At 45.1% G+C, this 132346-nt stretch overlaps 4 protein-coding genes and 2 pseudogenes across 13 annotated transcripts in view; 4 read left to right on the plus strand and 2 right to left on the minus strand.

Moving 5' to 3' along the window:
- LOC124032047 overlaps positions 1 to 4007 on the minus strand; it is a 20288-nt pseudogene extending 16281 nt beyond the window's left edge. The window contains exons 1-3 of the transcript XR_006838199.1: positions 3896 to 4007; positions 1437 to 1611; positions 711 to 802 (exon numbers count right to left, since the gene is read on the minus strand). The product of XR_006838199.1 is annotated as a pyruvate kinase PKM-like (transcript). The remainder of the gene's footprint in view (positions 1 to 710; positions 803 to 1436; positions 1612 to 3895) is intronic.
- A 9173-nt stretch (positions 4008 to 13180) lies between these two features.
- LOC123995146 (adhesive plaque matrix protein-like) lies at positions 13181 to 15011 on the plus strand. The gene has a single exon (XM_046298576.1). The coding sequence runs from the start codon at positions 13737 to 13739 to the stop codon at positions 14901 to 14903; it is 1167 nt and encodes a 388-aa protein (XP_046154532.1). The 5' UTR covers positions 13181 to 13736; the 3' UTR covers positions 14904 to 15011.
- A 309-nt stretch (positions 15012 to 15320) lies between these two features.
- On the plus strand, positions 15321 to 29377 carry LOC124032053 (annotated as a pseudogene).
- A 2531-nt stretch (positions 29378 to 31908) lies between these two features.
- LOC123995221 lies at positions 31909 to 50738 on the plus strand. 2 transcript variants are annotated; one of them, XM_046298698.1, is made up of 2 exons: positions 31909 to 32737; positions 50071 to 50738. In XM_046298698.1, the coding sequence occupies exons 1-2, from the start codon at positions 31949 to 31951 to the stop codon at positions 50194 to 50196; spliced, it is 915 nt and encodes a 304-aa protein (XP_046154654.1). In that variant the 5' UTR covers positions 31909 to 31948; the 3' UTR covers positions 50197 to 50738. The 2 variants fall into 2 exon arrangements, with proteins under 2 accessions (XP_046154654.1, XP_046154743.1); XM_046298787.1 differs by having other exon boundaries at positions 50238 to 50738.
- A 19881-nt stretch (positions 50739 to 70619) lies between these two features.
- LOC124032058 (golgin subfamily A member 6-like protein 22) lies at positions 70620 to 95503 on the minus strand. Of its 8 annotated transcripts, none has more exons than XM_046344099.1 (26): positions 95404 to 95503; positions 94691 to 94911; positions 94527 to 94585; positions 94167 to 94337; positions 93547 to 93679; positions 92665 to 92759; positions 92248 to 92380; positions 91497 to 91616; positions 90541 to 90666; positions 90215 to 90319; positions 89793 to 89981; positions 89235 to 89470; positions 86850 to 87114; positions 86568 to 86638; positions 86274 to 86461; positions 85916 to 85958; positions 85450 to 85552; positions 84582 to 84655; positions 84369 to 84453; positions 84121 to 84217; positions 83946 to 84028; positions 82673 to 82774; positions 79626 to 79733; positions 75649 to 75822; positions 72889 to 72949; positions 70620 to 71386 (listed from the first exon to the last, which is right to left on the minus strand). In XM_046344099.1, exons 2-26 carry the CDS (start codon positions 94883 to 94885, stop codon positions 71145 to 71147), a joined length of 3258 nt encoding a protein of 1085 aa, XP_046200055.1. In that variant the 5' UTR covers positions 94886 to 94911; positions 95404 to 95503; the 3' UTR covers positions 70620 to 71144. The 8 variants fall into 8 exon arrangements, with proteins under 8 accessions (XP_046200055.1, XP_046200102.1, XP_046200092.1 ...); XM_046344146.1 differs by having other exon boundaries at positions 89895 to 89981; positions 92665 to 92762; XM_046344136.1 differs by having other exon boundaries at positions 84582 to 84646; positions 85501 to 85552; positions 92665 to 92762.
- A 4265-nt stretch (positions 95504 to 99768) lies between these two features.
- Positions 99769 to 112448, plus strand: edc3 (enhancer of mRNA decapping 3 homolog (S. cerevisiae)). Its single transcript, XM_046298903.1, has 7 exons — positions 99769 to 99918; positions 100112 to 100280; positions 102030 to 102247; positions 106909 to 107259; positions 108913 to 109066; positions 109543 to 109760; positions 111374 to 112448. Exons 2-7 carry the CDS (start codon positions 100117 to 100119, stop codon positions 111706 to 111708), a joined length of 1440 nt encoding a protein of 479 aa, XP_046154859.1. The 5' UTR covers positions 99769 to 99918; positions 100112 to 100116; the 3' UTR covers positions 111709 to 112448.
- The last annotated feature ends 19898 nt before the right edge of the window (positions 112449 to 132346 follow it).

Here is a 132346-nt window from a genome sequence, read left to right on the forward strand (position 1 = left end):
GGTCAGTAGTGTGAACCCCAGAACCCTGACTGTCATCTGGTGGCACTAGAAGACAGACTGGAGGAGGAGGAGGAGGTTGGGGGAAGAGGTTGGGGGAAGAGGTTGGGGGAAGAGGAGGAGGAGGTTGGAGGAGGAGGAGCCACTAAAGTGCACGTAAGAGCGTTCAGATCAGCTTACAGACTGACATTTAAATGGTACAGTGATAATGTCACAATGAGGATGGCTGGTACTGCAGACTCACTAAAGGTTATAGGATGAGGGTGGCTGGTACTGCAGACTCACTAAAGGTTATAGGGTGAGGATGGCTGGTACTGCAGACTCACTAAAGGTTATAGGATGAGGGTGGCTGGTACTGCAGACTCACTAAAGGTTATAGTAAGCCAACATCCAAACTGGTCTTTACATTTATATGTCACCATATTGCTTTCACCTATCCTTTCAGACTAACATGAGTTGCCAGGGAGTAAGGGCTATGGGGTCCGTTTGGAACTCAGCACTAGTCTAAATCCTAGAACAGCTGTGGTGGCGTCAGCACTAGTGTCCTGTCTCTTCAGCACTAGTGTCCTGTCTCTTCAGTACTAGTGTCCTGTCTCTTCAGTACTAGTGTCCTGTCTCTTCAGTACTAGTGTCCTGTCTCTTCAGTACTAGTGTCCTGTCTCTTCAGTACTAGTGTCCTGTCTCTTCAGTACTAGTGTAGTCCTACTACTGACCTCATGAGTTCCGTGAGAGAAGTTCATTCTTGCAATGTTCATCCCAGATTTGATCATCTCCTTGGCCATGGGCACTGATCGGGAGGCGGGTCCTGCATGTGGACAAGACAAGCAAAGCTTATAGAAGAATACTGTGAAGGTTTTGGAGGGATATACCCCTACTGTGAAGGTTTTGGAGGGATATACCCCTACTGTGAAGGTTTTGGAGGGATATACCCCTACTGTGAAGTATTTGGAGGGATATACCCCTACTGTGAAGTATTTGGAGGGATATACCCCTACTGTGAAGTATTTGAGGGATATACCCCTACTGTGAAGTATTTGAGGGATATACCCCTACTGTGAAGTATTTGAGGGATATACCCCTACTGTGAAGTATTTGAGGGATATACCCCTACTGTGAAGTATTTGAGGGATATACCCCTACTGTGAAGTATTTTGGAGGGATATACCCCTAATGTGAAGTATTTTGGAGGGATATACCGACTGTGAAAGTTCTGTGGCCTTCTGTAGGCACACCTCACACAAAATACATGTGTATATAGGATGTTTGAGTAGAGTATTGTCGTGAGGGTGTTCAGTGGTGAGGGAGTGAGAAGCCATGAGGGGTGAGGTAGGGTTGGGCAGTGAGGTGAGGAAGTAGTGAATAGTGAAGCGAGTGAGGGCGGTGTGAGTAATGAGGAAGGGTGTTGTTGACTAATGAGGAGGGGTGTTGCTGAGCTGTACCGATGGTGCAGATGATTCCGGTGTTGCGAGCCACGGCTGGCTCGGAGTCGATGTCCAGAAGACACATGTGCTCCAGGAAAGTGTCGGCCATGGCAGCGTGGAGCTGCTGCGTCTGGATGAAGGCAGAGCCCATATCCTTTCCTTTAGACATGACTGGATCGGTATCTGAGAAATCCTAGAGAGAGAGCGAGAATAGAGGTGTTGAGGAGATCTTTTGACACTGGGTTAATGTTCTACAACCACCTCTGACATATTGAACCAAGCCTCTCTAGATACTCCTGAAAGTCAGAGGTTGGAGAGGTCTTGATATCATTTTTCATGCCAAGTCTATTTATAGTGTGTGTGTGTGTGTGTGTCACTTGGCTTACACAGCTGCTCTGAGTCTATCCCACTGAATCAGGCTTTGACACTAGATAATAATAATAATATATGCCATTTAGCAGACGCTTTTATCCAAAGCGACTTACAGTCATGTGTGCATACATTCTACGTATGGGTGGTCCCGGGAATCGAACCCACTACCCTGGCGTTACAAGCGCCATGCTCTACCAACTGAGCTACAGAAGATCTTTGCACTGCCATGCTACCTACCAACAGACATAGCATATTAATGCTAGAGACATACTGTAGCAATGGAAAACGGACTAGCTGAAGTTTTCGGATTCACTTTATACTGTGAAAGAGAATGAAAACCTGGAACATTTCAGAGAGAGGGGTGGGGGGTTGGGGGGGGCTGAGATTATTCATAATAAATTATCATAAATTTACCTCAACTCCGCTTGAGTTACTGATTCATTGATTGTGAATATTGTAATAAGAGGTTTTATTACAACGTTAGAGGTGCACCAACTCAACTGACAGTGGCTCTGGAAGTTCAGCCTGAACGGGATAGGGACTCAGTTGGCCAGCTGGCCACACACACTGTAGCAGCACCACCAAACTAGGACCGCAACAATGAGAGCATGTGTGACTGCGTGACTGCACACACACACACACATGCGGACAGGCACACCCAGATAACGCCCCCACATTCCAGTCACCCATAATGACCAGGGGCATAGGCTCTTGAAGAGGAACTGGCCAGTGGCCACTTTTTGTAGGAGGTGGTTCTCACAGTTGGTGGGAAACTTGAGTTGTCAAAAAAGGATTTTGAAAATATCACATATTAATTCAACGTTGGGGGATATTATTTTCAACCTCAAAATGATGAATTAACTAGTCAGAGCAACATTATACTCATAGGTTGGCATAAATATCTTAGAGAACCTGACATGTACCGTGACACAATCCCATCTATCATAGAGAACCTGACATGTACCGTGACACAATCCCATCTATCATAGAGAACCTGACATGTACCGTGACACAATCCCATCTATCATAGAGAACCTGACATGTACCGTGACACAATCCCATCTATCATAGAGAACCTGACATGTACCGTGACACAATCCCATCTATCATAGAGAACCTGACATGTATCGTGACACCAGTCCAGCTATCAAGTGCAAAAGTGCTACTCCTTTTTCCTGGTAGATAAAAACCTTATAGCAGACTGTTGCCTATAAGAAGAGCTACATTATCTGGGTGACACAGTCACTGTCGTGAGCAGACTTTCAGTGAGACATCGATTCAGTCACAAGTTTGGAGAGAAAAAACCCACAACATCCAAGTGGGTTCCCTTCTATAGTATTTTATTTTTTACTCTACGAGGATATTGAATTATAGAGCTATGATTTCAGGAGCTCAATAGTGGTTTAGTAATGCACACCGAGTGGTCGGGCTATGCCAGCTACAGCTCTAGTGAAACTGAACAGTGGTTTATTAGCACACCGTATCAAAAGATGAGCGTCTGAATAGAATGTCATTAAAATAGTAAAATGGTTCCTGGCTCTTTGATTTACAGGAAGTATAGATTAATTCATGTATTTGTTGTTGCTATAGTAGCGGAGGAACATTGAGGATGACAGGATGGTGTCAGTGCATGTCAAATATAAATGTATTATTTAATTTGAGTCATTTAGCAGACACTCTTATCCAGAGCGACTTACAATTAAGTCAATTAATTATGTCAAAAACCAAATTGTTTTGCTTAATGTAGCTCAGTTTCAGTCATGTATGTATCCCAATGCATGAAACAAACCCTATTATTTCACTGTAAAAATTTGGATCACAGGTATAAGTAGTTGTCATTACTTTTAATTGTGCACAAATAGGCTATTCAGACTGCAATATACAACTAAATACCCCCATATCACACCATAACAATTTGATTCAAAACGTTATGGAAGTAAAGTAACAATCAATAGTTATAAGTCTATTACAACTTCTCTATAACCAAAACTGATAGAACAATGTAATTAACTCAAGACAGCTATGTCAATATTATTTAGCAATAATTGTCCATCTTATGATAAATGTAAAGTTGACAATTTCCAGATGAGGACGCAGTGACTCACCTACCGGGTGAACGTTGCAGGGACCAATGCGCCCACCAGCCGAGCTCTGGCGAAAGATAACCCCCCCAACTGACCGGGACTACTTCCTCAGCCGAACATAGGGTATCCCTCCGATGTCACGTGGGGTGACTATAGGGCGAAACGGTAATGACGATATTCCAGTTATAATCCGTTAATTGTACACCAAATGTTTAAGTATTGATAAAAATATGTATTTAGTATGATATATATTGAAGTCTACGAGTATTCCGGGAGATTATATACATAATTTTCACCAGCAGAGAGGAACGTTACATAAAAAATAAATACAAGCGTTCTAGGGCCTTCTCGTTGACAAATCAGAAAGCTTCCCTGTGCTACTTAAAATATGAACTGGAGGTATGTTTGCAAACGACACCATGGATAGTGAGTTCAACTTGAAGGTAGTAGTTCGTGGTAGTTCGTGTTGTCGAACTAGAGCAGAGCAGGGGGTGCGTTTTCCTGGTCTGTTTTATGGATTTTGTAGTATAGAAAGTATTGTCTGGACAGCCTAAAAATCCCCAAATTAGTCTAAGTCAAAACACTATTATTGTGAAAATAAACTTGTGTAATCAAAAAGTAGTTCGAATGTGTTTTGACATTGGTCGCTTGCTTTACTTTGACATTTTTATCACAATAAATAATAAATATATAAAAATAAAAACCAAAAGTGAAAAGTACAGGTGCCCAGTCGATGAATTGCACTCATACCGAACATATAAATAAGCATGGGCTATTCTACTGTATACTGCAGTGGTTCCCAACCAGTGCGCTGTGCCACATTTGTGTGCCTTGAGGAAACGTGACCTGTAGAATGCACATGTCATTTTGAATTGCAAGCACCAGTGCTGGTCAGATTAAAACATTAAATAGCACGCGGTTACATCTGTATCGTTGATTCAAGTCTGGCGCGCTCACGCTGTGGTTACATCTGTATCGTTGATTCAAGTCTGGCGCGCTCACGCTGTGGTTACATCTGTATCGTTGATTCAAGTCTGGCGCGCTCATCTGTATCGTTGATTCAAGTCTGGCGCGCTCACGCTGTGGTTACATCTGTATCGTTGATTCAAGTCTGGCGCGCTCACGCTGTGGTTACATTTGTATGTAGAGAATATGTTCCCTAATGATTGGATGGTAATTGGGTCACCCCATAGAGAATAATAGAGGCCTCTAGCGGCCAAAGGGACATTTTAGTATGGGCAGTGCCATTTTAAAGTAGTTATTAACGTCGTCATCTGGGTGGGGATTCCTATGGGTTGTAGCCTCAATAGCGCTGCCAATGCTGTCACATACGCTATAATGGCACAGGTATAAAGATGAGTCCTCTCTCTATCTCTATGCATTTGTCTCATTTGCGGGCACAGATATGAAGATGAGTCCTCTTATCTATCTCTATGCATTTGTCTCATTTGAGGGCACAGGTAGATGAGCTTTACTAGTGGAGATAGAGTGTGGCTCCTATCAACGTAATTGTGTGCATCATTTTCAATCCCCCATATTCTCCGATCCCCCTAGCCCTATCATCGCTCCCCTAATTGGAGCAATGGAACCGGAATACTTTTTTATTCATCACAATTTTCTTTAACCAATTTTGGTCTTTAATGCAGGGCGGACAGACAAGTTCCTCACTTCTTCACCTTTTGCGGTAATGCTGCAAATTAGTTGCGGTAATGCTGCAAGTCTGATTAGGCTTAGCCAGAAGTCAGTTACAGTATTTCTGTATTTATGGCTCTGAACTTAGCTATACCACAGCCCTCTGCCATAGAAACAAACGGAGCATGGCGTTGTATCCGTGGTTACACCTTTACAATGCAGAAACCCCACTTGTCTGTAGCCCAAGCGGTTCGAAATTAAATACCTATTATACCAGAGCTACAATTGAGGTTTTTTTTTTTCTGGGCAGACTTGCGAGACGACGCTTTTAAATAGGTACACACAAATTAACCATCATGAGTAAGGAACTATTAAAACTATAAATAATATTTAAAATAAACCCCTATTTAATAACACCGTTTGTCACCAGAACCTAGATGGTTTGCAGTGTGGATCAGATGGCTTGTAGGTCATTACCACTATATAAATAGTAATAATAAACTATATAAATAGTAATAATAAACTATATAAATCAATAGGGACATGTTTTATCCCATCGCGGTGTGCCACAGTTCAAAAACAGGTTGGGAACCACTGCATCATTACCATACAGGACTATACAGTGAAGGATGCTAATACTGTGTGGGAAAGTGGGCATAACTATCAATCTTTCAAATAAATTGAGCTATTACATAAACCTGCCTGGAGTGTCAGGTGGGACGTGGTTTGCACTTCTGGGACTCTTCTATTGGTTCCATTGCGCCAGACAAGCTCAGTCAAGAACAGCTAAAGTGTTTAAAATGATTCCAAATAGCATTTGAACCCAGGTCTGGCCAATGGCTTACTATAAATCTGTGTAGTTATGTAATATCTAAATACCCCTATGGGCCAACGTCAGTAAAACTGCTGCTGAATGGACATGACAATGACATTGTACATTTGATAAGACGGTACTGTAAAGGAATAGCAACGCGCTGTATGTCTGCGTGTCTTTTCAATACAGAGGCCCTGGTCAATAGTAAAAATTATACTGTCTGTGTGTCCCCACTTGAAATATACACCCCAGGTCATTAACAAAATGACCTACTTATTTTTCTTTTGGGGGGGGTCAGTTACCACAGATGGACCACAGCTTGCTGGAGGAGGGTTCTATGTGGCATGTGGTGTGGCATGTGGTGTGGCATGTTGTGTGGCATGTCGTGTGGCATGTTGTGTGGCATGTTGTGTGGCTCGACGTGTGGCATGTTGTGTGGCATGTTGTGTGGCTCGACGTGTGGCATGACGTGTGGCTCGACGTGTGGCATGTGGTGTGGCATGTGGTGTGGCATGTGGTGTGGCATGTGGTGTGGCATGATGTGTGGCTCGACGTGTGGCATGTGGTGTGGCATGTTGTGTGGCATGTCGTGTGGCATGTTGTGTGGCATGTTGTGTGGCTCGACGTGTGGCATGACGTGTGGCTCGACGTGTGGCATGTGGTGTGGCATGTGGTGTGGCATGTGGTGTGGCATGTGGTGTGGCATGATGTGTGGCGACGTGTGGCATGTGGTGTGGCATGTGGTGTGGCATGTGGTGTGGCATGTGGTGTGGCATGATGTGTGGCATGTGGTGTGGCATGTGGTATGGCATGTGGTGTGGCATGTGGTATGGCATGATGTGTGGAATGACGTATGGCATGACGTGTGGCATGATAGGAACATAGTGTGCCACTCAAAGCATAGTCTTACATGTTCCTCCCATTCCTGTCATTTCCCCAAAGGTCATATTCAGGCTGACTGCTCACTGGGTGCAATTCTATAAATAATAATAATAATAATATATGCCATTTAGCAGACGCTTTTATCCAAAGCGACTTACAGTCATGTGTGCATACATTCTACGTATGGGTGGTCCCGGGAATCGAACCCACTACCCTGGCGTTACAAGCACCATGCTCTACCAACTGAGCTACAGAAGGACCACAATACTCTGTACGGTATAGTGTATCTGCCTAGGAATCTGGATTCAAGTTTTATTGTCATGTGCACAAGTACAGAGAAATACCTTTCTGGCCAGCTCTTTCCCAACAATGCAGTAATCAATATCAGTAGTAGTCAATATCAGTAGTAATCAATATAAGTAGTAATCAATATCAGTAGTAGTCAATATCAGTAGTAATCAATATCAGTAGTAGTCAATATCAGTAGTAATCAATATCAGTAGTAGTCAATATCAGTAGTAATCAATATCAGTAGTAATCAATATCAGTAGTAGTCAATATCAGTAGTAATCAATATCAGTAGTAGTCAATATCAGTAGTAATCAATATCAGTAGTAATCAATGTCAGTAGTAATCAATATCAGTAGTAGTCAATATCAGTAGTAATCAATATCAGTAGTAATCAATATCAGTAGTAGTCAATATCAGTAGTAGTCAATATCAGTAGTAGTCAATATCAGTAGTAGTCAATATCAGTAGTAATCAATATCAGTAGTAGTCAATATCAGTAGTAGTCAATGTCAGTAGTAATCAATATCAGTAGTAGTCAATATCAGTAGTAATCAATATCAGTAGTAGTCAATATCAGTAGTAGTCAATATCAGTAGTAATATAAAGTAAAGTAAAGCAGAACAAAAACACACAAGAAATGGAAATAATATATAATAAGAATACACAGGCTCAGTTCCAGGGTCAGTAGCTATACACAGGCTCAGTTCCAGGGTCAGTAGCTATATAAAGTCATTTCCTCACCATCTTAAATAAGCATGCCCCATTCAAAAAATGTAGAACTAAGAACAGATATAGCCATTGGTTCACCCCAGACTTGACTGCCCTTGACCAGCACAAAAACATCCTGTGGCATTCTGCATTAGCATCGAATAGTCCCCGCGATATGCAACTTTTCAGGGAAGTTAGGAACCAGTATACACAGTCAGTTAGGATAGCAAAAGCTAGCTTTTTCAAACAGAAATTTGCATCCTGTAGCACTAATTCCAAAAAGTGGACAATCTGGACCCTCTCTTTCTAAAATTATCTGCCAAAATTGTTGCAACATCTATTACTAGCCTGTTCAACCTCTCTTTCGTATCGTCTGAGATCCCCAAAGATTGGAAAGCTGCCGCGGTCATCCCCCTCTTCAAAGGGGAGACACTCTAGACCCAAACTGTTATAGACAAACTGTTATAGACATATATCCATTCTGCCCTGCCTTTCTAAAATCTTCAAAAGTTAACAAACAGATCACCGACCACGCTCAAGGTCCTAAACAATTTCATAACCGCCATCGATAAAAGACAGTACTGTGCAGCCGTCTTCATCAACCTGGCTAAGGCTTTTGACTCTGTCAATCACCACATTCTTATCGACAGACTCAATAGCCTTGGTTTCTCAAATGACTGCCTCGCCTGGTTCACCAACTACTTCTCAGATTGAGTTCAGTGTGTCAAATCAGAGGGCCTGTTGTCTGGACCTCTGGTAGTCTCTATGGGGGTGCCACAGGGTTCAATCCTCAGGCCGACTCTTTTCTCTGTATATATCAATGATGTCGCTCTTGCTGCTGGTGATTCTCTGATCCACCTCTACACAGACGACACCATTCTGTATACTTCTGGCCCTTCTTTGGACACTGTGTTAACTAACCTCCAAACGAGCTTCAATGCCATACAACACTCCTTCCGTGGCCTCCAACTGCTTTTAAATGCTAGTAAAACTAAATGCATGTTCTTCAACCGATTGCTGCCCCCCCCCCCCCCCCCCACTAGCATCACTACTCTGGACGGTTCTGACTCAGACTATGTGGACAACTACAAATATCTACATTTGAAGTCGGAAGTTTACGTACACCTTAGCCAAATACATTTAATAATTCATAATTCCTGACATTTAATCCTAGTAACTTTATTTTAAGAATGTGAAATGTCAGAATAATAGTAAAAAGAATGATTTATTTCAGCTTTGATTTCTTTCATCACATTCCAGGGTCAGTAGCTGGTTTCCTGAGGTAAATATATTGTGTGTGGTTGTGTGACAGTGTTTAACTGGTTTCCTGAGGTAAATATACTGTGTGTGGTTGTGTGACAGTGTTTAACTGGTTTCCTGAGGTAAATATATTGTGTGTGGTTGTGTGACAGTGTTTAACTGGTTTCCTGAGGTAAATATATTGTGTGTGGTTGTGTGACAGTGCTGCAGTGGTTAACTGGTTGCGTTATCTCTCTCTCTCTCTCTCTCTCTCTCTCTCTCTCTCTCGGTTATTAGTTGAAGGTGTTGTGTCTAGTACTGTTTAATCCTGGGTTTAAGGTAGTTCACTAACTGGGTTCGTCTCTGTAGGAGGGCTGTGCTTCTGACCTCTAAAGACGTCCTCAGCTGGACACCGATATAGATTCAGTAAAGGCCATCTACGCTGACACAGCTGTCTCTGTCAGCTACAACCGGTAACATAGAAGACTAGCCTTGCTGAACTTACTGACATAGACAGCAGAATTTGGTTTTAGTTAACAGGGTACAATGGGAAGGCATCTCAATTAAATGCTTGTTATCAATAAATGACTTGTGACTTTCTTTCTTTATTTCTGTCTTCTTCTTCCTCCTCACCAGAGAGTATGGGTCCATTGATGACGTGGACGTTGAAATGCAAATCAATGTCATCTTCTTAGATGTAAATATAGTCCCAGTCGGTTTGAAATAGAATTTTGCAGCCCGGCCGCTTTGGGTGAAAACAACCCATGGTCAATAAGGGATATAGACGACCTGCCGCACATGAAATAAGTTATGACACTTTTAAAAAGACAATATGGACAGATATACATTCTATGGATATATCACAAATGACACCCTATTTAAAATACATTCTAGAACCCACTTTTAACATATCACAAATGACACCCTATTTAAAATACATTCTAGAACCCACTTTTAACATTTCACAAATGACACCCTATTTAAAATACATTCTAGAACCCACTTTTAACATTTCACAAATGACACCCTATTTAAAATACATTCTAGAACCCACTTTTAACATATCACAAATGACACCCTATTTAAAATACATTCTAGAACCCACTTTTAACATATCACAAATGACACCCTATTTAAAATACATTCTAGAACCCACTTTTAACATATCACAAATGACACCCTATTTAAAATACATTCTAGAACCCACTTTTAACATATCACAAATGACACCCTATTTAAAATACATTCTAGAACCCACTTTTAACATATCACAAATGACACCCTATTTAAAATACATTCTAGAACCCACTTTTAACATATCACAAATGACACCCTATTTAAAATACATTCTAGAACCCACTTTAAAAAAAAAAAAAAAAAAACAACATTCCACATTCTGAGGAGAGGAGTCGCTTTGAAGTGTTATGTTTTATTTTATTTTATTTTATTGATTGTGCATTTTTATAAATCCCATGTTTGAGAAACATACCACATTGCTCTGCATTTTTTTTGTTGCCCTGCACCTATCCTCAACTACCTACCTACCTTCTATGGCCAGGACCTATCAACTATCCTCAACTACCTACCTACCTTTTATGGCCAGGACCTATCAACTATCCTCAACTACCTACCTACCTTTTATGGCCAGGACCTATCCTGACCTGTCCTCAACTTCCTACCTACCTTTTATGGCCAGGACCTATCCTCACCTGTCCTCAACTACCTACCTACCTTTTATGGCCAGGACCTATCAACTATCCTCAACTACCTGCCTACCTTTTATGGCCAGGACCTATCAACTATCCTCAACTACCTACCTACCTTTTATGGCCAGGACCTATCAACTATCCTCAACTACCTACCTAGTATGGCCAGGACCTATCCTCACCTACCTACCTAGTATGGCCAGAACCTATCCTCACCTACCTACCTAGTATGGCCAGGACCTATCATCAGCTATCCTCACCTACCTACCTAGTATGGCCAGAACCTATCCTCACCTATCCTCAACTACCTACCTAGTATGGCCAGGACATATCATCAGCTATCCTCAACTACCTACCTAGTATGGCAACTACCTACAGTATCTACTGGAAGCCCAACACAGGTCTAATCAATGTCATATTAGCCTGGTTTCTATGCTGTCTTGTCAACTCCTATGGTCGTTGTCAAAACATGTTGGCAACAAAAAATATTGAACCATTTCAGTATTTTGCCACAAGGTGGGGATGCTCAGCACTGCAGGCTGTTATGCAGTGTATGGCAGGTGACATCACCCGAGTGCTTGAATTTCACAGCACAGCGGAGTGCCATCAATGTCCACAAGAGGCAGATACAGACATGTCAGCAGCTGTGCTGTGTGATTCTGCTTTTGCCTGTTCTCTCCAGGGGACTGAATGTTTGTGCTCAGCGTGAGAGACAGTGATTGGCTGTCTGGGGAGATGGGTCCGTGCATTCTGTGAGGCAGAAATTCAGCATTATAACGCTGCAATGGTTCCATATGAGCTCTTCAGCAGCTGCCTCATGTCAAATCACTCTACTACTCTGGGATGAGGGAGCAGGAGGATCAGGGTGGCTATTGTGTAGATAAACACAAGGTGAGGTGAGGTGATAGGCAGGTTCCCCGCCACAACAGAGAAATATGAAAGGGTTGTATGTTCTGACAAAGATCTATCTTACCTTTGTCTGGACTCTTACTACTAACCATATTAAAACAATGAACTTGAGTGCAATCATCTTAATAATTGATAAGAAAACTTCCCCGTTTTAATGTGCCAAACTACTTTCCTTTTCTGGGTCATTCAGCAGTGAGGGCTATGAGGTGTGATGAGGATGGGGACTGCTGAGTTGTTCACCACACTCCCCCTGTGTTCCCCTCCCCTCACAAAGAGATCCTTCAGGCAGTCATTTCCCCAACACCAGATGGCCCTCTCTCTCTCTCTCTCTCTCTCTCTCTGTGTGTCTGTGTGTCTGTGTGTGTGTCTGTGTGTGTGTGTGTGTGTGTGTGTGTGTGTGTGTGTGTGTGTGTGTGTGTGTGTGTGTGTGTGTGTGTGTGTGTGTGTGTGTGTGTGTGTGTGTGTGTGTGTGTGTGTGTGTGTGTGTGTGTGTGTGTGTGTGTGTGTGCGTGCGTGCGTGCGTGTGTGTAGGAGACCTACTAACCATAGGCTATGTCAGCTGTTCATATTTTAATGGCTTCCAAATGATCTTATGTCTCTCATGTTATCATGCTGCCAAAGCGGTAGAAGAGAAATACACAATGCCTCTCTGAACTGTCTTTTACTCATTAACTGCAGGTTCTTCCAGCCCGGTGTCTGCCTTGTTTTTGACAACCCAGTTGAGAGACAGTGCAATACATGACTAGGTACTATCTCTCATGTCATGTTTCCACAGCTTAGTCTTGTTTTAATGCCTCATTGAATCATGTTAAAAACGATGTTTAATCAGGCATGTTCAAACACACACACACACACACACACACACACACACACACACACACACACACACACACACACACACACACACACACACACACACACACACACACACACACACACACACACACACACACACACACACACACACACACACACGATAGGACAGCCAATGGAATGTCTCTCTCTCTCTCTCTCTCTCTCTCTCTCTCTCTCTCTCTCTCTCTCTCTCTCTCTCTCTCTCTCTCTCCTCTCTCTCTCTCTCCTCCTCCTCTCGTTCTCTCTCTGTGCTACAACTTACCCCAGCATCAGTCGAAGTCGGAGGTGAACTTATTTCCGTCTCGTCCATTGGTTTGGAGAAGGAGGAAGATTATCATCGTCGTCATAGCTTCCTGAAACCCCCCCAAAAAATGGATTTAATAGAATTCAGCTTTTAAAAACTGACATTTTTCAAAGGATTAGAAAAGGACTGGAATCACAGCAAATGGAAGTTGAGGGACCCTCTAACACAGGGGTAGGCAACTAGATTCAGTTGGGGGACGATTTTTGTTGGAGCGGATGGTTGGGGGGTCGGAACATAATTATAATAATTTGTACATTACAAATTGACCACAACAAAACCCAAATAGAGATTGTATTTGAAAATAACAATACTTTCCTACTTTGATTACATTGATTTTACTGTCTTTTTTAATCCCCCCAAAAACTAAAATCCTGAAAAAAATTAAAATACTTAAAAACATTTTATTTTATTTTTACTAAAGACTTTGGGGGGGGGGGCAACAACAACAAAAAAATAACTTGTGGGCCGGTTTTGGCCTGTTGCCGACCCCTGCTCTAACAAAGCAGCAGCATCTCACCCACCATGACTACATGTACTTTTACCAGTATGAAACCAATCCAGTCTGCGTTCCCTAGAACGACCACAGAACTGCCTTCCATTTCTTCATCCTCTTCCTCATTGCCTCAACTGGGTGGCCAGAGCGGCTTCAGGAGAGTCTGCACCACAGATGAACCCACTGCCTGTCCAATCCCTGGACTGGCAGCAGGCGTGCTCGAAATGAGAGTGAAGGAAGGGAGCAAGATCCGAAACCTCTTGAGATTTGTAATGGCTCGTATGCAGAGGGAGGAACAGGAAGTGGATGGGAGTCAGATTCAGACCATGCTGAGTGTGAAAGAGGGAGTGACAGTGGACAGGATTCAGATGGGGAAGAGGCAAGGAGAGGGAGTCATGGACATTGGCCGGAGTCAGACCCGGACCGGGCTGAGAGTGAGACAGGTGGTTTTCACTGGATCAGGAAAAGGGATCACCAAAACCATAACATGTGTTGAGATCCTGAAACGGAAAGTGGGAGGACTACACCAGTTATCCAAGCTCCACTACAAGACTGTGAGTGAGGTGTGGGAGAGTCAGGAGACTGACATGACACCCAGGTCAAGGATGACTGTTCATAAGACTGTTCCTGCTATCACTATCCTGCTCTCCAAACACCCATTGGACCCAAGTGAGCCTGGGTATCAGCCCCCAGAAACCCAGCATGGTCCTAGCTACCAACCCCAAGGGTACCAGCCTCCTAGGTATCAGCCCCCAGAAACCCTGCATGATCCTAGCTACCAACCCCAAGGGTACCAGCCTCCTAGGTATCAGCCCCCAGAAATCCTGCATGATCCTAGCTACCAACCCCAAGGGTACCAGCCTCCTAGGTATCAGCCCCCAGTGACGCTATGTGACAGTGTGAAAATTCAACCTCGACCACAGCTTGAACTCCGCAAAACACAACTGTTGTCAATACCACTGACCCAGAAAAGCCAAAGCCCTTTTTGGTTCCAGAGTACCGGTACCTCTAGGTCTCAGGAGGGCAGTAGAGATGCACAGAGCTGTACGCCACACCTGTATGCAGCCTCGGAGAAAGAGAGGAAAACAGCAGGAGGAGAGATACTCTACAGTCCTTGTTCATACATATTGCCTGGTCCTGAAGCCAAGAGAACCTGTATGGAGAACCACCTGTTCCCCTCGACTCCCTCAACTTGAAAGAAACTTGAGTTCCATCTATTCTGTGCTCCTGTTAGACACAACAGAGAAACAGAGGAAAGTGAGGAGACAACTGGAAGAGATTGCTTTTGAGTAAAAGTTTAGGCTCTAGAATAGATTTAGGCTCTAGAATAGAATAGATTATAAAAGGTGTAGTGGGTTAGGAACAACTAGTAAACCCCTACTTTTTCAAATTATACTTCAGTAGTTTGGAAAAATGTCTCATAAAATTATGCTAAAATGCTAAATAAATGTAATGTATGTTATTATGATAACGTGCAACCCCCACCCCCTTGTGCATGCTCATGGTTAGGTCTTCAGCTGCTAGCTAACGTCCTTGAAGTCGTCACTAGTTACCACAGCCACAAAGTCATAAACCTCGCCCATTTCTACAATTTCTCTTCTAAAAATCTGATTTGAAACCTAACCACACTGCTAGTCTTATGTCTTAGATTAAATTAATACAAAAAAAAAAACATATTTGTTTGTTTTTCATATTTTTTTACGATATAGCCAAGTTGTTTCTTATTGGCTGTCTTAACTAGTGACAACCACGTTGTTCCGCCAAGTCTCCTTTAGCTGGTTGACCCTTCATCATGTTCAGAGCCGCCGTCCGTCTTTCAGTGTCCGGGGCCCGGAGTTTGACCTGGACACGGCTTGGGTGTACAGGTATTCTTGTGTTTTATTACTTTTATGTCCAAATGTCGTCGTTTAGGACACGACTCACGTGGTGTTTCGGAAGGAAATCAGGGTCGGTAGGAGTTATTGACTAGTTAGCACATTGCTATTGGCATCCATTCCGTGGCAGATGGATTGCGAAATTACAAACGTTTTGGGGGAGCACATAGTTCTATACGTGGTTAAGAATAATGTTGCACTTTAATTTAACTCCTGAAACGAGAACCTAGTCTTGATGAGTAGGGGGGTTGCACTTTTCAACCAATTAAATAAATGTTGGGGGATTTAAGATGGCGGTGTCGCCCAATACCGCAGTTCTTCTTCGATGTGGTGTAACGGTGGTTGGCGATAAATGTCATTACCGCCACCTACCGGACTGGAGTATAACTCCCTTATACTTTGCTTGAAAAATATCAACCAACAACTACACTACCATTTATCACTAAAAACCCCATCACCCTAGTCCACTATTTTAAATATATGCAATTCTACCTCAAGCCAAACAGCCTGAAAAGATTGGACACTACCACATAAAACACCCAGTAACTCTTCTGACATCTAGTCTCGCACACCCAAATACTGACTTTACGTTCCAACACTGCAGTATAATTGATAACCAAGACTATAAATGCTAAAAAAAATCCAATCTTTCCGAAGCATAAAGTACCAGTCAAAAGTTTGGACACACCTACTCATTCCAGGGTTTTTCTTTTTTTTTTTTATTACTACATTGTAGAATAATCTTGAAGACATCAAAACTATGAAATAACACATATGGAATCATGTAGTAACCAAAAAAAGTGTTAAAAACCAAAATATGTTATTTTAGGTTCTTCAAAGTAGCTTTTGCCTTGATGACAGTTTTGCACACTCTTGGCATTCTCTCAACCAGCTTCATGAGGAAGTCACCTGAAATGCATTTCAATTAACATGTGTTAATTCATTTGTAGAATGTATTTCCTTCTTAATGTGTTTGTGCCAATCAGTTGTGTTGTGACAAGGTATGGGTGGTATACAGAAGATAACCCTATTTGGTAAAAGACCAAGTCCATATTATGGCAAGAACGGCTCAAATATGTAAAAACAAATGACAGTCCATCATCACTTTAAGACATGAAGGTCGGTCAATCCGGAAAATTTTAACAACTTTGAAAGTTTCTTCAATTGCAGTTGCAAAAACCATCAAGCGCTCTGATGATACTGGCTCTCATGAGGACCGCCACAGGAAAGGAAGTCCCATAGTTACCTCTGCTGCAGAGGATAAGTTCATTAGTTACAGGCATCAGAAATTGTAGCCCAAATAAATGCTTCCCAGAGTTCAAGTAACAGACATCTCAACATCAACTGTTCAGATGAGACTGAGGGAATCAGGCCTTCATGGTTGAATTTCTGCAAAGAAACCACTACTAAAAGACACCAATAAGAAGAAAAGACTTGTTTGGACCAAGAAACACGAGCGATGGACATTAGAGTAGGGGAAATCTGTATTTTTGTCTTCGAGTCCAAATGAGAGATTTTTGGTTCCAACTTGCGTGTCTTTGAGAAGCAGAGCAGATGAACGGATGATCTCTGCATGTGTGGTTCCCAGGTGAAGCATGGAGGAGGAGGAGGTGTGGTGGTGCTTTGCCGGTGACACTGTCTGTGATTTATTTAGAATTCAAGGCACACTTAACCAGCATGGCAAACACAACATTCTGCAGCGATACATTTCTGATCCCTAGCTCACTCACGCCACCCTGTCTGCGTCGCACCAAACGACAAGAATCACAAACACCGGGAATCTTCCCCTTCAGTTGGTAAACTTTCACATTTTACCCAGTAATCACTGCTCTCAATGGCACCCTTTGCTCGAGAGCAAATCATTTTACCTCTCTTGTCCCCATTAATTTAACGCGGAGCGCCTGCTGCCTTTGTCCAGCAGAAACACAAACAATTATCACAAGACCAAACCTTCACCGATTCCACAGCACCCTGAAACCACAAATGGATCAGCCAAAAGTTAAGGGTCCACTTTTTTTCCCCAAAATAACTTCACTCCTGCCGTCAGATCCATCTTTATCCTGACCTGATGCCACAAAGTGCTGTACAGAAACCCAGCCTAAAACTCCAAACAGCAAGCAATGCAGGTGTAGAAGCACGGTGGCTAGGAAAAACTCCCTAGAAAGGCCAAAACCTAGGAAGAAACCTAGAGAGGAACCAGGCTATGTGGGGTGGCCAGTCCTCTTCTGGCTGTGCCGGGTGGAGATTATAAACCTAGAGAGGAACCAGGCTATGTGGGGTGGCCAGTCCTCTTCTGGCTGTGCCGGGTGGAGATAATAACAGAACATGGCCAAGATGTTCAAATGTTCATAAATGACCAGCATGGTCGAATAATAGTAATCACAGTGAATAGGTCAGGGTTCCATAGCCGCTGGCAGAACAGTTGAAACTGGAGCAGCAGCACGGCCAGGTGGACTGGGGACAACAAGGAGTCATAACAACATTTTTATGAACAAATTCTGAGAACTTCATGACACCTGCCATGTCTGATACTTCACTTCCATTTCTCCTCCTGTCTTCGAACCTGCGTACAGCTCACTCTGCTTACACTCTGTACCATTTGTTGTTCTTGCCCTGTCAAGGGATGCCATTTACTATCTCCGTATAATCAGCACAAACCACTGGGGATGTAGCGCTCAACAGTTGCATCCCACTTTTAAAGCAGCTGCTTCGTCTTGATCATCTTCTTTCTCAGTAGCTACCAAGAAGCTTTTCCATTTCAAAGAAGCGCACTCTTCCAATCACCCACAGACACTTCCTCCTCTGACAGCCCCTCGCAGATCTCTCTCAATCAAAGCTCTCTTCCTGCTGTTTGTTGGCTCTATACTTCAGTTGTGTCAAAGATGATAGAAAAACTGACAAGATGCATGTCTCTCCGCCCTAACAATGGGAGTCGTTGTCCAAAAAACGGCATGATGGGCTGTCTAGCTCCCACCTATCTTTTCTTGGATTGGTGGAGACCTCTCACTATTGTAATATTCTTTTGAATATTTGATGAGGGTTGTTGACATCAACTGCCTGTATTCAATGGAAGAGATATAGTATTTTGTCACGTGCCCTACTTTTATCCGTAAGTTGTTATGAGTGTACGAAACTTCTATTCATCAAATAAACCTCACGTAGCAAATAATTCATAAATGTTATTTTTGTTCTTGACCAAATTCAGCACATTCTCATTGACATGAATAAAGGGCACCTGCTGTAGGGAGACAGATTTTCAATTGAGTTGGACCTCCTTTCTTCTTCTTCAGTGAGAGTTTAACGGTGGTTGGCATCCAATATGTTGCATTACTGCCCCCAACTGAACTATAGTATAGATCCATTACAATTTGTGATACAAAATGGGAAAAGGAATTTTTAATTACTCTACCAGCTTACCCTACACTCATTAAAACCCACCACCTCATTACCCTACCAACTAACTCTGTACTAATTTAAACCCATCACCTTATTCCACTACTTTGACCCTATCTGATCCTGCCCCAGGCCAACGACCTGAGAGAACGGGACACCACCACTCAACACATCCTGTAACTCTTCTGAAGTCACATCTCGTACTTCTCTGCAGCTGCCACCACAGCAACATCTATTTCCTGTGATTTCTTTTACATTCAATCTTTGCGGTACAGTTGATAACCATTGCTGTGAACGCTAAGAAGCCAACCTTACTGAAACTCATTGGGCCTATCCCTCTGTTCTGTCACAGATCTACTATTTACAGGGGATCCTCTCAGAATGATCCATTCTCCTTTACTTTCTTCACTTGCCTCGGGATAAAGACATCTTCTGCACTACTCTGACCCTGGCTACCTCAACCTGCCTCTCGTGTATAGGACACCTCCGACCCACAGCAACATGTTCACCTCTACAGTTGACACACACAACTTATTCCACCGAAACTACACATTCCTCTGTCCCATGTCCTCCTGCATACTTCCCACATCTTGGAATCTCCCTCCTACACACTAGAGGTTGCCTAATATGATTTTTCAATGCCGATACCGATATTTGGAAGACCAAAAAAAGCAGATACTGATTAATCTGCCAATTTAAAAAATATATATATATAATTAAATGTTTTTAGGTATTTGTAATAATGACAATTACAAAAATACTGAATGAATAATTAGCATTTATTTTAACTTAATATAATACATAAATAAAATCTATTTAGTCTCAAATAAATAATGAAACGTGTTCAATTTGGTTTAAATAATGCAAAACTACTACACACTGCTGTGACATGCCCATAAACGTGACACCTAGAACTAGAGGTCGAACGATTATGATTTTTCAACGCCGATACCAATTAATCGGCCGATTTTAATAAATACAAAAATTAATAGTAATAATTACAACAATACTGAATGAACACTTATTTTAACTTAATATAATACATCAATAAAATCAATTTAGCCTCAAGTAAATAATGAAACGTGTTCAATTTGGTTTAAATAATGCAAAAACAAAGTGTTGGAGAAGAAAGTAAAAGTCACAGGTCGTTGGCCTGGGGCAGGATCAGATAGGGTCAAAGTAGTGGAATAAGGTGATGGGTTTAAATTAGTACAGAGTTAGTTGGTAGGGTGCCATGTGCCATGTTTGAAAGCTAACGTTTCAGTTCCTTGCTCAGAACATGAGAACATATGAATTGTTATGAAAACTTGAAATCGGCCATTTTGATTCTCTACCTAGAACACCTCAATGTATTCGGCACAAAAAAAAGCTCTAACGGCGTAACTCATGTATCCAAACATGACTTTTGTCAGGTAAAGAGTCAATCAAAGCTCTAAAGAACAGACCGTCACCTCTGTTTTACCACATTCCACACTGGATCTGCGTTGCACCAGACGGGCGATCGTCACAAACACCAGGAATCTTAAACTTAAATCGCAACACCTATCCCAGAAATCATTCCCTTCAATGGTTCCATGTACCTAAGGACAAAGCAAGCTACAGGTCTTCTCACAAATTGCGTAGCATGGAGCGCCTGTTCCCTCTGAAGAAACACAAACAAACACCACAAGTCCACTCCTCCTCTCTGGTTGTGTCGCCTTGATTAACTTAACGTCCAAAAGCGGAAGTCGCGGTCACAGGCTCTTTTTCCATTTTCCCCAGAAACCAGAAAATCCGGTCGTTGGGGAGTCTGCAGAGGCTAATATTAGTACAAAGACAGTATTTAGATGGGTAGAAACTGCTTTTCCAATAGAAATCCCAGATCACGTTTGTATGTGATGTCATGGCAACATTGGCTAGCTAAGCTCATGCGCATTAAAACACAAGTCGCTCTGGATAAGAGCGTCTGCTAAATGACTTAAATGTAATGTAATGTCTAACGATCGTCTCGCGTATTTGCAGGCCGTAAAAATCGAAGTCACCCATTTTGATATGAAGTTGTTTTTGATGAAAATTGTAACGTTTGTCACTTCCACGAGGTTGGCTTATTAACATGTTCAACAACTTAAGACATTAAGCTCGGTTGTGCCTTTTTTGGGGATTTTGAGACAGTTTTACATTAAAGAATTATTGTTGACCACTAGGCTACCACTAGTCTACCCTGCTACCTGGATTTCTGACTTGACATGTTTTTTATTTTTATAATGGGTGTTTTTTTTTTTGTTGTTTTTTTTCCTAATCTGTTCTGTTCATTCTTCAGCTCCCTTGGCCAAGAGGTGTTACTCACATGGTGGGAAGCAGGAGACGGACGAGGAGTTTGACGCCCGCTGGGTTAACTATTTTAAAAGGCAGATATTGATGCATGGGAGCTGAGGAAAGGTGAGTAACGAGGAAAATCACCTGGTAGCCCTGATTATAAAGAGGAGCACTGCTGCATTGGTGACTTGCTAGTCTGTTCACAGATTTACAGTCGACTAGAGAGCAGTAGTTGTCAACGTGTTTTGGTTACTGAACCCCAATCACCATTTTGCTCTGCCCTCTTATGAGTCTTCCCCAGGGTTTACTGCCCTAGATGAGCAAAATTAGAGGGATGATTTCGAGTCAAAAATAAGATATCATTTTGGAGTCTCGCAGACCCAAGAGACCCAGCCTCATAGTTTTTGAGAGATGCAACTGTTTGTTTATTTTAGTATTTTTATTGGCGTCTACCTCTTCTACCATCCTGTGGTAACTGACCCTATATTCACCGTTTGTCCAGGGATGAACACGCTGATTGGATACGACCTGGTACCTGAGCCAAAGATCCTGGACGCTGCCCTCCGAGCCTGTCGCGGGTTAGACGACCTGGCTAGTGCCATTCGCATCCTGGAGGCTGTCAAGGTGAGGGGGCAAATGAAAGCGTAGAGAATTCCCTTGATGGATACATTAATCTTTAAGTCCTAGTATTGTGACCAACAGTCCACTGTGGAAGCTCTCCACAACTCTACCAGCCAATCTTCCAATATTCTACTACGTGTTTTCATTCAATCCTAACATGACGTTTTCCATGTGAAGTTTGTAACAAAAGGGAGATATATATATGTGTGTGTATGTATGTAGGGCTGTGTGGTGGTCACGAAATTTCGTCAGCTGGTGATTGTCAAGCAAATAACTGTCGGGTCTGCCCGTAATTGACAGTTAATTAACCTAAACATATTTAGCATCTCCTGGCTTCGAACTAGCCACCGATGCAGACCTTTAGGAACATCTACATTTAAAAAAAGTCCTAATAATAAATCTATGTAATATAGCCTACATCTTCACAATAAATCCATAATTGCTCTCAGGTGAGGGTAACACTTGAAAGCAGCTTGTAGGTTTGGTAAGGGAGGTCTATATTACTTTCTATGTGTACTGGTATAAACTACCAGAATTGTGATAACTTTTTCAAAGATTTTTGTGGAATTTTCTCTACTGGTCTTTTTTGGGGTATGTCAGATCATGACAAATGTCTGTAATGACCTTTGAACCCTGTGTGACCTTATCACATGTAAAATAATCCAAAATAAGACGACTATGAGAAATGTTCAAATAGACAGACAAAGTTGTAAAACATCCTCAGGGATGCAAACTCGTCGCTTTTCAGCGCTCTCAAAATGTCATCTACGTGAATCATTGTCGATCCGTGAATATAAAAAGTGTACAGATGTGTATCACCATTGAGCTATAAATGGGGGGGACGACAACATCTCCCTGTGTGATGTGATCATCACTAACCTTCTCTTATGAAACTAAATGAATGCATTCTACATGTAGAATATCGTTCAGAGTGCTTCATCTACTCCGCTGCTTCTCTCCGTTATTTGGGGGGTTCTTTCCCGCTCATCTCCATCTGTTTTTAAAATGATATTTTTCCGTTATGGCGAGCTGGGATGTGGAGGCAGTGAGGGTTTCTGTTGTTACGATGGTTTAATTATTGGAGCGAAGTGGATCTGTATTTAAAAATAAAAATAAAAATACATATCCTGTAAGAACAAGCTGGCCAATCTGACTAGGCTTCGCTGTCAAGCAGCCTTCCAGTCGGTGCCACTGCCAATCTGACTAGGTTTCACTGTCAAGCAGCCTTCCGGTCGGTGCCACTGCCAATCTGACTAGGCTTCGCTGTCAAGCAGCCTTCCAGTCGGTGCCACTGCCACTGCCAATCTGACTAGGCTTCACTGTCAAGCAGCCTTTCGGTACCACTGCCAATCTGACTAGGTTTCACTGTCAAGCAGCCTTTCGGTACCACTGCCAATCTGACTAGGTTTCACTGTTAAGCAGCCTTTCGGTACCACTGCCAATCTGACTAGGTTTCACTGTCAAGCAGCCTTTCGGTACCACTGCCAATCTGACTAGGTTTCACTGTCAAGCAGCCTTTCGGTACCACTGCCAATCTGACTAGGTTTCACTGTCAAGCAGCCTTCCGGTCGGTGCCACTGCCAATCTGACTAGGTTTCACTGTCAAGCAGCCTTCCGGTCGGTGCCACTGCCAATCTGACTAGGTTTCACTGTCAAGCAGCCTTCCAGTCGGTGCCACTGCCAATCTGACTAGGTTTCACTGTCAAGCAGCCTTCCGGTCGGTGCCACTGCCAATCTGACTAGGTTTCACTGTCAAGCAGCCTTCCAGTCGGTGCCACTGCCAATCTGACTAGGTTTCACTGTCAAGCAGCCTTCCGGTCGGTGCCACTGCCAATCTGACTAGGTTTCACTGTCAAGCAGCCTTCCAGTGACTGCCAATCTGACTAGGTTTCACTGTCAAGCAGCCTTCCGGTCGGTGCCACTGCCAATCTGACTAGGTTTCACTGTCAAGCAGCCTTCCAGTCGGTGCCACTGCCAATCTGACTAGGTTTCACTGTCAAGCAGCCTTCCAGTCGGTGCCACTGCCAATCTGACTAGGTTTCACTGTCAAGCAGCCTTCCAGTGCCACTGCCAATCTGACTAGGTTTCACTGTCAAGCAGCCTTCCGGTCGGTGCCACTGCCAATCTGACTAGGTTTCACTGTCAAGCAGCCTTCCAGTCGGTGCCACTGCCAATCTGACTAGGTTTCACTGTCAAGCAGCCTTCCGGTGCCACTGCCAATCTGACTAGGTTTCACTGTCAAGCAGCCTTCCAGTGCCACTGCCAATCTGACTAGGTTTCACTGTCAAGCAGCCTTTCGGTGCCACTGCCAATCTGACTAGGCTTCGATGTCAAGCAGCCTTTTGGTGCCACTGCCAATCTGACTAGGCTTCGATGTCAAGCAGCCTTTCGGTACCACTGCCAATCTGACTAGGTTTCACTGTCAAGCAGCCTTTCGGTACCACTGCCAATCTGACTAGGTTTCACTGTCAAGCAGCCTTCCGGTCGGTGCCACTGCCAATCTGACTAGGTTTCACTGTCAAGCAGCCTTCCGGTCGGTGCCACTGCCAATCTGACTAGGTTTCACTGTCAAGCAGCCTTCCGGTCGGTGCCACTGCCAATCTGACTAGGTTTCACTGTCAAGCAGCCTTCCAGTCGGTGCCACTGCCAATCTGACTAGGTTTCACTGTCAAGCAGCCTTCCGGTGCCACTGCCAATCTGACTAGGCTTCGATGTCAAGCAGCCTTTCGGTGCCACTGCCAATCTGACTAGGCTTCGATGTCAAGCAGCCTTTCGGTACCACTGCTAATCTGACTAGGTTTCACTGTCAAGCAGCCTTTCGGTACCACTGCCAATCTGACTAGGTTTCACTGTCAAGCAGCCTTCCGGTGCCACTGCCAATCTGACTAGGTTTCACTGTCAAGCAGCCTTCCGGTCGGTGCCACTGCCAATCTGACTAGGTTTCACTGTCAAGCAGCCTTCCGGTCGGTGCCACTGCCAATCTGACTAGGTTTCACTGTCAAGCAGCCTTCCAGTCGGTGCCACTGCCAATCTGACTAGGTTTCACTGTCAAGCAGCCTTCCAGTGCCACTGCCAATCTGACTAGGTTTCACTGTCAAGCAGCCTTTCGGTACCACTGCCAATCTGACTAGGTTTCACTGTCAAGCAGCCTTTCGGTACCACTGCCATAGAGGAAAAACAGAGCGGAGTGACAGCCCCATATTATCAAAACTACCGTCTCCCCTTTCTTCCACGAATTGGTGGACATTTTGTTTTGGTACGTTTTTGGTTGATTTTTGTTTAGTCATGTTACCTGGCTTGTTAGCTAACAATTTTGTCTTTGCAAAAATGTGGATGGCACAGAAAAAGGGATAGATACTTCAATGATAGGATTTAATATGCCTTAATCAATCTAAATCAGATTCAAAGTTAAAAAATAAAAAAAATATTTAAAAAAGTGAGATTTCCTCTTACTGCCACAATAAAAATACAGATCATTATGCATTTAAATTCCGTACTACATTCCTCCTGCCAATCGCAGGTAGGCCTTTGGTTATGAGCAAATCGGGCTATTTTATGCAGTAGCCTTTCCTATTATACTGAAAGACATTCAATTCAATGTGTTGCATTGAGTAGAGGTGTGAATCTCAAAGTCAATGTGGTTGGGAGAATTGCAGAGTTAATTTAAAATCATGCCATTGATTATTATTATTATTTTTTTCATTGAATACATTGTCTTAAGTTATTCAAGTAAGTTATTCAAGTATAAATGACCGTAGATTGCCATAAATTACCTGTAAATTACCAGTAGTTTTGCAACACCAACTATTTCTTATCTTTAGCCGTCACCCCATTGGTCAAAGCAGTCTGTGTTTATTTATTGTCTCCCCAGGACAAATCTGGCCCCCACAAAGACATCTACCCATACCTAATTCAGGAGCTGCGGCCAACACTAGATGAGCTTGGTATTTCCACACCCGAAGAGCTTGGCATGGACAAATTATAAATGGGTAGGTATCGAATGGACATGCACTGACTGGCAACCTGAATTACCAGATTAACCCCGAGGTAGAGGTCTTCGCGGGTCTAAAAAGTTAGACGAGGCCAACCAGACCTCGACCCGATCTTTGGACCAGAGTGACAAAAATAGTTTAAATTGCTCATCTGGTTAACAAATAGGTCTTTGTTTGTTGGTTAGGCCTTCTATAAGTCAATAAATGCACCGTATTAGCATAAAATAAATATGCTGTAGGCTATGCAGAGCTGTGGTCGAGTCCACTCTGTTCCATCAGCAGTAGTTACATAGACCTGATGACAATCAAACAGGGCCTGGATCTGAGAGGAAAGGGAATTGTGGACCTGTGAAGACCTTTAACCCCCCCCCCCCCCCAGCACTTATAGACCTACACCCTAGGAAGTCTGTAGACCTGAGATGATTGGATAGGTGTAAGCAATGTGGTGCTAAGCTTCATCTTCGATTGGCCTGGTGGAAACGCCTAGTGGGTTAGTGCTATTGTTATAGGTGAGGGAGCACCCCCCCCCCCTTTTTTTAAAAAACCAATGCCATCAATTCCTCAAAGTTTGTTGAAGAGCCTATCAATACTGAAATGCATTCTTCCAATTGCAACGTCTGCCTTTGCCCACACACATTGTAGAAGAATGCCGTCTCAGCTAAACCATCCTAAAATAAAATCTCATTAGAAATGAATGTTTGTTGTCTGACAGTATGCTATCATATAAATGTAATGTAAAAATGTAAAAATACCAATTTTACCCAGGGGGGGCGCACAATTTCATCAATTTTACAATAAGGCGTAACAAAATGTGGAAAAGGTGAGTGTCTGAATGCACCTTATTATCATTGGACCGTTTGCAAGGAGAGCTTTATTACGAGTAGGCATGTTTATTTTTTATTTTTTAACCTTTATTTAACCAGGCAAGTCAGTTAAGAACATATTCTTATTTTCAATGACGGCCTGGGAACAGTGGGTTAACTGCCTGTTCAGGGGCAGAATGACAGATTTGTACCATGTCAGCTCGGGGGTTTTGAACTCGCAACCTTCCGGTTACTAGTCCAACGCTCTAACCACTAGGCTACGCTGCCGCCCCATTTTATTACGTAGTTTACACGCGGGATCATAAATACACTTTTAATTGATTAGCTTGAACACTTACCTTATTACAAAAGAAGGGAACTATCAATTCATAGAATTTATTTACGTACCATGTTTAATTAATCAAATCAATTGAAAAAGTAGTCAACATAAAGCATTACTACGTACAATCGCAAGGAAAATCATTTTATAACTGCCATAAAAAAATCTATCTTTTGGTGTTGGTGTATTCCTGCATCTCAATAAACTATAACCGAAAGACATCATTACCTCCCAACTTGGCCCAATTCACATTTCCACTTTCCCATCCTGACATACCAAGCTGGAACGGGCCCTGCATCTCAACCAATAGCTAATGCTAAATACACACACAGTCTACAGTTCTTCATCATTCTGGTCACAGTCGCAGAGAAGACGGAGAAGAAACCACCATTTACCACTAGGCGGCAATACATATTTATTTGGTTTGTCCTATAGTTTTTTTAATTGAATTTTAGTTGTAATTAAATAGAATTTATTTAGAATTTATTAGAATACATTTTCCATAAATATTTTTACCAGCTTCATGTTTTCTCAAATTGAACAAAGTGAGGGAGAGCCACTCCTCCGTGCTCCGGCAGCACTACGGCTGGAAGTGACGCCCCCCTGGAAATGCTTAAGGCTTCAGTTCGGCTGGTGCCGAACGAGTGCATACTCCCTTAATAAGGATTAGCCCCCATTTTTAAAAAATTATTTAACCTAAAATGACATTCCCAAATCTAACTGCCTGTAGCTCAGGCCCTGAAGCAAGGATATGCATATTATTGATACCATTGGAAAGGAAACACTTTGAAGTTGATGGAAATAGTAAAGGAATGTAGTAGAATATCACACAATGGATCTGGTAAAAGATAATACAAAGAAAAAAACACGGTGGTTTTTCTACGTACCATCTTTGAAATGCAAGACAAAGGCCATAATGTATTATTCCAGCCCAGGTGCAATTTAGATTTTGCCCACTAGATGGCATCAGTGTATGTATGTGCAAAGTTGTAGACTGATCCAATGAACCATTGCATTTCAGTTCAAATGTGCCTCATTTGTTTATTAATAACCTATCATGTTCAAAACTGTGCACTCTCCTCAAGCAATAGCACGGTATTATTTCACTGTAAAAGCTACTGTAAATTGGACAGTGCAGTTAGATTAACAAGAATTTAAGCTTTCTGCCAATATCAGATATGTCTATGTCCTGGGAAATGTTCTTGTTGCTTACAACCTCATGCTAATCGCATTAGCCTACGTTAGCTCAACCGTCCGGTGGTAGGGACACCGATCCCGAAGAAGTTTGAAAAGACCTTCGCTAGAAAAAACAAATGTGGCAATAGTACTGTTTGTCCATTTTGAGACGCTGTAGCCAGTGTAGATATTCTCAAAATAGTCTGAATTAATCATAATATTAATAATTATAATAATAAGAATATAATAATAATAATAATAATAATAATAATAATAAGATTACTCAAGAAATCGGTCATTAATTTAGAAGATGTAAAATAACTAAGATAAGTGCAGTATTTTTCAATAAAAACACACACCAGATGCGATCAGAACACGCAGGTTGAAATATCAAAACAAACTCTGAACCAACTATATTAATTTGGGGCCAGGTCGAAAAGCATTAAACATTTATGGAAATGTAGCTATGTCCGGTAGAGAGTCAAAGTGGGGGGGCATCAGTTTGTCAAGATCATATGTACACGTAGGCAGAGTTATTAAGGTGACTTATGCATAGATGATAGAGTAGCAGCAGTATAAGGGGGGGGGGGCGCAATACGAATAGTCTGGGTAGCCATTTGATTAGACGTTCTTATGGCTTGGGGGTAGAAGCTGTTTAGAAGCCTCTTGGACCTAGACCTGGCGCTCCGGTACCAACTACCTATTGGATATCATGAAATTGTGTAGAAAAAGGGTGAAAGTCAAAAAAATATATAGTAAAAAATATAAACTGTTGACCAATCACCGACAAAGAGGCGTAGACTATGGGTCTGAACTTGTGTCTTGTGTGTCCAAAAATGTCACACGTTGTCGTCATAGTATATGCAGGAACAATACCGACTTGTTTAGGCTAGGAAGCATGCGCCTTTAGACCTATCCAATCCTTTCAGAGCTAAAGAAGGGGCAAGGGGTCGACTTGGGATTCAGGGTTAGTCTTTTTAAGATAAAACTAGGCCTCTTATCTAACTGAAATTCTTCTGTCTGTTTCTCGCTCCCAGGTTTTCTCAGGACTGCTGTTGATGTCTCTGGGAACCTTGTACTTAGTCTTTGCCTCCTTGTATAAATATGTGTGTGATATTTAATTTGGCCCTTTTGTTTGTAAAATATTGATTAACTTAATAAAGAATATATATCTTGCATGTGTCACCAGATGCGTTTTCACTAATTGGTATTTTTAACAATCAGATCTGATGTGAATGTAATTGGTCAAAAGTCCAATTATTGGAAAAAAATATCAGTATTTATCAGCCATAAGTGTTTCTTAGTGTCGTTTATACGACATGATACAATAACTTTGTCAATTTTAAATGGAAAATGATTTTGTCTGGTCAGAGACGGAAGAAGAAAAGATTTACATCCCACTCGCTGTTTCTTTCTTTTCCCCTGGTTCAATGAAAGTCAATGAAAGAAGTCGACCAGACCCACCTGGTATTGCATTGGTTCTAGTGCATTTTCTTGCCACCAGGGAGCAGAACAGTCAGGAATTTGATAAGTAATTGTACGGATTTGTATATGCGCGTATTGCGCTGAAGCGCATTGATGGGGAGACATCAACAAGGGCAAAGAAGATACGTCTGTATGGATATGTGTTTTTTTCTCTCACAATTATTAAAAGCATTATTGCATAAACATGGTATGTTTATAGTTAATGATTATACATGTGGAATACAAAGAAATCGATAACTTTACGAAATACATTATATCAATATTGCTGATGGTGTTGGTTAGTAAGTTAAAAAGCTCTGCTATGAAAAACAGCCCGCATAGCAAGCTACAGTAAACATAATTGATTCTAGAAACACTGTTCATACTGTATCGCATGTTATTTCACCGTGCTGTCAGACAAGCGCTGTGGGAAGAATTGACCAACACGAATGTTGCAGAAACCTTAACGTTGTTAAAACGGTGAATGAGGCACAGCTTTTCAGGTAGGCTGGGCTTTGTCTTATTACAAGGAAGGGTGTAGCCATCAAGCCTATGATGCCTCCCCCTCCATGCGCAGGCCGCGGTCAGAGGGGAGGTGAGGACCTGTCATACCAACTACACGGGCCTCGCTGCTCTTCCAATCATATCATAGGTTACAACATATACAGGCGTTATATTCATTTCTACCGAAGGTTTATCATAGCAACCTAAATGCTCACGTAAAATTGGATTGCGTCGGAGACAAAACGAGTGTGGGGAAGAAGCACGGTAACTTTGGAAAGGACTGGAGGGAAGGATGGACAACTCAAAAGCGCAAATGGTGAGTTTTGATCGAGTCATCTCGCGGCTGGCTGACTTCATTTGGCACCGTGCCCCATGTTAGTTAGATACTGTAATATTGGGCAACAACGGACGTGGAAGTGATCTGTTGTTTTAACACTTTTAAACTATATTTTATAAACTATGACGGGACAACACTGTAACCTATTCGGTGACTTGCTTACCTCGGAATTATTTTAACCTTGTTGAGGGACACAACTTTGTAACATTTTTAAACGACTGTGTTGTACACGTCATGCGCTTGTTTTGACCATCTGCCTCCGGGCAGAAGAGACGAAAAGGTATCTCATTTAGAAATCGTTTTTAGATTAATACATTGTAGTCGATAGTATCTCGTAAAATAAACATTCCATAACGTTTCCCAATCCCACCTTGTAACAGTAAAGAAATCCTATGTTTATCAATCTGTTGGTGTAACAGTATAACTTTAGACCGTCCCCTCGCGCGAACCAGGGACCCTCTGCACACATCAACAACTTGTCACCCTCGAAGCATCGTCACCGGTCGCTCCACAAAAGCCACGGCCCTTGCAGAGTAAGGGGAACTGCTATTTAGCGCAGTTCTGAATATATCTGTGTTCGTTGTTTTTCTCTAAGCTAGGGGTATTCAACTCTTACCCTACGAGGTCCGAGGTCCGCTGGCTTTCTGTTCTACCTGATAATTGCACCCACCTGGTGTCCCAGGGCTAAACCAGTCCCTGTTTAGAGGGGAACAAGGAAGAAATGTAGTGGAACTGTCTTCACGGTCCAGAGTTGAGATTTAAGGCTCTCTAGGTTATAAATTACTCAAAATAACAAATAAAATCTCTGGGGGAAAATATAAACATGTATCGTTTTGTACAATATTTTAACTCTATACATTTCTCTGTGGTAAAAATAAGATCATATCCCTGTACAATGTATTTACTCGGTACATTTCGTTCCTCTCCCTACAGCCCAACTTATCCCAGGGGGGTGGTCTGGGTAGCCCTGCCGGTGTCAGACTAGAGGCTGTGATGGAGCAGCTCCAGAGACAACAGGAGGCTGGGGGTGGTCTGGGTAGCCCTGCCGGTGTCAGACTAGAGGCTGTGATGGAGCAGCTCCAGAGACAACAGGAGGCTGGGGGTGGTCTGGGTAGCCCTGCCGGTGTCAGACTAGAGGCTGTGATGGAGCAGCTCCAGAGACAACAGGAGGCTGGGGGTTGTCTGGGTAGTCTTGCCGGTGTCAGACTAGAGGCTGTGATGGAGCAGCTCCAGAGACAACAGGAGGCTGGGGGTGGTCTGGGTAGCCCTGCCGGTGTCAGACTAGAGGCTGTGATGGAGCAGCTCCAGAGACAACAGGAGGCTGGGGGTGGTCTGGGTAGCCCTGCCGGTGTCAGACTAGAGGCTGTGATGGAGCAGCTCCAGAGACAACAGGAGGCTGGGGTGGTCTGGGTAGCCCTGCCGGTGTCAGACTAGAGGCTGTGATGGAGCAGCTCCAGAGACAACAGGAGGCTGGGGGTGGTCTGGGTAGCCCTGCCGGTGTCAGACTAGAGGCTGTGATGGAGCAGCTCCAGAGACAACAGGAGGCTGGGGGTGGTCTGGGTAGCCCTGCCGGTGTCAGACTAGAGGCTGTGATGGAGCAGCTCCAGAGACAACAGGAGGCTGGGGGTGGTCTGGGTAGCCCTGCTGGTGTCAGACTAGAGGCTGTGATGGAGCAGCTCCAGAGACAACAGGAGGCCAAGCTGGAGATGGACCGGCAGGAGAAACACCTCCGCCAGGCCCAGACGATGTTTGCTAAACACGTAGCCGTCGCCTGGGTCACTGGAGCCCCCCTGGACTCTGCCTTCCTGGGCAAACGGGTGGAAGGAACCGGGACAGGAAGGACTCCTCAGATGGGTCAGCAACAGACAGAGGCTGGTGGCAGTAACGACAACACTCAGAGTTGTGTGGATAGGGGGGACGATAACAGAGAAGAGGGAGGTGTGATGGAGGATGAAGAAGAAAGGATGGAAGGTGAAGAAGAGGTTGATGATGTTGGAATGGGGCGTGGCCACATGACAAAGATGTCTCCCCTCCAGCAGGAGCGTTCCTTATCATCTTTTTGTCCGTCTTCAACCTCTCCATCAGCGGCTGCCAAACACAGAGACGCTTCCCCTCCTATGAATCTAAAGCGAAGGTCTGGGGAGAAGGACCTGTCTACCACAGAACAACACTCCTTCACATCTTCCAATGGATTTGGAGATTGGAGGTTTGATGATGGAACATTTAAGCAAGTAAGTTGTATTTCACTGCTCAATCCCTTATTTATTTATTTAGGCAAGTCAGTTAACTTCACTAGGGTATGTGGGACGCTAGCGCCCCACCTCTTCAACAGCCAGTGAAACTGCAGGGCGCCAAATTCAAAACAACAGAAATCCCAAAATTAAAATTCCTCAAACACACAAGTATTTTACACCATTTTAAAGATACACTTGTTGTAAATCAAGCCACAGTGTCCGATTTCAAAAATCGACGAAAGCACACCAAACGATTATGTTAGGTCAGAGCCAAGTCACAGAAAAACACAGCCAATTTTCCAGCCAACGAGAGGAGTCACAAAAATCAGAAATAGAGATCAAATGAATCACTACCCTTTGATGATCTTCATCAGATGACACTCATAGGACTTCATGTTACACAATACATGTATGTTTTGTTCGATAAAGTTCATATTTATATCCAAAAATCTGAGTTTACATTGGCGTTATGTTCAGTAGTTCCAAAACATCCGGTGATTTTGCAGAGAGCCACATCAATTTACAGAAATACTCATAATAAACATTTACATTTACATAATAAACATTGATAAAAGATACAACTGTTATGCATGTAATTTTAGATCCACTTCTCCTTAATGCAACCACTGTGTGAGATTTTTTTAAAGTTTACGGAAAAAGCACACCATGCAATAATCTGAGTACAGCGCTCCGACAACAAAAACAAGCCATACAGATATCCACCATGTTGTGGAGTCAACGGAAGTCAGAAATAGCATTATAAATATTCACTTACCTTTGATGATCTTCATCAGAATGCACTCCCAGGAATCCCAGTTCCACAATAAATGTTTGATTTGTTCGATAATGTCCATCATTTATGTCCAAATACCTCCCTTTTTGTTTGCGTGTTTAGTACACAATCCAAACTCACGACACGCGGGCACGAGGTCCAGACAAAGTTCAGACGAAAAGTCATATTACAGTTCGTAGAAACATGTCAAACGAAGTATAGAATCAATCTTAAGGATGTTTTTTTTAATCCTAAATCTTCAATAATGTTCCAACCGGAGAATTCCTTTGTCTGTAGAAATGCAATGGAACCCAAGCTAACTCTCACGTGAACGCGTGTGACTAGCTCATGCCTCTCTGGCAGACCTCTGCCTCATTCAGCTCCCACTCCCCCTCCTTCACAGTAGAAGCCTCAAACAAAGTTCCAAAGACTGTTGACATCTAGTGGAAGCCTTAGGAAGTGCAATATGACCCCATAGACACTGTATATTTGATAGGCAATGACTTGAAAAATTACAAACCCCAGATTTCCCACTTCCTGGTTGGATTTTTTCTCAGGTTTTTGCCTGCCATGTGAGTTATGTTATACTCACACACATCATTCAAACAGTTTTAGAAACTTCAGAGTGTTTTCTATCCAAATCTACTAATTATATGCATATTCTAGCTTTTATGGCTGAGTAGCAGGCAGTTTAATTTGGGCACGCTTTTGGGCACACATCCAAAATTCCCAATGCTGCCCCCTACCCTAGAGAAGTTAAGAACAAATTCTTATTTTACAATGGCGGCTTAGGAACAGTGGGTTAACTGCCTTGTTCAGGGGCAGAATGACAGATTTGACCTTGTCAGCTCGGGGGATTCGATCTAGCAACTTTTCAGTTACTGGCCCAACGCCTAACCACTAGGTTACCTGCCTCCCCCCTCTAACCACTAGGTTAACTGCCGCCCCATCTATAAGATGTTATTAGATATCTTGTTTTTATTGCAGAACGCCTGCAGTATGTTCTTTGACTTTAAGGGAAAGAGGTTTATTCAGGGAAGGGGAACCTTGTATGAGGAAACCTTGTATGAGGAAACCTTGTATGGTGTTTTTTAATTAGAATGTGCAGCAGGTAAAATGTGCAGCAGGCAGACTGCTTCAGGTCTCCCATGTGCAGCAGGTAGAATGTGCAGCAGGTAGAATGTGCAGCAGGTGTCCCATGTGCAGCAGGCAGAATGTGCTTCAGGTGTCCCATGTGCAGCAGGAAGACTGTGCAGCAGGTAGAATGTGCAGCAGGTAGAATGTGCAGCAGGTAGAATGTGCTTCAGGTGTCCCATGTGTAGCACTGGACTGGACTGACGGACTGTCTGCTGGACTGGACTGACAGACTGGACTGACGGACTGGACTGACGGACTGACTGTCTACTGGACTGGACTGACTGTCTACTGGACTGGACTGACTGTCTACTGGACTGGACTGGCTGTCTACTGGACTGGACTGGCTGTCTGCTGGACTGGACTGGCTGTCTGCTGGACTGGACTGACTGACTGTCTGCTGGACTGGACTGACTGTCTGCTGGACTGACTGTCTGCTGGACTGTCTGCTGGTCTGGACTGACTGTCTGCTGGTCTGGACTGACTGTCTGCTGGTCTGGACTGACTGTCTGCTGGACTGACTGTCTGCTGGTCTGGACTGACTGTCTGCTGGTCTGGACTGACTGTCTGCTGGTCAAGACTGACTGTCTGCTGGTCTGGACTGACTGTCTGCTGGACTGGACTGACTGTCTGCTGGACTGGACTGACTGTCTGCTGGACTGGACTGACTGTCTGCTGGACTGGACTGACTGTCTGCTGGTTTGGACTGACTGACTGTCTGCTGGACTGCTATTGTATTCGTTGTCCATAGTTTATGACTGTTATACCATAACCCCATGGGACACTCTGTTCACAACGTTGACATCAGCAAACCGCTCCCCCACATGACTCCCTACACACTGTCTGCCATCTGCCGGGTACAGTAGAACCCGGGATTCATCCGGCTGAATTCAAGATTCATCCGTGAAGGGCACACTTCACCAGCATGCCAGTGGCTATTGAAGATGAGCATTTGCTCACTGAAGTCGGTTACGAAGCCGAACTACAGTCAGTTCAAGACCCCTAGTGAGGATGACGAGCACGAAGATGAGCTTCCCCGAGACGGTTTCTGACAGTTTGTGCAGAACTTCTTTTGTTGTGTAAACCCACAGTTTACATCAGCTGTCCGGGGTGGCTGGTCTCAGACGATGCCACAGGTGAAGAGGCCTGTCATGTTTTGTCATTTATTATCTTGTCTTGTCCCTGTGCTTCCCATTCTATTCGTTTCCCTCTGCTGGTCTTATTAGGTTCTTTCCCTCTTTCTATCCCTCTCTCTCCCCCTCCCTCTCTCACTCTCTCGCTCTCTCTTCTCTCTATCGTTCCGTTCCTGCTCCCAGCTGTTCCTATTCCCCTAATCAATCATTTAGTCTTCCCACACCTGTTCCCGATCCTTTCCCCTGATTAGAGTCCCTATTTCTTCCTTTGTGTTCCGTTCCTGTCCTGTCGGTTCCTTGTCTAGAATTCACCGTGCTGTGTTTGTGTATCGCCCTGTCAGTGTCGTGTTTTCCTCAGATGCTGCGTGGTGAGCAGGTGTCTGAGTCTGTCTGGTTCAAGTGCCTTCCCGAGGCAACCTGCTGTTTACCTGCTGTTCAAGATCGAGTCTCCAGTTTGTCCTCGTCATTTCGAGTGAAAGTTGTGTTTTTTGTTTGTATTTACTTTACAGGATTAAAGACTCTGTTTTCGCCAAGTCGCTTTTGGGTCCTCTTTCACCTGCATGACAGAAGGAACCGACCAAGGAATGGACCCAGCGACTTCAGACGCTCGTTACACTGCCGTCGAGATCCAAGGAGCCATGCTCGGCAGACACGAGCAGGAATTGTCTGCTGCTCGCCATGCCGTGGAGAACCTGGCCGCTCAGGTTTCCGACCTCTCTGGACAGTTCCAGAGTCTACGTCTCGTGCCACCTGTTACTTCCTGGCCTGCCGAGCCTCCAGAACCTAGGGTTAATAACCCACCTTGCTACTCCGGGCAGCCCACTGAGTGCCGCTCCTTTCTCACGCAGTGTGAGATTGTGTTCTCTCTCCAACCCAACACATACTCTAGAGAGAGAGCTCGGGTTGCTTACGTCATTTCACTCCTTACTGGCCGGGCTCGAGAATGGGGCACAGCTATCTGGGAGGCAAGGGCTGATTGCTCTAACAGGTTCCAGAACTTTAAAGAGGAGATGATTCGGGTTTTTGACCGTTCAGTTTTTGGTAGGGAGGCTTCTAGGGCCCTGGCTTCCTTATGCCAAGGTGAACGGTCCATAACGGATTATTCTATTGAGTTTCGCACTCTTGCTGCCTCTAGTGAGTGGAACGAGCCGGCGCTGCTCGCTCGTTTTCTGGAGGGACTCCACGCAGTGGTTAAGGATGAGATTCTCTCCCGGGAGGTTCCTTCAGATGTGGACTCTTTGATTGCTCTCGCCATCCGCATAGAACGACGGGTAGATCTTCGTCACCGGGCTCGTGGAAGAGAGCTCGCATCAACGGTGTTTCCCTGCTCCGCATCGCAACCATCTCCCTCCTCTGGCTCAGAGTCTGAGCCCATGCAGCTGGGAGGGATTATATCTCGACTAAGGAGAGGGAACGGAGGATCACCAACCGCCTGTGCCTCTATTGCGGAGTTGCTGGACATTTTGTTAATTCATGTCCAGTAAAAGCCAGAGCTCATCTGTAAAATTAGAGGGCTACAGGTGAGCGCAACTACTCAAGTCTCTCCATCAAAATCCTGTACTACTTTGTCGGTCCATCTACGCTGGACCGGTTCGGGTGCTACATGTAGTGCCTTGATAGACTCTGGGGCTGAGGGTTGTTTCATGGACGAAGCATGGGTTCGGAAACATGACATTCCTTTCAGAGAGTTAGAGAAGCCTACGCCCATGTTCGCCTTAGATGGTAGTCATCTTCCCAGTATCAGATTTGAGACACTACCTTTAACCCTCACAGTATCTGGTAACCACAGTGAGACTATTTCTTTTTTGATTTTTCGTTCACCGTTTACACCTGTTGTTTTGGGTCATCCCTGGCTAGTATGTCATAATCCTTCTATTAATTGGTCTAGTAATTCTATCCTATCCTGGAACGTTTCTTGTCATGTGAAGTGTTTAATGTCTGCCATCCCTCCCGTTTCTTCTGTCCCTACTTCTCAGGAGGAACCTGGCGATTTGACAGGAGTGCCGGAGGAATATCATGATCTGCGCACGGTCTTCAGTCGGTCCCGAGCCAACTCCCTTCCTCCTCACCGGTCGTATGATTGTAGTATTGATCTCCTTCCGGGGACCACTCCTCCTCGGGGTAGACTATACTCTTTGTTAAGAAGAAGGACGGTACTCTGCGCCCCTGCGTGGATTATCGAGGGCTGAATGACATAACGGTTAAGAATCGTTATCCGCTTCCCCTTATGTCATCAGCCTTCGAGATTCTGCAGGGAGCCAGGTGCTTTACTAAGTTGGACCTTCGTAACGCTTACCATCTCGTGCGCATCAGAGAGGGGGACGAGTGGAAAACGGCGTTTAACACTCCGTTAGGGCATTTTGAGTACCGGGTTCTGCCGTTTGGTCTCGCCAATGCGCCAGCTGTTTTTCAGGCATTAGTTAATGATGTTCTGAGAGACATGCTGAACATCTTTGTTTTTGTCTATCTTGACGATATCCTGATTTTTTTCTCCGTCACTCGAGATTCATGTTCAGCACGTTCGACGTGTTCTACAGCGCCTTTTTTGTCTCTAAAAAGGCTGAGAAGTGCTCTTTTCATGTCTCCTCCGTTACTTTTCTCGGTTCCGTTATTTCCGCTGAAGGCATTCAGATGGATTCCGCTAAGGTCCAAGCTGTCAGTGATTGGCCCGTTCCAAGGTCACGTGTCGAGTTGCAGCGCTTTTTTAGGTTTCGCTAATTTCTATCGGCGTTTCATTCAATTTCGGTCAAGTTGCTGCCCCTCTCACAGCTCTTACTTCTGTCAAGACGTGTTTTAAGTGGTCCGGTTCCGCCCAGGGAGCTTTTGATCTTCTAAAAGAACGTTTTACGTCCGCTCCTATCCTCGTTACTCCTGACGTCACTAGACAATTCATTGTCGAGGTTGACGGCTTCAGAGGTAGGCGTGGGAGCCATTCTATCCCAGCGCTTCCAGTCTGACGATAAGGTTCATCCTTGCGCTTATTTTTCTCATCGCCTGTCGCCATCTGAGCGCAACTATGATGTGGGTAACCGTGAACTGCTAACCATCCGCTTAGCCCTAGGCGAATGGCGACAGTGGTTGGAGGGGGCGACCGTTCCTTTTGTCGTTTGGACAGACCATAAGAACCTTGAGTACATCCGTTCTGCCAAACGACTTAATGCCCGTCAAGCTCGTTGGGCGTTGTTTTTCGTTCGTTTCGAGTTTGTGATTTCTTACCGTCCGGGTAGCAAGAACACCAAGCCTGATGCCTTATCCCGTCTGTTTAGTTCTTCTGTGGCTTCTACTGATCCCGAGGGATTCTTCCTTATGGGCGTGTTGTCGGGTTAACAGTCTGGGGAATTGAAAGACAGGTTAAGCAAGCACTCACGCACACTAGTCGCCGGGCGCTGTCCTAGTAACCTCCTTTTCGTTCCTGTTTCCACTGTCTGGCTGTTCTTCAGTGGGCTCACTCTGCCAAGTTAGCTGGTCATCCCGGTGTTCGAGGCACTCTTGCGTCTATTCGCCAGCGCTTTTGGTGGCCGACTCAGGAGCGTGACACGCGCCGTTTCATGGCTGCTTGTTCGGACTGCGCGCAGACTAAGTCGGGTAACTCTCCTCCTGCCGGTCGTCTCAGACCGCTCCCCATTCCTTCTCGACCATGGTCTCACATCGCCCTAGACTTCATTCTGCCTTTGTCTGCGGGGAAGACTGTGATTCTTACGGTTGTCGATAGGTTCTCTAAGGCGGCACATTTCATTCCCCTCGCTAAACTTCCTTCCGCTAAGGAGACGGCACAAATCATTATCGAGAATGTATTCAGAATTATGGCCTCCCGTTAGACGCCGTTTCAGACAGAGGCCCGCAATTCACGTCACAGTTTTGGAGGGAGTTCTGTCGTTTGATTGGTGCGTCCGTCAGTCTCTCTTCCGGGTTTCATCCCCAGTCTAACGGTCAAGCAGAGAGGGCCAATCAGACGTTGGTCGCATACTACGCAGCCTTTCTTTCAGAAACCCTGCGTCTTGGGCAGAACAGCTCCCCTGGGCAGAATACGTCTTCTGCTGTTTCTGCTAGGGTTATCTCCGTTTCAGAGTAGTCTGGGTTACCAGCCTCCTCTGTTCTCATCCCAGCTTGCCGAGTCCAGCGTTCCCTCCGCTCAAGCGTTTGTCCAACGTTGTGAGCGCACCTGGAGGAGGGTGAGGTCTGCACTTTGCCGTTACAGGGCACAGACTGTGAGAGCCGCCAATAAACGCAGGATTAAGAGTCCAAGGTATTTTGCGGCCAGTTAGTGTGGCTTTCCACTGCAACCTTCCTCTTACGACAGCTTTCAAGTTGACTCCGGGTTCATTGGTCCGTTCCGTGTCTCCCAGGTTAATCCTGGGCTGTAGTGAAAGTCTTCCGCGACATCTTTCGCGTCCATCCTGTCTTCCATGTCTCCTGTGTCAAGCCCTTTCTGCACCCCGTTCGTCTTCCCTCCCCCCTCCCGTCCTTGTCTGGGTGCACCTATTTACAAGGTACATAAGATCATGGACATGCGTTCTCAGTCACCAATACTTAGTGGATTGGGAGGGTTATGGTCCTGAGGAGAGGAGTTGGGTTCCGTCTCGGGGGTGCTGGACCGTTCACTCATTGATGATTTCCTCCGTTGCCGCCAGTTCCTCCTCGAGTGCGCCAGGAGGCGCTCGGTGAGTGGGGGGTACTGTCATGTTTTGTCATTTATTATCTTGTCTTGTCCCTGTGCTTCCCATTCTATTCGTTTCCCTCTGCTGGTCTTATTAGGTTCTTTCCCTCTTTCTATCCCTCTCTCTCCCCCTCCCTCTCTCACTCTCTCGCTCTCTCTTCTCTCTATCGTTCCGTTCCTGCTCCCAGCTGTTCCTATTCCCCTAATCAATCATTTAGTCTTCCCACACCTGTTCCCGATCCTTTCCCCTGATTAGAGTCCCTATTTCTTCCTTTGTGTTCCGTTCCTGTCCTGTCGGTTCCTTGTCTAGAATTCACCGTGCTGTGTTTGTGTAACGCCCTGTCGTGTCGTGTTTTCCTCAGATGCTGCGTGGTGAGCAGGTGTCTGAGTCTGTCTGGTTCAAGTGCCTTCCCGAGGCAACCTGCTGTTTACCTGCTGTTCAAGATCGAGTCTCAGTTTGTCCTCGTTTTCAGTGAAAGTTGTGTTTTTTGTTTGTATTTACTTTACTGGATTAAAGACTCTGTTTTCGCCAAGTCGCTTTTGGGTCCTCTTTCACCTGCATGACAAGGCCAGATGTGGTGGTCCTGTGTTGGCGTGGTCTACGGTTATGAGGCTGGTTTATGGTAGAGAAATTAACATTTTAATGATCTGGCAACAGCTCTGGTGAACATTCCTGCATTCAGCATGCCAAATGCACGCTCCCTCAACTTGAGAAATCTGTAGCATCTGTTGTGTGACACAACTGTATATTTTAGAGGGACCTTTTCATTGTCCCCACCTCTATATTGATTATGCTGTTTAATCAGCTTGTTATGACAAACCTGTCAGGTGGATGGATTATCTTGGCAAAAGAGAAATGCTCACGAACAGGGATGTAACAGGGAAAACAAATTTGTGCACAATTTTTTTGTTTGTTTGAGAAATAACCTTTTGTGTGTGTATGTGTGTGTGTGTGTATAGGAACATTTCTTTTATTTATTTATTTATTTTTTGAATTTGACCCCGTTTTCTCCCCAATTTCGTGGTATCCAATTGTTGTAGTAGCTACTATCTTGCTACTATCGCTACAACTCCCGTACGGGCTCGGGAGAGAGACGAAGGTTGAAAGTCATGCGTCCTCTGAAACACAAGCCGCACTGCTTCTTAACACAGTGCGCATCCAACCCGGAAAACAGCCGCACCAATGCGCCAGAGGAAACAAGGACAAGGACACCCCTACCGACCAAGCCCTCCCTAACCCGGGCGATGCTAGGCCAATTGTGCATCGCTCCACGGACCTCCCGGTCGCGGCCGGTTACAACAGAGCCTGGGCGCGAACCCAGGGACTCTGATGGCACAGCTGGTGCTGCAGTACAGCGCCCTTAACCACTGCGCCACCCGGGAGGCCGTATAGGAATATTTCTGAGATCTTTTCATTTCAGCTCATGAAACGTAGGTACCTTCTGAAGACGTGTTGTTGTTTTAATAATGTGTTCATCAGTACAGGATGTTTATATCTCCTAGAGGGTCTATGATGTCATGCTCCTACCACGCAGCAAAACTGTAGCCTACCCAATACTGTAATTATTATTATTTTAATAAAATTAGGCTACAAGTCTATTTACTTCTCGATTTAAGCATGGTCTACGCTGTACTTGGAGATTTGCATACTTTTCCGAAAGTTCAAAATGGATAAATACAAACTTTTTATGTGGGGAAAAAACTGGCGCACGCTAGATTTGAAAGTATTTTGCACGCACACACTTTTGAAAAGTTGTGCTGTATTTAGGCGGGCTGGGACACGATACCTGTGTCGTGATAGTTGTTGTGCTTTATTTAGGCGGGCTTGGACACAATAGCAGTGTCGCGATAGTTGTGCTTTATTTAGGCGGGCTGGGACATGATACCTGTGTCGTGATAGTTGTTGTGCTTTATTTAGGCGGGCTCGGACACAATAGCAGTGTCGCGATAGTTGTTGTGCTTTATTTAGGCGGGCTGGGACACGATACCAGTGTCGCGATAGTTGTTGTGCTTTATTTAGGCGGGCTGGGACACGATACCAGTGTCGCGATAGTTGTTAATGTTGGGGCAATTTTTTAATATATTTTTAACTTCATCAGGAGAACAGCAATAATGTTGTAAACAAATCATTATGTTGTCATCCAGTCACATTTATTTATTTTCTAAGCAATAGCACACAATATTTGACATACTGAAGTTTTTTGTTCTTTTAAAGGATTTTTGTCTGCTTGGGTGTTTTTTTTCCATTTTTATCATGGAAAAACATTATCACAGCCCTACTAAATAGGGAGCATGGTGCCAATTGAGAGGCTGCTCTGCACACAGAAGGGTTAGCCACTGTCTTGGCCACTGTCTTGGCCGCTGTCCAAAACACTGTTGAATGAATGAGAACTACTGGAGAGCAGCTGGTTCAGAATGAGATGTACATGGCCATAAAGTGAGGGGATAGTATTTGACTGAATGCCCCCCCCCCCCACACACACACACACACACACACAAATAAAATGTTTTATAACAATCCAAGTATTTCAGTAGCAAACATGAAAGTTTGAACATCGACTGAGAAATACTTTAAGAGTTTCAGTCAGCTGGGTGTAGTGTAAAGTCTTCTGCGTGTTTTCAGTTAGCTGGGTGTAGTGTAAAGTCTTCTGCGTGTTTTCAGTTAGCTGGGTGTAGTGTAAAGTCTTCTGCGTGTTTTCAGTTAGATGGGTGTTGTGTAAAGTCTTCTGCGTGTTTTCAGTTAGCTGGGTGTAGTGTAATGTCTTCTGTGTGTTTTCAGTTAGCTGGGTGTAGTGTAAAGTCTTCTGCGTGTTTTCAGTTAGCTGGGTGTAGTGTAAAGTCTTTTGCGTGTTTTCAGTTAGCTGGGTGTAGTGTAAAGTCTTCTGCTTGTTTTCAGTTAGCTGGGTGTAGTGTAAAGTCTTCTGCGTGTTTTCAGTTAGCTGGGTGTAGTGTAAAGTCTTCTGCGTGTTTTCAGTTAGCTGGGTGTAGTGTAAAGTCTTCTGCGTGTTTTCAGTTAGCTGGGTGTAGTGTAAAGTCTTCTGCGTGTTTTCAGTTAGCTGGGTGTAGTGTAAAGTCTTCTGCGTGTTTTCAGTTAGCTGGGTGTAGTGTAAAGTCTTCTGCGTGTTTTCAGTTAGCTGGGTGTAGTGTAAAGTCTTCTGCGTGTTTTCAGTTAGCTGGGTGTAGTGTAAAGTCTTCTGCGTGTTTTCAGTTAGCTGGGTGTAGTGTAAAGTCTTCTGCGTGTTTTCAGTTAGCTGGGTGTAGTGTAAAGTCTTCTGTGTGTTTTTTAGTTAGCTGGGTGTAGTGTAAAGTCTTCTGCGTGTTTTCAGTTAGCTGGGTGTAGTGTAAAGTCTTCTGCGTGTTTTCAGTTAGCTGGGTGTAGTGTAAAGTCTTCTGCGTGTTTTCAGTTAGCTGGGTGTAGTGTAAAGTCTTCTGCTTGTTTTCAGTTAGCTGGGTGTAGTGTAAAGTCTTCTGCGTGTTTTCAGTTAGCTGGGTGTAGTGTAAAGTCTTCTGCTTGTTTTCAGTTAGCTGGGTGTAGTGTAAAGTCTTCTGCGTGTTTTCAGTTAGCTGGGTGTAGTGTAAAGTCTTCTGCGTGTTTTCAGTTAGCTGGGGGGTCACAAATCTTAAAGAAATATACTTCCTTAATTCATTCTCCCCCTCTAATTCAAACCGGTCTCTCAATGATAAAAGGCTGTTGAAAAATTGTTTGAGTTCGATGGGTGTATCCAAGAATAGGGCGACCTCCATTGTTTTCATTCCCTTTCATCTGTACTGCACCCTATAGAATTGTATTCCTCTTTGGTCCCAGAGTCAGAGGTCGTTAAGGGGGGGTGGAGAGCCGACTGATTTGATGGCACGTCTGTCTAAAAAGGTTAGCAGATGCCATAAGTCATTTCCGAATGAGAGAGTTGTAGGATGAGTTTTCATTATTATTATTTTTTTTACACAATAGATGATTCTAACCCAGATAATCTACACATGTTCCCCATAGCTTCATAACCAAAGCCTTAACGTGTATGTATGGCTCAGGTTATAAATATAGGGGCTTGTTTCACCAGATTTGGCAGACATTTTAGACTTAATCTTGTGTCTTGGAAACAGGCCCTAGCAGGTATTTAACCATGTCCATAGTTTATAAAGTAGCAGGTATTTAACCATGTCCATAGTTTATAAAGTAGCAGGTATTTACCCATGTCCATAGTTTATAAAGTAGCAGGTATTTAACCATGTCCATAGTTTATAAAGTAGAAGGTATTTAACCATGTCCATAGTTTATAAAGTAGAAGGTATTTAACCATGTCCATAGTTTATAAAGTAGCAGGTATTTAACCATGTCCATAGTTTATAAAGTAGCAGGTATTTACCCATGTCCATAGTTTATAAAGTAGCAGGTATTTAACCATGTCCATCTTTTATAAAGTAGAAGGTATTTAACCATGTCCATAGTTTATAAAGTAGAAGGTATTTAACCATGTCCATAGTTTATAAAGTAGAAGGTATTTAACCATGTCCATAGTTTATAAAGTAGCAGGTATTTAACCATGTCCATAGTTTATAAAGTAGCAGGTATTTAACCATGTCCATAGTTTATAAAGTAGCAGGTATTTAACCATGTCCATAGTTTATAAAGTAGCAGGTATTTAACCATGTCCATAGTTTATAAAGTAGAAGGTATTTAACCATGTCCATAGTTTATAAAGTAGCAGGTATTTAACCATGTCCATAGTTTATAAAGTAGCAGGTATTTAACCATGTCCATAGTTTATAAAGTAGCAGGTATTTAACCATGTCCATAGTTTATAAAGTAGAAGGTATTTAACCATGTCCATAGTTTATAAAGTAGAAGGTATTTAACCATGTCCATAGTTTATAAAGTAGAAGGTATTTAACCATGTCCATAGTTTATAAAGCCTGAGCCCTAGCAGGTATTTAACCATGTCCATAGTTTATAAAGTAGCAGGTATTTAACCATGTCCATAGTTTATAAAGTAGCAGGGTATTTAACCATGTCCATAGTTTATAAAGTAGCAGGTATTTAACCATGTCCATAGTTTATAAAGTAGCAGTATTTAACCATGTCCATAGTTTATAAAGTAGCAGGTATTTAACCATGTCCATAGTTTATAAAGTAGCAGGTATTTAACCATGTCCATAGTTTATAAAGTAGCAGGTATTTAACCATGTCCATAGTTTATAAAGTAGCAGGTATTTAACCATGTCCATAGTTTATAAAGTAGCCAGGTATTTAACCATGTCCATAGTTTATAAAGTAGCAGGTATTTAACCATGTCCATAGTTTATAAAGTAGCAGGTATTTAACCATGTCCATAGTTTATAAAGTAGCAGGTATTTAACCATGTCCATAGTTTATAAAGTAGCAGGTATTTAACCATGTCCATAGTTTATAAAGTAGCAGGTATTTAACCATGTCCATAGTTTATAAAGTAGCAGGTATTTAACCATGTCCATAGTTTATAAAGTAGCAGGTACTTAACCATGTTCATCCACTCTATTTCACTCCTTTATTTTACCTACTGTCTGCCTGTCTGCTGCTGGATCTGCATTACACACACACCTGTCCCCCTAATCAGGCCCCACCACCCCTCCACACTAACTGCAGTAGTGGGCCTACAGCCCATTATGACCTGGCCATGCTGCTGGCCATTCTGCTGGCTATACTGCTGGCCATGCTGCTGGCCATGCTGCTGGCCATTCTGCTGGCCATTCTGCTGGCCATGCTGCTGCCCATTCTGCTGGCTATACTGCTGGCCATGCTGCTGGCCATGCTGCTGGCCATTCTGCTGGCCATTCTGCTGGCTATGCTGCTGGCCATTCTGCTGGCCATGCTGCTGGCCATGCTGCTGGCCATGCTGCTGGCCATTCTGCTGGCCATGCTGCTGGCCATTCTGCTGGCCGCTGTTTGCAACATGTTTATATTATATGAGGGATTGATAAATTAAAGAATTAAACATTGCAATCTGTTGCCCCATGCAGTTTAATGATGAATGATGCGCTAAGGAAGGTTAGCCTATTTCATATGGTTTTAATGGTCTTCTGTAGCTCCAGCTGGTAGAGGGCGGTCCTCTGTAGTTCCAGCTGGTAGAGGGCGGCCCTCTGTAGCTCCAGCTGGTAGAGGGCGGCCCTCTGTAGCTCCAGCTGGTAGAGGGCGGTCCTCTGTAGCTCCAGCTGGTAGAGGGCGGTCCTCTGTAGCTCCAGCTGGTAGAGGGCGGTCCTCTGTAGCTCCAGCTGGTAGAGGGCGGTCCTCTGTAGCTCCAGCTGGTAGAGGGCGGTCCTCTGTAGCTCCAGCTGGTAGAGGGCGGTCCTCTGTAGCTCCAGCTGGTAGAGGGCGGTCCTCTGTAGCTCCTGCTGGTAGGGGGCGGTCCTCTGTAGCTCCAGCTGGTAGAGGGCGGTCCTCTGTAGCTCCAGCTGGTAGAGGGCGGTCCTCTGTAGCTCCAGCTGGTAGAGGGCGGTCCTCTGTAGCTCCAGCTGGTAGAGGGCGGTCCTCTGTAGAGCCAGAGGTGTGTGTGTGTGTGTGTGTGTGCGTGTGTGTGTGCGTGTGTGCGTGCGTGCGTGCGTGCGTGCGTGCGTACGTACGCTTGGTCGTCTCATGATATACAACCTTTTTAATATGTTTCTCTAAGTGCCTCATAAATGCTACTGAAAGGGGTGGTGGCTAGCTGATGATTGGAGGATAGGTGGGATAGTAGTATGTGTATAACTTAGGGCTGGGCGGTATACTGTATTTTACTAATACTATATGTATTGATGCAGGACCGGTTTGTGTTTTTACTTATCCTTCTGTAACGGTATTTGAATGTTTGGTTTGTTAAATGTGATACGCAGTGTGTAACGTCCATTGTTAAAGTTTACTCCGCTACTTCGAGTCATCCCTCTCTACTCTCTCTCCACAACGTTTTCCCACACAGATCTAGTTCCACCCCGTCACTCAAGGAGCGCATTTGTTGATGCTTGACCACGAGACACTTTCGTTCAGTCCGCATGGTCAATGCAGCACACACTATATCAATGTTGATGACAACAGTGTTGTTACCAATTCGATCTTAATATAAATCCACAAGCATTCTATAATTACAATATTTGTTTTTCTTACATCTGCAAACAGCTAAACTCAGCAAAAAAAATGTCACTTGTCAACTGTGTATTATTTTAAGCCGATTTTAACATGTGTAAATATTTCTGTGAGCATACCAATATTCAACAAATGAGACATAATATGAACAATTTCCATAGACATGTGACTAACAGAAATGGAATAATGTGTCCCTGAACAAAGGGGGGGTAAAAATCCAAATTAACAGTCAGTATCTGGTGTGGCCACCAGCTGCATTAAGTACTGTGAAGTTATTTGGATTTTTTTTACAAATTAGCTTTGAAAGACAGGGTCCTGAAAAAGGGCTTTTTTATGAGTTTAGTTTGTATTTTCTTAGCAAGTTAAGCTAAATCGTGTTAGCCACTAATGCTAACCACTAGTTAGCTGGCTAGCTAACTAGCTAGTAAAAGTACTGAGTCAGCGCAAACGTAGCTAGCTAACACAGCCTGATACCAGTGCTGGTGCAGGCCTAAATCAGCTTTTTGTTTGTGCAACAGTATCTTCTAAATCAAAGAGGAATAGGTGAAGCATGAATGTTGGCTATATGAATAAAGATTTAATGTAGCCAAAAATTATAGGGTACCCTAGGAAACCCGGAACATCACTTTGGTTCCTACCCTGCCATAAAACTCGTCCATGGCATTTTCATTCATGGTCATGTCAAACAACACTTCATAGTGCTTCATTATTTATATTCTAACTATAGAATTATAATAAACATTCTATTTCCATGATTCCAAAAGTTCACCCAAGTGTTTTGTTTTAAATCACAATTTCAACATTTGTTTAAAAAAAAAAAATTTTTTTTGCCCGTATCATGGCAGTGTGGAAATTCTCAAATGAGTGCAGGAAATGCAGAAATTTGATGGAAATGCAGGAAATTATATTAGGTTGAAGTTGAAATGAACTGTATAAACCAATCAGAGAAAGATCCATTGAAATAATTTTGAATATGTATATGTGTTGCCACCGTAAGGTCACTCACTAATAAAGAAAATGTATAACTTTTATTAATCAAAAACATAAAATACCGTAAAAATTTTGAAAAATAACATGATGTGATATTTTGGCCATATCGCCCAGCCCTTCATCAGACTGAACCAGCCTCCATCCTTACCAGATGCCCCAGCCTGGGATGCCTATACATTTGATAGTCTTCAATATTGTCAATACTAGAGAATTGAAAACCTTTTCTGTGAGAACATAGCATATGGGATTGATTTTAAGAAATGTAGTTTAATTCATTTGATTAATATTATGGTGTTACTATTCTAAGAAAAATGAAAACCCTCAGGATTTTCATTAGGATGGAATAGAAAATATGGCGCTGTACAACGTAATGGTCAGAAGTAGGCTATTACTAAGAGCATAAGAGGATTGGAGGATTCTAAATTAATATCTAAGGGGCATTTTTTGTTAGGGCAAATCTGATCTGTGAGTATCTAAGGGGCTTTTATACAATTTGTGTCTTAGACTGCTGCGCCACTCCGTTAGGAAAATATGGCGCTGTACAACGTAATAGTCGGGAGTGGTCGGGAGTCGTCCGGAACAGCTGGTGCTCTCAGGCATGCTTTATATCCCAAAACCTCAGTTTTGTTCGCATTTTCTTCAGTAATCCACAGGCTCAAACGCAGTCAAAAAAGGCAGAGAAAAAAAAATCCAAATTGTATCCGTAAAGTTCATAGAAACATGTCAAACGATGTTTACATTCAATCCTCAGGTTGTTTTTAGCCTAAATAATCGATGATATAATCTAATATTTCAACTGGACAATAACGTCGTCAATATAAAAGGTAAACAAGAAAGGCTCTCGGTCGCGCGCATGAAAAAGCTATGTGACACGGCAGGGTCCACTCATTCAGACTGCTCTTACTCCCTCATTTTTCAGAATACAAGCCTGAAACAATTTCTAAAGACTGTTGACATCTAGTGGAAGGCATAGGAACTGCAATTTGAGTCCTAAGTCAATGGATACTGTAATGGCATTGAATAGCAAACTACAAAACCAACAAAAAAAACGACTACTTGAATGGATTTTTCTCAGGGTTTTGCCTGCCAAATCAGTTCTGTTATACTCACAGACACTATTTTAACAGTTTTGGAAACTTTAGAGTGTTTTCCCTCCAAATCTTCTAGCTATATGCATACCATATCTTATGGGCCCGAGTAGCAGGCAGTTTAATTTGGGTATGCTTTTCATCCAAAATTCCAAATGCTGCCCCCTTCCCTAGAGAAGTTAAAATCCACAGCTATAATAAATGCAGCTTCAGGATATATGGTTTCCAGTTTGCTTAAAGTCCAGTTAAGTTCCTTTAGGGCCGTCGTGGTATTGGCTTGAAGGGGGATATTCACGGCTAGGACAGTAACCAAGGAGAATTCTCTTGGGAGATAATATGGTCGGCATTTGATTGTGAGGAAATCTAGGTCAGGTGAATTAAAAGACTCGAGTTCCTATATGTTGTTACAATTACACCATGAGTCGTTAATCATGAAACATACATCCCCGCCCTTTTTCTTTCCGGACAGATGGTTATTTCTGTCGGCACGATGCACAAAGAATCCTGGTGGCTGTACCGACTCGGACAGCATATATCCCGAGAGAGCCATGTTTCTCTGAAACAGAGTATGTTACAATCCCTGATGTCTCTCTAGAAAGCAACCCGTGCCCTAATTTTGTCTACCTTGTTATCTAGAGACTGGACATTAGCGAGTAATGTACTCGAAAGCAGTGGGTGGTGTGCGTGCCTCCAAAGTCTGACCAGAATGCTTCTCCGTCTTCCTCTTCTGCGGCGACATTGGTTTGTGTCGACCTCTGGAATCAGTTCAAATGCCCTGGGTGGTTCGGACAAAGGATCCGCTTTGGGAATGTCGTTGTGCTGGTAAGTGGACGTCGCTCTGATATCCAATAGTTATTCTCCGGCTGTATGTAATAACACTCTTTTGGGCTAACAATTGTCATGACGTTGCCCTCTTTGAGTACAGCGAGCACCATCCCCCGCTCTCTGCTTCTACAACCAGACTGCTGTGGTCAGAGGTCGTAAATGTCTCAGAAGACCCTGCCTCATGGCCACACAGTATTAGAGATAGGGTAAACATTCCCAGACGACAAAGGAAATCCTTCCACCTCACAGAACTTGAGGTACGAACACATTTCATGTTCCAGAGAAAGTGTAAAAGATCGGTGAAGAATCCAGCTACGAACTGGTCCGTTTGGCACAACTTGGGAAGCTCAAGAGAGACGGTGTGGCCACATTACCATAACACTGTTTATATAATAGTCTCAGATATGAGGTTTACATCTAATTGTTGTATAAGATGAATGAGTGAGTATGATACTGTTTGTATAATAAGACTTTTCACCAGTGATCAAGACGACACACTGAGCGTAAATATATATATATTGATTGCAATTGTTCCCGAATGAGTGAGAATGAATGAATGAGTTCATGTGTAAAGGATTAGCATTTTAATTGTTATAATTAACTCTGTAGTGACTTCTTGGTAAAAGAAAAACACTCCCCTTTTGTCTAACAAGCCGCCATGCCGGTTCAGCCCACTAGGGGCACATTCTATCATTTCATGTAACCATATCTACTGTTTGTTTATGCATTTCTGTGAATTACTTAGTTAGTAATAAATCATTTAAGACAATTGATGTATGGATGACTCATAGTGAAGACTGGGTTCGTGCAGATAACCAACCGCTTACAACGTTTGGAATGAGACTAACGTGAGGTAAAATAAATAAATCATTAATCAGAAGACTATTGATCAGATATGGAAATATCTGAAAGGTTATATTGGGAAATAATCACTTTGTAATCTGAATACTTTCCTTGGTGCCCCAACTTCCTAGTTAATTACAGTTACATGATTATTCAGTTTAATCGATTAACTAATACAGAGAATCTTTGGTAAAAAAAAGTCTTCCGTTTAATGAGAGTAAAGACACGACACAATGTAAGAAATAATACATTAAAAAAATCAAAATGCTGCAAAGTTTCCTAAGGGCTAGAAGCAAGGTGGCATTAGTGAGGTTGGCGACTGATGTTAGGCGATCAGGCCTGGCTTGTAGACCTGATGGAGGAACAATAGAGTCCTGAGTACCGGGCCAGTGGGGCCCGATGGAGGGACAATAGAGCCCTGAGTACCAGGCCAGTAGGACCTGATGGAGGGACTATAGAGCCCTGAGTACCAGGCCAGTAGGGCCTGACGGAGGAACAATAGAGCCCTGAGTACCAGGCTATTAGGACCTGATGGAGGGACAATAGAGCCCTGAGTACCGGGCCAGTGGGGCTCGACGAGGAACAATGAGGGACAATAGAGCCCTGAGTACCAGGCCAGTAGGACCTGATGGAGGGACTATAGAGGCCTGAGTACCAGGCCAGTAGGACCTGATGGAGGGACAATAGAGCCCTGAGTACCAGGCCAGTAGGACTTGATGGAGGGACAATAGAGCCCTGAGTACCAGGCCAGTAGGACCTGATGGAGGGACAATAGAGCCCTGAGTACCAGGATATTAGGACCTGATGGAGGGACAATAGAGCCCTGAGTACCGGGCCAGTAGGGCCCGATGGAGGGACAATAGAGCCCTGAGTACCAGGCCAGTAGGACCTGATGGAGGGACTATAGAGGCCTGAGTATCAGGCCAGTAGGACCTGATGGAGGGACAATAGAGCCCTGAGTACCAGGATATTAGGACCTGATGGAGGGACAATAGAGCCCTGAGATTACCGCGACTCAACGGTCATGTGGAATTTTACTGCCGTTGGTGTTCACCACCATTTGCCTCATGCAGCGTGACACATATCCTATTCCTTGATCAGGCTGTTGATTTTTTTTGGCCCACATTCACCCAGGTATATGAAGTACCTGTACCCATGTTCAATGGGTGAGAGTGAGAAGAAGAACTGGGCTGTTAGCTCTCATGAATGCAGGCGAGCTCCAGGCTGCTATAGAATTTTGGTAACCGGAGGTTTGTTGTCTTTAAGGCCGAAGACCCAGCAACAGCCTGTACCACTTCCCCACAATCCACCGTTCCTGGCCACATCCCTCCTCTCTCCCTCCAAGATGCCCCACCACGGCCTGCACACTCAGTCCCCCAGCCCATCTCTGAAGAGATCTTTAACAGGTGCGGGGACCGGGCCTGGGATTTATAAATATAGGACGGGTTTTTAACAACATAGAATGTTTTTGATATGTAGTTAGGTGAACAATATGGATGATTTCCTGTCACCAACATGTGACTAACTTGTGATGGGCTCCATTTACATGATTTTACTGACACCACATTTATACATAATAAATGTGGTGTTACACAACCTTAACATTTACACAACCCTCTTTACTGTCAGATGTATTTAACACACATGATCACTGACCATCCACATAGCATGTACTTGATAAGGAAACAAATGACTGACCGTGTTTTTTTAATCTAATGGCTTGTTTTTTGAAAACATTTGTTAAATGTTGAATATTTCTAATGTTGACATTAGCGGTGTGACATTAATAAAAAAATCTAAAAAACAAGTACTTTGATTCCCCTCTGGTCCCTCTCAGATGCGATGTCGACCCCCATGCCGTCTTTGACACTGGGTTAAATAGGTGTTCCGCCTACCCATGGCCAACGCTGACCTCATTTTAAATCCCGACTCGGGCAGCAGCATCTTGCTGTAGCGTCAGGCCGCTACCCTGGAGCACCTCCTGAGAGAAACTGGAGAGAGGCTAAGGAAGAGGAGGAGGAGGGGCCCAGACAGGAAGATGACTCGCTCCATCACCTCAGCAGGTCATGGAGGAAGAGCAGAGATTGATGCAACAGGGTCGTTCCAACAAACAGGCCTCAAGATTTCACTTCAGGGAACTCAACAACAACAACAACAACAACAACAACAGAAATACATCCAACCACTGCCTCGTCCCACGGTCAGTACTGGGCTTGTTGGCTACCAATTAGTTCAATCAATCAAATGTCTTCATAAAGCCCTTCTTACATCAGCTGATATCTCAAAGTGCTGTACAGAAACCCAGCTGTAAAGCTGACGGAAAAGAGGTAACACTTCCAACCACTCCTGCGTTCCTATATGAAGTACCTGTAAGACGAGAGTGAGAAGAAAGGCTGAGCTCTCCAGGCGAGCTCCAGGCTGTTTTTGATGCCCCACCACGGCCTATGTAGTTAGAGATCTGCAGGTGTTTTAGCGGGTTTTTAACACATAAATGTTTTTGATATGATTTGAACAATATGGATGATTTCCCAAACAGCAAGCAATGCAGGTGTAAATTTCAAATCAAGTTTCAAATTCAAATCATTTTTTTTTGATATGTCACATACAAAACATTTGTTAAATGTTGAATATTTCAAATGTTGACATTAGCGGTGTGACATTAATCTATGAAAAAGTACTGCTCTGGTCCCTCTCGGAGGCTTCTAGTTCCGGGCAGCAATGCAGTAATAACCACCAAGAAACTGGAGAGAGAAGGGAAGAGGAGGAGAGGGCCCAACTAAAGATCCAAAACTACTGTCTTATCATAGTGAGGAAGATAAAGAATTGATGCACATAAGGATAACAGGCCTATGAATGAGTGATGGTACAGAGCAGCAACACAACAACAACAACAACAACAACAACAACAACAACAACAACAACAGACACGGTACAGTAGGGCTGGTTGGCTACAGTATTCAATCAATCAAATATGTCTTCAAACAAAGTGGCATATTAAATTGCTGTGAGATACATGCAAGCAATGCAAGGATGCAGTAGATGATATAGAGTAAATATCCCTATAAAGATGAAAACCTAGGAAGAAACCTTATATTAGGAACCATTGTTTGAGGTGGCCAGTCCTCTTTTTACTGTCCCATGGAGATTATAACAGAACATGGCCAAAATGTTCATAGATGACCAGCATGGTCAAATAATAATAATTAATCACAGTGGTTGTCGAGGGTGCAGCAAGTCAGCACCTCAGGAGTAAATGTCAGTTGGCTTTCCATAGCCGATCATTAAGAGTATCTCTACCACTCCTGATGAGAGTTAAAAACAGCAGGTCTGGGACACGTAGCACGTCCGGTGAACAGGACAGGGTTCCATAGCCGCAGGCAGCAGCACGGCCAGGTGGACTGGGGACAGCAAGGAGTCATCATGCCAGGTAGTCCTGAGGCATGGTCCTAAGGCTCAGGTCCTCCGAGAGAAAGAGACCTGCATTGCTTGCTGTTTGGGGTTTTAGGCTGGGTTTCTGTACAGCACTTTGAGATATCAGCTGATGTACGATGGGCTATATAAATAAAATTTGATTTGATTTGATTTTAGAGAGAGCATACTTAAATTCACAGAGGACACCGGATAAGACAGGAGAAATAGTCCAGATATAACAAACTGATAGCCTTTTACCCCGTAGGTCACTGTGACATTTTAACTTGACACACAGAGTCCCACTACTAGCTACCAATTTGTGTTCTTGTCTCCCCTGTAGGAATGCTGTTTGCCCAGAACACTCCTAGTGCAGCCTCCGAGACGTCAGAGACCATGCCTCCTGCTGAACAGAGTGGTTGTGATGTCCTCTTCCTCCACATCTTCCTCTTCCTCCAAGGGGCCCAACTGACCGCAGAGTTCCAACACTGGACACCACCTGTGTTGAGGACAAAACTGGTGTTCAATCAAATGACCTCTTCTCTAGTCAAACTGGACTAATCTGTGTTATGGATGACAAATATGGTTGGATTTTGAGAAAGTAACTCTTAAGAAACAAATGTACATGTCAAGGTATTGAATGTACAACGTTGTCTCTAGTTAAATATCTAGAACTACCACTTTCTCCATGGTCCTTCTCTGAATACACATTTGTTTGCATATAAAACAATGCATTCTGGGAAAATCTAATCTAATCTTACAGCCAGGTGAAGAAGCAGCTTGAATAGTTTATTTTTATTTTGGTATGTTTTATTGGTAGATGTACATTTTCTTTCTCCAATGTTTTTATTCTGTGATTATTCAGGTAATTCTCATAACTGCTGTTTTCGTTGTGTACGTCAATTCTTTGAACGCTACAGAGCTAGCGAGGAAATGTTTCCCATAGTGCCACATGCACAAACAGCTTATGAACAGACAAATGAATGCAAGTCAAGTAAGGAAGACTGAAGATTAGATTTTAGTTTTCTGATCAGGTTTAAACATTTTTAGAAGAAAGCAAAAATCACGATAGCAAAGGTTTGTATAAAAGCAGGTTTAAAAAATAAATAAAAAACAATTGAAATACTGTGTGGTGATTGGCTATACTCCTGAACTGATTTTTGACTCTACCTCATTGATGGTTTGAACTTTATGGTAGCAATCTCTACTTCTGTTAACAAAATATGTTATTATAACCATCAACCAGACAACATGGATGCCAATAAGGGCTCTCAACCGGTGTATTCATTTGAAGTTTCCTGGGTGCCTGCTGGGTAGAGTCCACACCATCCTAAAGAGTAAGTTCCCCAAACTTGTTCACAGGCTGAGGTAGCCTCTGACCTCATTTTGAAGAGGAAGTTCAGTATTTTACAAACTAACTTTAGATGTTTCCTCACTCTTGAGAAACTGTACTTTCAGGATGATGAACCATCTACCGTTAGTTTGTAAAATACTGAACTTGCCCTTTAAAAAAAAAAAAAAATGTCTTTCCTTTTCAGGAAGTGACTTTCTCAGGAAGTCCTTATGGACCAGGGAGGACTCGGCACAGATAATACCAAACACCCACAGAATGTGTCTTTTAGAATACTCCTGAGGTAAAACATTCAGCATTCGTTACAATATGACACTGAAATTTAGTCTCTTTTGATGTTTACCCTCATGACATCTGCGTCATGGGAGCGGCGTTGTGTTCATTCGGACAAAATGCTTTGAAACTGGAGGAAGAAGAAACAACTGACAATGTAGTTATGGGACAAGACCGGGTATTCTTGTTTGGTGCCTAATGAACACGACCCTGGGAGTACTTATGACCCACTGTGCAGAACCATAACACTCGGGGGATGGGCTATGCTGTCTGTCTTTCAGACCAGTCATTGGTCAGGGATCTTATTTAATATAATTGTATACGTACAATCATAACTTGATAAAAACCCCACTGAATGTTGTCAGCTCACCACTTTCACTTTACAGAAACATTCCGTCTGGTTTAACCAACAGTCATGTTTATCTCACACACAGAATGCCTCGACTCTCCAGCTGTAGTATAGACTCTCCAGCTGTACTATAGACTCTCCAGCTGTACTATAGACTCTCCAGCTGTACTATAGACTCTCCAGCTGTACTATAGACTCTCCAGCTGTACTCTCTCCAGCTGTAGTATAGACTCTCCAGCTGTACTATAGACTCTCCAGCTGTACTATAGACTCTCCAGCTGTACTATAGACTCTCCAGCTGTAGTATAGACTCTCCAGCTGTACTATAGACTCTCCAGCTGTACTATAGACTCTCCAGCTGTACTATAGACTCTCCAGCTGTAGTATATACTCTCCAGCTGTACTATAGACTCTCCAGCTGTACTATAGACTCTCCAGCTGTACTATAGACTCTCCAGCTGTAGTATATACTCTCCAGCTGTACTATAGACTCTCCAGCTGTACTATAGACTCTCCAGCTGTACTATAGACTCTCCAGCTGTAGTATATACTCTCCAGCTGTACTATAGACAGACCAAAAGACATGTTTCATGTATTAATGAGGAAACAAGTCAGCTGGGGATTTTTTTTTTTTTGGGGTGTATTTGTTTGCTCAATGTACTCTGATGTGAACAGGAGGAGGAACTAAATAAAACTCCTTGAGGAAATAAGTCTGGTGTAAAATAGTTTTCTCACTTAGTATTGTTATTCGTGTTTGCGTAGTCTCTAGGCCTGGTTGGCCTTAATGCTTTTACAAAGGCAGTTTATAAATGTTTATGAAGTTTATTAGCGCCTGGCGTAGATATGTGTGCTTATAATGCATTCTGAAGAGACTATCCATAAAGAGTGTTACTGTTTAGACTGCAGTATATGAACTAGTGGCCAGTTGATGGTTGGATATTGCCTCCCGTACGGAGACTCTTATCCAGCGACATCTCTAGCAGAATGCATCATCTCTGTTCTCTGTTTATTTCAAATGTGTTGTTCCTGTTGTTACTGTGGTGTTTAAACCGATCCAGATGGGATTATTTAGAGTAGCCTCACACACAGAGAGCTTTTTAGTAGTTTTTTAGTATGGTCATGTCACCGTAAACCTCACACACAGAGAGCTTTCAATCAACCTCCACAACATCTTAGTGTGTGTGTGTGTGTGAGAGGTATTTGGGGAGAGTGTGTGGAATGTGAGCTTTACTTCCTGAACTCTGATGCACGAAAGATGGATGGCTGGGGACATGCTAGTGGAAGTGACCTCTTTTTGGTCGTAGGGATTGTGTGTGTGTGTGTGTGTGTGTGTGTGTGTGTGTGTGTGTGTGTGTGTGTGTGTGTGTGTGTGTGTGTGTGTGTGTGTGTGTGTGTGTGTGTGTGTGTGTGTGTGTGTGTGTGTGTGAGGTCGGTACTAGTGACCCTGCTGGAATGGCATCTGGAGCACCGGTTTCATTCTCCCGGCCCCTACATCACTCACTGGGGAGGACTAACACCACAACAGACTAACGGACTGCTAAGTCTCTGTTGAAGAGGGTATTACCAAAGCCTGTATCATCTCTGGAATTACTGTCCTGTCTGAATTGAGTCTGGATCCGAGGATACTGGAGAACTGAGAGAAGATTGGCTAACCCATCATTGAAGCATCAAAGTTTTTATTAATTTATTTCGTTATCTCAATGCACAAACAAAAGGGTATCTTGTACACAATGCAAGGGAGATGCACCATGACAAATGGAAGTTGAACTTGTGGATGCCGATATAAGTATTGTGCCGTCGATTACCCAAGCTGATTGGCTCCAGTTGCATAATGTGCTGATTGGCTCCAGTTGCATAATGTGCTGATTGGCGCCAGTTGCATAATGTGCTGATTGGCTCCAGTTGCATAATGTGCTGATTGGCTCCAGTTGCATAATGTGCTGATTGGCTCCAGTTGCATAATGTGCTGATTGGCTCCAGTTGCATAATGTGCTGATTGGCTCCAGTTGCATAATGTGCTGATTGGCTCCAGTTGCATAATGTGCTGATTGGCTCCAGTTGCATAATGTACTGATTGGCTCCAGTTGCATAATGTGCTGATTGGCTCCAGTTGCATAATGTGCTGATTGGCTCCAGTTGCATAATGTACTGATTGGCACCAGTTGCATAATGTGCTGATTGGCTCCAGTTGCATAATGTACTGATTGGCGCCAGTTGCATAATGTGCTGATTGGCGCCAGTTGCATAATGTGCTGATTGGCGCCAGTTGCATAATGTGCTGATTGGCTCCAGTTGCATAATGTGCTGATTGGCGCCAGTTGCATAATGTGCTGATTGGCTCCAGTTGCATAATGTGCTGATTGGCTCCAGTTGCATAATGTGCTGATTGGCTCCAGTTGCATAATGTGCTGATTGGCGCCAGTTGCATAATGTGCTGATTGGCACCAGTTGCATAATGTGCTGATTGGCGCCAGTTGCATAATGTACCGGTTGGATCTTCCCGTCTACTGTCATGTCATCCAGACATCAAGGAGGACCATGTGATGTTGTTGTCAGACACAAACACACATTTTTTTTGTTTTTCTTTTCTATGTGACTTTCTATTGCGGTGAAACTAAGTCTTGGATTGGATTGGTCAGGAGCCTGAGAAAGAGGCATCGGATTGGTCAGGAGGAGAGAAAGAGGCATCGGATTTGTCAGGAGCCCGAGAAAGAGGCACCGGATTGGTCAGGAGGACAGAAAGGACCTCAAGGATCAAAACGCAGGCTCTTCGCGTCGCAGAATGCAAGCATCCTGCAATCCATCTTGACTCGGCAATCTGTCCTGACTCAGCAATCCGTCCTGACTCAGCAATCCGTCCTGACTCAGCAATCCGTCCTTACCGTTCTGGATTCTGTGAACTGGAATGGATGTTTAGATATGGAGTAGAGTACCTACCGGATTGAATCTAAAGCTCTTCTGTTTGCTGCACAGAATGACATTTCCATCCCAAGCCAGTGGTCTGCTGGAGCCTGGGGACTGTATTCTGCTGTGGATGGTTTCAGATATCTCATATCTAAACAGAATGTACCATCCTGATTAAATGTAAAATCTTGTCATCAGATACTTCATGAAAACTTAATGACTATGCCTTGTTGGATTACTTTTACATTGCAAAAGGAAAATAAGCCAGAAATCAAATGCATTATGACACCTTTCGATGGAGAGCATCATGGTTCTGCTGGCTGCTCATACAGGTCCTGTTCACCAAGCAGCAGGGAGGTACGGTTCAGCAGGGAGGTACGGTTCAGCAGGGAGATACGGTTCAGCATGGTTCAGCAGGGAGGTACGGTTCAGCAGGGAGGTACGGTTCAGCAGGGAGGTACGGATCAGCTGGGAGGTATGGTTCAGCAGGGAGGTACGGTTCAGCAGGGAGAGGGAGATACGGTTCAGCATGGTTCAGCTGGGAGGTATGGTTCAGCAGGGAGGTACGGTTCAGCAGGGAGATACGGTTCAGCATGGTTCAGCTGGGAGGTACGGTTCAGCAGGGAGGTACGGTTCAGCAGGGAGGTACGGATCAGCTGGGAGGTACGGTTCAGCAGGGAGATACGGTTCAGCAGGGAGATACGGTTCAGCAGGGAGGTACGGTTCAGCTGGGAGGTATGGTTCAGCTGGGAGGTATGGTTCAGCAGGGAGATACGGTTCAGCAGGGAGATACGGTTCAGCAGGGAAGTATGGTTCAGCAGGGAGGTATGGTTCAGCAGGGAGGTACAGTTCAGCAGGGAGGTATAGTTCAGCAGGGAGGTATGGTTCAGCAGGGAGGTATGGTTCAGCAGAGAGATACGGTTCAGCAGGGAGGTATAGTTCAGCTGGGAGGTATGGTTCATGTTTTGAAAGGCTACAGAATGTCTGTGACAGAATATCATGCCATGTAGATTGCTTTCAGTCGCCCATCAGATTGTTTGACCTTTTCAGCTTTGACCCCATGTAGAGCCTGACCTCCCAGGACATGTCGAGCCGTAGAGGACTGAGCCTCAGCCCACTGGTCCAGGACCAGCTGTTTATCCTGCTCCAGTATCAGACCCTGGCCCACCACTGCAAGGCCATGGTCCCCAGAGCAGTTAACCCGGCCAACCTTAAAAACACACTAGGAGCACCAGGTAACCCAACCTCATACACACTGGGAGCACCAGGTAACCCAACCTCATACACACTGGGAGCACCAGGTAACCCAACCTCATATACACTGGGAGCACCAGGTAACCCAACCTCATACACACTGGGAGCACCAGGTAACCCAACCTCATACACACTGGGAGCACCAGGTAACCCAACCTCATACACACTGGGAGCACCAGGTAACCCAACCTCATACACACTAGGAGCACCAGGTAACCCAACCTCACCACTAGGAACACCAGGTAACCCAACCTCACCACTGGGAGCACCTGGTAACCCAACCTCATACACACTGGGAGCACCAGGTAACCCAACCTCATACACACTGGGAGCACCTGGTAATCCAACCTCATACACACTAGGAGCACCAGGTAACCCAACCTCATACACACTAGGAGCACCAGGTAACCCAACCTCATACACACTGGGAGAACACTAGGAGCACCAGGTAACCCAACCTCATACACACTGGGAGCACCTGGTAACCCAACCTCATACACACTAGGAGCACCAGGTAGAACATCTCTCTCTCTCGATCTCAATCCTTCTTCATCTTTCACTCGCTCTCTCTCTCCCTCGCCCGCACTCTCTCTTTCTCCCTCCCCATCTCTCTCCCTCTACAACTACCTGGAATTCTACTCTGTCTACTCTTTCACCAAAAGAGACATATATATATTGTTTATACATCCATCCATCCAGACATGATGTAAACTAGCTGTCTCTCAGTCTCTCTCTCCCCATCGCCTGTGCTCTCTCTACTCCCTCACCAAACAGCCATATTGTTTCCATATATACATCCATCCATCCAGATGCAGACATGATGTAAGCTGGCTGAGCTGAACTGCGTGTTGCCCTGGCCTCTGAGCTTTATTTTTTAGTCAAGTAAGCTCCGATTTTTGCTTTTTAAGGTTTGTAGATTAAATTGTGTCTCACAGGATCTGAATGCATGTGGCAGCAGATCATCCCTTTTTTCATTGCCATTGTGATATAATCCTCTCTCTCACTATTCACAATCTTCCAGACTATGTTTCAAACCCCCTCCGACCCTGACTCCAGTGCTGCCACACCGCTATGGAGTTGTCTTCTGGATCCAGTTTACTAGAGTAGGGTTTCAGCTATGGAGTAGTCTTCTGGATCCAGTTTACTAGAGTAGGGTTTCAGCTATGGAGTTGTCTTCTGGATTCAGTTTACTAGAGTAGGGTTTCAGCTATGGAGTAGTCTTCTGGATTCAGTTTACTAGAGTAGGGTTTCAGCTATGGAGTTGTCTTCTGGATTCAGTTTACTAGAGTAGGGTTTCAGCTATGGAGTTGTCTTCTGGATTCAGTTTACTAGAGTAGGGTTTCAGCTATGGAGTTGTCTTCTGGATTCAGTTTACTAGAGTAGGGTTTCAGCTATGGAGTAGTCTTCTGGATTCAGTTTACTAGAGTAGGGTTTCAGCTATGGAGTTGTCTTCTGGATCCAGTTTACTAGAGTAGGGGTATAGCTATGGAGTTGTCTTCTGGATTCAGTTTACTAGAGTAGGGTTTCAGCTATGGAGTTGTCTTCTGGATTCAGTTTACTAGAGTAGGGTTTCAGCTATGGAGTAGTCTTCTGGATTCAGTTTACTAGAGTAGGGTTTCAGCTATGGAGTTGTCTTCTGGATCCAGTTTACTAGAGTAGGGTTTCAGCTATGGAGTAGTCTTCTGGATCCAGTTTACTAGAGTAGGGTTTCAGCTATGGAGTTGTCTTCTGGATCCAGTTTACTAGAGTATGGTTTCAGCTATGGAGTTGTCTTCTGGATCCAGTTTACTAGAGTAGGGTTTCAGCTATGGAGTAGTCTTCTGAATCCAGTTTACTAGAGTAGGGTTTCAGCTATGGAGTAGTCTTCTGGATCCAGTTTACTAGAGTAGGGTTTCAGCTATGGAGTAGTCTTCTGGATCCAGTTTACTAGAGTAGGGTTTCAGCTATGGAGTAGTCTTCTGGATTCAGTTTACTAGAGTAGGGTTTCAGCTATGGAGTAGTCTTCTGGATTCAGTTTACTAGAGTAGGGTTTCAGCTATGGAGTAGTCTTCTGGATTCAGTTTACTAGAGTAGGATTTTAGCTATGGAGTTTATTTTATTTTATTTTTACAGGGACAGTGCACATTAATCAACGTTTCAGTAAAAGTGCCGGTTTTAGCCAGCCGGCTAATTTTCAACCGCAGTCCCTGGGCAGGTTATTAAAAACAATTACAATATAGACAATAGCACCATAGAACAAGCAAGACATAGCAACATAGGACAAGCAAGACATAGCATACAGACAGAGCAACATAGAACAAAAAGCAGCAAAACAAAATTCATAAAAGCAACAAAGTGTTTCCACACCTCACGAGCTACAGACAACAGACAACAGACAACATGGAAAGCGACAACACACAGCTAGGGACCATGTTCACAAATCTGATTGACCTTTAGCCAGGTCTTCAAGCATTTTGTAGTAGTCTTCTGGATCCAGTTTACTAGAGTAGGGGTTTAGCTATGGAGTTGTCTTCTGAATCGAGTAATCTGGAGTAGGGGTTTAGCTATGGAGTAGTCTTCTGAATCCAGTTTACTAGAGTAGGGGTTTAGCTATGGAGTTGTCTTCTGGATCCAGTTTACTAGAGTAGGGGTTTAGCTATGGAGTTGTCTTCTGGATCCAGTTTACTAGAGTATGGTTTCAGCTGTGGAGTTGTCTTCTGGATCCAGTTTACTAGAGTATGGTTTCAGCTATGGAGTTGTCTTCTGGATCCAGTTTACTAGAGTAGGGTTTCAGCTATGGAGTAGTCTTCTGGATCCAGTTTACTAGAGTATGGTTTCAGCTATGGAGTAGTCTTCTGGATCCAGTTTACTAGAGTATGGTTTCAGCTGTGGAGTTGTCTTCTGGATCCAGTTTACTAGAGTATGGTTTCAGCTATGGAGTTGTCTTCTGGATCCAGTTTACTAGAGTAGGGTTTCAGCTATGGAGTAGTCTTCTGGATCCAGTTTACTAGAGTATGGTTTCAGCTATGGAGTAGTCTTCTGGATCCAGTTTACTAGAGTATGGTTTCAGCTGTGGAATTGTCTTCTGGATCCAGTTTACTAGAGTATGGTTTCAGCTATGGAGTAGTCTTCTGGATCCAGTTTACTAGAGTATGGTTTCAGCTATGGAGTAGTCTTCTGGATCCAGTTTACTAGAGTATGGTTTCAGCTATGGAGTTGTCTTCTGGATCCAGTTTACTAGAGTATGGTTTCAGCTATGGAGTAGTCTTCTGGATCCAGTTTACTAGAGTATGGTTTCAGCTGTGGAGTTGTCTTCTGGATCCAGTTTACTAGAGTATGGTTTCAGCTATGGAGTAGTCTTCTGGATCCAAATCAAATCAAATCAAATCAAATTTATTTATATAGCCCTTCGTACATCAGCTGATATCTCAAAGTGCTGTACAGAAACCCAGCCTAAAACCCCAAACAGCAAACAATGCAGGTGTAAAAGCACGGTGGCTAGGAAAAACTCCCTAGAAAGGCCAAAACCTAGGAAGAAACCTAGAGAGGAACCGGGCTATGTGGGGTGGCCAGTCCTCTTCTGGCTGTGCCGGGTAGAGATTATAACAGAACATGACCAAGATGTTCAAATGTTCATAAATGACCAGCATGGTCAAATAATAATAAGGCAGAACAGTTGAAACTGGAGCAGCAGCACAGTCAGATGGACTGGGGACAGCAAGGAGCCATCATGTCAGGTAGTCCTGGGGCACGGTCCTAGGGCTCAGGTCCTCCGAGAGAGAGAAAGAAAGAGAGAATTAGAGAGAGCATATGTGGGGTGGCCAGTCCTCTTCTGGCTGTGCCAGGTGGAGATTATAACAGAACGTGGCCAAGATGTTCAAATGTTCATAAATGACCAGCATGGTTGAATAATAGTAAGGCAGAACAGTTGAAACTGGAGCAGGAGCATGGCCAGGTGGACTGGGGACAGCAAGGAGTCCTCATGTCAGGTAGTCCTGGGACATGGTCCTAGGGCCCAGGCCAGTTGAAACTGGAGCAGCAGCATGACCAGGTGGACTGGGGACAGCAAGGAGTCATCATGTCAGGTAGTCCTGGGGCATGGTTCTAGGGCTCAGGTCCTCCGAGAGAGAGAAAGAAAGAGAGAAGGAGAGAATTAGAGAACGCACACTTAGATTTACACAGGACACCGAATAGGACAGGAGAAGTACTCCAGATAAACAAACTGACCCTAGCCCCCCGACACATAAACTACTGCAGCATAAATACTGGAGGCTGAGACAGGAGGGGTCAGGAGACACTGTGGCCCCATCCGAGGACACCCCCGGACAGGGCCAAACAGGAAGGATATAACCCCACCCACTTTGCCAAAGCACAGCCCCCACACCACTAGAGGGAAATCTTCAACCACCAACTTACCATCCTGAGACAAGGCCGAGTATAGCCCACAAAGATCTCCGACACGGTACAACCCAAGGGGTGGGGTTTACTAGAGTTTACTAGAGTATGGTTTCAGCTATGGAGTAGTCTTCTGGATCCAGTTTACTAGAGTAGGGTTTCAGCTATGGAGTTGTCTTCTGGATCCAGTTTACTAGAGTAGGGGTATAGCTATGGAGTTGTCTTCTGGATCCAGTTTACTAGAGTAGGGTTTCAGCTGTGGAGTTGTCTTCTGGATCCAGTTTACTAGAGTAGGGTTTCAGCTGTGGAGTTGTCTTCTGGATCCAGTTTACTAGAGTATGGTTTCAGCTGTGGAGTTGTCTTCTGGATCCAGTTTACTAGAGTATGGTTTCAGCTATGGAGTAGTCTTCTGAATCGAGTAATCTGGAGTAGGGGTTTAGCTATGGAGTAGTCTTCTGAATCGAGTAATCTGGAGTAGGGGTTTAGCTATGGAGTAGTCTTTGTTTCTGGTCATTTTGAACCTGTCATTGAACCCACAAATGCTGATGCTCCAGATACTGGAGTCTAAAGAAATCCAGTGTTATTGCTTCTTTAATCAGAACCACAGTTTCAGCTGTGCTAACATAATTGCAAAAGGGTTTTCTAATGATCAATTAGCCTTTTAAAATTATAAACTTGGATTAGCTAACACAATGTGCCATTGGAACACAGGAGTGATGGTTGCTGATAATGGGCCTCTGTACTCCTATGTAGATATCCCGTTAAAAATCAGACTTTTCCAGCTACAATAGTCATTTACAACATTACCAATGTCTAACCTGTGTTTGTAATCAATTTGATGTTATTTTAACGGACAAAAAACATGCTTTTAAAAAAAAACAAAGACATTTCTAGGTGACCCCAAACTTTTGAACAGTAGTGTATGTAGCTATGTACCTTGTGATACAGTGAATTATAAATGAAATAATCTGTCTGTAAACAATTGTTGGAAAAATATATTGTGTCATGCAAAAAATAATGTCCTAACCGACTTGCCAAAACTATAGTTTGTTAACAAGAAATTTGTGGAGTGGTTGAAAAACTAGTTTTAATGACTCCAACCTAAGTGTATGTAAACGTTTGACTTCAACTGTACATAAAGTTGACTGTGCCTTTAAACAGCTTGGAAAATTACAGAAAATTGTCATGGCTTTAAAAGCTTCTGTCACACCCTGGCCTTAGATCCTTTTTATGTCTCTATGTTGGTTTGGTCAGGGCGTGAGTTAGGGTGGGCATTCTAGGTTTTGTGTTCTATGTTTTCTATTTCTGTGTGTTTGGCTGGGTGTGGTTCTCAATCAGAGGCAGCTGTCTATCATTGTCTCTGATTGAGAATCATACTTAGGTAGCATTTTTCCCACCTGTGTTTTGTGGGTAGTTGTTTTCTGTTTTTGTGTCTGCACCAGACACAACTGTTTCGGTTTCGTTCCTTCTCTTTGTTATGTTTATTTCAGTGTTCAGTTAATAAAGATCATGAACACTTACCACCCTGCTCTTTGGTCCACTTCTTCAAACAGTCATTACAGAACTACCCACCACCAAAGGACCAAGCAGCGTGGCCAAGAGGAGCAGGGATCCTGGGCCCGGGAGAAGAGAGAATGGAGGACATCGTGGACATGGGAGGAGGTGATGGCAGGGGACAAGACCTGCTATGGAAACAGGCTGAAGTAGCGAGGGAGGAACAACTTCGCTACCAGGAGTCGCGACAACGAAGCAGACACGAGAGGCACACGGGGAGTGTGGCAGAGTCAGGAGTCAGACCTGAGCCAACTCCCCGTGCTTACCGTAAGGAGCCGAGGATGGAACCAGAGCCAGTCGGGGTGAAATTGGAGGTGAGCGAAGGGAGTGAAGCAGAGACAGTGAAGGAGTTGATGGGAAGATTGGAGGGGAGAGTAATGAGAGAGTTTCTGTGTTGGTGCATGAGGCACGACATCCGCCCGACGGCGCGTGTCCTCAATTTGATGTCACCTGAGTCAGCTCTCCATACTCGTCCTGAGGTGCGTGCTAGCCGTCTGGTGAAGACTGTGCCAGCCCCACGCACCAGGCCTCCTGTGCGCCTCCCCAGCCCTGCACGTCTTGTGCCAGCTTGGTGCTCAAAAACTCCAGTGTGCCTCCACAGCCCGGTGAGTCCTGCGCCGGCTCAAGGCACGGTTTCCCCAGTTCGCCAGGAGGACCCAGTGTGGCCTGGTCCAGCTCTCCGCACGTGCCGGGCTAGGGTGGGAATTCAGCCTGGAAGAGTGGTGCCAAGGCTACTCACCAGATCTCCAGTGTTCCCCCACAGCCCGGTCTATCCTTTGCCTCCTCCACGGACGAGGCCTCCTGGATGTCTCCCCCTGGCTTTGTGCCTGCTCCCAGAGCCAGGTCTCCTGTGTGTCTCCCCAGCCCGGTGAGTCCTGTGTCTCCCTCCTGTCCGGAGCTGCCGGAGTCTCCCTCCTGTCCGGAGCTGCCGGAGTCTTCCTCCTGTCCGGAGCTGCCGGAGTCTCCCTCCTGTCCGGAGCTGCCAGAATCTCCCTCCTGTCCGGAGCTGCCAGAATCTCCCTCCTGTCCGGAGCTGCCAGAATCTCCCTCCTGTCCGGAGCTGCCAGAATCTGTGGATGTATTTCAGGGCCTACTTTCAAGCTCAGTGCCTCTTTGCTTGACAACGGGAAAATAAAAATAAATCAGCCAAAACCTCAGAAAAAATCGTAGACCTCCACAAGTCTGGTTCATCCTCAGAAGCAATTTCCAAACACCTGAAGGTACCATGTTCATCTGTACAAACAATAGTATGCAAGTATAAACACCATGGGACCACACAGCCATCATATTGCTCAGGAAGGAAACGCGTTCTGTCTCCTAGAGATGAACGTACTTTGGTGAGAAAAGTGACGATCAATCCCAGAACAGCCGCAAAGGACCTTATGAAGATGCTGGAGGAAACAGGTACAAAAGTATCTATATCCACAGTAAAACGAGTCCTATATCGACATAACCTGAAAGGCCGCTGAGCAAGGAAGAAGCCACTGCTCCAAAACCGCCATAAAAAAGTCAGACTACGGTATGCAACTGAACATGGGGACAAAGATCGTACTTTTTGGAGAAATGTCCTCTGGTCTGTTGAAACAAAAATAGAACTGTTTGGCCATAATGACCATCGTTATGTTTGGAGGGAAAGGGGACGCTTGCAAGCCGAAGAACACCATCCCAACCGTGAAGCACAGGGGTGGCAGCATCATGTTGTGGGGGTGCTTTGCTGCAGGACTGGTGCACTTCACAAAATAGATTGCATCATGAGGAATGAAATTTATGTGGATATATGGAAGCAACATCTCAAGATATCAGTCAGGAAGTTAAAGCTTGGTAACAAATGGGTCTTCCAAATGGACAATGACCCCAAGCATACTTCCAAAGTTGTGGTAAAATGGCTTAAGGACAACAAAGTCAAGGTATTGGAGTGGCCATCACAAAGCCCTGGCCTCAATCCTACAGAAAATGTGTTGGCAGAACTGAAAAAGCGTGTGTGAACAAGGAGGCCTATAAACCTGACTCAGTTACACCAGCTCTGTCAGGAGGAATGGGCCAAGACTCTCCCAACCTATTGTGGGAAGCATGTGGAAGGCTACCTGAAACGTTTGACCCAAGTTAAACAATTTAAAGGCAATGCTACCAAATACTAATTGAGCGCATGTAAACTTCTGACCCACTGGGAATGTGATGAAAGAAATAAAAGCTGAAATAAATCATTCTCTTGACTATTATTTTGACATTTCCCATTCTTAAAATAAAGTGGTGATCCTAACTGACCAAAGACAGAGAGAATTTTTACTAGGATTAAATGTCTGGAATTGTGAAAAACGGAGTTTAAATGTATTTGTATGATTTTTAAGTAATTCATTTGCATTTTATTGCATGACATAAGTATTTGATCACCTACCGACCAGTAAGAATTCCGGCTCTCACAGACCTGTTAGTTTTTCTTTAAGAAGCCCTCCTGTTCTCCACTCATTACCTGTATTAACTGCACCTGTTTGAACTCGTTGCCTGTATAAAAGACACCTGTCCACACGCTCAATCAAACAGACTCCAACCTCTCCACAATTCCCAAGACCAGAGACCTGTGTAAGGACATCAGGAATAAAATTGTAGACCTGCACAAGGCTGGGATGGGCTACAGGACAATAGGCAAGCAGCTTGGTAAGAAGGCAACAACTGTTGGCGCAATTATTAGAAAATGGAAGATGTTCAAGATGACGGTCAATCACCCTCGGTCTGGGGCTACATGCAAGATCTCACCTTGTGGGGCATCAATGATCATGAGGAAGGTGAGGGATCAGCCCAGAACTACACGGCAGGACCTGGTCAATGACCTGAAGAGAGCTGGGACCACAGTCTCAAAGAAAACCATTAGTAACACACTACGCCGTCATGGATTAAAATCCTGCAGCGCACGCAAGGTCCCTCTGCTCAAGCCAGCGCATGTCCAGGCTCGTCTGAAGTTTGCCAATGACCATCTGGATGATCCAGAGGAGGAATGGGAGAAGGTCATGTGGTCTGATGAGACAAAAATAGAGCTTTTTGGTCTGAACTCCACTCGCTGTGTTCAGAGGAAGAAGAAGGAGGAGTACAACCCCAAGAACACCATCCCAACCATGAAGCATGGAGGTGGAAACATCATTTTTGGGGATGCTTTTCTGCAAAGGGGACAGGACGACTGCACCATATTGAGGGGAGGATGGATGGGGCCATGTATCGCGATATCTTGGCCAACAACCTCCTTCCCTCAGTAAGAGCATTGAAGATGGGTCATGGCTGGGTCTTCCAGCATGACAATGACCCAAAACACACAGCCAGGGCAACTAAGGAGTGGCTCCGTAAGAAGCATCTCAAAGTCCTGGAGTGGCCTAGCCAGTCTCCAGACCTGAACCCAATAGAGGTTTGCAGTGTGTGCAAACCTGGTCAAGAACTACAGGAAACATATGATCTCTGTAATTGCAAACAAAGGTTTCTGTACCAAATATTAAGTTCTGCTTTTCTGATGTATCAAATACTAATGTCATGCAATACAATGCAAATTAATTACTTAAATCATCCAATGTGATTTTCTGGATTTTTGTATTAGATTCCGTCTCTCACAGTTGAAGTGTACCTATGATTAAAATGACAGACCTCTACATGCTTTGTAAGTAGGAAACACTGCCGATTTTGCAGGTTATCAAATACTTGTTCTCCCCACTGTATAAGGCCTCATATCATGCGAGTGGATTACACTGCATACAATACATTTTTGTAGCTTTGTGAGTTGTACATTATCTGAAATAAAAAGTGTTGTTCAACTCAAGACTAATGAGATCTTACATTTGTCCTTAATCAGGGAGTTGGATGACAGATCGTTCTCATTCTAAATCAATTTCAAACAATCATGTGAGTTAACGCAGTCATTTTTTAATTACAACAAAACGGGAAAGTCACAAACCTCCAGAATTGTATGTGTTGTATGTGGTAACATTGTAGTTTTAATGTATTAACCACATTAACATTACTACTATTACACAGCCCTATATGTGGATCATTAGCTTATATAGCGTATTATAGAAAATCATCCTCTGTCATCTCACGATTATCAATGGAACACATTTCACTTCCTGTTTCATTGTTAATCATCAACAAAAGCACCACATTTATAACCACTAATCAGTAGATTGACGTTAACACTGGTTTGTACAATCTTTTTAGGATTTGTATCATTGCATGACTATAGTAAGACTTCACACGCAGACTGAGGACTCCATTAGCTTCAATGTTTGCAGATCTGTAGGGGTGGAAGCAATATAGTGGAAGCTCTACAACAATACTGCTTCTATGTATATAGATGCTTCAGATCTGACAACCTTGAAGTAGTTAAGGGCCAAGGAGAAGGGGTAGGGAGCAAATTAGGACCAGGTATGCATCAGCCACAGCCTCCATCTTCCTCTTCCTCCCCCTCCAATTCAGGGCTGCCGATCTGCACCTGCCTAGCCAGGAACACTCCATCTTCCCAGCGGGGTGGTGGTGATGATGATGATGATGATGATCCACTCTGCATGTCTCTCTCCAATAGAAGAGGCTCCTCGCTCTCTGACGTGCTCTTCTCTGAAGAGTTAGACGCTGTGGCGCCCAACCCTTGGATCTGTGGCGTAAACCTTAGCTTGGCTGGGTCAGGAAAACAGGGAAATCAAACCAAACTAAAAGTGTTAAGTAATTTAAAAAAATCCCAAGTTCTAAAGACCCAAATGGATTTTTTTTAGATGTAATGGGCATTGATCACTTGAAAACCATTTCGGCCTAAAGCCTTCATAAGGGGTTTTACTGTGGCCTAGCTTGGTAAGGTCAGGTCAACATAACAGCACACATGGAATCAGATTAATTCAACATCATTTAAATATTTTTTTTTCAGTTTAGTAGATGACGGACTGTTGATGTAATGATGTCAAACACGATCATTTCCGAAGCCATTTCAAATCAGAAAAAGCGGCAGAGATCCAGAACAGAGGCTTTACCCATAAACCACTCTGAGGGGAGGGTCACGTCAAGTGATGTCATAATGCTTCTTTCAACCTGGAAGCATTCCATCGGAAAAATAAGTGATGTAAATGTTTTTCCTGAGTAGTCTCAAAATGTGGTTCTGGGTGCTGATATTGTTTAATTAATTGTGTTGCCCTCTCTGGGTTCTGAGTTCTCTTCACCCGAACACTTTAACATGTCTGGAATAACAAACCAACTCAGATCTAGAAGGAAGCCTGAGCAGTTTTTGATTTGCATTATGTCAGTTTGATTATCAAATGCTAAGCTGACAATTATACTGTACTAGTCCAGTTTTGGGTACCGGTATGCCCCTGTTCTGGAGGACATAAGCACATGGATTTTAAGCACACACATTAATCCTAAGCATTGGATATTCAGTCAGCAGATCCAATGGTTAAGGTCAAGCAGAGTGATCGAAATTGGTTAAGGCAAGGTTAATGTTAAGGTATGGTTAAGGTTAGGCATAGCCAGGGTCAGAAAACTACCATCTGAAACCATTCCAAATCTGCCAGCTGTATCTACAGCGCCAGTCAAACGTTTGGACACACCTACTCATTACAGGGTTTTTCTTAATTTTTAAAAACTATTTTCTACATTGTAGAATAATAGTGAAGACATCGAAACGATGAAATAAGACATCTTGTAGTAACCAAAGAAAGTGTTAAACAAATCAAAAATGCATTCCAGGTGACTACCTCATGAAGCTGGTTGAGAGAATGCCAAGAGTGTGCAAAGCTGTCATCAAAGCAAAGGGTGACTAGGTTGAAGAATCTCAAATTTAAAATATATTTGGATTTGTTTTACACTTTTTTTTGGTTACTACACGATTCCATATGTGTTATTTCATAGTTTTGATATCTTCACTTTTATTCTACAATGTAGAAAATAGTTCAACAAAAAATAAAGAAAAACCCTGGAATGAGTCAGTGTGTCTACTGGATGTCATAAGGTGAATGCACCAATTTGTAAGTCGCTCTGGATAAGAGCGTTTGCTAAATGACTTAAATGTAATGTAATGTTAAATGACTGGTACTGTACACTGCCACTACCCACTGAGATCTAAGACTTCCACACACAGATCAGAAGCCTAGATAGATGTCTAATGGGACTGATTCATTCACATCTTTCACCTTTCTGGAGGTTTTCATTTCTCTCTTTCAGATTGCTGATTTCCACACTCGTCGCTGACATCTGGTATGGAGGGAAATGGTTGATTTTTAAGTTGAACTGAAGGTTGAATCTACAGATCTACTCCTTTCATTTGACCAGACTTTCTACACTCAGAAAAAAAGGTTTCAAAATGGTTCTCCCAAATAGGAGAACCCTATTTGATTCCGTGTAGAACCATTTTCGGAATCAAAAGGGGTTCTTCAAAGGGTTCTCCTATGGGTACAGCCGAATAACCTTTTTAAAATTCTAGATAGCACTTCCTAAGAGTGTATGGCAAAGGAACGACGCTTAGTTACATTTTTCAAATGTGGGATTTTTTTTTGGGGGGGGTCTGACGAGAAATGTGTCCCAATTTGAGGCATGTTTTGTAAGGCTACAAACATTACTCTGTAGCGCCACCCTTTGGAAGCAAGTCAACTTCTTGTCCAGGCCTCTTCTACTCTGAGGAGGGAGTTAGTTAGTCTGTCAGATGTGGTCGGAGTCCCAAATGACACCCTATTCCCTATATGGTGCACCTATGGGGCTCTGGTCAAAAGTAGTGCACTATAGAGGGAAAAGGGGGCCATTGTGGAAGCACATGTGGTCGGTATCTGTGCCTCTGGCCAGGTCAGCCAGTCTCCTCAGCCACAAATGGGATTATTCCTCCCAGTATAACAAGTAACGTCAGATTATTATTGTGATGCATTTCACAGAGGAGTGATTATGGAGTCTCTCTCTCTCTCAGCCCTCTACCTCTCTGTCTTCCCTCCACCTCTCTCTCTCTCTCTCTCTCTCTGTCTTCCCTCCACCTCTCTCTCAGCCCTCTCTCTCCCTCCAGCCCTCTCTCTCTCTCTCTCTGTCTTCCCTCCAGCCCTCTCTCTCTCAGACCTCTCTCTCAGACTCTCTCTCTCTCTCTCTCAGCTCTCTCTCTCTCTCTCTCTCTCTCTCTCTCTCCTCTCTCTCTCTCTCTGCCCTCCACCTCTCTCTCTCTCTCTCCCTCCACCCCTCTCTCTGCCCTCCACCCCTCTCTCTCTCTCTGCCCTCCATCTCTCTCTCTCTCTCTGCCCTCCACCTCTCTCTCTCTCTGCCCCTCATTTATCTCTCCTCCACCTTTCTCTCTCTCTCTCTCTCTGCCCTCCACCTCTCTCTCATCTCTCTCTCTCTGCCCTCCACCTCTCTCTCTCTACCCTCCATCTCTCTGCCCTCCACCTCTCTCAATTCAATTCAAGGGGCTTTATTGGCATGGGAAACATGTGTTAACATTGCCAAAGCAAGTGAGGTAGATAATAAACAAAAGTGAAATAAACAATAACAATTAACAGTAAACATTACACATACAGAAGTTTCAAAACAATAAAGACATTACAAATGTCATATTATGTATATATACAGTGTTGCAACAATGTACAAATGGTTAAGGGTACACAAGGGAAAATAAATAAGCATAAATATGGGTTGTATTTACAATGGTGTTTGTTCTTCACTGGTTGCTCTTTTCTTGTGGCAACAGGTCACAAATCTTGCTGCTGTGATGCACCCTATGGAATTTCACCCAGTAAATATGGGAGTTTATCATAATTGGGTTTGTTTTTGAATTCTTTGTGGATCTGTGTAATCTGAGGGAAATATGTCTCTCTAATATGGTCATACATTTGGCAGGAGGTTAGGAAGTGCAGCTCAGTGTGCAGCTCAGTTTCCACCTCATTTTGTGGGCAGTGAGCACATAGCCTGTCTTCTCTTGAGAGCCATGTTTGCCTCCGACGGCCTTTCTCAATGGCAACGGCCTTTCTTTCTCTCTCTCTCTCTGCCCTTCTCTCTCTCTCCCTCCATCTCTCTCTGCCCTCCACCTATCTTTCTTCCCATCTCTCTCTCTCTCTCCTCACACCCTCCCTCTCTTCCCTCATTCTCCCCTCCCCTACACCTTCTGACTCCCCTCCATCTTCTATCTCTCCCATCCCTCCCCTCCCCTCCTCTTTTTCCCTCCCTCCCCCTCCCATCCTCTTTTTCCCTCCTCCCCCTTCTTTTTCCCTCCTCCCCCTCCCCTCCTCTTCCCCCCCCCCTCCCTCCTCCCCTCCTCTTTTTCCCTCCTCCCCCCTCCTCTTTTTCCCTCCTCCCCCCCTCCCCTCCTCTTTTTCCCTCCTCCCCCCCCTCCCCTCCTCTTTTTCCCTCCTCCCCCTCCCCTCCCCTTTTCCCTCCTCCCCCTCCCCTCCTCCTTTTCCCTCCTCCCCCCTCCCCTGCATTTCTGTTTGAATAAAGACAGAAGCCAGGGTTAAATAAGTGTTTGTGTGTGTGTGTGTGTGTGTGTGTGTGTGTGTGTGTGTGTGTGTGTGTGTGTGTGTGTGTGTGTGCGTGCGTGCGTGCGTGCGTGCGTGCGTGCGTGCGTGCGTGCGTGCGTGCGTGCGTGCGTGCGTGCGTGCGTGCGTGCGTGCGTGCGTGCGTGCGTGCGTGCGTGCGTGCGTGCGTGCGTGCGTGTGTGCGTTTATGCGTTGAGAAGAAAACTGCTGGATAAGTTGCAAGCCAGGGACACGGCAGGATGTCATTTCAGTGTGTGAGCGGCTACATGCAATATCATGCTGCCATTTTAATGATATTCGTTTCTGCATGTTGAGTCCAGATGCTAATTTATCACTCAGTTAGTATAGTAAACACATGGCATTATTAAGGCTTTATAGGGTCATTCATTAAGTGTTCATAAACACTACATAAATGCCGTCATACTACATGTTTGAAGGATTTCTTACCGCGGTGTGGAGTTCCTCCCTAAGGCGAGTCACCTCCTCCTCCACCTCCCTCTCTGGGTCGTCCTCCTCTTCTTGCTCCTCAGACACAGGCCCCAGTCCTGCAAACTGCTGCTGCTGCTCCCTCATCAGCTCCTTCTCTCTCTTCCTCTGGCTGTGTAGTGTGTCAAGGGAGTTCTGATTGAGAGAAAGAGGAGTAGATTGAAGCAAGGCACTCGTATACCTTCTAGATACACCTGCTACATACACCTGCTACATATACCTGCTACATATACCTGCTACATATACCTGCTACATATACCTGCTACATATACCTGCTACATATACCTGCTACATATCCCTGCTAGATATACCTGCTACATATACTTGTTACATATACCTGATACCTGCTACATATACAAACTACATATACTTGCTACATATACCTGATAATATTACATATACCTGCTAGATATACCTACTACATACAGTTGAAGTTGGAAGTTTACATACACCTTAGCCAAATACATTTAAACTCAATTTTTCACAATTCCTGACATTTTATCCAAGTAAAAAGGCCATGTCTTAGGTCAGTTAAGATCACCACTTTATTTTAAGAATGTGAAATGTCAGAATAATAGTAGAGAATTATTTATTTAAGCTTGTATTTCTTTCATCACATTCCCAGTGGGTCAGATGTTTACATACTAATTGAGTGTATTTGGTAGAAACCCTTTAAATGATTTAACTTGGGTCAAACGTTTTAGGTATCCTTCCACAAGCTTCCCAAAATAAGTTGGGTGAATTTTGGCCCATTCCTCCTGACAGAGCTGGTGTAACTGAGTCAGGTTTGTAGGCCTCCTTGCTCGCACACGCTATTTCAGTTCTGCTCACAAATATTCTATAAGATTGAGGTCAGGGCTTTGTGATGGCCACTCCAATACCTTGTGAAATTTCTCAGAACAAGAATAGACTGACGAGTTTCTGAAGAAAATGATTTGTTTCTGGCCATTTTGATCCTGTAATCGAACCCACTAATGCTGATACTCCAGATATTCAACTAGTCTAAAGAGGTTGGCTTGGTATGGTTCACAATCAGAGGCAGCTGTCTATCGTTGTCTCTGATTGGGGATCATATTTAGGCAGCCATTTCCCCACCTGTTTGTTGTGGGATCTTGTTTATGTATAGTTGTCTGGGAGCACTACATTAGCTTCACGTTTAGTTTTTGCACTTTATTTGTTCATTTGTTTTCTGTGTGTTTCAATTCTAATAAAAGATGATGGAACCAAACCACTCTGCACTTTGGTCCGAGTCTTACAACAACGATCGTGACAGCGCCTCTGTACGCCGATGTAGATATTCCATTAAAAATAATCTGTTTCCTGCTGCAATAGTCATTTACAAAATGAATAATGTCTACACTGTATTTCTGATCAATTTTATGTTATTTTAATGGACACCAGGATTAACTAAGTTTGTTGGTGGCTTGGGCCAAGAAACATGAGGAATGGACATTAGCCTGTGGAAATATGTCCTTTGGTCTGGAGTCCAAATTGGAGATTTTTGTTTTCAACCGCTGTGTCTTTGTGGGACGTGGTGTGGGTGAACGGATGATCTCCGCATGTGTAGTTCCCACCATGAAGCATGGAGGAGGAGGTGTTATGATGTGGGGTTGCTTTTCTGGTGACACTGTCTGTGATTTATTTAGAATTCAAGGCACACTTAACCAGCATGGCTACCATAGCATTCTGCAGCGATATGCCATCCCATCTGGTTTGGGATTAGTGGGACTATAATTTGTTTTTCAACAGGACAATGACCCAATAAGCCTCCCGGGTGGCGCAGTGGTCTAAGTCACTGCATCACAGTGCCACCAGAGATTCTGGGTTCGAGCCCAGGCTCTGTCGCAGCCGGCCACGACCGGGAGGTCCATGGGGCGACGCACAATTGGCCCAGCGTCGTCCGGGTTAGGGAGGGTTTGGCCGGCATGGATATCCTTGTCTCCTCACGCACAAGCGACTCCTGTGGCGGGCCGGGCGCAGTGCACGCTGACCAGGTCGCCAGGTGTACTGTGTTACCTCCGACACATTGGTGCGGCTGGCTTCCTGGTTGGATGTGCGTTGTGTCAAGTAGCAGTGCGGCTTGGTTGGGTTGTGTTTCGGAGGACGCATGGCTCTCAATCTTCGCCTCTCACGAGTCCGTACGGGAGTTGCAGCGATGAGAAAAGACCTATTGGATACCGCGAAATTGGGGAGAAAAAAGGGGTAAAAAAGACAATGACAAACACACCTCTAGGCTGTGTAAGGGCTATTTTACCAAGAAGGAGAGTGATGGAGTGCTGCATCAGATGACCTGCCCTCCACAATCCCCCGACCTCAAACAAATTGAGATGGTTTGGGATGAGTCGGACCGCAGAGTGAAGCAGCCAACAAGTTTTCAGCATAGGAACAGTGGGTTAACTGCCTTGTTCAGGGGCAGAACGACAGATTTTTACCTTGTCAGCTCGGGGATTTGATTTTGAAACCTTTCGGTTACTAGTCCAACACTCTAACCACTAGTCTACCTGTGGGACCCCAGGTGGGATCTCCTTCAATACTGTTGGAAAACCATTCCAGGTGAAGTTGGTTGAGAGAATGCCAAGTGTGTGCAAAGAGTGGCTACGTTGAAGAATCTCAAATATAAAATGTATTTTGATTTGTTTTACACTTTTTTGGTTATTACATGATTCCATGTGTGTTATTTCATAGTGTTGATGTATTCACTATTATTCAACAATGTAGAAAATAGTAAAAATAAAGAAATAGGTATTCCAAAACGTTTGACCGGTAGTGTACAGTCGTGGCCAAAAGTTCTGAGAATGACACAAATATAAATTTCCACGAAGTGCTGCCTCAGTTTGTATGATGGCAATTTGTATATACTCCAGAATGTTATGAAGAGTGATCAGATGAATTGCAATTAATTGCAAAGTCCCTCTTTGCCATGCAAATGAACTGAATCCCCCCAAAAAATTCCACTGCATTTTAGCCCTGCCACAAAAGGACCAGCTGAAATCATGTCAGTGATTCTCTCGTTAACACAGGTGTGAGTGTTGACGAGGACAAGGCTGGAGATCACTCTGTCATGCTGATTGAGTTCGAATAACAGACTGGAAGCTTCAAAAGGAGGGTGGTGCTTGGAGTCATTGTTCTTCCTTTGTAGAGCATGGTTACCTGCAAGGAAACACGTGCCGTCATCATTGCTTTGCACAAAACAGGCTTCACAGGCAAGGAGAGTGCTGCCAGTAAGATTGCACCTAAATCAACCATTTATCGGCTCATCAAGAACTTCAAGGAGAGCGGTTCAATTGTTGTGAAGAAGGTTTCAGTGCGCCCAAGAAAGTCCAGCAAGCGCCAGGACCATCTCCTAAAGTTGATTCAGCTGCGGGATCGGGACACCACCAGTACAGAGCTTGCTCAGGAATGGCAGCAGGCAGGTGTGAGTGCATCTGCACGCACAGTGAGGCGAAGACTTTTGGAGGATGGCCTGGTGTCAAGAAGGGCAGCAAAGAAGCCACTTCTGTCCAGGAAAACATCAGGGACTAATATTCTGCAAAGGGTACAGGGATTGGCCTGCTGAGGACTGGGGTGAAGTCATTTTCTCTGATGAATCCCCTATCCGATTGTTTGGGGCATCCGGAAAGCTTGTCCGGAGAAGACAAGGTGAGCGCTACCATCAGTCCTGTGTCATGCCAACAGTAAAGCATCCTGAGACCATACATGTGTGGGGCTGCTTCTCAGCCAAGGGAGCGGGCTCACTCACAATGTTGCCTAAGAACACAGCCATGTATAAAGAATGGTACCAACACATCCTCCGAGAGCAACTTCTCCCAACCACCCAGGAACAGTTTGGTGACGAACAATGCCTTTTCCAGCATGATGGAGCACCTTGCCATAAGGCAAAAATTATAACTAAGTGGCTCGGGGAACAAAACATCAATATTTTGTACATCTAAGCTTACCTTGATGACCTTTGACTTCGGTGCCCAGTCTTGCAGAACTCCTCCTCCTCCTGCTGATCTACCATAGACCTGACCCAACTGCTCACGATCCTTAAACAGACTCTTCAGCTGGTCATCCAAATAATGATGTAATTATCAAATAATACACCAAAGAGAGGAGCTTCTATAAGTCTGTACCTGTTCTACCTGTCTACTGTACATGTTCTAACAGTCTACTGTACCTGTTCTACCTGTCTACTGTACCTGTTCTACCAGTCTACTGTACCTGTTCTAACAGTCTACTGTACCTGTTCTGTTCTAACAGTCTACTGTACCTGTTCTACCAGTCTACTGTACCTGTTCTACCTGTCTACTGTACCTGTTCTACCTGTCTACTGTACCTGTTCTACCAGTCTACTGTACCTGTTCTAACAGTCTACTGTACCTGTTCTAACAGTCTACTGTACCTGTTCTAACAGTCTACTGTACCTGTTCTAACAGTCTACTGTACCTGTTCTACCTGTCTACTGTACCTGTTCTACCTGTCTACTGTACCTGTTCTACCAGTCTACTGTACCTGTTCTACCAGTCTACTGTACCTGTTCTAACAGTCTACTGTACCTGTTCTGTTCTAACAGTCTACTGTACCTGTTCTACCAGTCTACTGTACCTGTTCTGTTCTAACAGTCTACTGTACCTGTTCTACCAGTCTACTGTACCTGTTCTGTTCTAACAGTCTACTGTACCTGTTCTGTTCTAACAGTCTACTGTACCTGTTCTACCAGTCTACTGTACCTGTTCTGTTCTAACAGTCTACTGTACCTGTTCTACCTGTCTACTGTACCTGTTCTGTTCTACCAGTCTACTGTACCTGTTCTGTTCTAACAGTCTACTGTACCTGTTCTACCTGTCTACTGTACCTGTTCTAACAGTCTACTGTACCTGTTCTACCTGTCTACTGTACCTGTTCTAACAGTATACTGTACCTGTTCTGTTCTAACAGTCTACTGTACCTGTTCTAACAGTCTACTGTACCTGTTCTGTTCTACCAGTCTACTGTACCTGTTCTGTTCTAACAGTCTACTGTACCTGTTCTGTTCTAACAGTCTAAGGTACCTGTTCTAACAGTCTACTGTACCTGTTCTAACAGTCTACTGTACCTGTTCTAACAGTCTACTGTACCTGGTCTGTTCTAACAGTCTAAGGTACCTGTTCTACCAGTCTACTGTACCTGTTCTAACAGTCTAAGGTACCTGTTCTACCAGTCTACTGTACCTGTTCTAACAGTCTACTGTACCTGTTCTAACAGTCTACTGTACCTGTTCTAACAGTCTACTGTACCTGGTCTGTTCTAACAGTCTACTGTACCTGTTCTAACAGTCTACTGTACCTGTTCTAACAGTCTACTGTACCTGTTCTACCAGTCTACTGTACCTGTTCTAACAGTCTACTGTACCTGTTCTAACAGTCTACTGAACCTGTTCTAACAGTCTACTGTACCTGTTCTAACAGTCTAAGGTACCTGTTCTAACAGTCTACTGTACCTGTTCTAACAGTCTACTGTACCTGTTCTACCAGTCTACTGTACCTGTTCTAACAGTCTACTGTACCTGTTCTGTTCTAACAGTCTACTGTACCTGTTATAACAGTCTAAGGTACCTGTTCTCACAGTCTACTGTACCTGTTCTACCAGTCTACTGTACCTGTTCTAACAGTCTACTGTACCTGTTCTAACAGTCTACTGTACCTGTTCTGTTCTAACAGTCTACTGTACCTGTACTTGTTCTAACAGTCTACTGTACCTGTTCTAACAGTCTACTGTACCTGTTCTGTTCTAACAGTCTACTGTACCTGTTCTACCAGTCTACTGTACCTGTTCTAACAGTCTACTGTACCTGTTCTAACAGTCTACTGTACCTGTTCTACCAGTCTACTGTACCTGTTCTGTTCTAACAGTCTACTGTACCTGTTCTACCAGTCTACTGTACCTGTTCTGTTCTAACAGTCTACTGTACCTGTTCTACCTGTCTACTGTACCTGTTCTGTTCTAACAGTCTACTGTACCTGTTCTAACAGTCTACTGTACCTGTTCTGTTCTAACAGTCTACTGTACCTGTTCTGTTCTAACAGTCTACTGTACCTGTTCTACCTGTCTACTGTACCTGTTCTGTTCTAACAGTCTACTGTACCTGTTCTGTTCTAACAGTCTACTGTACCTGTTCTACCAGTCTACTGTACCTGTTCTGTTCTAACAGTCTACTGTACCTGTTCTACCTGTCTACTGTACCTGTTCTGTTCTAACAGTCTACTGTACCTGTTCTAACAGTCTACTGTACCTGTTCTGTTCTAACAGTCTACTGTACCTGTTCTGTTCTAACAGTCTACTGTACCTGTTCTACCTGTCTACTGTACCTGTTCTGTTCTAACAGTCTACTGTACCTGTTCTGTTCTAACAGTCTACTGTACCTGTACTACCAGTCTACTGTACCTGTTCTAACAGTCTACTGTACCTGTTCTAACAGTCTACTGTACCTGTTCTAACAGTCTACTGTACCTGTTCTGTTCTAACAGTCTACTGTACCTGTTCTGTTCTAACAGTCTACTGTACCTGTTCTGTTCTAACAGTCTACTGTACCTGTTCTGTTCTAACAGTCTACTGTACCTGTTCTACCAGTCTACTGTACCTGTTCTGTTCTAACAGTCTACTGTACCTGTTCTACCTGTCTACTGTACCTGTTCTGTTCTAACAGTCTACTGTACCTGTTCTAACAGTCTACTGTACCTGTTCTGTTCTAACAGTCTACTGTACCTGTACTTGTTCTAACAGTCTACTGTACCTGTTCTAACAGTCTACTGTACCTGTTCTAACAGTCTACTGTACCTGTTCTAACAGTCTACTGTACCTGTTCTAACAGTCTACTGTACCTGTTCTGTTCTAACAGTCTACTGTACCTGTACTTGTTCTAACAGTCTACTGTACCTGTTCTAACAGTCTACTGTACCTGTTCTAACAGTCTACTGTACCTGTTCTAACAGTCTACTGTACCTGTTCTAACAGTCTACTGTACCTGTTCTGTTACCAGTCTTCTCTGTTTATCCTGGTTCACTATGTTATCCACACAAACCGTTCTCTCTTTCTTGCTGCCAGCAGCTGCTTCCTGTTCCGTAGCCTGTAGATACGGAAAGGCATGACTCATATTGTCTGGATAAACTGACTCTTTCCTCAGTAGCTTTAATGAGACATGGTAGTGTTTTACCCTTGCCTATTTGTTATTTGGTATGCTGCAAAACACAATCTGGGACTAAGCTAACGGTTTCTCGTACTAGAGTGTGGAACACTGTCTATATGTATAGTCTACCTGATGGAACACGGTCTGTAGGTAAAGTCTACCTGATGGAACACTGTCTGTGTATAGTCTACCTGATGGAACACGGTCTGTAGGTAAAGTCTACCTGATGGAACACTGTCTGTGTATAGTCTACCTGATGGAACACTGTCTATGTGTATAGTCTACCTGATGCAACACTGTCTATGTATAGTCTACCTGATGGAACACTGTCTATGTGTATAGTCTACCTAATGGAACACTGTCTGTGTATAGTCTACCTGATGGAACACTGTCTATATGATTAGTCTACCTGATGGAACACTGTCTATGAGTATAGTGTACCTGATGGAACACGGTCTGTAGGTAAAGTCTACCTGATGGAACACTGTCTGTGTATAGTCTACCTGATGGAACACTGTCTATGTGTATAGTCTACCTGATGGAACACTGTCTATATGTATAGTGTACCTGATGGAACACTGTCTATATGATTAGTCTACCTGATGGAACACTGTCTATGAGTATAGTCTACCTGATGGAACACTGTCTGTGTGTATAGTCTACCTGATGGAACACTGTCTATGTGTATAGTCTACCTGATGGAACACTGTCTATGTGTATAGTCTACCTGATGGAACACTGTCTATGTGTATAGTCTACCTGATGGAACACTGTCTATATGTATAGTGTACCTGATGGAACACTGTCTATATGATTAGTCTACCTGATGGAACACTGTCTATGAGTATAGTCTACCTGATGGAACACTGTCTGTGTGTATAGTCTACCTGATGGAACACTGTCTATGTGTATAGTCTACCTGATGGAACACTGTCTATGTGTATAGTGTACCTGATGGAACACTGTCTATGTGTATAGTCTACCTGATGGAACACTGTCTATGTGTATAGTCTACCTGATGGAACACTGTCTGTGTGTATAGTCTACCTGATGGAACACTGTCTGTGTGTATAGTCTACCTGGTGGAACACTGTGTATGTGTATAGTCTACCTGATGTAGCCGGCGTAGAGTCTGTAGCCTCTGAACTGCCTGGTCTCTCTCCTGTTGCAGCTGATTGGCTCTCGTCCTGCTCTCTGTGAGCAAGACAAAGTGTGTGAGAGAAGTTCAACGCTGAAGTGCAATGATTCCACTGTCTTCTCCTGCTGTTCCCATAGAAACCCCTTACCCTCTAGCTGAGCCCTCAGTGAGTCAGTGTGCTGAGCTTGTTCTTGGCCTCCATGACATAGACCTTCGCCACCGGCCTGCTCCTTTAGGTTAATCAACTGTGGCGATGAGAGAGAGTGGGGGGAGAAGAAAGAGTGATAGAAAAAGCAAAATAGAGAGAGAGAGAAAGTGGGAGGTATCTTTCATAATGAACAAAACGTCAAATATATACAGTAATTCCCTTGAAAAGTGATCAGAGGCCTTCAATACCTTCAACTCCAGTGTAGAAACCTTGATTTGCGCCTCTGTCCTCTCGGCATCTCCCAGTCTCTCCAGACTCCTCAGAGCATGTTCCCTGTAAACGGGACAATGACACGTCAGATTACATTCTCTCGTCGTGGGTCATCTTTGGATTAGCTGTGAGAGATTTAATTTAGCTGTTCATTTTCCAAATGTACATGTTACAGATAAGGCTCAACATACTTCTCCCTCAGGTGCTGTTCTCTCTCTGCCAATTCCAGCTCCAGCCTCTGAAGTTCACTATTTAGCTGTGACACCTCATGGCAGTCAGGATGTGCAGAAGAGGGAAACACATGAACAAAGTGTCTGATTGTTTAATTGATTGATTAACTGTCTACCCCACCTGTCCCCTGGCTGACTGTAGTTCATGTTGCTGCTCCTCCATTTTAGTGTCTCTGTCCCTCAACATGTCCCACACCTTTATGTAACGCTGCCCCTCACCTGGCCCCCATCCACCTCCTCCAGTAGCTCTGCCCTCACCTGGGCCCCATCCACCTCCTCCAGTAGCTCTGCCCTCACCTGGGCCCCATCCACCTCCTCCAGTAGCTCTGCCCTCACCTGGCCCCATCCACCTCCTCCAGTAGCTCTGCCCTCACCTGGCCCCCATCCACCTCCTAGAGGGAGACCATCTGTAGCTCTGCCCGCACCTGGCCCCATCCACCTCCTCCAGTAGCTCTGCCCTCACCTGGCCCCCCTCCACCTCCTAGAGGGAGACCATCTGTAGCTCTACCCTCACCTGGCCCCATCCACCTCCTCCATGGAGACCATCTGTAGCTCTACCCTCACCTGGCCCCATCCACCTCCTCCATGGAGACCATCTGCAGCTCTACCCTCACCTGGCCCCATCCACCTCCTCCATGGAGACCATCTGTAGCTCTACCCTCACCTGGCCCCATCCACCTCCTCCAGGGAGACCATCTGTAGCTCTACCCTCACCTGGCCCCATCCACCTCCTCCAGTAGCTCTGCCCTCACCTGGCCCCATCCACCTCCTCCAGTGGCTCTGCCCTCACTTGGGCCCCATCCACCTCCTCCAGTAGCTCTGCCCTCACCTGTGCCCCATCTACCTCCTCCATGGAGACCATCTGTCGCTCTGCCCTCACCTGGCCGAGCTCTTCCAGCGAGACCTGTTCACCCCGTGTCTGTGGTGGTATACTAGGAAAGACAAAATGAAAATGTTTCTGTGTCTCTGTTTCTATGTCCCCGTCTCTCTGTGTCTCTCTGTGTCTCCTTGTAATGTGTCTCTGTATCCGTGTGTCACTCTGTGTCTCTCTGTATCTCTCTGTGTCACTCTATGTCTCCATGTAATGTGTCTCTGTGTCTGTGTCTCTCTGTGTCTCTCTGCGTCTCTGTGGGTAAATCAAGATGCATTTAAGTGCATTCAGAATCTAGAGACATACGATATTTAGATTCTTCATAATTCATACATTACTATGCTTGTGCAAGTCGTCCTGGTTCTACGTTCGTAGAAAATACATCATTGTGATATATTTAATAGAAGAATGGGATCATACTCACTCTGTCTCTGTCCCTTTATCAAACGTTTCTACCGTTCCCTTACCTGCAGAGGACAACAGTGTCAACTCCTTGTCTTTTAAAGTGCACCACTGGCACCACAGACAGAGATCCTCACTCTATTCCAGGGGTTTGGTAACCCTGTTCCTGGAGTGCCATTGGTACTGCAGGATTTTGAGACAACTAGGCAGCACACTGAGAAACTTAGTTAATTGATCATTATCAGTGATTGTCTACATTTTTTCACACCTGCTCATCCAGGTCGGTTAAATCCAAAACATGACGCACCTGCGGCCCTCCAGGCGTTATTTATGAATAAATGAATTGCTGAACAAATTCATGAATAAATTAAACATTTTACCCAAGATATGAGGGTTGTCTTTAACTTTGAGTCTGTTGTGTAGAGCCTGAGTCCGGCTCCTCTCCAGCTCCAACTGTTGTTTACAAGCGTTCAGCTCTACCTTCAGCAGAGAACCGGCATCTTTAATGACTCTGCTCAGCTCTGCCTCTTTACTGGCCCAGTGTTGATGAAGAGTCTGAATCTCTTCCCTGAACGAAGAACACATTCATGTTATGGTTAATTATAGACATTTGAAATGTCTGGGATTCATAGATCGGTCGAATCGAAATGTCCGTCCGGATAGTCCACGCTCACTTGTCTCTCTGTCCCTGCGTCTGAAGTCTCTCAACCTCCACCTTCAGGCGTCCCACCACCTCCTCTTGAAGCTGAAAGCCACAAATCACACAACTACACGGATCTCAACAATACAGAACACTTAGGATCAATAAGCGATCACGTTGAAATAGTTTTTTTGTGTCTACAGCTAGGGTACGTAAAATAAGATGATTGCTTGCTCAATTGATTGACCGATTTGATTTAATTTACTGTTTTTATTTATTCTGCAGTCACGGTACATTAGAGACAATCTCATCTTACGGTATCTCCAGGGTTCTTCTCTCTGAGTTCCTCTAGTTCTGCCTGGGTGGATTGTAACGCCATAGCCACATCCTGCCACTTCTCGCTCCAGTGTGAGGCCACACCCCTCAGCTCCTCCATGTTCTGAGCCGACTCAGCCTCCAACCGCTGCAGCTCCTTCCCCTTCTGACACAGCCCCTCCTCCTTTTCCAGGAGCTCCGCCTCCAAGGTCAGGCAGCATTCGTGCAGCCTCTGGTTCTCTGACTCCAAGGCATCCTGGGATTCACTGGTGATGGGATGTGATGTTATTGACGTTAACGATGACAATCCTATCATTAATGCATGTCCATAGTTGTTGTGTTAAAGACATTACGAAACACAAATCAACCCCATAGCCTCTACCCACAATGCACTTGTGTAGATCTGAGAGGATTGGATAGGTGTAAATAGGTCTGTGGCAGTCATGAAATTGTGTCAGCCGGTCATTGTCATGCAAAAGTTAAAAAACGGGTCTCACGGTAATGGACCGTTAATTAGCATAAACACGTTTAACAACTCCAGGCCTCCACACAAACAAGCCTTGGGACCCTCTACATTAAAAAATGTATTTTTTAAAGTCTAATAAATCAATTTAATATTACACCATCACAATAAATCCATGATTTATTTTATTCAGGTCTAAAGAAACATTATGATATGAAGAAAATGTATTTCAGAAGAACAGAATATGAGTTGGTCTACTGTATGTTATCTGGCTATAGACTGTAGGCTTGTTCATTTATCAGACTAGATACTGTATGTTATCTGGCTATAGCCTGTAGACTTGTTCATTTATCAGACTAGATACTGTATGTTATCTGGCTATAGACTGTAGGCTGTAGACTTGTTCATTTATCAGACTAGATACTGTATGTTATCTAGCTATAGACTGTAGGCTTGTTCATTTATCAGACTAGATACTGTATGTTATCTGGCTATTATCTCACCTGTCAAGCGGAATATCACCTATGAAGAGGAATATCACCTATCAAGAGGAATATCACCTGTCAAGCAGCAAGAAGCTGCATGCTACTCAAACAGTGGTTGATGCTGGAGTGAAATAACCGGAGTAGTTTACACTGTATGTTTGAAAACCTGTGAGAAAACAGCCTCATTTAGCAAGTGGAGTGCAAACTGATTACTCCCCCCCCTGCTTGATAATGGGCCATTCTAAATCAAAACAAATTTTGCATAATAGTTCAGACAATATTAAATTGAACAGTCTAAATGGGTGAAAATATGATCACTTGATGAGAGAACTACTATTCACAACTAAAGTTTCCAAAGAACTCTAGAAATCTAGCCTCTAGGGCCTGTTTCAGATGATCACTTGATGAGAGAACTAGAAGGACCTGATGGAGGAACAATAGAGACCTGAGTACCAGGCCATTAGTGACCTGATGGAGGGACAATAGAGCCCTGAGTACCAGGCCATTAGGACCTGATGGAGTCACTATAGAGACCTGAGTACCAGGCCATTAGTGACCTGATGGAGGGACAATAGAGACCTGAGTACCAGGCCATTAGGACCTGATGGAGTCACTATAGAGAACTGAGTACCAGACCATTAGGACCTGATGGAGGAACTATAGAGAACTGAGTACCAGGCCATTAGTGACCTGATGGAGGAACTATAGAGAACTGAGTACCAGGCCATTAGTGACCTGATGGAGGGACAATAGAGCCCTGAGTACCAGGCCATTAGGACCTGATGGAGGAACAATAGAGACCTGATTACCAGGCCATTAGGACCTGATGGAGGAACAATAGAGCCCTGAGTACCAGGCCATTAGGACCTGATGGAGGGACAATAGAGACCTGAGTACCAGGCCATTAGTGACCTGATGGAGTCACTATAGAGACCTGAGTACCAGACCATTAGGACCTGATGGAGGAACTATAGAGAACTGAGTACCAGGCCATTAGGACCTGATGGAGGGACAATAGAGCCCTGAGTACCAGGCCATTAGTGACCTGATGGAGGGACAATAGAGCCCTGAGTACCAGGCCATTAGTGACCTGATGGAGGGACAATAGAGCCCTGAGTACCAGACCATTAGTGACCTGATGGTCATTAGTAAATTGGGTACTACCAACGCATGTACAAAGCGAACAAGAGGAGATTACTGCGACTCAACGGTCACATGGAATTTTACTGCGGTCATGACTCATGACTCATGACTGCCAGTGTGGCGGAAATACAGTCAGGATCTTGACCTAGGGGTCGGCGTCACAGTTTGGGGTTGATTTGAGCTTAAGGCTATGATACATTTACATTTACATTTAAGTCATTTAGCAGACGCTCTTATCCAGAGCGACCAAGTGATGATCTCCAAATTTACATCTGCAGTCTGTTATTCCTCTCACCTGAGCTGACAACAACTCTCCCTCAACTCTGTCACTTCCTCCTCCTGTCTTCCATCCCGTCCAATAGCACTCGTCAACTCCTGCTTCTCTCCGATCAGCTGCGAGCGCTCCGTCTCCAGAGCTGCGATCAGATTGACGTGGATGACTCTCTCCGCCCCCAGCTCATGCAGCTGAGCCAATGAGGACTCCAGCCTCTGTCTGACCATCTCCAGCTCTGATGTCATCTTTTCATTCATCTGTCCGATATCAAAGAGATAGATGTGGTTAAACATTCAGACGGGATACGGAACACTTAAGCAAGGAAGAAAATTCAGTCACAGAGTACAAAACCATTCAGCTCAACAAGTGGAACCAACAGGTACAGCACTGGGACCAGAAATAGGGTTTTAATAGAAAGTTTCACCTCTTAGAGTCCATTGTTCTGGTAAATATATACGGAACGTTTCAGAAATGTTTTAATAGAAACGTTTCACATTTTTAAAATTTTTATTCCCAGAATTTTTTAAACCTGCTACGTCACAGTCCATAACCAAACCAAAGTTCATTCAAACTTCACACCTCTGTCACAGTCAGAAGTTCCTGTTTCATCTGCATAGTCTCCTGCCCCTGTCTGTTGGTGTGAGCCTTGGCCTCAGCCAGCTGGTTGCTGAGCTCACACACCTGGTCTGTGTAGCCTTCCCTGCCTCTCTGGGCCCTCTCCAACTGCAGCTCCAGATCCTGAGCATGCTGGTGCAGGTCTGCCTTCTCCTGTACAGAATACATGACAGAACATACGCAGGTGTTCATCGAGACAAAGCATCTATGCACAAATACTTTTGGATCTTTGCATCGTTATACTTGAGATGCATGCCCTTATCTCGATGATCACGATCACGCTTTGGATGTTAATGGAAGATTTGCAGGATAACTCATCATACATGGATGTGAAGTTAGGAACGGGGCCACAGTGTTTAGCTAGTAGACAGAGGATGGATAGAGACCTGCAGTAAGCGGTCCTTGTCAGACATGGCCCCGGTCAGCTTGATCTTCAGGTCCTCCACACTGTCCTCCAGCCGCAACACCTTGGAGGTCAGAAGGTCCCTTTCCTGCTCGACAGAGAGGGTGGTTAGGACCAGTCGGTGAAGTGAAAGAGGACTTTGGGTTGGTTTCCCAAACACTGATTAACCTCAGTCCTCAGGATTAAAAAGAACGTCCATTGACTATGTTTTTTCTAGTCCAGGACTAGAGTTCATGCTGTATGTCCCTTTGAGTGATGAACAAAGGTTTCCTGAAATGAAATGGAATTGATCCCAACCCTGCCACTCACCAGAGTGGCCTGCCCCAGCTTACTGCATGCCTCACTCAGCTGGTCCTGCAGCTCACTGTGGGTCTGCAAGGCCCGACCCAATCTCTGGTTCACTTCCTCTGTCTGGTTCAACACCGTCCTCTGAGCCTGGATGAAACAGAGCGGGACGTAGGGAGAGAACGGTCGGTGAAAAGTGCTTCAGCGTGTGTTTTGTAGCCTTGGAGACACAGAGGGGGAGGTAGGGAGAGAACAGGGCTGGAGACACAGAGTGGGAGGTAGGGAGATAATGAGGCTGGAGACACAGAGTGGGAGGTAGGGAGAGAATGAGGTCCTGTGTAGCTCAGTTGGTAGAGCATGGCGCTTGTAACGCCAGGGTAGTGGGTTCGATCCCCGGGACCACCCATACGTAGAATGTATGCACACATGACTGTAAGTCGCTTTGGATAAAAGCGTCTGCTAAATGGCATATATTATTATTATTATTATTATATTATAGAATGAGGCTGGAGACAGAGTGGGAAAGATACTAAATTGAATAGGAATAGAAGAGTCTTTATAAACTGTGGAGTACCACAAGGAAGTGTTCTCTGACCCCTTTTTCTCCTGATGTACATCAATGATTTAAAAGCTGCCTGTTCATTAGAGCGTTGGGGACAGTAACCGAAAGGTTGCTGGATCGAATCGACCAAGCTGACAAGGTAAAAATATGTCGTTCTACCCCCTGACCAAGGCAGTTATCCCACTGTTCCCCGGTAGGTCGTCATTGTAAATGAGAATTTGTTCATAACTGACTTGTCTAGTTAAAGAAAGGTTGCATTTAAAATAAAATAAAATGTTAACAATGAACACAGGAGTTGGCAAAACTACACAGACAGACTAGGGCCTTTAATCCTTGGTCAAAGGTTGTGGACACGACAGGGAACATGGTGTCATTTGGGACAGAAACTACATTAGACGAGGCTTGTTGTTGGACTAACCTCTTTAGAGGTGTGTAGTTGCTGAAGGTCTCTCTCTGTCTCCAGGGCCTCTGCTCTCTCCTCGGCCTCTCTGAGGGCCTCTCTCAGTCTGGACAGCTCTCTCTCTGCTCTGTGCTTTTCCTGCATGGACACATGGACACACAGACACACAGATACATAGACACACGGGACACACGGGACACACAGACACAAGGACACAAGGACACAAGGACACACAGACACAAGGACACAAGGACACACAGATACATAGACACACGGGACACACGAACACACAGACACACAGACACACAGACACACGGACACACAGATACATAGACACACGGGACACACGGGACACACAGACACAAGGACACAAGGACACAAGGACACACAGACACAAGGACACAAGGACACACAGATACATAGACACACGGGACACACGAACACACAGACACACAGACACACGGACACACAGACACACAGATACATAGACACACAGACACAAGGACACACGGACACAAGGACACACAGATACACGGACACAAGGACACAAGGACACACGGACACACAGACACATCCATGTGGATGTAGTGCTGCTTAAAGTTGAAACATAAGTGGGGTTTTACTCTAAACAAGATTATCCACAAGTCACCTGGTCCCAGATCTGTTTGTGCTGCATCAACTCTTATGGTCGTTATGACAACAATCAGAGGATTTGCACAAACAGATCTGGGACCAAAGAGTTTTGTCCAATGAGGTTTAAACAGAGTACCTCTCTGAACACGTCTTGTTGTGTAACAGGTGAGGTCCTGCTGAGTGGGTTGTTGTTAGTTCTTGGGTCCGCAGGTTTGATAACACTCAGGTTTGACCTCATCTTCAACATGTCCATCTCCAGTCGAAGAACCCTTCAGATGTACATATAAATGGAATTTACTGACGTCTCTTTTGGGAGGTCTTTATATCAGGTTTGAAAACTGAGGTGAATACCAGGGTTGGGGTAAATTTAATTTCAATTCAGTCCATTCAGGAAGTTAAGTTATATATATTTTTCTGAAATGACTGAATTGAAATGGAAATGGCCCCTGCATGGTGAATAGCTGTCCTGTTCATCTACACTGGGATTTGGGAATGGCATGAACTCATTCAATGCCATGAATGCCATTCTTAGCGGCTTAGTCATTGTACTCACTTGTCTTGCAGTTCTCCGCGACGTCGACTTTCCTCAAACCGGCTCAACTCAGCTGCCTCCTTCTCCTGCTCAAGAGCACTCACTGCATCTGCCAGCTGCTGTGGGACAAACGGGTTGAGGGGTGAGCCTGAACCCCAAACACCAGACAAAACCTGGCCTGAACCTCAAAGACCAGACAAAACCTGGCCTGAACCCCAAAGACCAGACAAAGCCTCGTTTACACCCCAAAGACCAGACAATGCCCGGTTTACACCCCAAAGACCAGACAAAACCTGGTTTACACCCCAAAGACCAGACAATGCCTGGTTTACACCCCAAATACCAGATAAAACCTGGCCTAGACTGCAAAGACCAGACAAAGCCTGACCTGAACCCCAAAGACCAGCCAAAGCCTGACCTGAACCCCAAAGACCAGACAAAGTCTAGCCTGAACCCCAAAGACCACACAAGGCCTGGCCTGAACCCCAAATACCAGACAAGGCCTAGCCTGAACCCCAAAGACCACACAAGGCCTGGCCTGAACCCCAAAGACCAGACAAGGCCTAGCCTGAACCCCAAAGACCACACAAGGCCTGGCCTGAACCCCAAAGACCACACAAGGCCTGGTCTAGACTCCAAAAAACAAGTGCAGGTACAATGGTGTTGAAAAACTTCAAAGAAGGAAGAACCCTTGAGAGGGGACTCTGGCTGTCCTGGGTAGAAGTTAAAAGTACATTATGACCATTAAAGACCAGTTCAGAGTGTACACAGAGATAGTAGACTTTCTGAATCATTAAAGCCAGATAGTTTCTAAGTTCAGAGTGTACACAGAGATCGTAGACCTTCTGATTCAATAAACCGCAGAATATCTCTTTTTAAAGTCCAGAGATCTTTCTCACTTACCTTGTGTTTCATCTCCAGCAGCTGTGCAGTACTACTGCTATGCTGCGGCTGTGTGTCTCTGTTCTTCAGCAGGTCTGTCTGGCTGTCCAGACGTCCATGGGCCTCCCGCAGCCTCTGCACCAGCTCTGCTCGCCTGCAGATACAATGCTTTATTACAGGTTTATAAGTGTATACGAGACTTTATAATACCTTATTATAAGGCTTTGTAACATTCTATGTCACCCTAAGTAGTACCTTACCTTACCTTATAATAAGATAACATAAATACCTTATATTTATCCATGATATTTGTAATGCCTTGTTATAAGGCTTATAATAAAGCAGTTTATGTCTATCTAATAAGGCATTATAAAGGGTTATAATATATTATGTCTCTCTAATTACATTATAATAAGGCATTATAAAGGGTTATAATATATTATGTCTCTCTAATTACATTATAATAAGGCATTATAAAGGGTTATAATATATTATGTCTCTCTAATTACATTATAATAAGGCATTATAAAGGGTTATAATATATTATGTCTCTCTAATTACATTATAATAAGGCATTATAAAGGGTTATAATATATTATGTCTCTAAGTACCTTGCTATAAGGCATTATAAAGGCTCATACCTAAAGCCACTCTCTTCCAGGGCTGCTCTCAGCTCAACCCCTGGGGAGACAGGGGAGAGGGACCGGGGTGCGCCCTCGGGGGCCAGGCGAGACATCGACTGCCATCTTCTTTTACCCAGCCCTGGGTCACTCTGTCTGCTGAAGCCACTGTCTCTGCCATTAGTGGAGGTGCTAGGACACATGAAACAGATGTCATCAATTTCAAATCATACAAGCGGCTTGAGTAAACGTACCTTTTTAAAGGTGAAAGGCAGTGCTCAAACCAACCTAGAGTCTAGGTGCAGCCTTGAATAGAAGTACATTTAAAAAAAAAACTAACATTATGTCTTAAAAGTTACAAAAAAAAGCTTAATATCTCACCCGGTGCTCATTTTGGAGAGGAACCCTCCAGTCCTACATGCCATACTCCATGCTAAGGACTAACAGAACAAAACATCACTCAAAAATCGCCTCACCATGATCTAAATCATTCATTCATAACACAAATCACAAGCCACCTACATAAATCACAAATCGTTCCTCACCTGAGATTTAAAGTGAGACCTGCTGTCCCACATGTCCAGATCGGTGAGGACGAGTGGACTAGAGTCTCTGAGAGGGATGAGGGAATGACTGAAGGGTATAACACCCAGTCCTCCTAACTCATCACCCCAGTCGTCGCTGCCTTCCACGTGTGAGAGGCCGCGGTTCTCACCCCCCCAGAGCTGGGCCAAGTCCATCCGGGCACACACTGTATCCACAGGTCCTGGTCAGAGGGTTGGAAAAAGGGGACAAGGATTGATCGAGTCTCATGTTAGTGGCAGTTCGTAGTCTGCTATTATTACCACAATTCATGGGGGAAAAAATGCGTTTGACTTTTCCAGTGTTTGTTTGTTCTGCTCTGAGTTCACACCCAATCTTTAACAATGCAGTGAGGTTAATTATAACACCATTGTGACTGGACTCCAAATGCCTTGTGTTTGTGTTGCAGTCAAATAGAATAAAAAATAAAAACATTTTTTACAAGGAAAACAAAATGTGGATGTATATTAAATGTTTTCTGTGTGAATTAACCTTCTGTACACTGAGTACATGTATTCTATCTATATACAGTTCACATGTGGCCTACTGTTAAGCACCCTAAGAAGTAACTCATATTTTAGAATGGTTAAATAAACGTTTTTAAAATATACTGCCCATAACCAAAAAAACAGAATCTTTAGTGAGTAAGTATACCATATGAAAAGCTGCCTCTTACCTTGCTATTCAAGCCCTCTCTTGTTCAATAGCTCTGTCCCTACTGTTGTCTTTCAGTTGCCCCTGATTGTGGGAGCCAGGGAGCTGTTGAGAGTGCAGCCTTTGGCAGACGGTAGTCATGGTTACCTACATACAGAGGGACTCGTGGGTGAGCTGAAGGCCAATCCTGGGCTTGGCTACGTTGTCTCCTTGTGACATCACTGCTTCAGGCAGCCTGTCTACTGTTTGTTGACATGAGATGACAGGAGTTCCACTCTGTGGAGCCTATCAAGACTGCTGCTTGACATTTAAAAATAAAAATACAGTACATTTACTAATTGATTCACCCACACATTGCAACCGAGCATCGTGAAATAAATATTTGTGTTTCATGTTTATGGTAAAGTAATCATTGTCAAAACATTACAGTAAGATTGATGTATTCGGGTATATAGCATTTGTCTCGATCTTTAACGTCATTGGAATAAGTAGGCCTATTGTATAGATGTGAATAAAGACGATGGTATGCACACGATTTAATAAGGGAAGTTATGTTTGTGTGTTGGTATGGGACATGACGGGTGTGAGATTAATGATGACTGTAAGAGCTGTATTATAACACACTGTTATTTGCGCTGTCTCAACAGGACATTGAGAAATACTGCAGGCCACTGAGATCATAACATACAGGTACCTGCCAAAACAAAGGAAACACCAGCATAAAGTATCTTAATGGGGCCACAATGAGTCACCAGAACAGCTTCAATGCTCATTGACATAGATTCTACAAGTGTCATGGATGTCACGCTTGTTGAATGGAGAATGAATACATTCTTCTATTTATTAACAAAGAACACTTAAACAAACGTGACGCTATATATATATATATATATATATATATATATATATATATATATATATATATATATATATATATATATAAACAAGTGCAGACACAGGCAACTAACCGTAGACAATAACCCACAAAATACCCAAGGAAAAATGGCTGCCTAAATATGGTTCCCAATCACAGACAACGATAAACAGCTGCCTCTAATTGAGAACCAATCTAGGCAACGATAGACATACATAACACCTAGACAAGTGAAAACACCCATAGACATACAAAACGCCTAGATAGGGTAAAAAACACATACATCACCCATGTCACACCCTGACCTAACCAAAATAATAAAGAAAACAAAGAATACTAAGGTCAGGGCGTGACACTGGGACTCTATCAGAAGGGTACAACACCATTTTTCAATGAAAAATTCCATCATTTGGTGTTTTGTTGATAGTGGGAAAACGCTGTCTCAGGCACCGCTCCAACATCTCCCAAAAGTGTTCAACTGGGTGGAGATCTGGTCACACACACACACACACACACACACACACACACACACACACACACACACACACACACACACACACACACACACACACACACACACACACACACACACACACACACACACACACACACACACACACACACACACACACATGACAACTTTGCAACTCTTGGTATTCTCTCAACCTGGTTTACCTGGAATGCTCTTCCAACAGTCTTCTTGAAGGACTTCCCACATATGCTGAGCACTTGTTGGCTGCTGTTCCTTCACTCTGCGGTCCAACTCATCCCAAACCATCTCAATTGGGTTGAGGTCGGGTGATTGTGGAGGCCAAGTCATCTGATGCAGCACTCCATCACTTTCCATCTTGGTCAAATAGCCCTTACACAGCCTGGAGGTGTGTTGAGTCATTGTCCTGTTAAAAAACAAATGATCATCCCACTAAGCGCAAACCATATGGGAAGGCGTATCGCTGCAGAATACTGTGGTAGCCATGCTTGTTAAATGTGCCTTAAATTCCAAATAAATCACAGACAGTGTCACCAGCAAAGCACCCCCACACCATCACACCTCCTCCTCCATGCTTCACGGTGGGAACCACACATGTGGAGCTCATCCGTTAACCTACTCTGTGTCTCACAAAGACACGGCGGTTGGAACCAAAAATCTCAAATTTGGACTCATCAGACCCAAGAATAGATTTCCACCGGTCTAATGTCCATTGCTCGTGTCTCTTCTTCTTAATGGCGTCCAATAGTAGTGGATTCTTTGCGTCAATTCGACCATGAAGGTCTGATTCACGCATTATTCTCTGAACAGTTGATGTTGAGATGTGTCTGTTACTTATGTCTAAGGCATTTACTTCGGTTCTTGAAATTTTACGGACTGACTGACCTTACATTTACATTTACATTTAAGTCATTTAGCAGACGCTCTTATCCAGAGCGACTTACAAATTGGTGCATTCACCTTCATGTCTTGACTGACCTTCATGTCTTAATGTCTTAAAGTAACGATGGACTGTCATTTCTCTTTGCTTATTTGAGCTGTTCCTAAAGCTTAAAGCTGGTTAAGAGAATGCCAAGAGTGTGCAAAGCTGTCATCAAGGCAAAAGGCAAAATCCTCCTCCCTCATGTGGTACCCTTCCTGCAGGCTCATCCTGACATCACCCTCCAGCACAACAATGCTACCAGCCATACTGCTCATTTTGTGTGTGATTTCCTGCAAGACAGGAATGAATGTCAGTGTTCTGCCATGGCCTGCAAAGAGCCCGGATCTCAATCCCATTGAGCACGTCTGGGACCTGTTGGATTGGAGGGTGAGGGCTAGTGCCATTCCCCCCAGAAATGTATGGGAACTTTCAGGTGCCTTGGTGGAAGAGTGGGGTAACATCTCACAGCAAGAACTGGCAAATCTGGTGCAGTCAATGAGGAGGAGCTGCACTGCAGTACTTAATGCAGCTGGTGACCACACCAGATACTGACTGCTACTTTTGATTTTGACCCCCCCCCCTTTGTTCAGGGACACATTATTCCATTTCTGTTAGTCACATGTCTGTGGAACTTGTTCAGTTTATGTCTCAGATGTTGAATCTTGTTATGTTCATACAAATATTTACACATGTTAAGTTTGCTGAAAATAAACGCAGCTGACAGTGAGAGGACGTTTTCTTTTTTTGCTGAGTTTACATGATTTCATGTGTTATTTTATAGTTTTGATGTGTTCACTATTATTCGAGAATGTAGAAAATAAAGACAAACCCTGGAATTGGTAGGTGTGTCTTTTGACTGGTACTGTATAATTTGTTTTATACCTAAACTAAAGGGGTCCTAAAATTCAAAATTAAATATCTAAATTGCCTATGGTATGACCATCTTATAACAATTCCACATGTCAGCTTAGAACCCCCCACCCTACTACGGTTTAGACTCTTGTTATTTTTTTTTTTTTTTCTTCTCCCTTTCCAGTCTTGTCCCATCGCTGCAAACACCATATGGGGGAGAGGCAAAGTTCGAGAGCCATGCGTCCTCCGAAACACAACCCAGCCAAGCCGCACTGCTTCTTGAAAACCAATCGGTACACCTGGCGACCATGTCAGCGCGCATGCGCCCGCTAGTGCGCGATGGGACAAGAGCATCCCTGCTGGCCAAACCCAGACGCTGGGCCAATTCTACTCCGCCCTATGGGCCTCCCGGTCGATTGCCGACTGCGACAGAGCCTGGACGCGAACCAGGATCTCAAGTGGCACAGCTGATGCAGTTTTTTATTTTTTTATTTCACCTTTATTTAACCAGGTAGGCTAGTTGAGAACAAGTTCTCATTTGCAACTGCGACCTGGCCAAAATAAAGCATAGCAGTGTGAACAGACAACACAGAGTTACACATGGAGTAAACAATTAACAAGTCAATAACACAGTAGGAAAAAAATGGGCAGTCTATATACAATGTGTGCAAAAGGCATGAGGAGGTAGGCGAATAATACAATTTTGCAGATTAACACTGGAGTGATAAATGATCAGATGGTCATGTACAGGTAGAGATATTGGTGTGCAGTGCCTTGCTACACCATAAGTACATGCATTTCCAATGAATCGCTGCGTTTGCCTTGCAGTGTTGCGTTTCGGCGTGGTGCAGATGTTGGATTTATCGAATGTATGCGTCAAACTGTACGGGCAGACGGCTTGACAGAAATGGTAGCAGAGGGTGAATGTTGATCTTTTGCATACATATCCCGGTGATGCTACATATTTTGCGCAATGATGCTGTCGGTGGGTTCGAAGTGTTAGATCACTGTGGCACTCAGGAGGCCACTGCTTAGAGTCTTATAAATAATATATATATATATTATATATATATTATTTATTAAGAGTCTAAGAGTCTAAGCAGTGGCTTAATATAATATATATAATATATTAACTCCATGAAGTTAAATCTGATAACAAAAACATAAATGTAATTTTGGATTGTGTATTTCATGTTTGGTCAAATAGATGCGCCCTGCAACACAGGTGACTTTTATTTTGAAATGTGTTTGGTTACGCGCCGGAAGTTGTGCGACTCTAACTCATGCTTCTGAAACAAAGCTAAGGACGCTTGCTTTGATCATTTTCATTATAATAGCCCATTTGGCCAACTGTTCAAATATTACATTAAACCCGTCGTTCTACGGAATATCCCAAAAGGTAGGCCACATTTCTCCATGAAACGATAAGACATGTATTGCCATTCTGAACGAGAAAATTAGATATCGTCAAAGGCCATGTTGTTCGCAAGCTGTCAACGTCGGCTAGACGTTAGCTAGATAATATTAAAACTTTAAACTCAAATGTTCTCATGACATGTGTTCATGTTCACCATGTTTGGACTCGTCACCAGACAGCATGGCTGCAGACTGGTTAGGTAGTCTGGTGTCGATAAACTGCGGAGAAACTCTGGGGGTGTACCAAGGCGAGGTGTCGTCTGTGGACCAGTCCAGCCAGACCATCTCCCTCAAACAGCCCTTCCACAATGGAGTCAAGTGCCCTGTGCCCGAGGTCACTTTTAGGTACTACTGTTTATTATTATTTTTGTGTGGAAATGATCTTCTCTTCGTAGAGTTTCCTGAAAACGTCATAATAACTCAATTGTAGGTTATTGTTGTCATTATACCAGCATTTTGACTTCGATACCAGGTTTAGTATCATGATACAGGATTCATCACGATACTTGATGATACCAAGATAAAAAAATAAAAAAAATGTGTATAGACCAAAGTCAAAGAATGGCACTTGATCCAGATAGATCTTTAGTTTAGGCCTATTCACAATAAAGGTGAATATGCATATTCAATAAGTGTGTCCATGCAATGAGTTAATGAGCTTGAGTTCAATATCATTTATGGTGCTGCTCACATTTCACATTTTGGGTTAACTGGCCTAGGAACAGTGGGTTAACTGGCCTTCTTATTTTCAATGGAACAGTGGGTTAACTGGCCTAGAAACAGTGGGTTAACTGGCCTAGGAACAGTGGGTGGGTTAACTGGCCTAGGAACAGTGGGTTAACTGGCCTAGGAACAGTGGGCCTAGGAACAGTGGGTTAACTGGCCTAGGAACAGTGGGTTAACTGGCCTAGGAACAGTGGGTTAACTGGCCTAGGAACAGTGGGTTAACTGGCCTAGGAACAGTGGGTTAACTGGCCTAGGAACAGTGGGTTAACTGGCCTAGGAACAGTGGGTTAACTCTCTTGTTCAGGGGCAGAACGACAGATTTGTACCTTGTCAGCTCGGGGATTTGAACTTGCAACCTGCCGGTTACTAGTCCAACACTAACCACTAGTCTACCCTGCTGCCTTAAGACCCATGACGTCATTCACACAAAGTCAGTTCGAGGCTCAAGCAAAGACTATCTTGACTGAAAGAGACGTTAGGCGGGGGGGGGCAGACTAAGTGAATTAATAAAGTTTTGTAATCAGCAATATTTTGACTTATGGTTAGCATATTTTCACAAACAATGTACTAGGGTAGTGAATTGATGTTAGCTTCAGCTGTAAGCTAGCAAGGAAAGTTAGCCTACAAAGCTGGAAGCTACCTGTATGTTCTTGCACTGAGGTGTTCTAGCCTCTACTGGACATTGTTTTGGGAACAGTAATTAACAGTTTAAACATTTCTACATGTCGTGTTGTATTATCAATGATGTATATAAATCCTAGATTGCTGATGTTATGTATTGGCCATTGAGAGGCTTTGAAGCCACCGGTCGGCCATATTGGCATTCCCCGAGTAGGAGCAGTCCACCACAGGAAATAATGGAATTCTACAATATTTTAATTAAATGTTTCCAGGACTAATGACAGGCTGTGTCACACTTCTCTCTTGTCAAATGATACAGATGTACACCGCATGTAAATGTAAATGTAATGTAAAAAGCATGAATTATTTCAGGAGAAAATACCTTCAAAGTTGTCAAACCATTTGCCTATAAGGCTATATGATTGTCTACAAGGGTTGAGATCAATTCTATTTTCACAGTCCAGAATTCCCTGTTGTCGACCACAGAGCCGTGGATGTCAGCCTTTCTGTGACTGTCTCTTCTCCCACAGAGCCGTGGACGTCAGCCTTTATGTGACTGTCTTTCTCCCACAGAGCTGTGGACGTGACTGTCTCTTCTCCCACAGAGCTGTGGACGTCAGCCTTTATGTGACTGTCTCTTCTCCCACAGAGCTGTGGACGTCAGCCTTTATGTGACTGTCTCTTCTCCCACAGAGCCGTGGACGTCAGCCTTTATGTGACTGTCTATGACTGTCTCTTCTCCCACAGTGCCGTGGACATCAAGGAGCTGAAGGTCCTGGATATAGTGAGTGGTAGAGGTGGTGTGGTTCCGAAGAGCAGCGATTCGGTCTCAGTCCCACACCCAGGACACCATAAGACCCAGGACAGGCTGGCTTCACCGCAGCAGCAGTGCTCGAAAAGCTACGGCGATAAACACCTGGAGGTGCCGGGCCAGCCCAAGGGTTTCCGACGGAGACACAACTCCTGTAAGTACCAGAAAACTGCAGGGTCATGTTCATTAGGCACCAATAGAAACCAGAACACTGCAGGGTCATGTTCATTAGGCACCAATAGAAACCAGAACACTGCAGGGTCATGTTCATTAGGCACCAAAACCAGAAGAGTGCAGGGTCAAACACAGAACAGAACACTGCAGGGTCATGTTCATTAGGCACCAATAGAAACCAGAAGAGTGCAGGGTCATGTTCATTAGGCACCAATAGAAACCAGAACAGTGCAGGGTCATGTTCCAGAACACTGCAGGGTCAGGCACCGATAGAAACCAGAACAGAACACTGCAGGGTCATGTTCATTAGGTACCGATAGAAACCAGAACACTGCAGGGTCATGTTCATTAGGCACCAATAGAAACCAGAACACTGCAGGGTCATGTTCATTAGGCACCGATAGAAACCAGAACACTGTACTACTACTACTGACCTGTACTACTACTACTGACCTGTACTACTACTACTGACCTGTACTACTACTACTGACCTGTACTACTGACCTGTACTACTGACCTGTACTACTGACCTGTACTACCACTACTGACCTGTACTACTGACCTGTACTACCACTGACCTGTACTACCACTACCTGTACTACTACTACTACTGACCTGTACTACTACTACTGACCTGCACAACCACTACTGACCTGTACTACTACTACTACTACTGACCTGTACTACTACTACTACTACTGACCTGTACTACTACTACTACTACTGACCTGTACTACTACTACTGACTACTACTACTGACCTGTACTACTACTACTACCTGTACTACTGACCTGTACTACTACTACTACCTGTACTACTGACCTGTACTACTACTACTGACCTGTACTACTGACCTGTACTACTACTACTGACCTACACTACTGACCTGTACTACTACTACTACTACCTGTACTACTGACCTGTACTACTGACCTGTACTACCACTACTGACCTGTACTACCACTACTGACCTGTACTACCACTACTGACCTGTACTACTACTACTGACCTGTACTACTACTACTGACCTGTACTACTGACCTGTACTACTACTACTGACCTGTACTACTGACCTGTACTACCACTACTGACCTGTACTACCACTACTGACCTGTACTACTGACCTGTACTACTACTACTGACCTGTACTACTACTACTGACCTGTACTACCACTACTGACCTGTACTACTGACCTGTACTACTACTACTGACCTGTACTACTACTACTGACCTGTACTACTACTACTACTGACCTGTACTACTGACCTGTACTACCACTACTGACCTGTACTACCACTACTGACCTGTACTACCACTACTGACCTGTACTACCACTACTGACCTGACCTACTACTACTACTGACCTGTACTACTGACCTGTACTACCACTACTGACCTGTACTACCACTACTGACCTGTACTACCACTACTGACCTGTACTACTGACCTGTACTACTACTACTGACCTGTACTAGTGACCTGTACTACCACTACTGACCTGTACTACCACTACTGACCTGTACTACCACTACTACCTGACTACCACTACTACCTGTACTACTGACCTGTACTACCACTACTGACCTGTACTACCACTACTGACCTGTACTACTACTGACCTGTACTACTACTACTGACCTGTACTACTACTACTGACCTGTACTACTACTACTACTGACCTGTACTACTACTACTACTGACCTGTACTACCACTACTGACCTGTACTACCACTACTGACCTGTACTACCACTACTGACCTGTACTACTGACCTGTACTACTGACCTGTACTACCACTACTGACCTGTACTACTGACCTGTACTACCACTACTGACCTGTACTACCACTACTGACCTGTACTACTGACCTGTACTACCACTACTGACCTGTACTACCACTACTGACCTGTACTACCACTACTGACCTGTACTACTACTACTGACCTGTACTACTACTACTGACCTGTACTACTACTGACCTGTACTACTGACCTGTACTACTGACCTGTACTACCACTACTGACCTGTACTACTACTACTGACCTGTACTACCACTACTGACCTGTACTACCACTACTGACCTGTACTACTGACCTGTACTACCACTACTGACCTGTACTACCACTACTGACCTGTACTACCACTACTGACCTGTGCTACCACTACTGACCTGTACTACCACTACTGACCTGTACTACTGACCTGTACTACCACTACTGACCTGTACTACCACTACTGACCTGTGCTACCACTACTGACCTGTACTACCACTACTGACCTGTACTACCACTACTGACCTGTACTACTACTACTGACCTGTACTACTGACCTGTACTACTGACCTGTACTACCACTACTGACCTGTGCTACCACTACTGACCTGTACTACTACTACTGACCTGTACTACTACTACTGACCTGTACTACTACTACTACTGACCTGTACTACTACTGACCTGTACTACTGACACTACTGACCTGTACTACTACTACTGACCTGTACTACTGACCTACTACCACTACTGACCTGTACTACTGACACTACTGACCTGTACTACCACTACTGACCTGTACTACTGACCACTACTGACCTGTACTACCACTACTGACCTGTACTACTGACCTGTACTACCACTACTGACCTGTACTACTACTACTGACCTGTACTACCACTACTGACCTGTACTACCACTACTGACCTGTACTACCACTACTGACCTGTACTACCACTACTGACCTGTACTACTACTACTGACCTGTACTGACCTGTACTACCACTACTGACCTGTACTACTACTGACCTGTACTACCACTACTGACCTGTACTACCACTACTGACCTGTACTACCACTACTGACCTGTACTACCACTACTGACCTGTACTACCACTACTGACCTGTACTACTGACCTGTACTACCACTACTGACCTGTACTACCACTACTGACCTGTACTACCACTACTGACCTGTACCACTACTGACCTGTACTACTGACCTGTACTACTGACCTGTACTACTGACTGTACTACCACTACTGACCTGTACTACCACTGACCTGTACTACCACTACTGACCTGTACTACTGACCTGTACTACTGACCTGTACTACCACTACTGACCTGTACTACCACTGACCTGTACTACCACTACTGACCTGTACTACCACTACTGACCTGTACTACTACTGACCTGACCTGTACTACTGACCTGTACTACCACTACTGACCTGTACTACTACTACTGACCTGTACTACTGACCTGTACTACCACTACTGACCTGTGCTACTACCTGTACTACTACTACTGACCTGTACTGACCTGTACTACTACTACTGACCTGTACTACTGACCTGTACTACTGACCTGTACTACCACTACTGACCTGTACTACTACTACTGACCTGTACTACTGACCTGTACTACTACTACTGACCTGTACTACCACTACTGACCTGTACTACTACTACTGACCTGTACTACTGACCTGTACTACCACTACTGACCTGTACTACCACTACTGACCTGTACTACTACTACTGACCTGTACTACTACTACTGACCTGTACTACTACTACTGACCTGTACTACTACTACTGACCTGTACTACTGACTACTACTGACCTGTACTACCACTACTGACCTGTACTACTGACCTGTACTACCACTACTGACCTGTACTACTGACCTGTACTACCACTACTGACCTGTACTACTGACCTGTACTACCACTACTGACCTGTACTACTGACCTGTACTACCACTACTGACCTGTACTACTGACCTGTACTACCACTACTGACCTGTACTACTGACCTGTACTACCACTACTGACCTGTACTACTACTACTGACCTGTACTACTACTACTGACCTGTACTAGATACCATTCTTACGTCTCTCCGTGTATTTTTAAGTTGCTAGTTAGCATTGGCTTGCGAAACTACTTCTAACTTCCTTCATACTGGATGCAGAGACATAAAAAATTATATCTACAAGTTAATCTCACTCTCGGGAAGTAGATCCGGCACTGTGGTCATGGCTGGTCAAGAAGGTTGGTAGGAACATATAAAATCATTGTGGAAATCTGTTGCAGCTCAAGACGACTACAAGACCCACAATGCAATGCGCTCTATGGGCTGGCTAGATAGCTAGCTAGCAAGCAAGCGTAGCTTCACACAATAATATCAAGGTCAATATCAGCATGTGAAGTAGCTAGTTAACGCAGTGAATTTAGGTGATTTTACAGCTATCTATTTAGGAATCTACAATCTCACCATGTTAATTCGCGACGGCCATACAACGGCGCCATGCAATGCACCTTGGGACTGAAGAGGCAGACCAATAGGAGAAATGTCGTGGACCCTCTGTTAAATTACACATTTCCTCGAGGTAGGAATATTGCAAAAAATATGATCAATGGCTCATTCGAGAAAAGACAAACTGCCACCTTATGACATCGGTCAGTTTTGAAATCTAACCTTTTATGAAATAATGTTATAACGTTGTTATAACGTCTAACAACATTACAACATTCAAAATGGGTGATACCTATGAGGATGGTAGTTTAAATGAAAATCCTCAATTCATTTCCTCATTGCATATTGTATCAGTTTTCTAATATCTTTTTGTTTTGGTATCATAGGGTCGTCCAGTAGTCGGGGCGCCAACCAGGTCACCCCGAAGAAGAGCGTTGTGAAGAACGGAGGAGGTGGTCAGAGGCAGCACAGGGACGATGAGTGTTTCGGGGACAATATGGACGACGGGCTGGACACAGACTTTGACTTCGAGGGGAACCTGGCGCTGTTCGACAAAGCTGCCGTGTTCTCACAGATCGCCGGGTCGGATCGCCGCGGTAACGGGGCCCGGTCGCGCGGTACGCCGCAAGAGCAGCAGCCGTCGCAATACCGCCACGACAAGAACATTCTAGAGACCAAACCTGTGGTTTACAGGCAGATAGTTGTCCCTCAGCCTGGGGCCAAAGAGTATTGCACTGGTACGCATCTTCTCTCTCCTGCACCTGGCACCTACTACCATACCCCGTTCAAAGCCACTTCAGTATTTTAGCTTTCCCACTCACATACACAAGTCCATCTCTTCATACTTAAAATAAATCTCCTCCCCTTCGTCGCCACTGATTTTTAAGTGGATTTAACAGGTGACATCAATAAGGGATCATAGCTCTCACCTGGATTCACCTGGTCGATCTATGTCATGCAGGTGTTCTTAATGTTTTGTCCACTCAGTGTGTGTATATACACATAAATTACACAACACAATCGTATGAAACAAACTCTTTCTCCAGTAAGAAGGCTCTATAACATCTGCTATAGAGCCACCAACGTTAAAGACTTTCAGAGATCATTCCACATGAGAAGCGCAACAATGTTTTTTAAAGCAGAATTACCGAACTCGGTTGAGATGGAAAGGGATTTTTCAATTTTTTTTAAAAACTAGGCAAGTCGGATAAAGAACAAATTCTTATTTACAATGACTGCATACATAAAGCATCCCCCAGCCAAACCCTCACCAAACCCGGACGATGTGGTGCCAACTGTGCGTCGCCCTATAGTACGACCAATCACGGCCGGTTGTGATACAGCCCGGGATCGAACCCGGGTTAGAAATCCCTGAATCCGGGTTCTGTTAACTTCTTATACATCTGAAGGTTAACAATGAGGTAAAGTACGGAGGGAATTTTATGCAAGAGGCTCTTTTATAGACTAAAAGATCTAGGAGACTTCAAGGAGGGCCAACCTACTTTTTTGATCCAAATTACAATCGTGTGTACTGAACCTATCGCCCCGTAATAAAGCACAATGCGCTGTGATAAACCTTGTCCGATGACTTCGTTACAGTGGCACCTGCATTCATATAGATGGTTGGAGCGTTGGACTAGTAACCCAAAAGGGTTGAGAGATCGAATCCCGAGCTGACAAGGTTAAAAAAAAATCTCGTTCTGCCCCCTGAACAAGGCAGTTTAACCCACTGTTCCTAGACCAGTTAACCCACTGTTCCCCTGAACAAGGAAGTTTAACCCACTGTTCCTAGACCAGTTAACCCACTGTTCCCCTGAACAAGGAAGTTTAACCCCACTGTTCCCCTGAACAAGACCCACTGTTCCTAACCCACTGTTCCCCTGAACAAGGAAACCCACTGTTCCTAACCAGTTAACCCACTGTTCCCCTGAACAAGACCACTGTTAACCAGTTAACCCACTGTTCCCCTGAACAAGGCAGTTTAACCTACTGTTCCTAGACCAGTTAACCCACTGTTCCTAGACCAGTTAACCCACTGTTCCCCTGAACAAGGAAGTTTAACCCACTGTTCCTAACCAGTTAACCCACTGTTCCCCTGAACAAGACCAGTTAACCCACTGTTCCTAGACCAGTTAACCCACTGTTCCCTGGAACAAGGCAGTTTAACCCACTGTTTCTAGACCAGTTTAACCCACTGTTTCTAGGCCGTTATTGAAAATAAGAACTGACTTCAAACGGACTTAGAACTGTCGTTAGTGCTGTCGGTTGCTACCGCTCTTTTCTAAACCAAGGAGAAGATGAAGAAATATCAACAGTATTTAAACTTCTGAAGTGTTACCTGTCTGTGATGAGCAGCCAATGTCCTTCCCCTTCTCTGTGTTTCTCCGTAGACTCGGGCCTGGTGGTGCCCAGTATTTCCTATGAGCTGCACAAGCGTCTGTTGTCAGTAGCTGAACGTTATGGCCTCTCATTGGAGAGGAGGCTGGAGATGACAGGTGTGTGTGCCAGTCAGATGGCCTTGACGCTGCTGGGCGGGCCCAACAGGTAAGAAGCACACAACCTTGGTCACCAATTACACTCGGGACATAAACATTTGTCAGCCATTTTGAGACCTCGAGGAAGTACTCTAAATGAGTCTCATGTCCCAAACAATCTGTTTTTGTAGATGCAAGTATTTACAACAATTCAAAATTAATGGAAAGATGATCACTGTGCTTTTTACAGATTTATACTGCTTATTTTGTCCACTTATTTAATGTTGTACAGATTCAATCGGACTAAGTTAAATGGTTTATTGATTTGTATCCAATATTTATTGCTAGACATAAAAATAAAAAAACAGAATCCTCTTATGATACTCTCGCTCCCTCCAGACTGAACCCTAAGATGGTACACCAGCAGCTCATGGTGGCCCCCCTCTGTGGCCCTCGTCTCCATGGGGGGCCCAGGGCATCACATCCTGCTCTTTGTTCTCTTCCCTTCAGACTTCAAGCCTAACCCTAACCTTTCATTCATTACAGACTGACCCCTAAGAATGTGCACCAGCGGCCCACTGTGGCCCTACTCTGTGGGCCTCACGTCCAGGGGGCCCAGGGCATCAGCTGTGCTCGTCACCTGGCCAACCACGAGGTGGAGGTCATAATCTTCCTGCCTAACTTTGTCAAGGTGCTGGATGCCGTCTCCAGCGAGATCACGCTTTACACCAAGACAGAGGGCAAACAGGTCTCCAGTGTTGAAGGTGATGTATCAGCGATTGGATAAATGATGAACCAATGAGCGACTGGATAAATGATGAACCAATGAGCGATTGGATAAATGATGAACCAATGAGCTATTGGATAAATGATGAACCAATGAGCGATTGGATAAATGGTGAACCAATGAGCGATTGGATAAATAAGGAACCAATGAGCGATTGGATAAATAAGGAACCAATGAGCGATTGGATAAATGATGAACCAATGAGCTGTTAGATAAATGATGAACCAATGAGCTGTTAGATAAATGATGAACCAATGAGCTGTTAGATAAATGATGAACCAATGAGCGACTGGATAAATGAGATAAATGATGAACCAATGAGCGACTGGATAAATGAACCAATGAGCGATTGGATAAATGATGAACCAATGAGCGATTGGATAAATGATGAACCAATGAGCGATTGGATAAATGATGAACCAATGAGCGATTGGATAAATAAGGAACCAATGAGCGATTGGATAAATAAGGAACCAATGAGCGATTGGATAAATGATGAACCAATGAGCTGTTGGATAAATGATGAACCAATGAGCTGTTGGATAAATGATGAACCAATGAGCTGTTAGATAAATGATGAACCAATGAGCTGTTAGATAAATGATGAACCAATGAGCGACTGGATAAATGATGAGCGATTGGATAAATGATGAACCAATGAGCTGTTGGATAAATGATGAACCAATGAGCTGTTAGATAAATGATGGATGAACCAATGAGCGATTGGATAAATAAGGAACCAATGAGCGATTGGATAAATTATGAACCAATGAGCTGTTAGATAAATGATGAACCAATGAGCGATTGGATAAATGATGAGCTATTGGATAAATGACGAACCAATGAGCTATTGGATAAATGACGAACCAATGAGCTATTGGATAAATGATGAACCAATGAGCGACTGGATAAATGACGAACCAATGAGCGGTTGGATAAATGATGAACCAATGAGCGATTGGATAAATGATGAACCAATGAGCTGCTGTTATGGAATGGTAGATCTCCAGCTAGCTCTACAAGACAAGAGGGCAAACCCGTCTCCACTGTTCAAGGTGCGGGATGGATGTGTCTAGTCTGTCATGGAGTTTAAGGGTTAGTCGGTAGGGTCAGGGCATTGTGAATACAGTTGTTGTTTTGTTTGCCATCTGCTCCTGTTGATCTTTTATTATCAGGTATTACCTCTCTGTAAAAGTGCATGCAGATGGCCGCAGGGTAGCCTAGTGGTTAGAGCGTTGGACTAGTAACCGGAAGGTTGCAAGTTCAAACCCCCGAGCTGACAAGGTACAAATCTGTTGTTCTGCCCCTGAACAAGGCAGTTAACCCACTGTTCCTAGACCAGTTAGCCCACTGTTCCTAGGCCGTCATTGAAAATAAGAATTTGTTCATAACTGACTTGCCTGGTTAAATAATGGTCAAATAAAAAATTTAATATGGGACGGTTTTCCAGTCCAGGTTTCCCGATTCAGACCCAGGTTATACCTAGTCCTGGACTGAAAAGCAACTAATCTGTATAGAGGAAGAAAAATAAAATAAAATTGTCCCTGAATGTTAACCTAAAGTGACAATGTTTTTTATGTCACCTCCCAGAGCTTCCGGACAGCCCCGTGGACCTTATCATCAACTGCCTGGACTGTCACGAGAACACCTTCCTTATGGCCCAGCCGTGGTACCAGAACGCTGTAGACTGGGCCAATCAGAACAGAGCTCCCGTGCTCAGCCTGGATCCTCCAGTCAGCGGACAGGGCCACGCCGTAGAAGCCAAGTGGACACTGTCTCTGGGTCTCCCGCTACCGCTGTCCGAGGGAGTAGGTAGGGTTTACCTGTGTGATATTGGGGTTCCTCGACAGGTGTTCCAGGAAGTTGGGATCAAGTATCATTCTCCGTTCGGTTGTAAGTTTGTGGTGCCGTTGCACTCTGCGTAACTGAAGGGTTTCGAATTACACATGGACTCTTGGGCGCCTCCTACATCTCTTGGGCGCCTCCTACGTCTCTTGGGCGCCTCCTACGTCTCTTGGGCGCCTCCTACGTCTCTTGGACGCCTCCTACGTCTCTTGGGCGCCTCCTACGTCTCTTGGGCGCCTCCTACGTCTCTTGGGCGCCTCCTACGTCTCTTGGGCGCCCCCTACGTTTGTTCTGAGAAGTAATTTGAACTATGTTTAACTGGACTGCAATAACCTTTGACCTTCAGATTGAACTTTGAACTCTCTCACTGACCATTCAGGGTAGTGTTCACTATGTGCGAAACTAAAGAAAACTCTGAAATGAAATGAAACTGGTGGAAGTTAGTATCTGAACTTAAGAAATGCTTGTTAGAATGCCCTAATAAACACAACCCCGGGTTTGGGGGATTGACTACAAGCAGGCCTTAAATTCTTGACATTTAACTTAAGTGTTAAAAAGCATTTATCCTTTTTATTACTAGTGACCCTCGAAGACTTGTCCAATATACATTCATGCAACAATTTTACAGGATTTAACCAAGGAATGACAGGAGAAGTATGACGATGACAACCCTGGAGACATGGCTGGAAACTCCTCTGACCACCTCCTTTTATAATATAGACTATATCCTCAGATAATGTTGGGTTCAGAAACCCCCCTCCAGGAAATACCATCTCAGTGTTGGAAAAACTGGAGACCCCCCCAGGAAATACCATCTCAGTGTTGGAGAAACTGGAGACCCCCCCCCCCCCCCCAGGAAGTACCATCTCAGTGTTGGAGAAACTGGAGACCCCCCAGGAAATACCATCTCAGTGTTGGAAAAACTGGAGACACCCCCCCTTCCCAGGAAGTACCATTTCAGTGTTGGAGAAACTGGAGACCCCCCCACAGGAAGTACCATCTCAGTGTTGGAGAAACTGGAGACCCCCCAGGAAATACCATCTCAGTGTTGGAGAAACTGGAGACCCCCCCATCTCAGGAAATACCATCTCAGTGTTGGAGAAACTGGAGACCCCCAGAAATACCATCTCAGTGTTGGAAAAACTGGAGACCCCCCAGGAAGTACCATCTCAGTGTTGGAGAAACTGGAGACCCCCCCCCCCCCCCAGGAAGTACCATCTCAGTGTTGGAGAAACTGGAGACCCCCCAGGAAATACCATCTCAGTGTTGGAGAAACTGGAGACCCCCCCCATCTCAGTGTTGGAAAACTGGAGACACCCCCCAGGAAGTACCATCTCAGTGTTGGAGAAACTGGAGACCCCCCCAGGAAATACCATCTCAGTGTTGGAAAAACTGGAGACCCCCCCCAGGAAGTACCATCTCAGTGTTGGAGAAACTGGAGACCCCCCCCCCCCCAGGAAGTACCATCTCAGTGTTGGAGAAACTGGAGACCCCCCCAGGAAATACCATCTCAGTGTTGGAAAAACTGGAGACCCCCCCAGGAAGTACCATCTCAGTGTTGGAGAAACTGGAGACCCCCCAGGAAATACCATCTCAGTGTTGGAAAAACTGGAGACACCCCCCCAGGAAGTACCATTTCAGTGTTGGAAAACTGGAGACCCCCCCACAGGAAGTACCATCTCAGTGTTGGAGAAACTGGAGACCCCCCCCAGGAAATACCATCTTCAGCCACGTCTCCAGGGCAACAGGTTTACTTTGTTAGATGTGATCTCGGAACATTTGTCTTTTTAACTTTAATTGTTTTGTTTATGTTCTGTACCCCTGTAGAAGTAAAAAAATGTTCTATAATGTTATTCTGCTAAGTAATGGTTGTCATGGTAATGTCATGGCATGCTATTTTCTGATGATGCGGTGAGTGTAAGAGGGTGCCTCAGATCTCTGGTGTCTTGGTGCTACAGTATGATGAAGAACAGGCCTGAGCCTATTGGTCGAGGACGGCCTGAGCCTATTGGCCGAGGACGGCACAGGACAGGTTGAAGGGATGTTTTGCTCAGGCCTAGTACAAAGACTCCACCTATTACGTCCTCTCCTTTTTAGTGAAAGTTGTGTGAAAACACTCATGCAACAAAAATGTTACCTGCAAGATGTCTGCTTTCTTTGGTATGTAAAATAGTGAGATGGACTCACTTGACGTGGTCCTCTTCTGCCTCCTGGACTTTCTTTGGACAGTCTTTACACTCGCCTAAACCAAATGTCAATCAGTCTTTAAAACTATGCTACAATTTGCATCATTCTACTACCTGCATTTGAGGTGACTGCTATGCAAAGAGAATATGTCTTTATTAGAATAAGAGGATATATGGCTTTATTAGAATAAGAGGATATATGAGGATATGTCTTTATTAGAATAAGAGGATATATGTCTTTATTAGAATAAGAGGATATATGTCTTTATTAGAATAAGAGGATTAATGTCTTTATTAGAATAAGAGGATATATGAGGATATGTCTTTATTAGAATAAGAGGATATATGTCTTTATTAGAATAAGAGGATATATGTCTTTATTAGAATAAGAGGATATATGAGGATATATGTCTTTATTAGAATAAGAGGATATATGAGTATATATGTCTTTATTAGAATATGAGGATCTATGAGGATATATCCATATTAGAATAAGAGGATATATGTCTTTATTAGAATAAGAGGATATATGTCTTTTATTATGCTAGTTATCGTTGGTATCAATTACATTTCAAACCGTGTGATTGAATCTTGTTTACACACAGTGAAAAGGGGTTGTCCTCACTAACTTTTGTCAGTGGTTTTCATGGGAGTGCCCTAAAGTCATGCTGTGTGCCCGCCCAATGGTTAACAGATCTTTCCAAGTCCACCGTTTGGGACTATAAGGTTCAACCTGCGTGAATATGATTGAGGTAATTGGCTTGAAAGTTCTGAGGGTTTGAATGGTGTCAGCATTTTTTTATTTTTTATCTTGTATTCTTTTGAATTTAACAACATGAATTGGGGTACTTAAGAGTATACTATATAGGTGGAGGACAGGTAACAGAACAAGGGCTATGTCAATAACTCAAATTTGACCAAAATGCAGATGAAACCTTGGTCCCAAGCTCTCATATTTTTTTAGAAGAGCAGCTAGACTATAAACTGCCTCGTTTAAAAGGTGCTGTGAGAATATTGTTGTCAAGGATCAAACACATTTTTAAATGTTTTTTTTTTTCCTCCAGAGAATGAGTAGGCCTAATAGTTTCTCTGGGTCCTTGTTGAATAGTGTGTGGCGGACGGGGGAGGACAGCTCAATATGTAGATGCGGGTTGGTTGACCGGTCAAAACCTCACTCTTTTCCAACACTTTTTTAAAATGTATGTTCATTTAATTAACCAATAATGTCAGATTACAGATTATTCATCCCCCTCCCCCAATGGCCAAATGTGATTATGAATGGGATTATATTTGTAGTAGTCTCGTGCTCCAGACTTCATCCCTAATTCATCTGTGGGTCTACTGGCCTCTGCTCGGTGCTTCTACTGGCCTCTGCTCGGTGGGTCTACTGGCCTCCTCTCTGTGGGTCTAGTGGCCTCCTCTCTGTGGGTCTATTGGCCTCCTCTCTGTGGGTCTACTGGCCTCCTCTCGAGTGGGTCTACTGGCCTCCTCTCTGTGGGTCTACTGGCCTCCTCTCTGTGGGTCTACTGGCCTCCTCTCGGTGGGTCTACTGGCCTCCTCTCTGTGGGTCTACTGGCCTCCTCTCGGTGGGTCTACTGGCCTCCTCTCGGTGGGTCTACTGGCCTCCTCTCGGTGGGTCTACTGGCCTCCTCTCGGTGGGTCTACTGGCCTCCTCTCGGTGGGTCTACTGGCCTCCTCTCTGTGGGTCTACTGGCCTCCTCTCGAGTGGGTCTACTGGCCTCCTCTCGAGTGGGTCTACTGGTCTCCTCTCGGGTGGGTCTACTGGTCTCCTCTCGGGTGGGTCTACTGGTCTCCTCTCGGGTGGGTCTACTGGTCTCCTCTCTGGTGGGTCTACTGGCCTCCTCTCTGTGGGTCTACTGGCCTCCTCTCTGTGGGTCTACTGGCCTCCTCTCGGTGGGTCTACTGGCCTCCTCTCTGTGGGTCTACTGGCCTCCTCTCGGTGGGTCTACTGGCCTCCTCTCGGTGGGTCTACTGGCCTCCTCTCGGTGGGCCTCTCGAGTGGGTCTGGCCTCCTCTCGAGTGGGTCTCTGTGGGTGGGTCTACTGGCCTCCTCTCTGGGTGGGTGGGTCTACTGGCCTCCTCTGGGTCTACTGGCCTCCTCTCGGGGGTCTACTGGCCTCCTCTCGAGTGGGTCTACTGGTCCTCCTCTCTGGGTGGGTCTACTGGTCTCCTCTCGGGTGGGTCCTGGTCTCCTCTCTGGGGGTCTACTGGCCTCCTCTCTGTGGGTCCTCCTCCTCTCTGTGGGGGCCTCCTCTCTGTGGGTCTACTGGCCTCCTCTCTGTGGGTCTACTCCTCCTCTCTGTGGGTCTACCGGCCTCCTCTCTGTGGGTCTACCGGCCTCCTCTCGGGGGGTCTACCGGCCTCCTCTCGGGGGGTCTACCGGCCTCCTCTCGGGGGGTCTACCGGCCTCCTCTCGGGGGGTCTACCGGCCTCCTCTCTGTGGGTCTACCGGCCTCCTCTCGTGGGTCTACCGGCCTCCTCTTGTGGGTCTACCTGCCTTTTGAGAAAGGAGTAGCAAATCAATTTAATTTCTATTCAAACCATAGGGGCTGCTTTCCTGGATACAGATTAAGCCTAGTCCTTGGCTGAAATTAATTAATTATTCCATGGATAATCTCCATTGTGCTTTTTAAACTAATCTGGGTCTGAGATACCACTCAAAGCTCATGGCAATATGTCTGGGACTTTAGGAATAACATTTTTATTGTTATGGTGATTTTAAGCAATCCTTACGAGTGTTTTTTAAAAAGGGGATTCAGTTCAGGGCCCAGATTCATAACATGTCTCAGTGTAGGAGTGCTGCTCTACGATCATTTCTTACATTGTTGATCATAATGAATACAATATGGGTCTAAAGATAGTGAATATGACATGGGTACGATATTTTACATTTAATTCCACCTGTTTCATTTTGGTCTCATTATAGTTTCCTGAAGAAAGGAGAGCACATTTCTATTTCAATTTATTTCAATTTGTGATCCTACAGGGGTCACCTGGCGGAGGCTGACTCCTACAGGGTGTAGGAGTTAGTGCCCTACGTTTGATCAGGGTCTATATGATTTAGAGCCCTACATTTGATCAGGGTCTACTTAGTTACTTAGTATTGTAAGGTAAACTCAAACTCATCTGACCAATATGGAATGATTGATTTATTTCCATCTGGTCCACCAGGGGGCCATAACAGCATGCTTAGTTGAGTTACAGGATGTATAGTATTTTGTAAAACATTTTATACAAAGGCCTTGTGAATGTCGGCATTAATTGGTTTTCACGTGGACAGAGTTAAGGCAATGGAATGAGCCACAATGGAAAGGCGCCAGCTTCCGGAGTAGTAACCACCATGCTGTGAATAAAGATGGTTTCCTGGCTAAATTGGCCTGGATGAACTGTCTCGTTGAGGATTACTTATTATTCTGGGGTGATGGACAATCTGTGCTCATTGTCCACATACGGATGATTATTTTTTTGTCATGAGAAAATTTACAAAAATAAAAAGGTTGATTTTTAACTCACTCATTGCTTACTTTATTTCAGCCATTTGTAATACATGTTTGGTATTTTATTAGGATCCCCATTAGCTGTTGCAAAAGCAGCAGCTACTCTTCCTGGGTTCACATGAAACATGACATAATACAGAACATCAATAGACAAGAACAGCTCAAGGACAGAACTACAGAAATAAAAGAATAAATGCAGAAAGGCTCACGTACATATCAATACATACACATTAAACGATCTAGGCCCAATAGGGGAGAGGCGTTGTGCCGCGAGGCGTTGCTTTATGTTTTTTTTAAACGGGTTTGCTGTTCACTTGCGCAATAGTGTAGCAGCGGATGTAGAAACAATGTAACGCTTTTTCACATCTTATCTATCAAACGGAACAAAATGTCAATAGATGCATCTCTATGATACATTAAAGACGATGTAATTTTTTATTTATCTAAGAGGATATTTTCCTTTGTTAAAAATAATGAAAAATTATCCGAGAAGCAGAGCAATCTGTTATGTATTAATTTCCGTGATGGGGTGGGTCATATTTTAATTTGGTATTTTTGAGTAGCTATTGTACTTTCATGGACTGCAGAGTGTTGTCCAACGCGCGCATGCGTAGTGCAAGGGCTCACGGTAGGGGCGGAACACGCAGAACGTTGCAGATAGCAATTCAACATCTAGAACTGCTACAGTTCTCGGCAACAATGTTCTAATGATAAATGCAATACATTTCTATCTTCAACGTTCTGAACTTTGCGCTCATTGACCCTCTTGGCTAACTACGTGCATTTCGTACTACTAAGGCCGACAAAAACGGCGCAGGAGCACGATTTGAAGTTTTGTGCATTCATTTAGCTTAGTTTTCACAATCGGATTAATTTCCGGGAACACTGTGCTTCATCTCACTCGTTTTTGTGACTGGGTTGAGTTGTTTCGATGGTTATATCGCTCGACGGTTGATACTCCGCCGTGTTGTTTTTCATCAAGCTCAAGAACAATTGACTGCATCACCATTATTTTTTTGGGGTGGGAATCGTTTTAACTGACTCGAATGTATATTACAACTGTCTCTGACATCTATTCCATCCACGTGTTTGCCACCTCTGCGTTCTTCTCATAGAGATGTATCGATTGACGTTTTGTTCCATTTGATAGGTAAGATGTTAAAATTGTTGCAACATCCGCTGCTATACTACTGTGTTCTGAAATGGACCGCAGAGTCCTTTAGCCTTTATTTTTGTTAGTCAAACAAATAAAATGGACAGATCCGGATTCATGAGTGGACCTCTGAAGAACACTTATAACAATCTAGTTGTGTGCATCGTGTGTTCTTACTCACTCGGCATCTTCCAAAACCACAGGTATTGGCTGCTGTTTATCATAGTTGAAGAGGGATTGATTGGTTGGTCAGAATCTTGAGTTGTAGGGGCCTGTTTAGGGTTCTGGTTCCCCCCCCCCAAAAAAAACGGTTTACTGTGTAGAGAATAGGATGCTATTTGGGAAACAGTCACATTTTTGTACAGTAGCCGAGTCACACAGCCTAACGGATGACACAGTTTCAAGGAACTGAAGCTCAGACGTTTTCCATCTCATTGTGTGATTTGAAATATTGGTGTGAATCCAATACTTCGGCTCAGCCGTATAGTAAGGCAGTGTTTTAAACCCTAGACATTTGCTATGAATGTAATTGCGATGACCACTTCTTCTGAATCCTTACCAGCCTTTTGGGCATCATGCTATAAGGGGATTGATTGCACTCTGTCTGCACCGGGTGTATGGCACAAATATAGTATAGTGATTTAACAGACACTCTTATCCCGACGCAGATATCAGTAGCCGCCTATATGTACCCCCCACCAAGGAGATGCATCATGCCTTAACCATGACTCCAACTCACTATCGTTGCTTTGTGTGAACATGGGAATGTGATGGGAAGTCACCATTATTCGCCATTCTCTCTTTCTCTTCGTCTCTATCTCTCTGCCCCTCTCTATCTCTCTATGCCCCTCTCTATCTCTATGCCCCTCTCTATCTCTATGCCCCTCTCTATCTCTCTGCCCCTCTCTATCTCTCTGCCCCTCTCTATCTCTCTGCCCCTCTCTATCTCTATGCCCCTCTCTATCTCTATGCCCCTCTCTATCTCTATGCCCCTCTCTATATCTCTCTATGCCCCTCTCTATCTCTCTATGCCCCTCTCTATCTCTCTCTGCCCCTCTATCTCTCTGCCCCTCTCTATCTCTCTGCCCCTCTCTATCTCTCTCGCTCTCTCTGCCACTTCCTTTGGCTCGCTGGGTGCAATAGCGGCAGCTGTCAGAACCACCAGACATCCTCCCACACAGCCTGCGCTCTGTCCTCATCTCCCTTCGCCTTTTCCCCCTCTCCTTCTCTCCTTTTGAGCTCACAGAAAGGCTGCATTATGCCTGTTAGGTACAAGGGGCCAAAATAGAGTGGCAGAGGGAACCGCAGAGGGTAAACGGACTGAAGAGGGTGTCACTGGGCCTTTAGCATCGCCAGAGGGTAAACGGACTGCTTCTGAAGAGGGTATCACTGGGCCTTTAGCATCGCCAGAGGGTAAACGGACTGCTTCTGAAGAGGGTGTCACTGGGCCTTTAGCATCGCCAGAGGGTAAACGGACTGCTTCTGAAGAGGGTGTCACTGGGCTTTTAGCATTGCCAGACCAGAAACATGTTATCTGTAGGGGTGGATGGGCAGCAGCTTGTGGAGACAGTGGGCTTGTAGAGACAGTGGGCTTGTAGAGACAGTGGCCAGCAGCTTGTAGAGACAGTGGGCTTGTCGAGACAGTGGGCTTGTCGAGACAGTGGGCTTGTAGAGACAGTGGGCTTGTAGAGACAGTGGGCTTGTAGAGACAGTGGGCTTGTAGAGACAGTGGGCTTGTAGAGACAGTGGGCTTGTCGAGACAGTGGGCTTGTCGAGACAGTGGGCTTGTCGAGACAGTGGGCTTGTCGAGACAGTGGGCTTGTCGAGACAGTGGGCTTGTCGAGACAGTGGGCTTGTCGAGACAGTGGGCTTGTCGAGACAGTGGGCTTGTCGAGACAGTGGGCTTGTCGAGACAGTGGGCTTGTCGAGACAGTGGGCTTGTCGAGACAGTGGGCTTGTCGAGACAGTGGGCTTGTAGAGACAGTGGGCTTGTCGAGACAGTGGGCTTGTCGAGACAGTGGGCTTGTCGAGACAGTGGGCTTGTAGAGACAGTGGGCTTGTAGAGACAGTGGGCAGCAGCTTGTCGAGACAGTGGGCAGCAGCTTGTCGAGACAGTGGGCTTGTGGAGACAGTGGGCAGCAGCTTGTGGAGACAGTGGGCAGCAGCTTGTCGAGACAGTGGGCTTGTGGAGACAGTGGGCTTGTAGAGACAGTGGGCAGCAGCTTGTCGAGACAGTGGGCTTGTAGAGACAGTGGGCAGCAGCTTGTCGAGACAGTGGGCTTGTAGAGACAGTGGGCAGCAGCTTGTCGAGACAGTGGGCTTGTAGAGACAGTGGGCAGCAGCTTGAAGAGACAGTGGGCTTGTCGAGACAGTGGGCTTGTAGAGACAGTGGGCAGCAGCTTGTGGAGACAGTGGGCTTGTGGAGACAGTGGGCTTGTAGAGACAGTGGGCAGCAGCTTGAAGAGACAGTGGGCTGCAGCTTGTAGAGACAGTGGGCTTGTAGAGACAGTGGGCTGCAGCTTGTAGAGACAGTGGGCTGCAGCTTGTAGAGACAGTGGGCTTGTAGAGACAGTGGGCTTGTAGAGACAGTGGGCTTGTAGAGACAGTGGGCTTGTAGAGACAGTGGGCGGCAGCTTGTAGAGACGGTGGGCTTGTAGAGACAGTGGGCGGCAGCTTGTAGAGACAGTGGGCTTGTAGAGACAGTGGGCAGCAGCTTGTAGAGACAGTGGGCTTGTAGAGACAGTGGGCAGCAGCTTGTGGAGACAGTGGGCAGCAGCTTGTCGAGACAGTGGGCTTGTAGAGACAGTGGGCAGCAGCTTGTCGAGACAGTGGGCTTGTAGAGACAGTGGGCAGCAGCTTGTCGAGACAGTGGGCTTGTAGAGACAGTGGGCTTGTAGAGACAGTGGGCTTGTAGAGACAGTGGGCAGCAGCTTGTCGAGACAGTGGGCTTGTCGAGACAGTGGGCTTGTCGAGACAGTGGGCTTGTCGAGACAGTGGGCAGCAGCTTGTAGAGACAGTGTGCTTGTAGAGACGGTGGGCTTGTAGAGACAGTGGGCAGCAGCTTGTAGAGACAGTGGGCTTGTAGAGACAGTGGGCTTGTGGAGACAGTGGGCTTGTAGAGACAGTGGGCAGCAGCTTGAAGAGACAGTGGGCTGCAGCTTGTAGAGACAGTGGGCTTGTAGAGACAGTGGGCTGCAGCTTGTAGAGACAGTGGGCTTGTCGAGACAGTGGGCAGCAGCTTGTCGAGACAGTGGGCTTGTAGAGACAGTGGGCTTGTAGAGACAGTGGGCGGCAGCTTGTAGAGACGGTGCGCTTGTAGAGACAATGGGCTTGTAGAGACAGTGGGCGGCAGCTTGTAGAGACAATGGGCTTGTAGAGACAGTGGGCAGCAGCTTGTAGAGACAGTGGGCTTGTAGAGACAGTGGGCAGCAGCTTGTAGAGACAGTGGGCTTGTAGAGATTTTGGGCTTGTAGAGACAGTGGGCAGCAGCTTGAAGAGACAGTGGGCAGCAGCTTGAAGAGACAGTGGGCCGCAGCTTGAAGAGACAGTGGGCTTGAAGAGACAGTGGGCAGCAGCTTGTAGAGACAGTGGGCTTGAAGAGACAGTGGGCAGCAGCTTGTAGAGACTGTGGGCTTGAAGAGACAGTGGGCAGCAGCTTGAAGAGACAGTGGGCAGACAGTGGGCTTGTAGAGACAGTGGGCTTGTAGAGACAGTGGGCAGCAGCTTGTAGAGACAGTGGGCTTTAAGAGACAGTGGGCAGCAGCTTGTAGAGACAGTGTGTAGAGACAGTTGTAGAGACAGTGGGCAGCAGCTTGTAGAGACAGTGGGCTGGGCTTGTAGAGACAGTGGGCTTGTAGAGACAGTGGGCTTGTAGAGACAGTGGGCTTGTAGAGACAGTGGAGACAAACGGCAGCTTGTAGAGACAGTGGGCAGTTTGTAGAGACAGTGGGCTTGTAGAGACAGTGGGCAGCAGCTTGAAGAGACAGTGGGCTTGAAGAGACAGTGGGCAGCAGCTTGTAGAGACAGTGGGCTTGAAGAGACAGTGGGCAGCAGCTTGAAGAGACAGTGGGCAGCAGCTTGAAGAGACAGTGGGCTTGAAGAGACAGTGGGCAGCAGCTTGTAGAGACAGTGGGCTTGAAGAGACAGTGGGCAGCAGCTTGTAGAGACTGTGGGCTTGAAGAGACAGTGGGCAGCAGCTTGAAGAGACAGTGGGCAGCAGCTTGTAGAGACAGTGGGCTTGTAGAGACAGTGGGCAACAGCTTGTAGAGACAGTGGGCTTTAAGAGACAGTGGGCAGCAGCTTGTAGAGACAGTGTGCTTGTAGAGACAGTGGGCAGCAGCTTGTAGAGACAGTGGGCTTGTAGAGACAGTGGGCTTGTAGAGACAGTGGGCTTGTAGAGACAGTGGGCTTGTAGAGACATTGGGCTTGTAGCTTGTAGAGACAGTGGGCAGCAGCTTGTAGAGACAAACGGCAGCAGCTTGAATAGACAGTGGGCTTGTAGAGACAGTGGGCAGCAGCTTGTAGAGACAGTGTGCTTGTAGAGACAGTGGGCAGCAGCTTGTAGAGACAGTGGGCTTGTAGAGACAGTGGGCTTGTCGAGACAGTGGGCTTGTCGAGACAGTGGGCAGCAGCTTGTAGAGACGGTGGGCTTGTAGAGACAGTGGGCAGCAGCTTGTAGAGACGGTGGGCTTGTAGAGACGGTGGGCAGCAGCTTGTAGAGACGGTGGGCAGCAGCTTGTAGAGACGGTGGGCAGCAGCTTGTAGAGACGGTGGGCAGCAGCTTGTAGAGACGGTGGGCTTGTAGAGACAGTGGGCAGCAGCTTGTAGAGAAGGTGGGCTTGTAGAGACGGTGGGCAGCAGCTTGTAGAGACGGTGGGCTTGTAGAGACAGTGGGCAGCAGCTTGTCGAGACAGTGGGCTTGTAGAGACAGTGGGCAGAAGCTTGTCGAGACAGTGGGCTTGTCGAGACAGTGGGCTTGTCGAGACAGTGGGCTTGTCGAGACAGTGGGCTTGTCGAGACAGTGGGCTTGTCGAGACAGTGGGCAGCAGCTTGTAGAGACAGTGTGCTTGTAGAGACGGTGGGCTTGTAGAGACAGTGGGCAGCAGCTTGTAGAGACAGTGGGCTTGTGGAGACAGTGGGCTTGTAGAGACAGTGGGCAGCAGCTTGAAGAGACAGTGGGCTGCAGCTTGTAGAGACAGTGGGCTTGTAGAGACAGTGGGCTGCAGCTTGTAGAGACAGTGGGCTTGTCGAGACAGTGGGCAGCAGCTTGTCGAGACAGTGGGCTTGTAGAGACAGTGGGCTTGTAGAGACAGTGGGCTTGTAGAGACAGTGGGCTTGTAGAGACAGTGGGCGGCAGCTTGTAGAGACGGTGCGCTTGTAGAGACAATGGGCTTGTAGAGACAGTGGGCGGCAGCTTGTAGAGACAATGGGCTTGTAGAGACAGTGGGCAGCAGCTTGTAGAGACAGTGGGCTTGTAGAGACAGTGGGCAGCAGCTTGAAGAGACAGTGGGCAGCAGCTTGAAGAGACAGTGGGCAGCAGCTTGAAGAGACAGTGGGCTTGTAGAGATTGTGGGCTTGTAGAGACAGTGGGCAGCAGCTTGAAGAGACAGTGGGCAGCAGCTTGAAGAGACAGTGGGCAGCAGCTTGAAGAGACAGTGGGCAGCAGCTTGAAGAGACAGTGGGCTTGAAGAGACAGTGGGCAGCAGCTTGTAGAGACAGTGGGCTTGAAGAGACAGTGGGCAGCAGCTTGTAGAGACTGTGGGCTTGAAGAGACAGTGGGCAGCAGCTTGAAGAGACAGTGGGCAGCAGCTTGTAGAGACAGTGGGCTTGTAGAGACAGTGGGCAGCAGCTTGTAGAGACAGTGGGCTTTAAGAGACAGTGGGCAGCAGCTTGTAGAGACAGTGTGCTTGTAGAGACAGTGGGCAGCAGCTTGTAGAGACAGTGGGCTTGTAGAGACAGTGGGCTTGTAGAGACAGTGGGCTTGTAGAGACAGTGGGCTTGTAGAGACAGTGGGCTTGTAGAGACATTGGGCTTGTAGAGACAGTGGGCAGCAGCTTGTAGAGACAAACGGCAGCAGCTTGAATAGACAGTGGGCTTGTAGAGACAGTGGGCTTGTAGAGACAGTGGGCTTGTAGAGACAGTGGGCTTGTAGAGACAGTGGGCAGCAGCTTGAAGAGACAGTGGGCTTGAAGAGACAGTGGGCAGCAGCTTGTAGAGACAGTGGGCTTGAAGAGACAGTGGGCAGCAGCTTGAAGAGACAGTGGGCAGCAGCTTGAAGAGACAGTGGGCTTGAAGAGACAGTGGGCAGCAGCTTGTAGAGACAGTGGGCTTGAAGAGACAGTGGGCAGCAGCTTGTAGAGACTGTGGGCTTGAAGAGACAGTGGGCAGCAGCTTGAAGAGACAGTGGGCAGCAGCTTGTAGAGACAGTGGGCTTGTAGAGACAGTGGGCAGCAGCTTGTAGAGACAGTGGGCTTTAAGAGACAGTGGGCAGCAGCTTGTAGAGACAGTGTGCTTGTAGAGACAGTGGGCAGCAGCTTGTAGAGACAGTGGGCTTGTAGAGACAGTGGGCTTGTAGAGACAGTGGGCTTGTAGAGACAGTGGGCTTGTAGAGACAGTGGGCTTGTAGAGACATTGGGCTTGTAGAGACAGTGGGCTTGACGAGACAGTGGGCAGCAGCTTGTAGAGACAAACGGCAGCAGCTTGAATAGACAGTGGGCTTGTAGAGACAGTGGGCAGCAGCTTGAAGAGACAGTGGGCAGCAGCTTGTAGAGACAGTGGGCTTGTAGAGACAGTGGGCAGCAGCTTGTAGAGACAGTGGGCTTTAAGAGACAGTGGGCAGCAGCTTGTAGAGACAGTGTGCTTGTAGAGACAGTGGGCAGCAGCTTGTAGAGACAGTGGGCTTGTAGAGACAGTGGGCTTGTAGAGACAGTGGGCTTGTAGAGACAGTGGGCTTGTAGAGACAGTGGGCTTGTCGAGACAGTGGGCTTGTCGAGACAGTGGGCTTGTCGAGACAGTGGGCAGCAGCTTGTAGAGACAGTGTGCTTGTAGAGACGGTGGGCTTGTAGAGACAGTGGGCAGCAGCTTGTAGAGACAGTGGGCTTGTAGAGACAGTGGGCTTGTGGAGACAGTGGGCTTGTAGAGACAGTGGGCAGCAGCTTGAAGAGACAGTGGGCTGCAGCTTGTAGAGACAGTGGGCTTGTAGAGACAGTGGGCTGCAGCTTGTAGAGACAGTGGGCTTGTCGAGACAGTGGGCAGCAGCTTGTCGAGACAGTGGGCTTGTAGAGACAGTGGGCTTGTAGAGACAGTGGGCGGCAGCTTGTAGAGACGGTGCGCTTGTAGAGACAATGGGCTTGTAGAGACAGTGGGCGGCAGCTTGTAGAGACAATGGGCTTGTAGAGACAGTGGGCAGCAGCTTGTAGAGACAGTGGGCTTGTAGAGACAGTGGGCAGCAGCTTGTAGAGACAGTGGGCTTGTAGAGATTGTGGGCTTGTAGAGACAGTGGGCAGCAGCTTGAAGAGACAGTGGGCAGCAGCTTGAAGAGACAGTGGGCAGCAGCTTGAAGAGACAGTGGGCTTGAAGAGACAGTGGGCAGCAGCTTGTAGAGACAGTGGGCTTGAAGAGACAGTGGGCAGCAGCTTGTAGAGACTGTGGGCTTGAAGAGACAGTGGGCAGCAGCTTGAAGAGACAGTGGGCAGCAGCTTGAAGAGACAGTGGGCAGCAGCTTGAAGAGACAGTGGGCAGCAGCTTGAAGAGACAGTGGGCTTGTAGAGACAGTGGGCTTGTAGAGACAGTGGGCAGCAGCTTGTAGAGACAGTGGGCTTTAAGAGACAGTGGGCAGCAGCTTGTAGAGACAGTGTGCTTGTAGAGACAGTGGGCAGCAGCTTGTAGAGACAGTGGGCTTGTAGAGACAGTGGGCTTGTAGAGACAGTGGGCTTGTAGAGACAGTGGGCTTGTAGAGACAGTGGGCTTGTAGAGACAGTGGGCTTGACGAGACAGTGGGCAGCAGCTTGTAGAGACAAACGGCAGCAGCTTGAATAGACAGTGGGCTTGTAGAGACAGTGGGCTTGTAGAGACAGTGGGCTTGTAGAGACAGTGGGCAGCAGCTTGAAGAGACAGTGGGCTTGAAGAGACAGTGGGCAGCAGCTTGTAGAGACAGTGGGCTTGAAGAGACAGTGGGCAGCAGCTTGAAGAGACAGTGGGCAGCAGCTTGAAGAGACAGTGGGCTTGAAGAGACAGTGGGCAGCAGCTTGTAGAGACAGTGGGCTTGAAGAGACAGTGGGCAGCAGCTTGTAGAGACTGTGGGCTTGAAGAGACAGTGGGCAGCAGCTTGAAGAGACAGTGGGCAGCAGCTTGTAGAGACAGTGGGCTTGTAGAGACAGTGGGCAGCAGCTTGTAGAGACAGTGGGCTTTAAGAGACAGTGGGCAGCAGCTTGTAGAGACAGTGTGCTTGTAGAGACAGTGGGCAGCAGCTTGTAGAGACAGTGGGCTTGTAGAGACAGTGGGCTTGTAGAGACAGTGGGCTTGTAGAGACAGTGGGCTTGTAGAGACAGTGGGCTTGTAGAGACAGTGGGCTTGTAGAGACAGTGGGCTTGTAGAGACAGTGGGCAGCAGCTTGTAGAGACAAACGGCAGCAGCTTGAATAGACAGTGGGCTTGTAGAGACAGTGGGCAGCAGCTTGAAGAGACAGTGTGCTTGTAGAGACAGTGGGCAGCAGCTTGTAGAGACAGTGGGCTTGTAGAGACAGTGGGCTTGTAGAGACAGTGGGCTTGTAGAGACAGTGGGCTTGTAGAGACAGTGGGCTTGTAGAGACAGTGGGCTTGTAGAGACAGTGGGCTTGTAGAGACTTTGTAGAGACAGTGGGCTTGTAGAGACAGTGGGCAGCAGCTTGTAGAGACAAACGGCAGCAGCTTGAATAGACAGTGGGCTTGTAGAGACAGTGGGCAGCAGCTTGAAGAGACAGTGGGCTTGAAGAGACAGTGGGCAGCAGCTTGTAGAGACAGTGGGCTTGAAGAGACAGTGGGCAGCAGCTTGAAGAGACAGTGGGCAGCAGCTTGAAGAGACAGTGGGCTTGAAGAGACAGTGGGCAGCAGCTTGTAGAGACAGTGGGCTTGAAGAGACAGTGGGCAGCAGCTTGTAGAGACTGTGGGCTTGAAGAGACAGTGGGCAGCAGCTTGAAGAGACAGTGGGCAGCAGCTTGTAGAGACAGTGGGCTTGTAGAGACAGTGGGCAGCAGCTTGTAGAGACAGTGGGCTTTAAGAGACAGTGGGCAGCAGCTTGTAGAGACAGTGTGCTTGTAGAGACAGTGGGCAGCAGCTTGTAGAGACAGTGGGCTTGTAGAGACAGTGGGCTTGTAGAGACAGTGGGCTTGTAGAGACAGTGGGCTTGTAGAGACAGTGGGCTTGTAGAGACAGTGGGCTTGTAGAGACAGTGGGCTTGTAGAGACAGTGGGCTTGTAGAGACATTGGGCTTGTAGAGACAGTGGGCTTGACGAGACAGTGGGCAGCAGCTTGTAGAGACAAACGGCAGCAGCTTGAATAGACAGTGGGCTTGTAGAGACAGTGGGCAGCAGCTTGTAGAGACAGTGTGCTTGTAGAGACAGTGGGCAGCAGCTTGTAGAGACAGTGGGCTTGTAGAGACAGTGGGCTTGTAGAGACAGTGGGCTTGTAGAGACAGTGGGCTTGTAGAGACAGTGGGCTTGTAGAGACAGTGGGCTTGTCGAGACAGTGGGCTTGTCGAGACAGTGGGCAGCAGCTTGTAGAGACGGTGGGCTTGTAGAGACAGTGGGCAGCAGCTTGTAGAGACGGTGGGCTTGTAGAGACGGTGGGCAGCAGCTTGTAGAGACGGTGGGCTTGTAGAGACGGTGGGCAGCAGCTTGTAGAGACGGTGGGCAGCAGCTTGTAGAGACAGTGGGCGGCAGCTTGTAGAGACGGTGGGCTTGTAGAGACAGTGGGCAGCAGCTTGTAGAGACAGTGGGCTTGAAGAGACAGTGGGCAGCAGCTTGTAGAGACTGTGGGCTTGAAGAGACAGTGGGCAGCAGCTTGAAGAGACAGTGGGCAGCAGCTTGAAGAGACAGTGGGCAGCAGCTTGTAGAGACAGTGGGCTTGTAGAGACAGTGGGCAGCAGCTTGTAGAGACAGTGGGCTTTAAGAGACAGTGGGCAGCAGCTTGTAGAGACAGTGTGCTTGTAGAGACAGTGGGCAGCAGCTTGTAGAGACAGTGGGCTTGTAGAGACAGTGGGCTTGTAGAGACAGTGGGCTTGTAGAGACAGTGGGCTTGTAGAGACAGTGGGCTTGTAGAGACAGTGGGCTTGTAGAGACAGTGGGCTTGTAGAGACAGTGGGCTTGTAGAGACAGTGGGCTTGTAGAGACATTGGGCTTGTAGAGACATTGGGCTTGTAGAGACAAACGGCAGCAGCTTGAATAGACAGTGGGCTTGTAGAGACAGTGGGCAGCAGCTTGTAGAGACAGTGTGCTTGTAGAGACAGTGGGCAGCAGCTTGTAGAGACAGTGGGCTTGTAGAGACAGTGGGCTTGTAGAGACAGTGGGCTTGTCGAGACAGTGGGCTTGTCGAGACAGTGGGCTTGTCGAGACAGTGGGCTTGTCGAGACAGTGGGCAGCGGCTTGTCGAGACAGTGGGCAGCAGCTTGTAGAGACGGTGGGCTTGTAGAGACGGTGGGCAGCAGCTTGTAGAGACGGTGGGCAGCAGCTTGTAGAGACGGTGGGCAGCAGCTTGTAGAGACGGTGGGCAGCAGCTTGTAGAGACAGTGGGCGGCAGCTTGTAGAGACGGTGGGCTTGTAGAGACAGTGGGCAGCAGCTTGTAGAGACGGTGGGCTTGTAGAGACGGTGGGCAGCAGCTTGTAGAGACGGTGGGCTTGTAGAGACAGTGGGCAGCAGCTTGTAGAGACGGTGGGCTTGTAGAGACAGTGGGCAGCAGCTTGTAGAGACGGTGGGCTTGTAGAGACAGTGGGCAGCGGCTTGTAGAGACAGTGGGCAGCGGCTTGTAGAGACAGTGGGCAGCGGCTTGTAGAGACAGTGGGCTTGAAGAGACAGTGGGCAGCAGCTTGAAGAGACAGTGGGCAGCAGCTTGTAGAGACAGTGGGCTTGTAGAGACAGTGGGCTTGTAGAGACAGTGGGCTTGTAGAGACAGTGGGCTTGTAGAGACAGTGGGTAGCAGCTTGTAGAGACATTGGGCTTGAAGAGACAGTGGGCAGCAGCTTGTAGAGACATTGGGCTTGAAGAGACAGTGGGCAGCAGCTTGTAGAGACAGTGGGCTTGAAGAGACAGTGGGCAGCAGCTTGAAGAGACAGTGGGCAGCAGCTTGAAGAGACAGTGGGCAGCAGCTTGTAGAGACAGTGGGCTTGTAGAGACAGTGGGTAGCAGCTTGTAGAGACAGTGGGCAGCAGCTTGAAGAGACGGTGGTCTTGTAGAGACAGTGGGCGGCAGCTTGTAGAGACGGTGGGCTCGTAGAGACAGTGGGCAGCGGCTCGTAGAGACAGTGGGCAGCAGCTTGTAGAGACAGTGGGCAGCAGCTTGTAGAGACAGTGGGCAGCGGCTTGTGGAGACAGTGGGCTTGTGGAGACAGTGCGCTTGTGGAGACAGTGGGCTTGTGGAGGCAGTGGGCTTGTAGAGACAGTGGGCTTGTAGAGACAGTGGGCTTGTAGAGACAGTGGGCTTGTAGAGACAGTGGGCAGCAGCTTGTAGAGACAGTGGGCGTGTAGAGACAGTGGGCGTGTAGAGACAGTGGGCGTGTAGAGACAGTGGGCGTGTAGAGACAGTGGGCGTGTAGAGACAGTGGGCGTGTAGAGACAGTGGGCTTGTAGAGACAGTGGGCGGCAGCTTGTAGAGACAGTGGGCTTGTAGAGACAGTGGGCGGCAGCTTGTAGAGACAGTGGGCGGCAGCTTGTAGAGACAGTGGGCTTGTAGAGACAGTGGGCAGCAGCTTGTCGAGACAGTGGGCTTGTCGAGACAGTGGGCTTGTCGAGACAGTGGGCTTGTCGAGACAGTGGGCAGCAGCTTGAAGAGACAGTGGGCTTGAAGAGACAGTGGGCTTGAAGAGACAGTGGGCTTGAAGAGACAGTGGGCTTGTAGAGACAGTGGGCTTGTAGAGACAGTGGGCTTGTAGAGACAGTGGGCTTGTAGAGACAGTGGGCTTGTAGAGACAGTGGGCTTGTAGAGACAGTGGGCTTGTAGAGACAGTGGGCTTGTAGAGACAGTGGGCTTGTAGAGACAGTGGGCTTGTAGAGACAGTGGGCTTGTAGAGACAGTGGGCTTGTAGAGACAGTGGGCTTGTAGAGACAGTGGGCTTGTAGAGACAGTGGGCAGCAGCTTGTAGAGACAGTGGGCTTGTAGAGACAGTGGGCGTGTAGAGACAGTGGGCGTGTAGAGACAGTGGGCTTGTAGAGACAGTGGGCTTGTAGAGACAGTGGGCTTGTAGAGACAGTGGGCTTGTAGAGACAGTGGGCAGCGGCTTGTAGAGACAGTGGGCAGCAGCTTGTAGAGACAGTGGGCTTGTAGAGACAGTGGGCTTGTAGAGACAGTGGGCTTGTAGAGACAGTGGGCTTGTAGAGACAGTGGGCAGCGGCTTGTAGAGACAGTGGGCAGCGGCTTGTAGAGACAGTGGGCAGTAGCTTGTAGAGACAGTGGGCAGCAGCTTGTAGAGACAGTGGGCGGCCTTTGTTTTTGGGCTCTTTTGGAGGACTTGGCTGAAATAGGGCTTTAACAACTCAGTTGTATTTGCGGATGATGGTGTATTGCTATTTGGTATCCTTTAAAATGTCAAGTTAATTATGGCGTAATAAATACATGGGAAATCTTACTCAGCTGAGTTTGCACATATTTTTTTTTTAAAGCATTCACACTCACAGGAACTAACTCAGGTTCATATAATACCCTTTGGCCAAGCAATAGTGTGTGTGTCAGTCTTAGAGAGAAAATGGTCGCCTTGGGCCAAGGCAGTAGTTCTCCCAGTTAGGTCACTGACCTCTGGCTCTGACCCTCTCTATAAACAATAGCCAGCATACAGAGTTGCAGTTCTCACACACAGAGAGCTCCTTTGTAGCCGGATGGAGCTAAACAACAGACAGAATAGTCGAATGGCAAACCAGTGAAGGAAAGAATTGAGCCGGATGGAACTAAATGAGTGAAACTGTTACCCTGACTTGCGGACTGGTGCCTAGCTTGAGCAACACATGGAGCTGTGCAGAACAAAAGCTCTTAGCGCTAGTGTGGTTGCAGCAAGATGCAATCTGACTCTGCCTGTAGTGTCTAGCTTGGAATCTGAACTGATATGTACCGTTTCACTTCACCAGGTCGATGGGAGTATATCAGTTTGAGTTCCAGGCTATATAGTTGCCGTGGCTACCAGTGAAATGCTCAATGCTGCCTAACTAATGCTGTAGGTGATATCCACCTCTCAGCCAATCAGATAATGCCAGGTCACATATATATCATCATCATCAGGCATATCCAGGTCAGTTAATGGTCTGTCCTAATGTGATTGACTGTGCTTTAGAATAGATTGGTATACTTTTAATATCCCATAGAGAAATTGACATGCAATTTCTATGTTGTTGTCTTAGGTCTTTCTTTATGTCGTGTTGTCTGTCTCTTGTCGTGATGTGTGTTCTGTCCTATATTTCTATTTTATTCATTTATTTTTAATCCCAGACCCCGTCCCCGCAAGGAGGCCTTTTTGGTAGGCCTTCATTGTAAATAGGAATTGGTTCTTAACGGACTTGCCTAATTAAATCATAAAATAAATAAATACAGATAACACACATCAGATGACATGGCCTACTTACATAACCAGACATGTAAATACACAGTATTGCCACAACTATATCTTCTACTGTGTTTCATTTCTA

The sequence above is a fragment of the Oncorhynchus gorbuscha genome, linkage group LG01 (assembly GCF_021184085.1).
Source record: "Oncorhynchus gorbuscha isolate QuinsamMale2020 ecotype Even-year linkage group LG01, OgorEven_v1.0, whole genome shotgun sequence".
Lineage (NCBI taxonomy): Eukaryota > Metazoa > Chordata > Actinopteri > Salmoniformes > Salmonidae > Oncorhynchus > Oncorhynchus gorbuscha.

Excerpts from the sequence above, each read along its gene's own strand:
- LOC123995146 (XM_046298576.1), top strand. The coding sequence starts at position 13,737 with ATGACTACATGTACTTTTACCAGTATGAAACCAATCCAGTCTGCGTTC.
- LOC123995221 (XM_046298698.1), top strand. The coding sequence starts at position 31,949 with ATGGAGCAGCTCCAGAGACAACAGGAGGCTGGGGGTGGTCTGGGTAGC. Across the intron at positions 32,738-50,070 it reads ATGATGGAACATTTAAGCAA|ATGGTTATTTCTGTCGGCAC; the intron begins GTAAGTTGTATT and ends CTTTCCGGACAG.
- LOC124032058 (XM_046344089.1), bottom strand. The coding sequence starts at position 94,885 with ATGGACTTGGCCCAGCTCTGGGGGGGTGAGAACCGCGGCCTCTCACAC. Across the intron at positions 94,586-94,690 it reads GGTCTCACTTTAAATCTCAG|TCCTTAGCATGGAGTATGGC; the intron begins GTGAGGAACGAT and ends TTGTTCTGTTAG. Across the intron at positions 84,218-84,368 it reads TTTCTACACTGGAGTTGAAG|TTGATTAACCTAAAGGAGCA; the intron begins GTATTGAAGGCC and ends TCATCGCCACAG.
- edc3 (XM_046298903.1), top strand. The coding sequence starts at position 100,117 with ATGGCTGCAGACTGGTTAGGTAGTCTGGTGTCGATAAACTGCGGAGAA. Across the intron at positions 102,248-106,908 it reads CCGACGGAGACACAACTCCT|GGTCGTCCAGTAGTCGGGGC; the intron begins GTAAGTACCAGA and ends TTGGTATCATAG. Across the intron at positions 109,067-109,542 it reads CTGCTGGGCGGGCCCAACAG|ACTGACCCCTAAGAATGTGC; the intron begins GTAAGAAGCACA and ends CATTCATTACAG.